At 39.8% G+C, this 127,677-nt stretch overlaps 12 protein-coding genes and 1 long non-coding RNA gene across 25 annotated transcripts in view; 5 read left to right on the top strand and 8 right to left on the bottom strand.

Annotated features, from left to right (window-relative positions):
* Positions 1-14,162: 14,162 nt before the first annotated feature.
* On the bottom strand, positions 14,163-24,579 carry LOC121185245 (coiled-coil domain-containing protein 158-like). Of its 6 annotated transcripts, XM_041043309.1 has the most exons (24): positions 24,408-24,579; positions 24,136-24,277; positions 23,950-24,007; positions 22,893-23,041; positions 22,438-22,625; positions 22,239-22,348; positions 21,853-22,159; positions 21,703-21,758; positions 21,401-21,511; positions 21,176-21,260; positions 20,719-20,838; positions 20,224-20,439; positions 19,864-20,100; positions 19,559-19,727; positions 18,640-18,792; positions 18,169-18,281; positions 17,628-17,786; positions 16,971-17,063; positions 16,604-16,726; positions 16,020-16,183; positions 15,632-15,694; positions 15,376-15,428; positions 14,903-15,084; positions 14,163-14,282 (listed from the first exon to the last, which is right to left on the bottom strand). In XM_041043309.1, the coding sequence occupies exons 2-23, from the start codon at positions 24,266-24,268 to the stop codon at positions 14,951-14,953; spliced, it is 2,994 nt and encodes a 997-aa protein (XP_040899243.1). In that variant the 5' UTR covers positions 24,269-24,277; positions 24,408-24,579; the 3' UTR covers positions 14,163-14,282; positions 14,903-14,950. The 6 variants fall into 6 exon arrangements, with proteins under 6 accessions (XP_040899243.1, XP_040899244.1, XP_040899245.1 ...); XM_041043310.1 differs by having other exon boundaries at positions 14,903-15,066; positions 24,136-24,579; XM_041043311.1 differs by having other exon boundaries at positions 14,903-15,045; positions 24,136-24,579.
* Positions 24,580-24,677: 98 nt separating this feature from the next.
* LOC121185259 (cyclin-G2-like) lies at positions 24,678-28,742 on the top strand. The gene is made up of 8 exons (XM_041043335.1): positions 24,678-24,849; positions 25,432-25,555; positions 25,684-25,821; positions 26,031-26,281; positions 26,425-26,503; positions 26,604-26,702; positions 27,129-27,331; positions 27,859-28,742. The coding sequence occupies exons 2-8, from the start codon at positions 25,433-25,435 to the stop codon at positions 27,968-27,970; spliced, it is 1,005 nt and encodes a 334-aa protein (XP_040899269.1). The 5' UTR covers positions 24,678-24,849; position 25,432; the 3' UTR covers positions 27,971-28,742.
* Positions 28,743-29,707: 965 nt separating this feature from the next.
* LOC121185154 (sia-alpha-2,3-Gal-beta-1,4-GlcNAc-R:alpha 2,8-sialyltransferase-like) lies at positions 29,708-35,004 on the top strand. The gene is made up of 4 exons (XM_041043165.1): positions 29,708-30,217; positions 30,957-31,079; positions 32,561-33,118; positions 33,573-35,004. The coding sequence occupies exons 1-4, from the start codon at positions 30,060-30,062 to the stop codon at positions 33,856-33,858; spliced, it is 1,125 nt and encodes a 374-aa protein (XP_040899099.1). The 5' UTR covers positions 29,708-30,059; the 3' UTR covers positions 33,859-35,004.
* Positions 35,005-37,781: 2,777 nt separating this feature from the next.
* On the bottom strand, positions 37,782-42,827 carry LOC121185155 (ras-related protein Rab-27B-like). The gene is made up of 6 exons (XM_041043166.1): positions 42,638-42,827; positions 41,141-41,313; positions 40,927-41,012; positions 40,556-40,659; positions 40,222-40,345; positions 37,782-39,108 (listed from the first exon to the last, which is right to left on the bottom strand). Exons 2-6 carry the CDS (start codon positions 41,291-41,293, stop codon positions 38,919-38,921), a joined length of 657 nt encoding a protein of 218 aa, XP_040899100.1. The 5' UTR covers positions 41,294-41,313; positions 42,638-42,827; the 3' UTR covers positions 37,782-38,918.
* Positions 42,828-43,251: 424 nt separating this feature from the next.
* On the bottom strand, positions 43,252-48,339 carry poli (polymerase (DNA directed) iota). 3 transcript variants are annotated; one of them, XM_041041631.1, is made up of 11 exons: positions 48,153-48,339; positions 47,503-47,628; positions 47,241-47,405; positions 47,041-47,114; positions 46,864-46,933; positions 46,507-46,743; positions 46,092-46,270; positions 45,774-45,865; positions 45,531-45,664; positions 44,987-45,237; positions 43,252-44,572 (listed from the first exon to the last, which is right to left on the bottom strand). In XM_041041631.1, the coding sequence occupies exons 1-11, from the start codon at positions 48,244-48,246 to the stop codon at positions 43,772-43,774; spliced, it is 2,223 nt and encodes a 740-aa protein (XP_040897565.1). In that variant the 5' UTR covers positions 48,247-48,339; the 3' UTR covers positions 43,252-43,771. The 3 variants fall into 3 exon arrangements, with proteins under 3 accessions (XP_040897565.1, XP_040897564.1, XP_040897567.1); XM_041041630.1 differs by lacking the exon at positions 46,864-46,933 and having other exon boundaries at positions 46,968-47,114; XM_041041633.1 differs by lacking the exon at positions 46,864-46,933 and having other exon boundaries at positions 44,987-45,207; positions 46,968-47,114.
* On the top strand, positions 47,030-58,735 carry zgc:152968 (uncharacterized protein LOC564848 homolog). 3 transcript variants are annotated; one of them, XM_041041629.1, is made up of 16 exons: positions 47,030-47,137; positions 51,914-53,475; positions 53,567-53,662; positions 53,820-53,928; positions 54,262-54,599; positions 54,732-54,875; positions 54,969-55,083; positions 55,166-55,237; positions 55,319-55,462; positions 55,640-55,753; positions 56,167-56,240; positions 56,359-56,463; positions 56,775-56,890; positions 57,055-57,193; positions 58,262-58,382; positions 58,595-58,735. In XM_041041629.1, the coding sequence occupies exons 1-16, from the start codon at positions 47,119-47,121 to the stop codon at positions 58,681-58,683; spliced, it is 3,357 nt and encodes a 1,118-aa protein (XP_040897563.1). In that variant the 5' UTR covers positions 47,030-47,118; the 3' UTR covers positions 58,684-58,735. The 3 variants fall into 3 exon arrangements, with proteins under 3 accessions (XP_040897563.1, XP_040897562.1, XP_040897561.1); XM_041041628.1 differs by having other exon boundaries at positions 53,817-53,928; positions 55,322-55,462; XM_041041627.1 differs by having other exon boundaries at positions 53,817-53,928.
* LOC121184165 (UDP-glucuronosyltransferase 2A2-like) lies at positions 58,519-63,560 on the bottom strand. Its single transcript, XM_041041634.1, has 6 exons — positions 62,584-63,560; positions 62,193-62,341; positions 61,907-62,038; positions 61,066-61,153; positions 60,462-60,681; positions 58,519-59,757 (listed from the first exon to the last, which is right to left on the bottom strand). The coding sequence occupies exons 1-6, from the start codon at positions 63,305-63,307 to the stop codon at positions 59,472-59,474; spliced, it is 1,599 nt and encodes a 532-aa protein (XP_040897568.1). The 5' UTR covers positions 63,308-63,560; the 3' UTR covers positions 58,519-59,471.
* A 4,960-nt stretch (positions 63,561-68,520) lies between these two features.
* On the bottom strand, positions 68,521-68,859 carry tal2 (T-cell acute lymphocytic leukemia 2). The gene has a single exon (XM_041042544.1). It carries the CDS (start codon positions 68,857-68,859, stop codon positions 68,521-68,523), a length of 339 nt encoding a protein of 112 aa, XP_040898478.1.
* Positions 68,860-73,630: 4,771 nt separating this feature from the next.
* On the bottom strand, positions 73,631-87,230 carry LOC121184713 (protein shortage in chiasmata 1 ortholog). Its single transcript, XM_041042542.1, has 28 exons — positions 87,192-87,230; positions 86,739-86,814; positions 86,178-86,307; positions 85,828-85,918; positions 85,515-85,687; positions 84,956-85,118; positions 84,677-84,779; positions 83,720-83,861; positions 83,532-83,621; positions 83,320-83,449; positions 82,826-82,920; positions 82,044-82,286; positions 81,314-81,832; positions 80,888-81,112; positions 80,325-80,519; positions 79,947-80,039; positions 79,554-79,735; positions 79,193-79,265; positions 78,952-79,021; positions 78,433-78,608; positions 78,213-78,318; positions 77,091-77,202; positions 76,523-76,644; positions 76,346-76,433; positions 75,841-75,972; positions 75,393-75,542; positions 74,320-75,079; positions 73,631-74,001 (listed from the first exon to the last, which is right to left on the bottom strand). Coding segments are annotated over exons 1-28 (4,527 nt in total). The 5' UTR covers positions 87,194-87,230; the 3' UTR covers positions 73,631-73,915.
* LOC121184715 lies at positions 74,989-77,211 on the top strand. The gene is made up of 3 exons (XR_005894315.1): positions 74,989-75,698; positions 75,849-75,984; positions 76,981-77,211. It is a non-coding gene; the product is annotated as an uncharacterized LOC121184715 (long non-coding RNA).
* A 2,418-nt stretch (positions 87,231-89,648) lies between the features above and the next one.
* On the bottom strand, positions 89,649-99,108 carry krt1-c5 (keratin, type 1, gene c5). Its single transcript, XM_041042268.1, has 11 exons — positions 99,054-99,108; positions 97,922-98,051; positions 97,136-97,304; positions 96,251-96,657; positions 95,852-95,934; positions 95,124-95,280; positions 92,772-92,936; positions 92,523-92,648; positions 91,198-91,415; positions 90,690-90,718; positions 89,649-90,394 (listed from the first exon to the last, which is right to left on the bottom strand). Exons 4-11 carry the CDS (start codon positions 96,647-96,649, stop codon positions 90,279-90,281), a joined length of 1,293 nt encoding a protein of 430 aa, XP_040898202.1. The 5' UTR covers positions 96,650-96,657; positions 97,136-97,304; positions 97,922-98,051; positions 99,054-99,108; the 3' UTR covers positions 89,649-90,278.
* Positions 99,109-103,423: 4,315 nt separating this feature from the next.
* lhx6b (LIM homeobox 6b) lies at positions 103,424-112,460 on the bottom strand. 3 transcript variants are annotated; one of them, XM_041043183.1, is made up of 9 exons: positions 112,150-112,458; positions 111,384-111,514; positions 110,621-110,752; positions 110,013-110,134; positions 107,551-107,771; positions 106,241-106,341; positions 106,000-106,095; positions 105,117-105,288; positions 103,424-103,971 (listed from the first exon to the last, which is right to left on the bottom strand). In XM_041043183.1, the coding sequence occupies exons 2-9, from the start codon at positions 111,384-111,386 to the stop codon at positions 103,889-103,891; spliced, it is 930 nt and encodes a 309-aa protein (XP_040899117.1). In that variant the 5' UTR covers positions 111,387-111,514; positions 112,150-112,458; the 3' UTR covers positions 103,424-103,888. The 3 variants fall into 3 exon arrangements, with proteins under 3 accessions (XP_040899117.1, XP_040899118.1, XP_040899115.1); XM_041043184.1 differs by having other exon boundaries at positions 107,551-107,768; positions 111,384-112,460; XM_041043181.1 differs by having other exon boundaries at positions 111,384-112,458.
* A 14,788-nt stretch (positions 112,461-127,248) lies between these two features.
* ptgs1 (prostaglandin-endoperoxide synthase 1) overlaps positions 127,249-127,677 on the top strand; it is a 9,823-nt gene continuing 9,394 nt past the window's right edge. Inside the window, exons 1-2 of one of the 2 annotated variants that reach the window (XM_041042970.1) lie at positions 127,249-127,387; positions 127,473-127,541. In XM_041042970.1, the coding sequence (XP_040898904.1) occupies positions 127,381-127,387; positions 127,473-127,541 (76 nt within the window). In that variant the 5' untranslated portion in view covers positions 127,249-127,380. The remainder of the gene's footprint in view (positions 127,388-127,472; positions 127,542-127,677) is intronic. The other variant, XM_041042971.1, reaches the window with a different exon arrangement.

The following is a 127,677-nucleotide window of genomic DNA, read 5'->3' as shown; positions in this document are numbered from 1 at the left end:
TATCTTTTGATCATTTTAGAAGTATAAAGAGGTAAATACAACATCTGCTGAAAAATAGCTTGTCTCCAAATGTTAATGCACTGTTTGTGCACATAATGCATTAGCACATGTTTGAGAAATTGTGAAGGTAGAGTAAAGGCACTTTGCTTTGGAGGTATCTCTAGATTTCCCAGAGACTTATTTTTCCAAATCATAAAAAAAGATAGTGCCTAGTGCCCCCAGTTAGTGCCAAAACCTGCATGCAGCTGTGTGCTTGTGTGCTAAACTCATTAAATTCTATGAACAGGATGTTGCAGGAACATGGACAGGTAGGAGGGATGGGTGGTCTGTGTCCAGGGACCCCATTGTTTCATAATCCATCCATGTGCAGCAATCATGTCAAATGTACAAATGTGAATGCAGTAGGTTTTGAATTGACTGTAAAGCTGGTACATTACTCCTGTCATCCTGTTTCAGTGAAACCAGTTCCTTATTTGCAAACACGTGTTGTAATCCGTTATATTTCCAGGGTGGTAGAGATGATGTAAATTTTCAGTGTGAAATGTGGGAGGGGAAACAGCAATGACATAAACTTTTCAGCTATGCTAAATAAACCCATTTGTTTCAGCACAGAAAACACAGATGGGACCTGCTGGCTGGACAAGTTTCTCAGAGATTTGGTGGTGAATATTGATCTTTGTTCGTTTTTCACTATAATTCAGTCCTCGCAGCAGTAGGAACACTAGAACAGTGATACTTTGTTCACATTGGTAATAGTAAGGTATGGAATGGAATTCAGATTTCTTTAAATGGGAAAACATAAATGTGGTAGCATCAAAATCTGATGTTGCACTAATGAAGACCACTGGGATCATTTCCTCACAACGTCAAGCTCATGAATGTGTTACCAGAATCTGGTCAAAATGGGATCGAGCTTTAAAAAGGTCAAAGGTGACATTTTTCCGGGATTCTTTGATGCCTTTTGGATTCTGTGGCGCTCAAAGCATGTAACAAGCATAAGGCTGAAACAGGACACCGGGAATTTTGAGCCACCACTGTGCTTATTTACAGACAACACCAGCTGCTTATCTCAAGAGCATGCTTTTACCCAGAATTCTAGTGAACGAAAAGCCAGTTCAGATGCCAGCCTGCCTTCTCATCTCATTACCTAATGAGACGATAAGGCTAGCTAAACTCAACTCCCCAGTGAAATCAGCCATTCACATCCAACTGGTTGCAGCTCTTTTCTGCAATGAATCTGAATCAGTCTCGTGATAGCTATCCTGTCTCATCAGTTATCTGTTTCTCATTGACTGGTGCTTATTTCAGGTTCGATTGGTGGCCAGTAAACTAGGATTACAACAGGAACCTGCTGTAAAATGGTGTATGAGCAGCTATGGCCGGACTGAAAGGTGAGCACGGTCATTCAGCTGCCCTGTTTCATAATCCATTCATAAATAAAGCAGGACAAAAGACTACAAGTTTTCTTCTGGAAGTGATATACATCATGTCGTTTGATGTTGCCTAGTGGAAGGAACTGACTGGGCTGGACTCTTAACATTAATGTAATTGAGTGTTACCTCATTGTACTAAGCCTTATGGCAATCCCAGAGGATGGGGGCTGCAGGAGGGGGGCGGCATCTGTTCAAACAAGAGAAGTAAAAAATGCTAAAGAAAATCATCAGGGGGGAAGGATAACAGTCAAGTAATGCAGCAACATTGTTTCTGCCAAAAGAAAGGGTGGGAGGGTGAAGAGGGGTAAAACAGTTCAACTTTTGTAATGGTCTCTTTTTATGTTTGGTCAGCAGAGCGACACAAACTTTTTTTTTTTTTTTTTTGGACTTGTTGGAAGCTGAAGACACCCAGCTTTGAAGGCCTAGACAAAGCTGACTAGAGATTGTTTCTTTATGTGAATATCTCTATGTATAGCATCATAAAAGGGGTTCTCGTTGAGAAGAAGGAAAGCATTCATGCATACCACAACAAGAAGACTATTATCCAGAGGGTAAATAATTTTGGACAAGTTCTTCAAACTAGTGTCTGCTGTTCCCACAAATCATTCATTGTGTTCTGTCACATTTTGTCCCCCAATACAAGAAAAAAACCTGCACCAATAGCTTTTGGTCTGCACTTTTAAGACAAGGCTAAAGTGCAAAAGTAGCTCGACAGCAAGCACATTTATTTGGACACAAATGCCCATTCAAGAGTTGAGAAGAAAAGGCATTCTCTGAATGTTTCATACATTCTGCACAGTCAGCTTTTCGAAGTTGCCCATGATAAAAATGCAAAATGGGTTATGTGCTAACTCACATGGGCTTTACTTCACATTGTGTTTGGTCACCATCCTCACACACCCAGTAATTATAATAAGAGTTTAACTGGGAGTCAGTCAGTCACTAGCTCAGTTCTTTTTAGATTTGGTGAACAGAAAGTTGTTATCCAGTTAACTCATAATGTAGTGTGACTGCTGACATGGTCACAAAGGAACAGAAAATCCTGTTTGAGGCTTGATAGTTGGATTCACTGTAAACTTTGCAGACGCCAAATGTAAACACCTTTTACCTGCTAAACGACATCCTAGATAACACTCACAATATGCAAGCAATGATTCATGTGCTTCAGACTATCCTTCAAAATATAATTTATCACATTGCATTCATCGGCAGCACTGTACAAATAATACTGTTGACACCGTGGCTCTCAAACCTATCTGAAGTTTTATCTTTGTGTATCAACAAGGCCACAAGGATGAGCAGGTGTGTTCAACCTCAAATAATGACTAATAAGAAGACTGCGAGTCAGTTCTGTGAGGTTGGACTTAGGCACAGGGATGCTTTGAGCTGAATGACAACCTCTGCATGCTAGCATGCTCATAGTGACAATGCTAACATGCTTATATTCGGCAGGTATAATGTTTACTGTGTTAGCCACTAAGGACAAAATACAGCTGTGGCTGATGGTTAATCATTAGTTTTGCAGTATTAAACAAAAGTATTGGACAAACTGGATATTTGAACTGATGATGGCACTAGATGGAGACATGGGGGATCAGCAGAGTAATTAGAATTCACCCTGAAGGGGCATGGATGTTTGAACCAAATTTCATGGCATTCCATCACACAGTGATGGACCAACTGACTGACACTTCTGTACTTAGCCCACGCCATAGCCTCAGCTATGGGTTGAAAAACATCTACAACAATTAGATTTAAAACTCTAACATTATATCATTCTTGAAAATTTAATCTTGACTTTGAAAACAAAAATTTGCCAGAAAAAAATATTTGCTCAAGGTCCATTTACTAGCTTTTTCTATGTTTTTAATCACATCTCTTATTCTTCAGATGGCATAGTAACCACCAAAAAAAAATGATTGGTGATTGGGCATAGAGTTGAGGGTTTTTTTTTTTGGTATATATAGAGGTACTGCACCAATGCGGTGGGAAAGCGATGTGTGAATAGTTAAACATCAAACAACTAGAAGTTTTACTTTACAACACCACGATGTGTATCACTTTTGTTTTTTATGGTTATGATAATTACACCACCTCTCTCACAGAAAAGACTTGAACCCCGTGTTTAAGCCAGGCAATCTCAAAACTGCATGGTAATCATGCACAAATCAAGGCAGCTTTTCTTAAACATAACATTTTGGAGCAGCAGTATGTTTACTTTTCAGAAACAATCTACTATCTGTTAGATGAAAAAAACCAAACACATCATTTACCAGTCACATTCCATCATCTTTCCTCCCTATCTGCAGCTCCCTCCTTATATCAACACAACAGAAACAACATTAACGCTTTCTGTAAATACTGCTTGACATGGTAAGCGGTATCCTCCACCCCGCAAGGCTGCACGACAGTGGCGCCTGGTACTGGACATTGAGTCATGATACTTTCAAGGCTGAGAAGGTCTTTGTAAGGCCAGAGACTGATATACAGGCATAGCTGTGGGAGTGGAGAGTTGTGGGGAGTGGCAGACCTTTTCACTGGAGGTGATTAATGCAAACTGAACCATTAAGTGCTATGGGAGGAGTACACTACAGTGAATTTATTTCTAGGTTAATTCATTCCTTGCTCTCCTTGGAGAGGATTACAGTGGCCAAAAGAACTTGATGTGTTGTAGCAGACAAAAGAAATGTTAGGTAATGTTTGAAATACAAAATCTGTGGTAAGAAGGAAAGCTGAAAGTTTGGATCCAATGTCCTACACTTTGGAAAGTGGCTAAATACATTTACTCAAGTGCTGTACTCAAGTACAATTTTGAGGTCCTTCTTCCTAACCTTCATTTTCTGCTACTTTATACTACAACTCTACCAGGTCTCAGAGAGGAATAGGAACTTTCTACTCCTTTACCCCCAAATGTTGCATAAAATTTTTAAGCTTGGCTGAAAACCTACTGCGTTGGTGTATCAATAAAAAAAGTGCAGAGAATAAATCATGACGTACATGACTTAGACGTCCACTGCAGCTTCCCTGTCATTGAAAAGTTAAAAATTGCGTGGAGCGATGTGGAAGCTGTAACATTCTTCAAATTAATACATTAAACAAATATAAGTGCCACATTTCCATCATATTTTCCACATTGTTCCTGTTTGTTTGAGTTTTTACCGGTGCTCTTTTAATAACTTCATCTTCCTCCTCTGCAATGGTTTAATGGCGCCAACTGGTTATCCCTCACTTGGATCAGTAGTTTTACTTCCCTCACTGAAGAGCTGATAAGGAATATGAGAAATCAAAAGGATCCATAAGAAAAAAAGCTGAAGTGTTTGTCCTATACTCTAACTATACTGTAACTTACACATTACATTCTCTAGACTAAAGAAAAATCAAGGCGTTTCTTTGTCATTGTATGTACTGTATGTTTTCTCATGGTCAGATCTTGTAGTTTATTTATTCAGCAGCGGTTAAGTGATGGATTGACCATAGAATTCCTTTGTCCAGCTAGGTGTGGTTTATTTCCCACCATTCAACCAATGGGTTTTGTAACGGGACACAGCATCTCATTGTTTCCACTCAGAACAACAACGTGTTAATGTAACCGGTGTCACACCACTTTACAATGGCAGAAAAATCTTGAGGATCACCATAACAACATATTTTGTTGTTATGTCGTTCAGTGTGGTCTAAATTTTTCACAGTGACCTTGCTTAGCCCCGCTGTCCCCAGGCATGAGAGGAGAGTTACACAACAATGTATGCATTGTGCATTAGGCACAGTCTGACAGTTTTGCTTCGTTCATAAAGATGTGAAGGGAAGTCACAATATTAACTCAACACAGTAAACAATGACAGAAATAATAGATAAACTCATTTAGTAGCAGTAAGAAATTGATTCAATCCCAGGAAAAATTAACAAGTAGCCTGCATGGAAATACCTTAAAAAATAAAACAGATGTGATATTATCTGGCTGCAGTTCATTAACATGCAGTTCTGAAACAATTATTCAATTCATTGGTCACTCAGCTGACAGAGAATTAAATGCCAACAATTTGGATGACTGATTAATAATTTAATTCATTTATTAAGCAAAAATGGCAAACATTTTCTGACTTCACGTTTTCAAATGTCAGAATTAGAGGCTTTTTATTATTATTTTTTGTTTGAAATCATTGCAAAACTGAATATCTTTGGGTTTTGGTCTGTTGCTGGGACAAAAAAAGCTATTTCAAAATGTCTTCTTGGGCTCCAGGAAATTGTGATGGACAGCTGATACTGATCAATGAAAAATTTATCAATCCAAACAATTCTTCTTAGATTATTATTTTTGATCATTAATTATTTTCAGCCCTTAACATACACATGTACTTATTTTTTATGTTTCCTCACAGTATGTACTTATTTCACCTGAACTTTAACAGTCACACTGAGACACAGCCCTTCTGAAAATATGGAGCCGACACATCCAGAGGCACAAGTCACACAAACACTACACAAAATCACCAAAGTAACAGAATAACTATTGGTAAAATGTATAAAAGCACATTTTGTGTCAAAATGTGTTTCGGTTCAAGGTCAAACTTTCATAAAGCTGTGTTGGTTTTGTATGCAGTGCAATACAATGTAAGAATAGTTAAGTATGTTGTGACTCTAACAGCGAATAAAGGTTATTTCGCCAAAAGTTCACTGGACCTTGACCTTAAGACACTGAGGAAGAGGGGAAATCTATCATGCCACACCTGTTTTGCATCCTGTACAGCATGTTGGGAGGATAGGACATGTCCTCTGATGTATTGTTTTGTACAGTTGCTCAACCTCCTAAAGGCTGCAAAGCTTGTTAAAAATGGCAGTACACATTTTTACTGGAAAGCCAGCATGCTGTCAAACCCCCTGATTTGACCATAAACAAAGACATTTCCTGTGTATCACACCAGTTTCCCCCAATTGTACTTATTCTGTTGATGAGAAGTAGAAAGTCTCTTGAGGAAAATTAATGTTGTCCTGTTGCTTTGTTTTTTATTCTAATTGTGTATGTGTTGGTTAAATAAACAAATAAAAGAACGCACGTCATCAAAGAAATAATGAAAAGTGGCTTCCCTTAACTGTTATCCCTTCTGGATGAGATAGGGTCAAATAAAGTGCTGAAATAATGATGTAAAACAATACAATCAGCATCAGTTTGGATCTGTTTATGGAAAAAATGGTTTTTGTTTCCAATCAGTCCACAACCTTTGCGCTGATCCTATTAGGCATATCAGCAAACACAATGCTAAGAAATTTGCAGATGTGAACAGCAGAGTAGATATGGTTGTCCACATCCTAATATTTACTCTCAGAGATTTTTTTTTTTTTCCAAAGGGGCTGAACTTTCCCAGGTCAGGCCATCTTCGTTCAACCATTTAGAGAGCTGTTGGTAGACAATGACCAATTATACAAGTGTCGAATTTCAATATTTTTGTCAGGATGCGTGAGAAGGAAATCCTTCTGAAGCGGATAGAAAGGCACAGAATGTAAAACTCGGAGTAAACAAAGTTTCAGGCATTTCCTCACTGCAATCAAACAGATAAGAAAATAAGTCGTGGCAAGAAATGAGACACTATTAGTCACCTAATCTAGAGCCCCTTGTGAGCATGCCGTCGCAATGAACAAATAATTGCATCTAAATATGTACGGTTTTCAGGAGCTAAAAGGCAGGCTCATGTATAGGTTGGCCACCGTATGTTTGAGTTTATCCAGGGAGGAAATCAATAAAAGGCCCAGGGATGGCAGAATTACCCCATTCCTCAAAAGGGGCAGGTAGTGCTTTTAATGTGAGGTAAAACATAAAAAATAATCTGTATTAATATACTTTTTCCATTCACACAAGCTTGTGTTAAGTGCTAAATGGCAACAGCAGGCCCAAGCTGGCAGTTTCACAGTGAGGACAGACACAAACTCAAAGGTTCAAATGTCAACAAATAGAGTAAATCTCCATATGGTTGCTGGTTCTGTTGCATGCTGAGGTTTCAAAAACAGATATTTCAGGTCATCAGCAGACCAGAAAGGGGAAGGAAAATGCCTGAACTGGCACTTGGCCTTTGCAGGTCACTGTCTGTCACTCAGTCTGACTGAGGTATGTAGGAGAAAGCCGGTGAAACGCTTTGTTGGGAGGAACAGAGTCACATGAGTGAAGCTCCATCTACAATCCAAAACTTGGAATTTCCTCAGACAAATGGCACCATACTGACGTAACATGGTCACAGCTTCATTATCCAGTCATAGAGCTGTGTTACTGTTCCATGCCGCCGCCTCAGAGCAGTCCTGTGACAGCACGAGGAATCTATAGGCGAGAGGAAGAGGCTCTGGACGACTGGAGTGATAAACAAATCCATTCATAGTCTACATTAGCTCCAACACGGGGGGGGGGGGTTGTAGTTAAAAAAGTGTTCAACTAAGACCAAGATTAAACAAAATTAACTCAAGAGGTTTAAGTACTCCATTAACAACAGGATCTACAAATTCAACACTGAGTATACACTGAGCTGAAGATGTCTAAGATGTCACTGCTTTATGGCTGCATTCAAGCTGGGGCTGTGTCGCTGGCAAAAACTGAAACAGTGCATTAGACAGTTCACTGACTGCATTGAAAGTGTTTACTAAGTTAGTTTGTTGCTATTAATAGGGCTCATCAGTGTTGAAAGACAGGAAACAGTAGCCTCTCTGTCCCAGCACTGTTTTTCTTGTTGTTTGAACAGCAGGAGAGTCCGGGGACGTGAACGCAGGCTAATTAACTAATTCATTCGCCCCAAAGGGAAAGGACATGTGATTAAAGCCAGGCAACAAGAATCACTTTTCTATGTAAGAACAGTTGTCATGAACTAAACTGTAAATTTAAATTAAATTATGACTGTAAGCGTAGGGTACTACTGATTCAGTCAGATGTTTAACACCAGTTATGGTAAACTATGCACAGTAGGAAAAATAAAAGCAAAAACAGATAAAAATAGTTCAGCATGGGTCATTAATATTACTTTAAGATTCAATGGACTATAACCAAGTATATTTACCCAAGTACTCTACCTAACTACAAACATGTGGTATAAATAGAATTTTACTTTAGTATTACTCTTTTATTGCAACTACTTCATCATGCTTTTGACAGCTAGTGTCTAATTACGTTCCAGATTCAGAATTTACTCAGAAAACATATGATCATCAGATTAAAGATTATGCCATGTAATAGCTTAAAGCAAACAAAAATAACTGAGTCAGTTAATATTAACTCCAAATCAAGCAGCTACAACATTAAAATGCTGCTTACACAACACATAAAATGCCTTTATTAGTATGACACTGATAGAGGTTGTTTTCTTGCAGTGTAGAACTTTTACTCTTTTATAATGAAATATATTGTTTTTAAATTGTGCCATTGCAGCTTTTAAATAATATATCTGAAATCATCTTCCACCGCTGAAATTTGTAATTTAAGTAGGATTTGATTCATGCTGGGCATAAACTAATCTGACAAATTATCTAACAAGAGAGCCCTCTAGTGCTCTGATACTTGCACACTAAGCTTCACATGGGGATTTTTGACTCCCTTGTGTACTTGTACTGTAAGGTAAAAGGATAAAGAGATAAACAAAACCTTTATGGGTAAGTGTTTTTGTATACTATAGCAACTGTCACTCAAACAACTCAACAGCTGTAGCCACATAGTTAAACACTATAAATGGACCTATAGGCAACCAAATATCAACACCTAATGCTACAGTCTGTTGAGTCTGGGTATACATATAAAGCCCAAACATATCTAGCATAGTGGCATAACATTAATGTGAAATGAAACATCTATTTTAGGTTAACGTATGTTTGTTTAACAAGCTGTGTGACTGCATCACCAGTACCAGCCAGTGGTAGAAGAGGCAGCCAGATGCTTTACCTAAGTAAAAGTAATGTAAAAATACTCTATTACAAGCAGAAGTCCTGTATTCAAAATGCTGCATAAGTAAAAGTAAAACAGTATCATCAACAAAATGTACTTTAAGTTTAAAAAAAAAAAAAAAAAAATTAAAAAAGGGAAGGCTGATACCAATCTGTTAAGATTTGCACTTTTCTCTAACCTTTGATTTTTAGTGAAATATTAGTTCATTTGAACAGCTGAATAAGTCATTCATCGTTTAGTCTATGAATCACGATCATCCAAAAAAATAAATAAATAAAAAAACTGTCAGAAAATGTCCATTGCAACTTTTCAGTGCTGGGTGTGGCTTCTTCTTATGTCTTGTTTTATTTTTACCAAAAGTCCAAATACCTCAGTAAAGTACTTCAGTGTTTTACAGTACAGGTCTTTGAATAAATGTATGTACTTTTCACCACTGACAGTGATAATAAAGATCGTAAAGATAGTGTTGAATTTAATGGAAAAGGACCCCTTAACCTCCCCTCCGTTTTCATAAAGTAATTATTCCGCCGCTGTTGCCATGGTGACCACGCAACAAACTACAAACTACGTGGGACATCTCGGTCGCGAGCGGGACACGTAGCGAATCTACCTGTGCAAATGTCACTTAATTGATCGAAAAAAAGAAGGAAAGTTTGTTTTCTCTTACGTTATACAACACTGATCAAATTAATAGCATAAAACAATAACGATAAGGAGCCATGGAGACAAAAAAACACCAGGCCCATTTTCCCGTGGTGAGTCACACTTTACATCTTTCTTAAGGGGTTTGTTATTTAGGTGACTCATTAACAGTCATCTGTGTCTTAAGTTTGGCTAAAGAAATGAGTAAGAGTTGTTTAGACCATGAGTGGGAGAAGTGTTTAGATTAACTCAAAGTCCTACAGTGTAAAAAAAATACCCTATAACATGTAAAAGTATATAAAATTACCAGCAAAATGTAATGCACCATTGAAAAGGGTCTTTGATACTTTTCTTTACTTTCTTTTCTTTTCTTTTTTTTTTTTTTTACAGAGTGGGACTTTTACTTTGGTAAATGTGTTTATCATATTAATTGATTATAAATATTCTGTATGTCAGATCAATATAGTGGGGTAAAAACTACACTCTCTGAAAAGTAATAGAGTAGAAGTTTAAAGTAGCATAAAAAGCACTTCACAAGCACTGTGCTTAGGTACTCTCCGCCACACTGCCTGGGATGCCAGCTATAATAAAGACACAAAAGTATCTCAATGTCTTCTGCTTCAACATTTACAGTATTTATGAACCAGTCTAGGGACCGAGAAATCGAGGGACATGGCAGGAGGTGAGAAATACTTAGACTTCAGCGGAGGAGGAGAAGGGAGAGGCAGGAATAGACAAGACAAACATGTTACAGAATATCATTGTAGGTATGTACAGACTGCTATGTAAAATGATCACTGAGCTTCATTTAGACCTACAGTATGTATATATTCATGTCAACGGGCTACAGGCTGATGTGTTGAGAGGAGGGGATGAAACTGGACCCATTCTACTCTGGTCAAAGATTTAAATACCCCTGAGACGAGAGCCGAATTCTCTAATATAGCAACCAGAAGAACCAGGATGACAAAAGTACATTGTTAGTGTTTTGAACTCCTCAAACATCCTATAGAACAAAAGAAATGTTACATTAATGAGAAATCGGGGACAGAATTAAAATAAATTAATTATTGATTCATCTAGTTATTATTTTTTGGATTAACTGACTAAATCAATAAATCAATCAATTTCAATTTCAATCAACTTTGCAGAGCTTAATCTGACATATTCAGATGACCAAGCATTCATTCAAAAAAATAGTTTTTGGAAACATCTCACAAGTCTTTTGATCTCACCATCTCATCATCATATTTTGATCTCATAGGGTTCATGGGGTTTGTCCAAAACATTTTGTGAAGAATGACCCACCAGTGTGTCCAACACATTTTCATGATAAAAAAAACAATTAGGGTCTCCCCAACCCAATTGTGGCCAATGCAGTAGACCAAAAACTAATACTACCACAGCCATTCATTGCAGAATGTAACGGAATCTGGTGGAAACAGGTAAAAGGGAAGTGCAGAAGACTACTTAACCTCATTTCAAACTGCACTGTGATTCTGCGAAATATGGTATCACTATGAACTACAGAGGGCTTCTCTTACCAAAACTGTACAAGTTTAGAAGCAACAATATTAAAGTAGGAGAATGTTTTTCAAGAATTGTGAAGTTCAGACATAAAGAGAACATAATGCTCAGCGCTGTCCAACAATGGCATACCAACACAATAAACCCAAATAATCAACAAGACAAAAGAGAAGAGACTTCATATTGAAGCATCCTGAATTATTATCAGGCCCGCAACAGAGAATATAAATTGTCTCCTTTCGGCAGGGACATGACGCTTAGGCTGATCTTTACTAAATACAAGCTGAGTGTCCAACTGTCAAAACATGAAGGCAGATATAAAAAGACAGTTCGTGGAGCAGAGTGCATCTGCTTGAAACCAAGGTACATTTCCTGCTCAAATATGTAAAAAGTGCAGTAAAAGTCTGCTCACACTAAAACCGAAAGTGAAATAAGCGGTACTTTTCCACTTCAACATTTGAAAATCTTTTGAGTTTAAGACGAGGAGTCGAAATAGCTCCTCTTGCAACCAGACACACCTTAACGACAGCCACAAAATTAAACTTTATTTTCATTCTCATTTTATGTCACATGAAACCATTCATGTGACTCCTTTCTGTTTGACTTTTGCCCTTTCAATTCAATCTACATTTGTCAGTTTATTCACACACTGCAGAGACAACTGTTAGGCCTCTCAGTCAGTAAGCTGAGTTTTAGCAGAGTGTTAGCCGTTGTTTACAGGTCTTACATGTTAAATTGTAATTGTTGATATATACTGTATATTGTGGAACAGTCTTTGTGACTGATGGAAACACATTATTCTAACAAGGATATATATTATTGTAAGATAAATGTAAGATATATATTTTTGTAAATCTGCAGGTACAAGGAGCGGTTGCAGACCAAGTATCTTAAAGCCCCAACAAACAAGGTTTCCTTGGTCAGCAGTTGTTGGCGATCTGAAACCATGAGCCTCGACGACTTCAGCAATTGCTCATCAATCTTATCTGGGGCCCAGAGAGGTGTCTCACCAGTTATTTTCCATGACACTCCAAACTACACCTCCCCTCAAAAACCTAGAAAGAGCATCACTAAAGAGCATGCTTGCTTCTCAAAGCAGATGATCCAAAAGCAGATTCGCAGAGAATATGTGGCCCGTGTGGAGGAAAAACTCAAACAGCATCCTTTAGTCATGTACCCGCATTATAAGGATCACATGACCCCAGAGGTGAGTGGAGATGACTGTAGTCTGGACTAGCAAGCTTTTTGATTGAAGCAGAATATGTTTATCCCCTGTTAAAACACATTCACATGGCCTCATTTTTTTTTCCCTCCAGTTATTTGATAAAGTGGTATCCATTTTGGACCCAGACATGTGCGTAAACAGCGCATCTTCACTTCCTACGCCTACAGCAGACCATGTAGAGGAGGAGGAAGAGAAAAACTGTACCGAGCCAAATGAGGAAGACGTGAACAGAGCAAAACATGGGACCGTCTGCCAATAAAAGTATACTGCAACTATAACTATAATGCATGTACACTGGAAACTTGATATTTAGTATAAATATAATCAAACTTACTTTGTAATTCTGACTATGGAAAATAAACAAATACACATCACTTCTACATCATTTCACAGTAGTCCTGGTTTTCAAAAATCCAACTCCCAGAAACTCTTATATACTACAAATGAATGGAAATGGTATGGAGAAAGGCCAAAAATAGCAGTAAAATCACTTCTGATGGCTGCAGATGAGAAAAATCAGAGGATGTGGAAACTGAATCTCAAGACTTGGAAGAAAACTGGCACAGATGAACCACTGCAAGACCCAGGCAAGATATTAAAGGAGCTGGGTTTTATATTCAGACAAGTGATGAGATGGGGATTACCACTGCCACAAAAAATCTATCTATTAAACATGGGGAACAGCTGGTTTGATGACAGGATGAGGAGGTAAAATAGATGTACAGTACGTGACCTGAGCTGTCAAAAGTTATGTCACAGTTAACACATAATGGAAGTTCCAAAAGTCCAGTGTTTCAGCAATTTGTCTGTGGGAAATGGTCTTGGAAAATGACAAATAGAGGAGTGTCGAAAACCACATTCTGTTTTTTTACAGGAAAGTTTCAGAATCTTTCTGAAAAGGAACAAAAAAAAGTAGACATGGACATTTAACCACTGTGTGTCAGCAGAAAGGGGAAGAGCTTTTACTGTGTTTGATGGGTGCCTAAAATTAGCCTGGACCACCGATGTAGATGCTGCATTAGTGGCAACTACTTGTCCCTTTTTTTTCTTCTTCTCTTTGTATCATCAGGGATATTTTAAAACCTTTAAAACATAACGTAGAAGGTAGTTTAATGCCTTTTTGCAATTGTTGCTAGGGACAATAGGACAAGCAGCAAAACATTTGTGTGTGAATTAAGCAATGAAAAAATAACGACTTCATTTAAGATTACTGTACTGTATCTAGCAGTAGAGACAGTGCTTGCTACAGGGCTGATGCTAAAACAGTGCTAAAGCTCCTGAAAAAAAAAAAAAAAAAGGATCCAACAGCCTCCTGCAGGACAATTCACTCTCAATACAAAGCCACTTTTAGTTTATAGACATAATGTATACAGAATTCCATTTGATAACATTCCTGGCTTGAAATAACTAATGAAACGCTTCATTTTTAAATAAAACACTTTATTTAAACAATAAATTATGAAAATTCACCTAATTGGGGATTTCTATAAAACCGTCTTTTGACATCCAACTTCATCTCGTGAGTGTCTCAAAAATGAGCTGTCTGTAAGACAAGAAAATATGAGGTAATTAAATTAATTCTGAGGTATGAGATTTCACAATTATGACCAATAAATCACATTTAGATACTTCTATGTAAACTATGCAGTTTGTGAGCTGCCCAAGAAACAAGTTTAACAGGAAACTCCTATTGCTGCAATGGATTTCAGTTGCTTTGTTACATCCTCCTGACATCTCAGACCTGTGTGTTATGACATTTCTTGCAGTAATCAATCTGACATAATGTCTGCCTGTTTTAGCATCAGTAGCCGATCAGCTGTCAGTACTTGACTTTTTGTGTGGCTGTTGTCTGGCTTTCACTTCACATTAATAGTGTGAAACTCGCCTCAGCCTTTGTGGTAGACATGGACCTGACATCTCATCATGACAAAAACCCCGCAAACGACTTGGTTTGTGTAAACTGGTTGACTAATTAAGATCTTCTCATTATTATTGATGGAAAATGCTAAGAAAATGATAAATTTCTTATATTTTTTTGTTCCACAGAGTTATCTAGCTGTCTACTAGAATAACCCTGAAGTGTGCTCCAACACAATCTATCACACACTGTGCATAGTGATATGATAAACCCTGTATATAAGGTGTAGAATATCAACAACTTACTGAAACGAGGAGCCAGCCTCAGGTCTGTTGCGTTGTGCTGTGTCAGTGTTAGCGGTTTGGGTCGGAGGTCAGGAGAGAGTGGACGGGTGACCTGCGGCCAAGTGAGAGGAGCTGTGGGGAGGATGTGCACCTCACTGCAGTCGCTGGATCCGATATAACACGGCCTGGATAAGTCATGATCTCTATGTTATAGAGTTGATTTGATATAGTCTGTTGCATTTATCGGGTCTATCTTATGTAAGGCTGCAGCTAATGATTATTCTCATCATGGATTAATCTGATGGTAATTTACTCAATTAGTTGTTAGGTCAATAAAATACCAAAATAAAATGTATTTCCAATGACATAAAACAGAAAAAAACAGGAAATTCTCATATTTGAGAGTCTGGAACCAGTGAATTGTTGAAAGTTTTGCTTAAGAAAACGACTTGAATGATCAATTATTAAAATTGTTGGAATGCATGAAAACTCACTCTCGTCAGTTATCTTCCCGTTCAGCTCAGCTCTTGTCAGGAAATGTGGTTCGCTGTACACAATGCATGCACAAAAAGACACACATTACATTGCACGGCCTGCAGCACTTTGCGGAGCTCTGCATGTTGCATGAGGGGGTAAAAGGTCACATGGATAGATCATGTGACCATCTCGTAACCCAGAGGCAAGTCAGGCTCAGGGCATTCACACAAAAGAGATAACCCTGAGTTGTTAAGGGTTGAGCACTCTCCATACCTGCTGCAGGTTTTTCTTCTCACTCTGAAGCCAGCTTTTTCTTCTGCGTCCCTGTTGGTACTGCTGTAAGTGTGGGGGCATATTAAAATATAAAGTGAGACATTATACAAAGAACATATCACATTCCATGAGTCCATAACATAACTTAATACACTTTTTTAAACTATACAAGGTCAACAGCTTGTCTGTTCTTTATGGTATGTTACAGTACAAACAGTGAAAGACAGTGTGGTCAATAAAACCACTCCTGTATGAATTCTGCCTCCTCCTCCTCCACTCCAATGACTTCCTGCTCAATTAGTAGCATCACATGATTTTCAGATGTGACCTAAGCAAGCCTAAGAAAGAAGTTAATCCTTGCAGCGTGTGGGAACGGAGCCAGACGTACAATGTGGTCCTGTGCACTCTCTCCGGTGCAGACCTCCTCCTGTGGAAGCTGCTGCCAGCGGTGCTGATAGCGGTGTGTGGTCTGTGGTTCTCCGAAATCACTCCTTGCAGCTCTTTGACGAGAGACCTGAGCTCCTGGGCGCGGCTCTCCTGCCGCGTCTTTGACTTCAGCAGCCAAAGGAGGAGAGAGGAGAGAAAGGCAATGTCAGCGCAGTGCTGTGGTGATGTCAATATTATAAATAGTTGGTCTGATTAGCATGCATTTGAACAGAGACACCAGGGAGCGCAGGACAGTCTCACAAGATCTTTTATCATGCTTAAATCAGAAAGCACGCATGAAATGGCAGTATGACACAATAAGACAAAACAAGCCAGTATTTCACTGCTGTGCTGAATTGATTTACACTCTGGTGTCTGTCCTTACCACAGGAATGTAACGCTGTGTGTGTGTGTGTTTTTGATTTAAAGGCTCAGCAGATGTGCTGAGCTTATGTCTGAGCGGCCAAATAAACAATGATTCACACATGCACTTGATGGGCTGGAACTGTAGGAGATGAGCAAGATATAGGGAGTTTCTGGATGCACCTTGATCTGAGTGTTGGAGGCGTGCTGGGAGGAGGGTGGAGCAGTGAGTGCAGATGGGATCATGGAGTCCAGGTCCGGTGGAGGTACATTCAGAGCTGTGCAGAGATTCTGACCTTGGAGTTCCTACAGAAAAGACTGAATTGGTTATAACTTTGTTTAACTTTGTTGCTCAGTTCCCTTTAAAAGTGAAATTCATAGAGTAAGTCTAACTAGGTAAAGACATTACTATCAAATGTGAGAGAAGCTTAGCAAAAAGCATCTAGAGCAAATTTGGGTATTTATTACATATACATATGCATAATATGTATAGGGTGGATAAGCCCTATTGCCTGAGACAAAAAGACTCTTTGTAAGTAATCAGCTCTACCTTCAGGTCGAGGGCATGCTGGAGTTTAAGACGATAAAACTCCTGCTCCCGCAGCTGGATGAAATCTTGACAGTCTGCAAAGCTCTCTGACATCTTCAGGAAGATACACAAGTATTTGGAAAAACAACACAGTGATAGAGACAAACAGAAGCAAGACAGGGCTGATAAGCTTTGTTTTGATATTATAAACTCAAACTTTTGTTTTGGTCCAGAGGAAGATAATGTTTGGGGAAAAGTGACGTCAACCCTTGTGAAATTCAATGATGGTAAAACTTGTAATGTTAGTATTTCTATTGTAAGGCAGATGCTGATCATCAGACTCTTTCTTTAAAGACTTTTTCAAACCATATCTTATTTTCTTATTTCTGGGGGGAAAATGAAAAATAAATTGACATGACCCAGGTATGTTGCTGTTCATGGTCTCCACTTAAATCTCGAGGCCACCAGGGCACCATGACCATGTACGTTTGAAAACAGAATGTTTTAATACAAATTCTCATTCTTCATTCTTGAAAAGTTTCAAGAAGCTTTTAAATAAATGGGTGTGCACTCTTTCGACCTGTAACTCAGCATATGTATCAGCCTGTCACCATCTTATCCAGCTCCTGTAAAAGCCATATATTGTTTAAATTAAAACAATGTGTAAATGAGCGCCACCTTGTGAAGGATTGCCTCCAGCTGACCGATCCGGTCCCTTAATTGTTGGTCTTTGGAGCGAAGGGCCTCCAGCTCATTGGCAAGTTGTTTCTTCTCCTCCCTGACGAAGGCCAGCTCCTGGAGATGACGCTGACTCTCCAGGCTCTGGTAGCGCTTCTCCTGGACAGTGAGAACAGAAAAATGGAGAAAACATGTCTAAAATGTCTAAATGGAACAGTTTGGAAGGTGTCCACAAAGCAACACGAGAAGGTCTGTAATGTAAAAGCCTGTTACATTCAGTTTTTTTTTTTAAATTCAGTGACTGATAGTTGCTGCCAATGTTCCTGCTTTTTCATCCTTTTGATTATTGTGACATCTGAAGGAAAAATAAACTCACATTTATATTTTAAAGGTTATAAAAAATTACAAGGACTGACATCGTAAAGATTAAAGTTAAATACTTGATTAACGTTAACAAGCCAAAAGATCTAAATTTAATTTCACTGAAATTAAAGAAGCCAGTGAATGATCTGTACAGGCACTGGTACATTAGGTTTTTCACCTGGTGCAGCTTCTCCACAGTCTCCTCTAGATGCTGGATTTTGCCCTGCAGAGAGTCGACCTGTTCTCTTCTGGCAGTGATCTCCTTCTGCATGTCCATGGCCACTTGGAGGCCTGAGGTGGAGACAAACCCACAAGACAAAGCGACACAGAGACAGAAAGAGCAACACACATGAGATATCGAGCACATAAATCACAGAACTTTAATCTTGAACAGGCTTTGTACATATCAGTGACATTTATCCATGGCTACACATGTCAGATTATATCTCTCAGACTGCAATTTGCAATTTCAATGAACTATACAAGAGTTGCCAGCATTCCTAGATTTTCATTTCATGATCCAAAGTAAATCACTTATCTGTCCACTTGATCACGGGCTGGAAGCAAATCAGAGGAATTTTCTCAGATGTTTCTTTGTACATGAGGTCTTTTAATTAAGTCTGAGTTTAAATAATGACGTGGATCTAACCGTGTCCATCGGCTCCTTCCAGGATCCTCAGGGTGCTCCTGACCTGGTCCAGCTCGTCATGGGCGTTCCTTAGCTGACTCTGAAGCCTCAGTACCGCACCCTCCTGCTCCTCGTTCTTACAGCTGTGGAGCCGTTGCATCTCCTTGTGCTCCTCTGAAATCATGCCCACACAAACACATGCATTATGTCCTCGGAGAGACACACACTTTAACACATAAGCAAATATGTGCAACAATGGAAGGGCTTGGTTGACAGTGTAAACATACCAAACATCCCTCTTTGTTTTTCTAACACAGCAGGACAAGAAGATCATTTGATTTGGCAAAAAACCATGGGAGCTGAACTCTTTCTAGAAACATCACTTTAGGGAGCTATAATTCCTCGTGAATGAAAGGGCCTGGTTACACTAATCTGCTGTTCAGAGGTAACAAAGTCCTAATATGGAATACTATATTTTGTGGTAATTACCAAACACATGAATATTTTATAATCCAGGAGGACTACCAAAGAATAATGTGACAAGGCAAAACACAAATTTTCATTCTCTTGAGTCCTTTATATCATGGTTTAAAACATTGTTTAAAGGCCTTGAAAACTTATTTTCTCAATCAGATTCTTATTATAATTAACAGGATTTGCATGTCTGCCAAAGTTAGAACAGTTTTGGTTAAAGTGTTAAACTCTTGACAGATAATACCCACAGATGTTTTTAATCTTTGATTGTTACTTAATTGTTTGACTGTGGTTTGGCAATGGCTAATGTGTCTGACTAATTCCATGATGTCCTGTATATAACCAGATGTGAATTATTAATAATGAGGAAAATACAGTTCAGTTTGTTTTCCTAACCACAGTTTGGGTTACATGATGGGTATAAATCTCCTGTGCAGTGACACACATTTAGTAAAACTCAACTCACTAGTGAGGGTGAGTAACTGCATGCGCTGGATCTCCAGCTGGGTGGTGAGCTGCTGTTTCTCCAGAGTTTCCTCCTGGACACGCTGACTTTGTTCAGCCACAGACGCCTGTAGCTGTAGCCTCTCATGCTCTGCAGCAGCCAGCTTTGACTTGTGCTGGTCTAACTCCGCCTGATCAGCATATGGCACAAGAGGGAGGAAGACAGAAAGATTTACAAAACTAAAGTGAAGCTAGCCATGACGCAGAAAAGTATGGTGTGTATGGAAGATAAGGGATCAAATCTGGCATCCTATTTTTGTTCCTGACCCTGAGCTGCTGAGTCTCCAGCTTGTGCTGGTTGAGCTGGTTGCTGAGGAGGTTGTTCTCCTGGTGCAGGTTGTCGATGGTGCGGCTGTGCTGCACTGTCATCTGGACACTGCTCTCCATCTGCAACCTCAGAATATCTATCAGCTTCTCTCGCTCATCCAGCTTCAGCCTCAGTGTCTCTCCTTCTATGTGCATGGTCTTGCACCAGCTCTGAGCTTCCTCTAACCTGGAAAGATGCTGGAAAAATCAGTTCAGCTTAATTTCAAAAGGGACAGGTAGTTACCAGATCGTGGTTTATATATAACATAAATGGTATGTTTCAAAAACATATGATTTGTACAGTAACATATGATGTCTTACCTGCTGGGCTTCTTGTTGCCTGAGCTGGAGTTCCTTGTCTTTCTCTTGCAGGAGTCCCTGGAATTTGTTCCCCTCCTGGGCCCTCTGATCCAGCAGGGCCTGTAGGCAATTTTTCTCTTCCCCGCCTCTGCGAAGCTGCTCCCTGGCCTCCTCCAGCTGTCCTCTCAGGACCTTTATCTCCACCTGGAGCTCACACTGCTGCTGCGCACCGCACCTCTGGAGGAAAAAGCAGGAGGCACATTGGACTGATTGTATTTAAAAGGACTAAAAAACAATAATCTTTTGACAGTGTGAAGAAATATGATCTCAATGATGGGAGAGAAACTGGCTTGACATTTCATATAGTGTTATTCTTGAATGGTTGACTGACCAAGCAAACCCTGCATTTAAGGGAACCCTTTTGAGCAGTTACACCTCATTCTTTGGGGACTTTGTGTTTGATAACAACAGAAAGAGACAAAATGCTGGTTTCATGTTCATGGCTTCCTGCAGCACCTTAAGTTGGCCAAGCTGGGAATAGAGGTCCTCTGCCTGTTGTGAAGATCGCTCTTTCTCTCTTTGGGCATCCACTAGCTGAGACTGAACCAGAAGGAGCTGCTGCTCCAGACAACAAACCTATAATGTCACAAATGACATTCACAAATCAAATAAGAAATGATGTGAGTTTTCATTCTGCTATAAGAAGAATCAACATTTTCTTGACAGGACAGGAGTTCCATCAGTGTTGCTTCACCACATTTATAATAATAAATAAATTAAGTTTAAAACCAGCACAATTTTGGTAAGTTCACAAGGTGGCTTTTGTTTGTCTTATCTTCAAGCCATTTCGGTCTTACTGATCTACACATCTAGTGAAGCAGATAAATATGGCTGGTAAATATTAACATTTAGGGGCCTCTGTGTCTCACTGTTTACATTACTGCTCATAATATTACTGTCGATTCTTCCTTACCTTATCTTTATGGCTGGAAAGGGTTGACTCAAGTTTACTGATCTGACAGTGGTCCAACGACGATGTCCGTCTCTCTGCAAGTTTCCTGGGCATAGAAATTATATATGTTTGATACACATACACTCTTCAGAAATACAATGTTGCTTGACCTTTTAAGTGAGTAAGTTTAGACTGCAAATTCCCTTGGATAAAACAGGCCTGAAATGATCTGGGAACAACACTCACTTTAGCAGCTCCAACTTGTCAGTTAAGCTGACGCTGCTGTAGTTTGATGATCTCAGGTTGTCAGTCAACACTGCCATCTCCTGGCAAAGATTTGCAATGAGGTCTTCCATTCTAAGAGCAATGTGAAGTGTGCTTAATAAGACAGTTATGGTAGGTATACTATGCTTTTTCTTGGACTATGAATTTTTTTTTTCTGTTTTCTGAGTTGGAAGGATGAAGCAAAACAACGACACCATCATTTGGCAACTAAGCAAAGGATTAATCAACCACCACAACCTCATTGCAGCTCCACATTAAATTACCTTTGTGTTTGCTCATTTACCCCACTGCATTCTTCACTCCCCAGATTTACTTTTGACTGCCATAAAACAGATGAAAAAATGAATTAGACATAAAAGGAGAAAAAGAGTAAGTACACTGAACATGATCTGTTAACTATGTCTAGTACTTACCAAAAGCTTGTCCGTCTCATTGTTGAAATCCTCATTTAACTTAGCAGCTGGAGACAGTTGTATTGAACTACTGGCGATAATAGGACTGGTAATGGAGCTGTTTCCACATTGTTTCTCGTGAGACAACAGTGAAGAGTATGTTTCCTTCATAATCTGTTCCAGTGTCTCTACTTTCCTGTTGAGTGCCAACGTTTCATCTTCCGTCTCCTGCAGCTTCTGGTCCGCGGCCCTTTTGATGTTTTGGAGCTCTTCCAGCATGCACAGCATCTTTTCCATCTGATCAACATGTTTCCTCGAATCCTTCAGTCTACAAATTAAAAGATCTGTGGGTCAAAGAGATTTTAAAAACTTTCTCTACTGAAGTATAATTTTATCAGTGTGTTCACCTGAGGTCAGACAGGGCGTCCTTCTCCATTTGGACTTTGTGCAGCTTAGTCTGTAGGTTCACAATGGCTTTGTCAAAACTGAATGTGTCTTGTTCAGGATGATCAAGTGTCTGTGTTTGAGAAAATAATATGGAGAGAGCATTACCAATTCAGTCAGCATCAAACAAAGAAAATTCATAGCTGAAGTACGATTATGAACCTTGCTGAGGTGGAAGTCAGACAGAGTTTGAAGACAGTTATCTATTGCATTTTCCAACACCTCCTTTCCAGGAGAGCCGATTTGCCTTTGAGCCACATCCTTATTTAAACTATCCAGACCACCGACCAGAGACTGAGACACTGCCTGAAGGGGGGGTGGAAGGACGGTGAAATCCTGAGGTGGGTCATCTACCAAAAAAGAACAGGAAGTTTAAAATATACATTGTGTATATTCAAAGTGTAAAACGTTTTGCTTTCCAAAGCGTTTCTCCCCTATACATCTAGATATCAAGTGATTTAGATTCAACCCTTACATGTACCATTTGGGTTGAGTTATATCATAATATGGGTGCTGTGAAAAGTAAAATAAGGAAGCCCTTACTTAACACATGATGTCTTCTTCTGTCTGGCTCCTGTGACGTAAACAACATGTGGGGTGACAGTGATTATACTCACAGACATTAAACCTCTGGTTGTTGCAGCTCTGTCCAGGTGAGCTATTGATACCATACGTGCAGGCGAACCTCTCCATGGCTACTTTGGTTGCATTTTCCACTTCTTCTTGAAGTCTTTGTGTTTCCTTGGTTCGCCTGTCAAGCTCCTCACTGCCAAGAATTAAAAGGTTATACAGGAAATGTTACTTGAGCCATCACTTTGTTATTTTTGTATTTAGGTGTTTTGATGTTGACATTTTTGGGGGGTTTAGACAGTGTTTTACTGTTTGGCTTTTAACATTCTATAATCTATTTTATGATACATTTTTTGTGACTGTCTTTTTATATCTTGAGACCATATTGGAAATAAACGCTATCCTGACCACAAAACTGAATTCTCGACAACCTCATTTTTGACTCGGAATTAAACTTTAGGGCTCACATTGGGTTTGTCACCAAATCAATCTTTTATCACCTAAACTAAAGTGCAGCCATTTGCCTCTCTGAGCGACACAGAGAGAGTGATGCAAGCTTTTATATCCAGCAGACTAGATCATTATAATGTCTAATGTCAGGTCTGCCCAAAAAAAGTTATAAATCAGTTACAATTGATTCAGAACTCTGCTGCTTGAGTGCTTACCAGGACCAGAAGGAGAGAACACATTAAACCTATTTTAAAGTTCTAACACTGGCTGCCTGACAGTTTCCATATTGATTTAAAAATTATTTTAACGCACAGTCTTGCAGCAGCCTATTTGCCTCCGATTTACAAACCAAGACAGCCTGTCAGGTCCTCTGGGGCGACTCTAGTAGCTGTTCCACAGTGTAGGACAAAACAGTTCAGTTGTCATTGTCCAGTTTTAGTTTTAGTTTGTTTTTTTTTTTTTTTCATTTTAATTTTTTTTTCAGCATTTTGTTCTGGTGTGCATTAATTTCAGAATGTTGACATTTGAAAAGTGTTATTCGCTGGATTGGTGTGTACTGTGGATCCATAAACAAACGTTTTGCTAAATGTCACTGCATGAAGTGAGTAGTTAACTTAGGGTAAGTAAAGGGTATTGTAGGGGCAAGTACGCTACCTCAGTTCATCCAGTGTCAGACTGTTGAATCTCAGCCGAAGAGACATGTCTTGAGTCTCTGTAAAGTAAGTTGGACAACTGACATGTAGACAGAATATTTCAAATAACAGTAAGTTAAAAAAAAAAACACACACACATTAGAAAGCTAGCTGAAGGGTAACACAACTTAACCCTGCGTTAGCTTACCAGTCGTTCTTGCTGTTGCTACTTGTGTTTGATTCATGTGCTTCGGTGGAGATTCAAAATGTAAAACGTGAGCGCCATTATTGCTGGAAAGCCCCGAACTCTGGGGTTCAGAGGGCTGCATCCCCGATGACATCTGTATTCACTTTAGTGACAAAGCCATTGATATTAATATTCACGAGCTAGGGCTATACAAAATAACCGCTCTGTATGGTAACGTCAGGCGCTAGCTACTAGCTAGTAGCTAGTCGTCGTTAAACGTAAAGTTTCATCACCATGGAAACAGCACGCCGTTGCTAATATCGTCTATAATTCGATGCATCTTGGCGGTGAAAGCTGGGTAGCATTGTCAGAGCGGCTCCGTTAGCCGTAAAAATAAACGCTACTCGGTTCAGTAACATTAAATCGATGGGAAACGTAACGTTACCGCCGACACTTTGAAATGATCTATCAACACCCGCTTTTTTTTTTTTGTTGTGACGCAACTGCGCATGACAAGGCGTTTCCAGCGGTGCATGATGGTCAATGTAGTCTGCAACCAGGTCGGAGGTTGTTTGTTTATTCAGGGCGGACCCTCTCTTTTCAGCGGGGATTAAGGATCTTGTTTTACACATTCGCCGCCCATCATCTGAGTCAAAATGGAAACATGAAGAACTGAGAAGTGTGATTAAGCTGCAGCGCTGTTATTATCCTGCACATCGGCGGCTTCTGGGCAAGGTAAGATGACGGTTTGTTCATTTTAGGCTAGCAACCTAGCTAAGGTAGCTAACATAGACGTTATTGTTGGTTGTGAAGCCTCCATCTGTGTGGCATTTATTGATGTTATTTTTCACATTTAAGCCGAATATAGTTTGAGCCGTGTAAGTCTATTAGTTAAACTTGTTCTGAAATGTGTAACAGTTTCCCTACTATGATTGATTAGTTGACCTAGTTCCTGACGATCAGTAGACAGCTACATTTAGTTGAAACTAATATCAATATTAGCTGAGATTTTAACTGTGTTTAGTTATATTTGATTCAGAATATTTTATACGTTGTTCCCATTGGTCAGTTTATAGGTGTTTGACGGCATGTGTCTGTTTGTTTTTGTATATGTTTGTATATGTGTGTGCGTGTGTGTGTGTGTTTACGGGGGGAGGGGGAAGGTTTGTCCTTCCAGTGATACCTGACACGCAGGAGGTGTGGTTTAGGAGACCATATATATATATGTATACGTGCTCTTCTCCACACTCTATAACGTAGGGAAACCATTGTTGTGGATTTTGTTTGGGATAACAATGCAAATATGTTCTTTTGCAGGATGAGGGATCTTCAAGCCATTGACAGCTTGCTCTTGAAAGAGCTGAAGTCATGTTGTGCGAAAGAGTACAACTTTCTTCCCAGAGAGACTGGCCTGAAGCTGATGGAGTCTGCTTCCACAGAGGTAACCCACTGACCTACTTTTGGCAACATTTTTGGCTGTCTGTGTAGACATACAGTTTTGCTAAAAAAAAATAAATGGATGCTATTTCCACTAATGTGAGTTTCACATGTAAACTGATCCATTCTTAGAATCACAGTGGAGTGTCTGCAAAATGCAGAGACACCAGAGTGGAGGAACTGTGGGGCCTGACCAGTTTCTTTGGCTACAGCACCCAGACTTTTGTCCAAGCTGTCAATTTGCTTGACAGATTCCTCGCCATTATGAAGGTTGGAATTTAACAAAGCATTCAAGTGTAAAATGTTGTTTCAAGTTACAACAGGAATCTGTATGTTGTTTTGTTTTGTAACTCCAGGTCTACAACTTTGCATGTTTAATATCACGTTTCTATCACCAATGCAACAACAACAACAACCCTGTTTGACCCTGAATCATGAGATGTTGACTCACACTTATCACTGTTGTGTTATTTTGACAGGTGCAGCCCAAACACTTGCCCTGTATTGGAGTCTGCTGTCTTCACATTGCAGCCAAAATGATGGAGGACAAGAGCAATGTCTCACCCACCCATGAACTCATTCGCATCAGCCAAAGCAAGTTCACTGTGTCAGACCTCTGTCGTATGGAGAAGATCATCTCAGAGAAGCTCAGCGTGGAGCTCGAAGCAGTGACAGCCTTAACCTTTCTACGCCTCTACTACTCGGCCTTCAAATCTCTGTCCGCTGGAAGGTAAAAAAAATCATTTTCTTTGGCTTACTTTTTATTTATATTTCTGATGCATTGCTCCAGGTAGCAAGGAGTTAGTCAAACAGATTCTGCTTTATGAGGCTTGTACTGGCGGATCACATTGGGATTCCCCTCTATATTTTAAGGGAGGAGATCCCAAGCATTGGGAGACTGGAAGCCCAGCTAAAAGCCTGCTTATGCCGGCTTGTTTTCTCTAAAGCAAAAGTAAGAATTGTTCTCAGGAGACAATTTCTCAGCATAGCAGCATTCATTTTGAGTCCAGGGACTTAATGACTTACTGATCTGCTGTTTTTCTCCTTCACAGCCATCAGTGCTGGCACTGTCACTCATTGCTCAGGAGTTTGAAACCCTCCAGTCCATCACTTTGATGAAGATTGTCCAGCAATTCAAAAGACATCTAAAGGTATTTAGAGAGCAGGGTTGCTAGTACAGTGGAGTGTTAAGGCTGGTTATTTTCTCAACTAATGAGTATTGTTTGCAGTATGTCTGCATTTAGAGACATTTGGCTATCACAGTTTATTAGACACTAAGGTAATGTCTTCTAATATCTTGTTTTGTTCCGTTTTTGCCATTCCGTTTTGATTTTAAAAAGACTGAAACAATTAACTGATTATTGTTAACTGTAGCCAATAAATTTTCTTATCCTCGCAGTTCTAAAATTCTTCTGCTAGGTTCCTCTAAGTGTCTGCTGTAAAATGTATTTTCCATAAATTTTACATTATTGTATTTTTAATATTCTTGTTAAGTAATAAATCAAAACTTTCTATGTTTCTATTCCTATTACTCTAAACTTCTTTTTCTTTACTCCTCCTGTTTGTTGTCTTCACAGATCAGTGACAGTGAGCTGCTCCACTGGAAGGAACTTGTGGCCAAGTGCATGACAGAGTACCGCTCGAGCGAATGTAACAAGCCAGACAACAAAAAGCTGGTTTGGATTGTGTCCAGGAGAACAGCACAGAATCTTCAGGCCAATCACTTCAGTGTCCCTGGTCTGCCAACTATTCCTGAGGGGAGCTGGGATGAGAGTGAGAGGTTAATAGTCCAGTTTTTCCATTTTATTCTATCTCTCCAGCTTTTTTACATTGAGCAACAAGGGTTCGTCAGCAAAATACCCAGATTTGTTAAACTTCAGCCTTTTATAGAACATTTTATCTTTCCACATTCTTTCTCTTTTTTTATGAGCCAAAAAGAAGGGAAAACATGAAGTTATCTTATTTTAAGATGACTTTCACTGTTGTTCTTGACAAACATCACCACCAGCAAATGAAAGTTTTGACTGTTCCCTCTGTTTGTGAGTGAAACACTGTAATGCCACTGTAGCACCGCCAGTAGATTGTGTTATTGTGATTGAACAGGGACCAATGTGATGACCCTTGTCCAGAGTAATGATCAGCTGATCACATTAGATCACACAAGAATCTCCCTCTTAAACTTTGATTCAAACATAATCAGATTAACAAAAACCTGAAATGACTCTCTCATTTTACAACTCTTTAAAATAATCGGATTTTGCTTTTCTGTACAGTATTGTGTATGAATGGCCTCCTCTTTTCTCGTAGTGAGGACTCCTGTGAGGACATGAGCTGTGGAGAAGACAGTCCATGCGGCTCGCCAGGAAGTGACGGTGAAGGAGCCTTCTTCCCCTCCGTCTTTCTCAAATGCAGAAAGTGATGAGTTCTCATTGTGCAGTAGTGCTGGATGTGTGTTTGTCCCCTGAATTGTAGCTGATTTAAGGTGGTCACCATGTTTCAGAGCAAACCTGTGTTTCACTTGTCATATATGTAATGCGTGTGCCAAGTGACAGGTTTCAATCATTAAGTGCCTGTGTTTACTCAGTTTATTGTCGGTTTCTTTAATGTTAAAAAAACATATCATAACAATGCAAAATGGAAAATTGCAATATCTTGGCAGCTTGATGGCAATACATCTGAATGTCTTTTTCTAACATTTATCTCGGAGTTGTTTGTGTCCAAGCTCGACACATTCCAGGAAAAATAGTGAAGCACAAGGAAGAACTTGATGGATGTCAGTTATGAGGTACACTTACTGTTGAATACCAGCTCACACACTAGCACATCCTCAGTCTTTTTTTTACAACAGTTTTTTATACTCAGTGCCGTACACGCATACAGTATTCTGCAAATGTATGTTTATTTACATACCTATACAATTCTAATGTGACATATACAACATTGTAGTGTTAAAATATCAGACTGTATATGCATGGATACACGGAAATTTGTGATTATGAATGGATGTTTGTGTTTACCAAGATAAGCTTACTGTAAAAAAAAAAGTTTAAAAAAATGTACATAAGATGTAAAAAAGAAGAAAAAATGTTATGATTTGTGAACATGACATAATGTGTGTTGTATTTGGATATAATATGGAATATGTTGGAAGGGTCAGAAATAATCCTTCCAAATAAAGTAGTTTTTATCTACCACTTGTTTTTTTTTTTTTTCTTTTAATTTTAAAATCTCCACTAGTGGTGAAGTGGGAGATTGTCTGTGGTCATTTAAGAAACCTGTCTTCACGCTCGTATTAAAGCTGAACACTGTCAGAATGACAGGAAACCCAGACCAAGAGGAGCAGGATCAGGCAACCGGCATCACAGGTAATGTATGTTTACACATTGAGTGCAGCCTGATTTTTTTTTTTTGTTTTTTTTTTTTGTATGTTTTGTTCTGCTGTTACCAAGATACCCCTATTCAGGAAAGGAAAAAAAACTCAGTTCTTTTACTTTCACTTTCACTTAAAAATACCAAACATTTAGCATCTAAATGCATGTAATATCCCAAAAGTAAAGGTACTTGTTAGGCAGAATGACACATTTTAGAATGTTATATTTTTGTATTATGATAATGCATTAATGCATGCAAATAGTATGACAGACGTTTTTTTTTTTTCAGTTTAAACACCTCAGCTACCTTTTTTTTGTATATATTTGGATTGTGCCTTTAAAGGATTATATTACCTCTACTTTGCCGCAGGCTGGGCGAGCACCTGTTGGGAACTAATTCACCTTAATTCTGCAAACAAAGCATAATTCCAGTGACGCTTTATTCAGTTCCCTTTTATAATGAAGCACATGTAGATGCAGTAAACGTACTTTCCGCCATCGCCTAAGTGCTCAGATTAAGGATCAGAGGGCGCAGGTTGGGGGATTTGATTGTCTTTTTCCTCTGATATTTCCTGTTTTAAAGCCTCTCCCATCTCTCTATTTCTGTCCCATTCAATTTATTACTGGACAAGTTTTCCATTATGCTGAGAGCTGCTGAGAAGCCTGGCTCACTGTGTGTGTGTGTGTGTGTGAGAGAGAGAGAGAGAGAGAGACAGAGAGAGGTGGGGGGCGGAGGTGGTGGTGGTGATGCTGCTGCTGGTGCTGGTGTTGGTGGACGAGGGGCTTGTCTTTTAGCTGGTTGGATGTGTTGACACGCATTTCTGCTCCATCTCCTTGATTAAACCGGCAGCCTGGAGGGGAGTCGCGGCGGAGTGTGAGGCGGCAGCATCGGCGGCAGCATCGGCGGCAGCAGTCAGCGGGTCCGGGCAGGCGGAGGAATGAGAGTGGACCGAGCCGCGGCATCTTCACCATGCAGCCGACAACCACCAGCCGTCCATTTTACACGACTGTATGAGCCGCGGGGCACCAGTTTGTCTGTGTCTTGCAGGCAGGCAGCAGCAGTGTGCAGTCCCGGCGATGACAACATAGGCCAACGCCTCGCTGCAGCTATATACAGGGAATGAAAACGCTCCCAAGATGGTCCGCATCGCCAAGGCCCTGGGTTTGGTTATTCTGTGCGTCGCTGTGCTCATACTGTCGCTCATCAGCTATGTCTCTCTCAGAAAAGACAGCCTCTTCACCTCCTCTAAATATTACATGGGAGGCCCGAGGATTATGTTTCATGCAGGATTTCGGTGAGTGATTATTTTCAGCAGAGATTGTAGGTAGTTGATGAGATGCAGACCCAATTCTGGTGTAAATATAAAGAGGAGTCTGGCCTAGTGTGCGCGATTCAACCTGGATGTGATATACGAGCTTAACACATTACTTTCCTCCAGTTTGGGGCCATATGCTTCCTGTCAATCAAACAATGAGCTGTCCAAGGTGCTGCTGCTGAAGCCCCGGAGCTGCATGGCCTGAGCACAGGCTGTGTATAAAGATATACTTTAAATAAATTATATATTTATAATATAATTTATAACTTATATACACATCATGACAGACACTACAATATCTATACATAGTGATCAACATTTCGTCCAAGTTTTGTGGCTCAAAATACAATGGTGGAAAGTAACTGAGTACATTTACTCAAGTACTATACTCAAGTGCAGCTCTGAGGTACTTGTGCTTGAGTATTTCCATTTTATGCTTCTTTATACTTCAAAGGGGAATATTGTTCTTTTTTTTTTTAACCTTATTGCCTTTATGCTTTGTAATAAATGTAACTACCCAACACCTACAGCTGAAATGTTCAGTTGAACGACAGATCATTGGCTACTCTTTTGATAATTACAAAGAACTACGAACATTTCATGGTTCCAGCATATCAAATAAGAGGATTCTTCTTATGAACAGTTATGGAAAATAATTAAGTACATTTACTGAAAACTAAGCACGATATTTCTTCTTTAAACGCAATGTTGTTTTCAGGTCTCAGTTTGCCATGAATTTCCTGGACCCATCCTTCATCCCCTTAACCAGCGCCCTAAACGAAGAGCTCCAAGGAAAACCGTCCAAATGGAAGTTCAACAAGACTGCTTTTTATCAGCAGAGGTAAGAGATTTTAATTCTCAACTATTTTATGTTGTACTTTATAAAGGTTTTCCTTCTTGGATACTGCTGCACTGTTACTGTAATGAATCTGGGTTTCTAGTATTTTAAAAAATCCACTGCATTGTCTTACCACTTAGATTATGAAGACAGGAGAGAAGTTCATTCAGTTTATTTTATTTCTCAGGAATTTTCACCTTTCACTTTAATTTTCTGGACTTTTACAGAGGATTATGAAGCCAAGAGGCAAATAAAAACTGATGTAGAAAGACAGAAGAAATAGATTATCAAATAAAACTAAAGGCAATAAATAAAGTCATATATGGTGTTAAAAAGAAAATCTTTGGGTTTTGGTTTTGTTGTTTGGGAACCAAGAAATTATAATGGGCATTTTTCACAAGTAAATGACATTTTATAGACAAAATAAATAATCAATTAATTTATAAAATAATTGGCAAATTAGTGTGTTATGAAAATTGTTGCAGCCATAAAATAATCAAATAATACAATAAAACTAAATTACCATTCAACAGGAAAAAAAACCCTCTGATTTAAAGGCTTCATAAATAATGCCTTCAGTTCACAGTCAACAGGAAGACAGGGTCTGCCATTAAACATTAATGGATTCTGCTGCATGCTCCTTTAGCCTGACACTGTGTCCTGCCAGCCTATGACTTCTTCAGCAGTTCCACATCACCAGTGTGTCGTGTTTAAAGTTTTCTAGGTCTGTGTTTTAGATTTTGTGGCTCCATCACATTTGTATATTGAGCCTGTGGTCAGTTGTGAAGTTGGTTAAAATTTCACAGCTGAAATTAGATAGAGCTTGTTTAGATGGCGTCACGACTTGGGAGGCAAGGACTAGGACCCAAATGCACGACCCCTCAGACGTAGTCAAAAATAATAATTTTAATTCTAACGAAGTAGCAAACGAAGACCACCCATAAAGGGGAAAAGGCACAAAAACAAAGGTTACCAAACGTGAACACAAAATCACTCTTACGAGGAGAACGACTAAACAAGGAACAAAACCTAACAAGAAACAAAGTAACAAATGAATATACAATACAAAACCTGACCTGGGACACGATGACGTGGGAAAACACTCTAGATCACAGGACAAGAAACAAGACAAGAGACAAAGGAATGAGACTAAAAATGAACTGACACTGGACAAGGGGAAACTTCAGACTATATATACACAACAGGTAAGGGGAAACAGGTGGAAACAATTAGGGCGGGGAAAACAATTACAAAAGCGGGAAAAAAGACAAAGACAGGAAGTAAAACAAGACAAGATACACAAGGGCAATGACTTCAAAATAAAACCGGAACCCACAAGACAATATAGACACCAGACAAAAACATAACATAATTTACAGACTATGACAGTAAGTAAAACGAGACACAAAAAATGAGAATATAAATAAAAACCTGCATCTCGTTTTACTGGCTATTACAGTGTTAAAGTGTTTCTTTTTTTTCAGGAAAGATATCTTCAGCTACATCGACATTCCCAACAACTTCTCCCTCACAAAGAACAGCGTGCGTGTCGGCCAGCTGATGCACTTTGACTACTCCAGCCACAAGTACGTCTTCTCCATCAGCAACAACTTCAAATCACTGCTTCCTGACACCTCTCCTATTCTCAACAAGCACTACAGTATGTGTGCTGTGGTGGGGAACAGCGGCATCCTGACTGGCAGCCACTGCGGCCCAGAAATCGACCAGGCTGACTTTGTCTTTCGCTGCAACTTTGCCCCCACGGAGGTCTACCACAAGGACGTGGGCAGGAAGACCAACCTGACCACCTTTAACCCCAGCATCCTGGAGAGGTACTACAATAACCTGCTGACCATTCAAGACAGGAATAATTTCTTCCTCAACCTGAAGAAGCTGGAGGGAGCCATCCTGTGGATCCCTGCGTTCTTCCTCCATACCTCAGCCACAGTGACCAGGACCCTTGTGGACTTCTTTGTGGAGCACAAGGGCCAACTGAAGGTTGAACTGGCGTGGCCGGGAAACATCATGCACGATGTCAACAAGTAAGAATAAGAATCAAGATGAAAAGTATTTTCAAGGCTGTGGCTATCACTGAGGACACTGAGGTCATGCCATTGGCATTTTGGGGGGAATTTGGATGTTTTAGCAGCTCAGCAATAAAAATTTGCTTATATATAATATAATATAATACAATATAAAGTCAGAAACGTGTACCAATTTAAATAAAAGAAAAATACCTGATTAACTGAATCTAAAAATCTCCTCAAGCATTTTATACTGAACGTTTTTCAATACTCAGTGCTCCCGACAGCAAAAAATTATTTCACATCACTTTATGGTACAATAGACTATAGAAAATCTGTTGCTCATTACTACTGTTTAAATAAAAGGAGATGAAGATTAATCAGAATACTCTGCACCTAGAAAAAATCAAGGTGTCTGGATTTAATTTCTGTTTTCTTTTTTTGACCAGCTAACTTTTCTTTGCCCTCACAGATACTGGAAGACTAAAAACCTCTCTCCCAAACGTCTCAGCACGGGAATCCTCATGTACACGCTCGCCTACGCCATGTGTGATGAGATCCATCTCTACGGCTTCTGGCCCTTTGGCTGGGACCCCAACACGGGCAAAGACCTGCCTTACCACTACTACGACAAGAAAGGGACCAAATTTACCACCAAGTGGCAGGAGACCCATCAGCTGCCCAGTGAGTTCAAGCTGCTCTACAAGCTGCACAGGGAAGGCGTGACCAAACTCAGTCTGACGCACTGCACTGCTTAGACATACAATGAGTGATGGAGGGTTTAAGAAGGTGACTCCAGAGGCCATGAGCCAGATTCATCAGCTCAGTTCAAACTTCTGTTGTGACCCACAATGCATGATAAGTGTTAAGGCAATTTGTGGCACCCTCAATTTCCAAACACGCACTCACATCATGCTGTAATTTCACATGAAGATGTCAGGCTCACTCGGTTTGTAAATCACAGGCTCATTCGGTATATTGTTGTGTTCAGTACAGTTAGGATTTTTATGCTGCTCAGTTGCTTCCATTACTCTCCTTTGCATGGCTGCTGGCTGTGGCTAAACAGCTCGAACAGAACAAACGCCTATTTTAACTGGAGTCCACAGGGAATTCAGCTGTGGAAACAGAAATAGTCAAATCTTCCAGTTCTGTTTAATAAAGTATTGATTGATTAATCGCCTTTTACAACAGTATACTGATTCTGTACACTGAAATCACTGCCTAATCTCAGGGAAGGAGTTAGATCAGTGTTTTTTTGTAATCAGATTCAACGCCTCAAGAGAGGTGCAGTTCCTGTTTCCAGGCCCTTTTCCCCCCATGAGGTGTCAGACAATCTGCACTGCTCTGGAAGATGGTATTTGTTTACAAGACTGTACTCTATACATATATATATAGTATACTTGTGTGTCTTTTATTCTCTGTAGACAGTGTGACTGTCCACTTCCAATTTTGTTGAGATTCTTCAGATTTTTGGAATAATGATCAACATTCCAATAATAAGCCATAAATTCATGGACAGAAAGTATGTTGTCATTACAATACAGATTTAAAGAAAGTGGTATCGGCCTACATTAGGTTCTGAGACAATAAGACATTGGAAATATCTTTACAATACTGCAAGTCTATAGCCACTCTAGCGGATACATTCAAGTCACAGAGCTTTGATTTTCAAATAAAGAAAGAAAGAAAGAAAGAAAGAAAGAAAGAAAGAAAGAAAGAAAGAAACCCAGCAATCTTTGAAAAACAACACTTACCTCTGTTGTGACAATATTTAGTCCACAGCACAATTAAAAAAAAAAAAAAAAGATTTTTAACCTGTTTCCTCAGTTGCTACTCTGCTATTTCCTGTCCAGTAAGCCAGAAATGACATATTTCCTTACTCCTTTACAACCCAAGAGAAATATTAACACGTTATAAAATGTTTTAAAATAATTCAATTCAATTAATATCAATAGTAATAGTAAAATTCTTTGGCTCACATTGTTGCATAGATTGAGCCAAGACATTTCTTGAGTCTGCAATTACCTTCAGAACAGCGGTAAGTTTTGTTAAACGACCCTCAGGGTTTGTCAAAGATCACAGGGTATTTATTTTTCTGAAAATCAGATGCTTAGTTTTGTGAAGTGATGTGCTGTGATGGGAATACGCAGGAGTCACAAACTGGGGCTAGGGTTGCACTGGCCATTCGTAAATCCATTCCAAAGTTTGTGTGTAAAGTCCTTTCTAAATTCTAATTAACGATTAGAAACTGGTGTGTCTGTTTGCAACAACATGGTGAGGACAAGACTTCACAGAGTCACTGCTACAGTCCAACAAATGGTGGCCTAATCGACTCAGCAAAGGAGAAATAACATGTTAAGTTAAGAGCTTTGGAGCTGCCGGTGGGTGGATTTGTTACCTTAGGAAGGAGCCAGGCTAGCCTGTCTTTGCAATAAGCTAAGTTAGCCGCCTGCTGGCTTCATTTTGTGCGTACAGACATGAGAGTGGTATCATTCTTCTCCTTTAACTCTCGCAACAATGCGAATAAGTGTCTTTCTCTTTAAAACCCAGTATCTTAGCTAGTAAAGACTTCATTGATACAACAGTGTAAGCAACATAACTTAAAAATGTAAACGTTTTAAGGGCGTAAACAACTTTCGGTCCATTGTAAATCTAGTTAGATATAACTGTTTTATTTATAGATGCATACACAGTGAAATATGTTTGTGTTTGTTAATAGTATTCATGCAGTTTAACGTGAGTGGCAAATATGTGATTATGATAACCCAACTGCTGTTACTTTGACATTTAATGCAATGTTGCTTTTGTAATTTGAGATATTTTGTCTTATTTTTGTGAAATAGAATTCAAAATTTCCCAAGTTTACATTATAAAAACAAAAATGACAGATGTCTGAACATCAGCCAGTTTATTGCATTAGCTATGCAACAGCTACACCTGGCAGTTTAGTGGCTGCCAATATTTAACTAATATTTACTTGAGAACTAGTTTGTGCAATGAAACCAGTTTTTGTTTTTTTGTTTTTTTGTTGCGTAAATTTCCACTTGGTAAACACAAGCTACGTTTGAACTTACGAACAGCTGCAACTGTCTCCAGAAGACAAATGACAAATGTGTGAGTGGCAATTTTGCAGTTCTTACCAATAATAAGGCCAGAGGGTACCAAATTAAGACCATCTTGTGACTCAGTGGCGCTAGTATGGCTAAAAACAACAGGAAATACAACATTTTGGACACAGATTCTTCAGTTATCCAGAATCTACCGACAACTGATCTCTTACCACTGTTTCAATTACAATTAAAATACCGAATTAGGGAATACACTATTTATTGTAGAACTTTTGTTGACTGGGGGAAAAGTTATTTATTCATCATGTAACCATATCAATTCCAACAGAGAAATGAATGAATGTTAAATGACTTACTGCATCTTGTATAAAAAAGCATGATCCATTAAAATGACATTGCATGTGAGGCACTAACAAATCTTTTAGGCTAGTTTTATACAACCTTTTTGAAGATTGTTTTGAGGGTAAAATTTAGTTCTTTGCTATTGTTTGTATTACTGATGGTGTGTTCTTCAAGAATATCACCAGTGTCTTTGTATGACAGACATTTGAAGGCTAAAAAATAAACCTACTGCTATATTCCATATGGGACCAAACCTCTACAGATCAAATTAAAAATGAACAAGCTTTATTTTTTTATAAGTGTAGATAATTTTGGGTTTTCAAAAACAGTCCACCCCGTCACGCCAGACTGAAGCAGACTGGTGGATAGATGTGGGGTTGAGGACGACCGGGCCCAAAACAGTGAAAGCTGGCCACATGACCGTCTCATGACTCTGCAACACGTGCTCCTTGTTGCAAATTCTGGCTTAGACTGAGGTTTAACACACAGACCAATGCAGCCGTTCACACTTACCAGATGAAGTGTGTGCTCATTCGGATTTCAGCGTGGCAGGCATCTGCTTGCCATCATGTCGCACACAAAGCGTTTTTTTGTCTGTTTCCTTTGGCAAGATGACCACTTCAGATAGTTAACTATTGTGTCTCGTCTCTAAATCACAGTGCAGTCACCACAACGACCATGAAAACACATATCTGATGAAAAAGTTTTGAGTAGCTGAATCTTAGGCCATTTAATTGATGTCATAGATGTGTACATTTAAGAATAATTTAGTCCTGTCATTAGGAATGTGTTGTAGGTACACCAAAGACCATGTGTTCAATGGATCAATGTTACTGGTTTGATACAGATTGCTTTGGGATTTTGAAGAAGTGATAACAAGTGTATGACAACTAACACCAAGTATTACTGTAGAAGAAATGTAATATCCCTTTTTTGATGTTGAATTTCACTTTTTGTGGCACACATTATTTTAAACTTCTGCTTTTTTTTGGCTTCAGCCAAAGTAATGCGGTGGAATTTATTTGTGACTCCATGAATGTCCTCTTGTAGTTTGATTTGTTTCCACTGGCGCTGACATGAATGATGGACGTTTTCCTTCTCCACAAAATTTCTCTTAATTTTCAAGATCAATGTGTAGAATGTGTGTATACAATAATGATGCTATCAAAGTCTGTGAGGATTGTAATTACAGTCAGAATAACAGTATAGCTTTTTGTGCATTGCATTGACCAGACCATGAAATACATAACCTTAACATAAATTGTCTTTATTCCAAATGCAGCACTATACAGGACTCGTTTCAACAACCCTTTAACATTCTTGTACTTGTGTTCGATCTGCATGGCAACTCTGTTCCATAATGCATAAAAAAGCTTGGCTGCTTATGTACATGTTGTATAAAAGTCATAAATCATGTAAGGGACTGTGCTATCTTGGTTGTTATAATAAAAACAATCATCCATATAAGAAATGCAACCATGTCTTAAATGTTTTTATTGGTAAATATACGTTATGTGCCTGCATATTCCTTCCATCCATGCCTCAATGTGTCAAATAAAAACAGTATTTTTCTCTGATATGACTCATTTGAAGATTTCTTTTTTTGCTGAATCCCAACCACTTTGAGTCTTTAAACAGGGTTTCTGAAGAGTTCATCAAGTTAAATCTGAGACTTTTTAATACCACATGGATTCCAATTTCATACCTTTTTCATGATCAAGCCAGTAAAAGAACGAAAATATGATGGAAAACCACTAAGGATAATGTGGCCTAGAATTATTTATTATATCACATTTTTTTCTGTAGCCTACGTCCCAGCAGTATATAACAATAATTATAATGATATACTCAATTAATTAATCTGACCTGGACCTGGATAAATGTCATGAAAAGGATGGATTAAACAAATTAAAATAATTGATTCATTTAAGTTTATTTAAGTAGGATACAAAACATTTTCTAACTAACATACCTGTCTACAGCAGGCAAGAGAAAATATTTAAGACTTTCTAAAACCTTCTAAGTCCTTTTTTGTAGAAACTAAATTCAGAGCTTTTTAAGACTTTTCAAGACCTGCAGATACCCTGTTAAAACATCTCAGGTCTTTACAACAATACTTATATTCAGTTACTATAAACAGTTTTTAAAGAGTTTCACTTAACAATGTGCAGGGTCCGAATAAATAATATTACTGGTGGCAAATATTGAGAGAGGATTCACGCTGTTATAACAATACTGCTTTAAGTGACATGGGGTACGGGTATGTATGGATCATATTTCAGTTGGTTTTCAACTGTTCTTCTGTGTTACCCAGCAGGCACTTTAGTCAAGCTCCGCGAATCAGTAGCATCTCAAACTGCAGTGTCACTCGAGGCAAATGTGAAAAGAGTGGCTGCTGGTGGTTGAGATCAGCAGGTACACCTCCTCCTGACAGGAGCCTCCTCCACTTCGTGGCTGGCCACGGGGCTGCCGTTTGGTTCAGAGCCGCCGCCTACGTACGTGCTCTGCTCCATCCTCTTCATCACCAGGTCCAGCAGGGTGGTCACAGCCAGGTCCACGTCAACACCCGTCATTGCACTCGTCTCAAAGTAGGGGATGCTGAGGAAAACGGAGAGAGGAGTCCTTTCGACAGTGGTGGAGGAAGTATGCACACCCTTTAAGTAAAATGTTACTTGATTGCTATACTACTATATATCATTAGATTATTATTACTCATGCATTAATGTAAAAGCAGGACTTTGCAGCTGTAGCTGGTTGAGGTGTGGCTGATTTTAATTATTTTGTATAGCACTGCAAGTAATTATTAATTTCATTATGGATTAATCTTCACAAATCTTTGCTTTGTCCAAACCTCATTAAAAACCTTATTATAAATACATTAACATTATTAAGATATTCAACAGGAAAAGCCTCAAGCATCAAACCCTCACTGTTGCGAAGCTGGAGCCATGAAATGTTTGGCTTTTTTGCATGAAAAAATACTTTTGATGATTATCAGAAAAAGTAGGTTCAGTAGTTTCAGCTATAAGGATATACTGTTGGGTTGTTTAATTTACAACAATAAATCACAGTTCATGTTTTGTATGCAAAAATCTTAATTCATAAAGTAACTAAAGTAGTTGGATAAATTGGAGTAAAAATGACTATTTCCCTTTGAACAGCAGAAAGTACAAGTAACTCAGATTCACACTTAAGTACAGAACTTCATTACACTTGACCACTGTTTTTAGGAAACAGCAACATTAGCTGACACCTTGTGATGAGATGGTTTTGCAGCTGTATGTCTATAAGTGAGCAGTTCAACCAAAAACATATTTACATACATTTTTTAAAAAATATATAGTTTCATTTTAATCCTCTGTTTGTCTCTTCACCCTTCAGATTTATTTTATGACCTCAGTAAGGGCTCCAGGAAGATCAGCACAGCATGGATGAAAACAGCTCGAGCAGCTCTAGCACCACCCTGTGGTGAACATGTTTTTCTGATTCATGTTTTTCAGTAGAATCTTTTTGTGTTCAGTCAGTGCTATAGTTGATTTACATAGAAACCTGGGTTAGTGGCTAAGAGCAGAGACAGAAAGCTGCAACTCCTAAAAAATAAAGAGGAAAACTGATATTCATCTCCACTACACTTACTCTTCACACAGTCTCACACACAGCCTTTAACACATGCTGTAACTAACAAACAATAGTGCATATGTGCAGCCTCACCCGTATCTGTCTGCCAGATCTCTGGCCTGCCTGGCGTGAACATCCCTTAAGTCTCGGAGGTCAGCCTTGGTGCCCACCAACACAATATCCGGGCTGTCACAGTAAGCGTTGGCCTGTAGCTGACCTGAACCAACACAGAGGAAGTCACTTCGACCCATGTAAAGCAAACAGACATGCATGAGTAAACTTGAAACTCGGTTCAGAAATTCCCTTAGTCAAGGTCATCACTGACAAAGGCGACTTTGCATCTCTCGCTTTGTGGCAACAGGAGAGAAAACATTGATCTAAGAGAGTATTGATCTGAAGCAGAGCAGGCTGCTGAGATGACACATACTCATCCAGTTCCTGACGTTGAGGAAACTTTGCTGACTGGTCAAGTCGAACATCAGCAGGAAGCCCATGGCATCTCTGAAGAAAGCTGTGGTGAGGCTGCGGAACCTGATCACAGATGAAAAACTTTTATTATTGAGCATGAAGCTCCCATGTGCAGACCTGTAACCATGCGGGGGTCAGTCAGTCCACCATTTGGTCCAGACTGAAATAACTGATGGACAGGTTGACATGATATTTTGCACAGACATTCAAGGAAACTAAGTACATTTACTCAAGTACTATACTTAAGTACAGTTTTGAGCTACTTTGAACTACTTTACCACTGGGAGTCACCAAAGTAAGAAATTTTCAACTCCTAGACACCTGTCTTACCTCTCTTGTCCTGCTGTGTCCCAGAGCTGAAGGTGGACTCTGAAGTTCTTCTCACTTGTCCCATCAGCACCTGTCCCTGTGTACATCTGAACCAAACCGCAAACCATGATAATTCACCCAAAAAGCAGAAGCTTCCCCACCTCTGAACTGAACAGATGAGAAGACATTTAAGTGCCTTTTCTGTGACCACAAGAACATACGAGGCATCACTCACCACTCTCTTTTCCCTGAAGTCAATGCCCACTGTGGTTGTGAACTTGCGGTTGAACTTGTTGTCGGTGTACCTGTAGAGGAAGGTGGTCTTTCCCACCCCAGAGTCCCCAAGGGCCAGCAGCTTGATCAGATAGTCATAGTCCCAGTCAGCCATTGTGCAGCTGAGTGCTCAACCTGCCACAGAGTCAAACTCACATTATAATGCTTTGATGGTTTGATGTATCATGTACCAAACCGGAAGAGTTTAGGGAAAGCTTGCAAGCAGATTAAGCTAAGTAAATACTTCTCAGAGGGGGCCTGAAGAATCCTCTTGGATGAAAGCTGAAATGTCATCAGGATCTACCCCCAAATCCAGCTTCCCTCAACTCAACTCTTCATACACTGAGTTCATTTATTATATTAAAGTTGAGTTTCATCAATTTGCTTCCATTTTTTTTGTTGTCTGTGTAGATTCTCATTCATCCACATCATATTTATCCAAGAAGAGTTGAACTGAGTACAACAGAGTACAGCTCTTACATGGCCTGGATGACTGGTCCATCCTTCACAGTTGATATTTTACTTTAGTGGTGCAAATCTCCAAAAAACATATGCCATTAATCAAATTATGTAGAGCCAACAGATATGAAGTAAAACTGGGGCTTTTGATGTTCTGGGAGTCTTTGGCCTGTGGGCAGTCGACAGGCTGGATTACCAGTCGTCCAAAGAAGGTGAAATTCTTTCACCTAAGCTGCAGTTTTCAGTCTGAGGGTGCAGGAGCATCACACAGGCATAGCAAGACGTCATAACTCCCCCGCAGATTAGGCACTGATCTGAGAGGGACTAGCACATGACTGGAGCTGGCTTCCACATGAGCAGTCAAATGCCTCTCCAGAGTTTTCTCTGACTTTGCTGACTGAAAAAACAGAGCCTGTTTGGCAGACAGAACTCCTTTTATTGACTTGAAGGGCTATGGGTAGACAGCTCAACACTGTATGACGCCACTCAGGACACTGCAATGATTCGGTTACACTTGGCAGACCAATAAAAGCTGCATGGAAAATCAGATTTGGTTATGCAAGAGATGGATGAGAACCCCCACAGGCAAAAACAATCCTGAAGAATACCATTTATCTTATTTTTATATTCTAAAAATCATGATTGCTGGCATAATTTTAGGGCATATGAGTGCATTCAGGAATTATTCAGTCATGCAGCCACAGCAGTGGCAAGACATGGGATACTACCATGAAATCTGGAGTCATTTCCCATGTGTATGATTAATGGTATTGGATTCTTTGCAATCAGCAGAGTGAGGAGAGGCTGAGTAATCAACCCTCTAACTCCAGCAGTGTCTGTGTTTATCAGACAAAATACATCAAGCCATTGTTTGGTGATTTCCTAGTATATCCACAGAGTCAAAGCAGCGCAGTCAAGTTCCCTCAGTAAATATCTCACAAACAGCGTAACAGCTCCCTTAAAACCACACAAAAATAAATAAAATAATTGAGTGCCTTACCAGTCTATCTGCAGCAAGTGCCAATGTCCATTCAGAGGTTGCTCAGCTCGTCCAGATTAAATAAAATAATCACTGTCATGATGCGATGGCACATAGTAGATCCTGAACCTTTCCCCCCTTCTTACATGTGATCCAGGGAGGAGTTTTATGCCAGCAAGAACCAAGCGGGGCTGTGCTTTCAGACCTTGTGTTTTCTGGTATTTCTCATGAGGAAAAAAAAAAGGGTCCTTTGAAAACTGGATTGTGTCCCCTGTCGACAAATAATGTGTGCCTCTGTGGATTTCAGTGGAAATCGCCCAACCAAGGAATGGGCCTCACCACTAGAGGCTCAGCAAAGTAATCCTGCTTTTCTTAACAATGTGAAAACAATATGAAAACAATGAACCTAAAGCTAAAGTCTTAATTTAGGCCCCCTCAATATTCTGGAGTTTAGTCTGACCCATGTTTACAAGGTCACTCCAGTTTTCCCAAATAATGTTCAAAGCACAGCATAATCAGTTTGTAGATGTTTTGAAATCAGTATTAAGCTTTATAAACAATATATCTTTATTTCAAAAATGGTGCTGAATATGAAAAATTCTGCATATTAACACTGAAATACAGGGGTGGCCAAAAAAACAGATACACTTCACAAAAAACCTGAAATAAATACCAAGCTGGTTTTTCTTTTTCTTTTCTTCTTTTTTTTTTTTTTTGGATTGTCAGAGATGTTGATTGAAATCGACTGTAGAATGTTGATGTTTAGAGACAGTACTTTTACAAAAAAATAAAATAAGATCTTAACTCTTAGCTAAGATCTACTCACTAGCTTCTTTTAAAAGATTCGAGTACTGTTGAGATGCTGCAGACTGCAGAAAAACCTTACTCAGCTCAGTTAAGAGTAATTTGTGAGGCTATAATCTGTTATATATGATTAATTAACTTAGTCACTGGTCACCAGAAACCAAAAAGCCTCCCCAAAACTGTTACTTGTTAAAGGGCAGTTGTAATGTTAAATATTTATTTTTATTTTGTCCACTCCCTGTATATATCACGTGCGATCAACTCAGTAGAAAATTTGAGATTTTCTTAAACTGAAATAACATGTTCTGTCATAAATGATCTTTAGCAGAGGTAACCTGTCAGCCTCCCTCTCTAACTGGGTTTGAAATACTTCAACAAACTGTTTGCCTGACTGCCTTTTCCTGCAGCCTTTCTGTCTTTGGTCAGCAAGCTTCTCGCTGGTTTTCTGGATGAGGGGGTCTTCAGGACCGGCTTCTGTTGCTTCCATTCAGACATCAGCTCCCTTTGGACATCCGGCGGAAGCTCAGAAAACACCTCAGGGTCCACATTTCCCGGGAACTCGCAGTCAGAAGACCGGGGTAATGACAGTCTCCATCCCTCCATGACGTTCTCTCCCGATAATGCACTCGTGCCTGGAGGCCTCTTGTGATCCACAGTGGTCAGTCTGTAAGATGGATCCAATTCGTTTACGGCCTCTTTTATGTCTTCGGTATTTTGCAAGTCTGTAAATGATTGTGGTGACTTGTTTTTTGTTATGTGGGGGACATCAGGGACTTCAACTGGTGCTGATGGGCTGGTAGAAGTGCTGGGAAGGGAGTTTACATAGGCAGGAGATAACAACTCCTTCTGGATTTCCACTGGGAGAAGCTTGAACACCTCTGGGTCGACATTTGGGGGCAACTGATGTGTCACAGTGTTGCTTTTTTCATCAGGGTCTGACCTCGCTGTACTGCTGTATGCTTTCCGAAGCGGAGGGTCTTCTACAGCAGCAACAACAGAGCTTTGTTTCCATTTCAGCCCATGTAATGCTGCTTCAGAGCTACAAGGGCTCTCTGTGGTTACTGTATTTTGTGTGGTACGTGGAGTAATCCTGCTGTGTGCGCTGAGCTGATGATCCATGCAGTGACTTTCCCCACTCAGAGAGGAATCATCCTATTGGAGAATAAAAGAGGAGGAGCACAAATGATTTCAAGAGATTCAGAGTGCTAACACTGTTTCTTAGAAAGGAAAATTCTGCAGGCTTCATTTAACAGCACAGTATGAAATAATCAGTTTAAATATCTTCTCAGCATAATGTAAAAGCACAGAGCATGGTTTCTGTAAATTCAGCAACTTAACACAGAATGCAGTTTAATACCAGCTTCATGATTATACCATTCAAAATATAAAAGTATGCTGTAAAACCAGTAGGGACAATAGGGTCTAGAATTATATATTGGCTTTTTTGAGGAGACTGAGGAGACTCAATATTTCTTAAAACTTTTCAAGACCTGCAGACACCATGATGGAGATGATCTGAATAATTTGAACAGTAAAAACAAGGCAGATTTCACTGCATTACTTCACCTGTCTTTGTGATGTGCAGATCTGTGTTCTTTTGGGAGATGTGCTATGTGTGAAGAAAGATGCTATGGAGCCCTTTCCGCTGGCGGCAGCCCCCCTGGTCTGCAGGTTGCTGAAGCACACGTTAATGAGGGTGAGGTGGAAGGCGGCGCTGCTGTCCACCATCTTGTGGAAAAGCTTCATGGCCAACGGGACCAGCTGCTCCACAGCTTCATCACTGCTGCCTACAGAGATGTTACAGGAAAACACAGGCACTACAGGAGGATGTGGAGATGATGAGAATGATTCTAACTGAAGACACACATTCACTGTTGTCACAGAGACCATAAAAAACAAAGGAAGGGGGTTTATGGACTAATTTTGGAATGAAATATGAAGACTTTGATTCCAAAGGACTCAAAATTGATACAGTTTAAGATATGAAGTTTAAGATTACTAGACTAGACTAGACTACACAGGCTTATCACATATGGTACATCTAGACTTCTATATATGTGAGCTTTTGAAGGTGGGATATTACAGTGTCCTTCCTGGCGCACAAGCTTACCAGAGATGATCTTCTGTCCTATGTGGTTGGGAATTGGACACTGCCGGCTCTCACGACTGAACCACTTGTTGGTCGCTGAGTATCTACGGATGGTGAGCCGGAAGGTTTGAGGCTGCCTGCCATCTTTATTCATCCTGGTTTTTAAACAGGTGATAAATGTTAGATTCAGTGGCTCGAGCATAAAATACCACAGTGACAGACTCAGTAATGAGGGGTTAAATAGGTCGAGAAACTGGCCCTGACCTTTCCACGAGACTGCTCAAGAGCTGTTGAATCTTTTCCAAAACTTCTTTAGTTGATGACATTTTTTTGAAGGAGTCTTCGTCACTGAGAGACTGAAACATAAAGAGGATACTAATTTGACCAGGACCAAGAAAAGCAACACTGCTGCAGCAAAATCCACTGTTGGAACAATCACACTTTAAGGTTATAGGTGGTCTCCAAAACTGTACCCCACCACCTACCTGCTTCCTTTGACTGACTGTCAACACATAGTGACAGATGACAAAACACTCCCTCAGTTTAAGTAGATAATGGTAATTTTAGGGACATCTAGCCTACCTGAGGGGCCCCAGTAGGAGTGACAGGTGAGTCATCAACACCAATGGCCAGATTCTTCAAGCGCTGGGCAACGGGACCTCCAAACTCTGTCACCAACTCATTCAAAGGGAAGCGCTGCAGGTCCTGGATGCTGACCAATCCCAGGGCTTGAAGTTTCTTAGCAGTTTGGTGACCCACCCCTAAGAAGTCATGATGGGAACATAAATTTATCATTAGGGAAAACTGATACAACTGACATGGGCCAAAGATACATCAGGGAGCTTTGAACTGAAAAATATTTAAGTAATAATGCCATCGATGGATTTTGAGACAAAGGGCCACAGACTTGTAAAAGGACCCCCACCCTTTCCACATAGGAGCATTCCACATATGAATAACTAATTTTCAGAGTTACACATGAGCTGAGCATGTATACCCGGGACTTTACGGAGACTGCTCAGGCAGCCCACGATATCGCTGAGGTTCTCCGGGAGCAGGGTGGTTTGCTGATTGGGTTTGAAGGTGCCAGACACCAGTTTGGCCAGTAGCTTGTTTGTGGCGATGCCGGCACAGCCAGTGAGACCCAGTTTGCTGTGGATAGCTTCTCTCAGCTCTGCTGCAATGTGTGAACCTAAAGCCAGCCTCGGGTAGTCACTGGCCGTAACATCTGCACCTGAGCAGGAACAGAAAAGCAGATGTTTATGTTATCTATGGGCGTGAAGACCAGAACATTCTCTGAGACAATTAACTTTTCATGTAGTGGGAAACTGAAAGTACAATGCAAATATTTTACAGGTTTTTGCTGCTTGGCTTGTTTCACAACTCATTTCCCAGTTTCCATGAGCCAGATGTACGCAGATATGCTGCAACACATCAAAGGGCACAAATGTGACTTACTGACATGGTTGTAGACGTTTCCTTTAAATGAAAATTTGTTAGACTCTGGTGTCTGTGCCAGCCTTCTTTCTACCATCTCTGTGACGTCCATGAAATTTTCATCAAAACCAAGCCTCTCTACCAGTGGACAGTAGGACATGAGGAGCTCTGAATGGAGGACAAAAAAAAAGGTAAAGTGATTTGAGTACAGAAACGTAAAATACACTAGAAGTTAGTTTGTATTAGAACAACATATAGATTTATTTGTGGATGTGATGTAGTAGTCTTGCTCACCTGTCACCTTATAGGACATCTCTCTGTAGTGTGTCAGGTCTTCTCCATTAACCAGCACCAGCTGAGGACATTTCTCCTTAGCATCAGTCACAGACATCAGTTTGGTGAGACCCTGCTCCCTCGCCACATAGTTACAGGTGACTATGATGTATTTCTGCTGAATACCTGAAGATATGAGAAACGTTACTGCACCAGAAGAGCATTCTGGGCTTCAACAGAAACAAATATGAGAATCAACTTTTATTCTATTCAATCAGTTTACCTAAAGGGATGTCTCTCAGTGCAGGGTTTCTGATCATTTCCACCTGAGCATAGAAGCAGTCCAGGTCAAAATGCAGAATGACTCTGTGTGCAGGTGTTGGTCCTGATGTCTTATTAAGGCTTGGACCTGTAACAGAGGTTGTTAGGAAGTTTATTATCCTAATGTTTTGGAAAATTATTTTTGGCTTCACCACATAATGTTAAAAAGTACAATACCAGATAACTGACAGTATAGGATGCTGATGAGGAGAGGGGGCACATAGGTATAAGCCACATGATTTTAAAAATATAAATACAGTAAGAATAAAGCATAATGAAACAAATAAATGGGAGAAGGCGCGAAGGACTTGCTGTACACGTTCATGGCGGCTCTTTCTTGCTTAAAGCACCTCCCTGAGAATAGAGGCTCAAAGTGCGAGTGCAAAGGGTGGGAAAGATCATTTATAACCTTGAAAGCTTTACTCTTTATATTTAATTCACCTTTCTGAGAAAGACAGAAATATGAACTAAATACAAAGCGTGATTACAAGAGATTTTACATACAATGCATACCACCTGACACATACAGATGGCTGACAGTTATGTTTCTCACTGCATGTCTATAAAAAGCCATTTTATTAAAGAAACTGTGGTTTCAGTTTCATAGTTTACCAGGAGCAGCAACGGGGCTGAGCAGTGCTGAGTCCACGAAACCGCTCCTCCACTCGGTTTCATCCTCTTCCACCTCATCCTCGCTATTGTCCATGTCAAAGCACGTAAATCTGGCGTGTTCTGCAGATTTTAACGAGCCAGATAACGCTGCTGTTGCTGTGTTTTCGGTGAGGAAACTGTACCAAACAGTGAAAATACTCCTTCTTTGCGGGTCCCAGTTCAGTTTGGCACAGCAGTGCCATCTGTCGACTTGGAGGGTTTACTGCTACGAATGAACTGCAACAAAGTGACACCAAATGGTCCAAACATCAACTTTATTTAAAAAGCAAAAACAAACAAACAAAACACCTGGTTGGAATAATTAAAAGGAAAATACACACTACAGAGAAGCTGGAATCACGAAATGATTGTCTTTCATGAGACCAAAAATAGTTCGATGTCAATCAGCTTATTGATTAATTGATTTATTGTTTCAGCTGTATTTTTATGTACTGTTGGGTAGTTTTACTCCAATTCACATATTAAAAGCTCTGATGAATGAAATCAGAGGGGGAAAAAATAGACGCTGCTTACGACAACAGAACTTGCCGAAGAATAAGCAGGTTCTTAAGTTTTAACCTATATCAAAGTAATTTATTGGTAATTCTCAGTGCATGCAATGGTACATAGCAAACGGGAACTGCTAATAGGCAATTCGGCACAATTAAAAAACCCACAATCTAGCTCACACTATACTTCCTGTCGCTCTCATTATCTATCTAGTTACATAATAAATGTAATTTTGATATAAACAAAGACTTTTAAAGTATAATGCAACATTATCCAAAAGGGGAAAAAAATCATTATACTGATATTTGATCTCATAAATGACGGGCTAAAAAAAAATAAATGAATGAAAAATAAAAGAACGGGTCTACTTTTACGACGATGCTATGCTCTGATTGGGCTACTTTTGAATCAGTGAACTCTGGCAACTCTGACTGCAATTAACCACACCAAATAATGTAAATCAACTCATGGCATGAAAAGATTTTTAATTATCATTTTATTAAATATGTATTATGTCCGAAATATACATATTCAGGGTTATTTCAACGTTTTAGCTACAAACGTCTTTTTAACGGTCGTCTCGCGACCTGGACAGAACCTATATAAGTACGGAGGATGTTCCCTGCCTGTCACTTGGATACACCAGCTGTTGGCCGACGGGTAATTATTCAAACTAAACGGTTTTTTGGTGTGCTTCTTGAAAAGTGGCGTCTTTGGAGATGTTTCCTTCGTCTGGTCTTTTCGCTAATTTAACCTGTCCTTTCTCGAAACGTGGGGTTTGTGAGCGGCCTCACTGTTTGTACAAACATGGCAGGGAAGTGCGGCATATATTTGGTGCCTCGTATAAATCAGCGAAATTCAACTCAGCAGGTTAGTGTTTTGAGGTATGCTACAGCTACCTTAGGTGCACGTTAACTTGTTATGCATATTAAACACTTTAAAATTCATATAAATGGTAAGAAATACAATTATACTCTAGAGTAAAGGGGGTTTGACGATACTTTTCAACAAATTTTTGACAAATTTCAAAAGTTTTGACTGAATTGAAGTAATAATCTTACACTTTTTCAACTGAAAACTTCTTAACTGTTAAATGCATGTAAGTCGAGCGCATACTGCATTATTTAAAATCGAAACTAACCACATTTCTGGATCCATTACTACCAGAACTATCATCATTTGTGGTTCAGGGCCTTACAGTCTTTCGTTCTTCATTCATCTCCAAAGAGGCAGTTTGCTTGTTGTAAACCACAAAGGCACATAAAAACAATGAATTTGTACACACAAATTATATATATATATATATATATATATATATATATATATATATATATATATATATATATATATATTTGTATGTGTGTGTATATATATATATATATACAGTCGTCCTCAAAATTATTCATACCCTTGCTAATTCTTGTGATTTTTGCATTTAGTGATGAAATTAATGCATGTTTTCAAATTTGTGTATCAGGTATATGTGACCAACAACTGAAAGAATGACAACAATACAAAATTCAAAAAAATATTTATTTCTGGGGTATTTTATCATTGGAGTCCCAAAAAATGCCATGTTCAAAATTATTCATACCCTAGTCCATGGTCTTCATTCAATAGTCAATGGCATAGCCTTTATTCTTTATGACTGCTTCCAGACGATTCCTGTATGTGTCCACAAGCTTCCTGCATGTCTCCTGTGGGATGTTGGCCCACTCTTCCTTGGCGAAAGCTTCAAGCTGGGTCAGGTTGGTTGGTTTCCTCGCCATCACTCTGGTCTTCAAGTAGTGCCACAAGTTCTCAATGGGGTTGAGGTCAGGACTCTGACTTGGCCATTCCAGGACATTGACATCATTGTCCTTGAACCATTTCTTCACTATCTTGGCAGTGTGTTTAGGATCATTGTCGTTCTGGTACATCCAGTTGTGGCCAAGCTGGAGTTTCATAGCAGATTCCTTCACATTGTCATCAAGTATCCTGATGTAATCCTCCTTTTTCATGATACCTTGGACCTTGACAAGATTCCCTGTGCCACTGGAGGAGAAACATCCCCATAGCATTATGCTCCCACCACCGTACTTGACAGTGGGCACAGTGTTCTTTGGCCTATAGGCTTCTCCTTTCTTCCTCCAAACATATTGAGCATCCATATGGCCAAATAACTCCAACTTTGTCTCATCAGACCACAGGATGGTTGACCAAAAGCTGGGATCTTGTTTCAGATGCCGTCTACAAAAGGCCAGGCGAGCTAACAGATGTTTCTTCCCAAGTAGCGGCGTCTTCCGAGGTTTATGTCCATGGAGACCTCCTCTGTGCAAGACTCGCTCAATGGTGGACCGTGACACCTTTGTCCCTGTCTGGTCAAGCATTTCAATTAGGGCCTTGGTTGTGGTCTGTGGGTTTGTGTTGACCTCTCGGCAGATTTTTCTCGCAAGTTTGGGGGACACTTTGCGCTTCCGGCCACGCCCACTGAGGTTTTTAACAGTGTTGAACTTCTTGTGCTTCTTGATGATGCTCTGGACAGTTGAAACAGGGACATCATACTGCTTGGAAATGGCCTTGTAACCCTTTCCTTCACTGTGGGTACGAACAAGGCGCTGACGTAGGTCCTCGCTGAGCTCTTTCTTCTTGACCATGATGACCAGAAATTGAGAATGACCTGAACACTTTTCCCCTATTTATACTCTTCTGGAAAGATGTCTTTTTTTGCTTTAACATTTAGCCCACCATCTTAAATAAAAGGTTTTATTCCATGGTGACATCTTGCAGTAACTACTGGACAAAAATTACCACATTTGCCACATTTTTGTTGAAATATTGTCAGGGGTATGAATAATTTTGAACATGGCATTTTTTGGGACTCCAATAATAAAACACCCCAGACATACATATTTTTTTGCATTTTGTATTGTTGTCATTCTTTCAGTTGTTGGTCACATATACCTGATACACAAATTTGAAAACAAGCATTAATTTCATCACTAAATGCAAAAATCACAAGAATTAGCAAGGGTATGAATAATTTTGAGGACGACTGTATATAGGTGTGTGTGTAAATGCATTTTTTTTCTCTTGCAATACCAAGTCGCCAAGTGAGCAGTGCCACATGCTGCTAACTTATTTTACCTAATAAATCTCAATCAGTATCATGTGCCATCATATCACTAATATGAATAAGAAGTCTCACTTTACAGCATATTCCCTTTTAACAGGAGTCCAAAATGGCTACCCATCTTCTGTCTGTGGCGCACCAGTGAGTGATCAGACCAGCAACGACTGCCTCCAGGAACTGGACCAGCTCAACAAGGAGATTGAAACTGTAAGCCACGAGGTGGAGAAGGAGCAAAGACGACTGTCACGCTACCATACCACACACTCAGACAGCAGAAACACTGCATCTGATTTCTCTGTTTCCAAGTCTGAGACTGCAGATACACATGTAGACGGGGGTTCTTATGGACTTTCTTCATGCACAGAGTTTATAAAGACAGGCTCCCAAGCAAGGAAATACGTGGTTGACAATTCAAAACCACGGACTGATTTGGAATATGACCCCCTTTCCAACTTTTCTGCTGGTTTGCGGCAGAAAGGGAAAAATGGACAGGGTTTGAAAAGGGAAAGAGACGTACCTTGTGACCAAAAGAAGCCTGTCACTCAGACTCAGCTTTCCCAGTCGCCACTTCCAGAGCCACTTGATGACTCTAATGAAGATGGCATCCTGATTATTGACGTTCCTCCCTTGCCTGACAAAAAAAGAAGCCGAACTCAGAAACTTGACTGTATTGCTGATAAGTTCCAGGGTACAGTGGAAAAATTGAAGGAACTCAAAACAGCACCTGTTTTACGTAATTCTCCACAGAAGTGCAAAGTCACATCTCCATGTGCATCAAGTGAAAAAGTGGATAAAGTTTATTATCATTGTGGTGTTCAAAACAATCAATATCTGTCTACTGTGTATGGAAACGATGGATGTGAAATTATACCAGTTGATGAGAGTGTAGTTGACTTAACAGGATGTTCAGAAGATCTAGTACGTAAATGTCAGAAAATTACTTATCAGGCTGCGGAAACAGACGTGGAGACCAGTCTTGCAAGTCATCTGGCCTCCTCAGACCAGCAAGACCAAAGTTGGAACAGCCAGAGATTGGAAGAGGAAGAAAAGACTTTTCAGGTTGAACCGACTCAGTCTGAACTGTCCTGGAGTGTGGAAATTAATCCACTGCAACCTCATAATTTTCTGTCGAAGAATTCACTTTTTTGTAATGTTGCGGCTGTAAACTCACCAAACAGGCAACACACCAAGCAAGCCGAATCAAGAGATCAACCAGCTCAGAACGTAGTTGCTAACTACTGGTCTCCCAAGCAAAGAATACCATCATTGGTGCCAGGCAGCCAGAAAATGTCAAGCACAATACCAGGACAGATGCAGGGCACAGCTATCATTACCCAGACTTCATCTGCAAGATACCAAGGGCAAGTAGAACCAGCTTCAGGCAGCTACCAGTTTCAAACTCTGCACCCTTCATCAACGTTGGCCAGATCACATTTGACTAACAGAGCTGAATCATCACCATTGTCATCTGAACCCACTGAGCAGCTTTTGTTCAAGGCAGGTAATGAAGAAATTATAATCATCATCTCCAGCTCAGATGAGGAAGAGCTCAACTATTCAGATGTGGAACTGTCGGATAGTGACCCAATGGAAGAATGCTACAGGATCTTCATGGAGGCAAATAATGAGCACAAGGGAAATGAAGAGCAACCTGGTGTGTTTGTAAGTATGCTGAAGGTACTCCAGATCCAAGATAAAGACAGTTTTTTTTCCAACAGTGAACAGATCTTTCCCCTCACCTTGTCATTTTTAGGTTGGAGCCATGGATGTGGAGAAGCCAGAGTTTAACATCACACCCCAAGCATTACCAGCAAAGAAGAGGATGGCTCGTGAAGTCAAACATACACAGGTACATACTGTAAATACAACACAGCCAATCTGCACTAAGGGACATGTAAAAGGTGGTGGCTGTATTAACACATTTGAAATTGGTGTACATGTTAGTAAATGATGCAATGCCAGTGGCAAAGAGCAGACCTCAACCCCAGGTTTTGGTCCCCCAGCAGGTACAGCAGAGAGCCTCCGCCACCTGTCAGAGGAAGCCAGAGACCCAGACTACTGCTTGTCTTCCCACTCATACCCCAGCAAACACACAACCTGCTCCTGTGCAAAACGGTAAGCATCTGTTGTCTGTACTGGACTAGATGTATTTGTTCATCTTTATCCTTTTCTCTCAGAAAGATTGTCATTAAACTGTCAACATCAAATAGCGTTCAAATACAAAAGTTAAATAAAATGTGGGGAAAAAGACAGTGCAAAGTCATTGTCTAATACAAAAGATAAAGCCTTTATTAAATTTGTTAATTTTGTGCCATCACATCTGACATGTCTTCACAGATGTAGATCAGCATTCCATTCCTGTCTTTGAAGAACTTTTAGTACAACTTCTTTTTGTGGTGTATTGTAGTATCTTTGCATCATATCTGCCGGTGTGTTCTTATCATACAGCTTACATGAACCACCTATCTTTGGGAAATGTGATCGACGACGACTTGCACTTGATCCTCCCAGAGGGCACCGTCCCTCTGCCTGTTACTTCAAGTTCCTGCCTATTTACTTCAGTGCTGACCCCAGTCACTCAAGTGTATACGAGCGCTGTCAGTGTCAAACAAGTATACTATTCAGATGCAGATGCCCTTGTGCCAAGATACCGCACTACAGCACCTGTGCGCATTCCTGCTCCAACACGTAAACCTTCACCGACCTCTGCTTTGGCACCCTCAAGTCCAGCTGCCTCTGCTACCCCTCAACCTGCAGTCAATGCTGCTGCTGTTGCTGCTGCGAGGGTAAGTCGTAAAACCAAAACTACCATTGCTATTTTGTAGACTTGACTTGAACTAAACTTAAATATGGAACAAAGTAGTATTTTATTAATTTTAATACCTTTTTAAATATTGATAATTCATTTACACGTTCAGCCACCGCCTACTAAACGTAAACTGAAGCAACAGTGTGAGGCCGCCAAGGTCAAAGTGCCACATGATGTCCGACAGCGTTATGTCAACATGTTCACTGAGGAGTACCTTAAAATAACAGCCAATGCCAATGATGCTTTTGAAAAGGTGAGTATAGATAGGTAAAGGTCATCCTAACTACACTCATTTATTCACACATTCGCACATTTATTCTTTTTATGGTTGTTTTATTGCTGATAGGCTGTTGCTGAAGAGAGGACTTTGTACAATCGCAGCATGAACAAACTCAAATACCAGAGTGCTGCAGTGAATGCGCTGAAGAGGCTGAAGAACCAAAGTGCTGTTTCAGCTAAAGGTGAGAATCTCTGGAAACTCTGTACTGTTCTTGATTAAATGTATAAATGATGCTGATAAAGACATAATTTGTTCTGGTGTAGATGAAAATGAAGACAGCAGCCAAAGATCCAAAGGCAACATACCACTTAACCTGAAGAAGGTGAAAGGAGAAGGTGAGAATTAGATTCCTCTGAATGTATTTATCATTCCACTAAAATCTTTTGACAGCTTCTGAGCGTATTTATTTCTTCCAGCAGATGATATGACATTGTATGAGAGTTTGAGGGATTACATTTTGTCTGAGGAAAGCCTGATTGAGAACAACTATCCTGTCCAGCACCCAGAGAAACCTGGTTCTGCTGCTCTTTTTGCTGACAATAAGAAAGGCAACACAGACTGTAAGTAAAAACATTGTACTCTGCAGTCAAGTTCCCTGAAAGGGCAAGCTGATGCTGTTCTCATATTGTATCACTAGAGGGCACCTTTAACTTGAGCTGTGATTGGAGTGAGAGTTACAAACCTTGGCACATTTCTCTCTGGTGATGAGCTTTTTTTTTCTGCTTTTTTGGTAAAAGCCCGCAAGCGGATCTGCTGCCGGTGTGGGGCCACATACTCTGTGAGCCAAACAGGCAAACACATTCGCAAGGAGGAGTGCAACTACCATTATGGGAGAGGGGTTAAGCATAGAGGTGAGTATGCCACTGTAAGGCTGCAACTGAGTTACTTTCCCTCAGATAATCTGCCAATTATTATTTTGTTAACTGTTTGGTTTATAAAACATCTGAAAACAGTGAGAAATGCCCAACTCATTAGCTTAGCAACCAAGGTGATGTTATCAGATGTCTTGTTTTCTCTGCCCTGCAATGGAGAAACCCAAAAATATTCAATTTACTATAATGTAAGACCAAGAAAAGCAACCAAGTCCCACATTTGAGATCTTGGAACAATTTTAGCATTTTGGCTTAAAAAAATGGCAAATGATTAATTGCAGATTAAATTTCTGCAATTAAATTGTTGCAGCTCTATACCATTGTTTTATACTTTGAAATAAATGATGGTATAAGGTGTGTGAAACATCTGGGATGTTTTGAAACTGTTGCAGTGCCAGGTGGTGTGGAGACCCGCTACAGTTGCTGTGAAGGAGTCATGGGAGCACCTGGATGTCAGGTGTTTAAGGTAGGAAAAGTCACTGAGAGTGAGAAATTTCCATAACTTGTAAGATGTTCTCTTGTACCAACCTTTTTGATTTTTTTTTTTTTTGATTTTTTTTTTTTTTTTTATAAATCTTCAACAGTTGCATGTCCATGGTTCCCTCAGCCTGGATGGGTTTGTGTCTACCATCCCCAGATATCCCTCTGATATGAGCTGTCCTGGGGTCTACTCCTTGGACTGTGAAATGGTGATGTCAGCTTCTTTAAACTTTTTTTTTTTTTTTTTTTTTTTTTTTTTTAAATAGAGATTTTCCTTATGTTGGGTACTAAACCTCAACTGAAGCCTGTATATAGAGGGATAGAGATTAGAGTATATAGGAGAATATAGATTTTAATATGTGTTCTATTCAAACTAAGAATGAAAAGTTTTACTCCTTTGGTATGCAGGATTGTGTTTGATGTCATCAGAGCTGATGATTCACATTGGGTAGGCCTTCACTCAGTCAAGCTTCAGTATGCATTGAAAACATTAATTCTGTGTTAATGTTTGTCTTCATAGTGTTATACTGTTCATGGTCTGGAGCTGTCCAGAGTGACGGTGGTCAACTCTAGTTTGCAGGTTGTCTACGACACCTTCGTCAGACCTGATAATGAGGTCATTGATTATAACACCAGGTAATGTTATAGGATTGAAATCACAATACACAGTTCTGTTAAATGTAAGATTCAATGTTCAGTAAAAATTCTAGGAAACAATAAGAAGTGGTGTTAGCTTGATGTTGAAAGGTTGGGGGGAGCCATCTGCTCTTTCTATAGCTTGTGACATTTTACCTGTGTAGGTTTTCAGGCATCAGAGAGGAAGATGTGAAGGGTAACAACACTTCCCTCAGAGAGGTGCAGGAGACCTTATTGAGCTTCATTAGCGCCGACACCATACTGATTGGACACGGCTTGGAAACAGACCTCTGTGCCCTGAAGGTGACTAAAAGCTTTTCTGAACATTACTGAGTTCCTTAATTTTTTTTCTCTCAAAGCTGCTTTCACAATGTTGTTTTGTTTTTTTTTTGTTTTTTTTTGCAAATGGTCTCACACACGGTAATCAACTCCTGGGTTTATGCTTGTTTTATGTTTGCATAAAACAAGAGACAGTCACATTTCAACATGGTCGTCTGCCAAATTTTAAACACCAGTTACCCACTAAGAGCCTTTCTTTTAATGTTATTTAAACTGTTGCTTTGAATGCCATGTTTTCTGTTTGTTGTTTTTAGGAATTTTTTTTAGCAGCAAAATACACCATCAGAAACAATCAACAGGGTCCTGTAGGATTTGTGCCATTTTCCCAGGTAGTTGGTAGATAAGGTGGTGGTCTTTTGATTTATCTATCATGTACAGGGTGTTGACAAAATAATGTGAACATCTCATGAGAAGGGACCAGCTGGTGTAATTTTGTAATCATTGCAAACTCTGCTGAAAAAGGTGAGTGATGTTGGAAGTTAATTAGTGATATCTGTCAAGTATGAAGCGGTTTTACAGTCCTCAGTTTTTTTTTAAGGTCACATTAGAAAACTATCAGCTTTGAAAACAGCTAAACGGTTTTAATATTTTTTTCAATAACCTGTCAGTGACCAAGAGGAACAGTGGTCAAATGCTAAAACTACATCCTGTTCTTCCTTCTGTAGAAGTCGGTTACAGTGAGGCTAATTTTAATAACTATATGCTGGTGGGTAGCTAGCTATATAATATATCAAGATTTATTTGATTATATTTTATGTTAATCTAAATTCAGATGAGTTTCTATCTCAGCTGTCAGATAGATGTAATGGGGTAAAATGTACGATTTCCCTCTGAAATGTAGAAAAGTAGAAATAAGGTGGTAGTAGTACTGTAAAATTGTATTTAGTTATTGATTAACTCCACACCAAAGCTAAAAGTTATGTTTTGTTTTTTTTTTTCCCCCTCCCTGAAATGATTATTGAGTAGTTTTTACAGCCCTTAAGAGGCTTTACCAGGTGTTTAGAGCTTCAGATATCTCCCTCTTTGCTGTAGTTGCTCCATGGGATGGTAGTAGACACATCAGTGGTCTTCCCCCACCGTCTGGGCCCCCCTCACAAGTTGACCCTCAACAGTCTCACTGCTGAATACCTCCGGAGGATCATCCAAGAGAGTGGTGGGTCACCATGGAATACCTACAGCCACCATACAAGCCTGTTCTTTATCTGAATCAAAATTTAAATCTGAATAAAGACAAAATCACAATCATACAACATTTGAATGTAAATCTCACCAAAACCATATTTGAAGCAATATAACTGATTTATTCATGAGGATGTTGACTCATTGTTTGCATGTGTTTACATAATGTATTACTGTTTCTCCCAGTTTGTGGCCATGACACTGCGGAAGATGCTGTTGCCTGCATGGAGCTTATGTTGTGGAAGGTCAAAGAAGATGGAAAACTGAAAAAATGATGGAAATAAAACTAAATATAATCCCCACACTGTTCACATATGACATGATAAATGCTGTTATGCAAATGTGTGTAGCTCTGTTCTGAGTATCTGGGGGGGCTGTTTATTTTTTTTAGTTTGATTACATCACTTGATTTGTGTTATAATACAGTGTTTTCTGTATGTTAAAGTTTGAGTTGCAGCCCGTGTGTCCATGCATAAATATTTGTGATCGTGCTGGAGTGTGCTAAGAGACCCTGAAGCAGTGGGGTGTATTATTTAAGTAAAGGCACAGAATAAAATCCCTCTGTCTGTTCTTTTTTTTTTCCCTTCCCAAACTTACATTGGCCAATGACAGTCCAGCTTTTAGTGTTAAATTGGCTGCAGGTGCAGTTGTATAAATTGGCATGCACCTGTGAGGAGTTGCACTAATTACTGGCTATACATGAGGGAACAAATGAGAAATTTAGTCTTGTACTAGAAATCAAATACATGCTGTTTGTCAGTGTAGTGGATTAAGAGTGTCTTTACTTCAGGTTTTTGAGCCTGTGGTAGTAAAATAAGTGGAACAAACAACAAAAGCAATATTCCTCTTTAGCTACAGATTACTATCCAAACCAAGGAGTTTAACTAGAAACCGGATTCTGTAAGTTTGCTTTTTCCATGGCTTAAATTTTCTGCCCCTAATTTGTTTCAAAGCAAGAACATTGTGGTTACTTTACATGCTTTAGATCAACATGGCATCCATTGAACTATTGGTCTTTTTTTCAGCAATTACTTCTTTACAAGCTACTTTTGAATTCAGTCCATCACTCAGCCTTTTTCTTTGTCTTTCCCTTTCTGGCACAGCACCTCCGGAAGCAGAAACTGCACATCTTGATGAAGAGAAGAATGAGCAGCAGAGTGACAGTGAAGAGGAAAGCCAGGACATCCAGGCTGTGATACTGGTACCAGGTAAGTTCATGCGACTGGACCCTTAAGTGCTTAGCTCCATTGTTTCTCATGGTGAACTCTATCCAGAATATGGCTTCGTCCAGAGCACTCATGGGTCTATCATGGTGGATACTGGACAGCCGCATGGCATTCTCCTTGTACCTATGAACAATATATTTTTACATTTTTATACGTCAGTTTCTTTGCCTTACCAAGAATGGAAAGAAAAGGGTTGAATTTGTTTAGTTTCATGCATTATAAAACTTAAAACATGATATCTGCAGGTCTTTTCCTAAAATCAAAATACCTGAGAAACTTTTAAAAAGTCTTAAATTTAATCTACAGAAGTCTCAAAGGTTTCCTCGTGCCTGTTATGGGCAGTAATGTTAGTTTTGGTTTATGATTTTGAGCTGTTGTGGGACTAACGGCTGTTTTCATCACTGATTGACCAGTCAGTTATTTTTTTGATTTATTGTTTTGTCTAAGAAATATTTAAAAGAAAAAATGTGTAAATTGTCAGAACTTTTGAGAGCTAAAGGCGATGTCTGGTATGATTAGTGGATTGTGCTTAGAAACATTCATTGAATACTCACTCACAATCCGCAAATGTTGATTAACTAAATTAACTTAAAGGAATTCAGTCTTTTTTTTTCTTTCATTGGTTAATTCATACATGCATTGCTTGCTGCGTATCTTGATCCATGTCACATTAGTTTAAGATTGAAAGTGACTTTATATATTAATATATTCATTATAACATTACAACTTCTGTATTAATTAGAACACTCCAAAAAGGCAAAATGGCAAGAAAATATTTGTTTTAACAGACTGTGCGTGCTGGGTAAGTGATAGGTAAGAAAACTTACGATTTGTCATTGATAACGGTATTGATTGCATCTCTGAGGTCCTCAGTCTTCATGACGTTTAAGTCCATGATAACTGCTGCTCCCTTAGCCTTCATATGGACCATGTTTTCTGGCTGGTCAGCGAACATGGGGATGCCCACCATAGGAATTCCGTGGTAGATGGCCTCATAAATCCCATTTGTGCCGCCATGGGTGATGAAAGCTCTGGTCTTGGGGTGACCTGTACCAAAAATCATGTACAATATAAGGGTATGGAGGTAGGGACTAAAATCGGTACTTGCTGTCAGTGTAGTTTGCATTGTTTTCATAATTTTGAGAACAACAGCCATGACTTCATTTAACATAAATACAATAAGTTTCCATCATGAATATTTTCAATCTGCTTTTGTTTCTTTAGAAAATTAGATTTTGTGAGTTGAGTGAACTTTCATCAGTTCACTGCTACAGTGAGAACAACTCATGTTTTTAAGTTCTGAGGTGGTCTGAAAATCAAAATTTGAGTTAAATTAACTTTGAACTTTGATACCCGCTTTTATTTAAAGTAAAAGTCATGATGATTACTGCTGAAAGCCTGTTCTGAAGCTTTTATAAAAGCTTTACTTACCCAGCAGGTCATTCTGAGGGATCCAGTTGTATATTCTGGTGTTGTCACCCAGAGTCTCTGGTTTTTCTCCCATGTATCTCCACAGCACCTATAAACAACGGTAACATTATGTTTACACTAACACAGTGCTAATTTCATATCGTAATGTACTATATAGCATAGCGTAATGCTGAAATTATAAGGAAAATTATTGTTTTTTATAACAACTTTAGTACTTTTATTTGGAAAATGGTCTTTGGTGATTGTAGCATCAGGTGTACAATGTATGTGATTTACAATATCTAAGGATCACAAAAATCCCATCTTCTCCCTTCCCATCAAATCTTCTATCTATCTATATATATATATTTATATTTATTTTTTATTTATTTATTAACACTTTTGATTTTCCTTGCCTTACGTCCAGTGCCAATATCCCAATTCAACTAGAAAAAAAAAAAATTCCATGTCATCATTACCAAACCGTATTGGTTGTGTGTGTGCTGTAGTCCATCAACTGCAAATCATCTCTTATCTTATACACTATAATAAACTGTCAGATTAACTTCCAGCCCTCCAGGTAGGGGCTGGTTTTATTTAGTGTCAGTGTGATATGAATATAAATCTGAGACTAAATGTTAGTATCACAGTTAACAACTTTCTTCCTTCTTGTCTTTTTGCCAGTTACAGTGACTTTTTTTGAATGTTGGCTGGCAGAAATGGAAAGTACAAGCTATCTGCAGTTAATTGGCTAATACATGCAAAAACACTGATTTAGCTATGGTTATGATTCATAGCCATTAAAACTGCATTCAGGGGTCATTTAGGTTGATTTCACTTGGGACTGAGGGTGTCCCCTGACCTTTTGTGGGATCTGAGCGAGGGCCGAGGCGATGATGTTTGCCTTCTCTGTGGTGATGTTCTTGATCATGGATCCCAAAGTGAAGACCACGATGCCAGCGTCTCCTGAACTCTGCACAAATTCTTCCATATCCTTTAAGAGAAGAAGTACGTTATCATCCCAATGTAAACCAATGAGCACTGTCTTTCTTGCAGCATTTATAAATGACCTATTCTCTTCAGTCCTTGTGCCAGGAATATGGTGATGTCATAAAAGATTAATCTTTTAATAGTGGAGACAACGCTACCTTTGGCAAAGGTTTAGCAGGTCTGCAGTGGATCCCACCAACAAATTTGAAGTTAGGGAGGAAAGGACGAGGGAACTCGAAGTCCCAGTAGGTTCGTATCAGCCAGATGTCCGCCTTACCCATCACCTCACAGGCATCGGTGGGAGTCCCTGTCACAATGCAAAAGTAATGAATAACGGCTGCCCAGCATTGCCAGTACTTCAGATGAGATAGCTAATTTTCAAATTTATTTACTTAAAATGTCAAATGTTGACAAAAGTGATTGGATACAAAGACAGTGTAGTGAATCCAAAGCAATTAAACATCAGACAGTATGCTGCCCATTTAAAAAAGTAAAATAAAATAAAATAGTGTTGTTACACACAGCGGTTCTTGTAGCTGAACTGCTTACCTTTGATTTCAGAGTAATATTTATCTACTTCTTTCCAGTAAATGTTATTCAGGACAATGTCCTGCAGTGCATAGAAGAGAAAGTTCCACACTCTCTCTGAGAAGTCCATCTTGTCTGTCAGTTTACTCATAGCACCGGGGACAAAGGAAGGTGGAGCAGGTAGCTGACCACACTGCCTCTCCCAGTTGTTGGCTAAGGAAAAGCGGAGAGAGAAGACCAGGGGCACTCCCAAAATCTCTGCTGTTAAGTCACTGCCAGGCATGATGGGGTCAGCCAGGAGAAGGTCATATTTTCCCTCCTTCAGCTTCTTTAAGATGGTTTCTGATTTCAGCACGCCGTCCAAATACTGCAAAGAATACTTCATGTCGGTCTTCATCATATTCATGAATCTGATGTAAATCTGCAAGTAACTCATTTGATCCATCTCATACATGGAGAAGTGAAGGAAATCTTCAAGGAACTGTTCCATGTCCTCTTTTGAGACGGACACATCGAACGGTTCGTAGCGAAAGCGTGAAGACTCGTTGATGTTCATGAACATTGATGTGCTCGGGACAAGGACAGTCACCTGGTGTCCCCTGTCGATCAGCTTATCTAGCACAGGCTTCATGTTAATCCAGTGGCTGCCTTCAGTGTACCACACTAGAATGTTCCCTCCATTAGCACTCCATGTTGCACAAAGTGTCAGCAACACACAAATGGAGAGCCGCTGCTCCAACGCCATGGTGGCTGTTTGTCTGCTGTTTGCGAAAAGTCTTCTCTGGGCTGATCCTTTTCAAAATGTTCTTCTAGTGGAGTAATTATTAACAAAGCTGAACTCTGACTTGTAGTTCCTCTTTGTGCAGCATGACATATTAGATAACAGACGTAGCCCAAGCAAGTGGTTAGAGGTAAAAGGTAATGGCTGTAAAGTTAATCAGTATAAAAAAAGAATAAGAATAATCTCCAACCTCTACTAGAAAGCCACAAACAGAAAGTAAAAAAAAAAAACAGACTTCAGAACCCCTTGCTGTCTTGCTGTCAGCTGCGGAGAGATGGAGTAAAACAACACAAAAGGATAATGACTTCAGCTCGATGGGCCTGGACACAATTGCATAATCTGAGGAAGTTGTGCGAGTGTGTGTGTGTGTGTGCGCCTGTGGAAGAATTCCCCTGCATGCCACTGAAGTCAGGGAGCGAGGCCAAACACTTTTGTTTTAATGACAGGGGGAATGCATGTTTAATGTCATTTTAGGACTGTTAGTCTGTTAGGATTCAAAAACACTCTGTTTTCAAGGAACACTTCAAAAGTAGCACTAAGGTCATCATTTTTACCTTAGTTGTGATATTTTTGTACACCACCTCTGTGGCTCAAAGGCGAGCAGTGTCAGTCTCTTTGTACAAGCATTAACAACAAACCAACACTGGTGTCCCCAGAGGATGAAGTCAGATGATTTTTGTTGTCCCCTGACTTGTCCTTTACTGCCACAGAGAGGCTGACATTTTTGACTTTTTAGTGAAATGTCCTAACAACTATTGGACAGATTAACTTGAAATTTGGTCCAGATGTCCATGATACCCTTGAGCATGACTCCTAATGACATGTCCATCAACCCCACCTGTACCTCATGTTGACTGCTAATTGTTAGCAGGTTAATATGCTAAAGTGAGATGCTGAATGTGCTAAACCATTTTTGTAACTTTCCAAAAGCCATTACTCTGGAATTTACACCCATTTCACGTTGGTATTGGCCAACTGTGCAGAATTGAGAAAGAAACCAGGTTTTCTCTCTCAAGCTTCCTTTTTTTATTCTTTACACAATGTCTTCTGTCTGAATGCCTTCCAGGAGAGACAGTCTGAAAATGTGTGTTGTCATCCCCTTATTTAAATGCTTTTGTGCCTCCCCTCTCTCTATGACAGCCGGCTTTTCACTCTGCCTTCAAGTGTCGCCCGCAAAGCAACTAAAAACACATTAGATTTCCGGTTGGACAGCATGTTGTGCCAGCTAGTTGTGACTGAACATAACCTGATCTTAAGTACATCCTCACATAACTGCTATCATGGATGTAGGCTCTGAGTCTCCTTTCAGAGATGTATCTACCAGCAGAATGAAGCAGCTGATTTCAAAAATTGGCTAGGGCCAGGGGGGTCAGCATGGTGTGAATATTTGGTAGGCGGGGGGGCTGTCGACCATGTCTTTTACAAACCAGTGGTGCTGAGGCTGTGTTGTTCTTAGGAAATGTCACCGCCAACTGTTTGGGCGTCTAAAATCTTAACTCTGGGTACTTTGGCCCCCTCATTAACATTGTAGATTCCTTTTGACACTGGATTCAGGAGCGTCTGGAAAAACAATGAGCATTTGAATATTGAATTCAATGCCCTGTTGAGGGAGTCAGTGGCCATTCAGAGTGTCTAAGTGTGTACTGTTTTGTACTTAGACCTCCCTTGGTGGTACAGAGGACGTGTGAGTGAAACCAATGATAGGTGTGTGAGGGTGTTTCATACAGAATTGAGTCTAACAGTGCATTTCGCCCTTGTATGTAATTTTCTCGCGAATCCAACCATCTACAGTTTCCTCTATACATTCCTGCTGCCTCCTCTCCTTCCTTCCTTCTTCCTCTCTCTGTCTTTCCACCACAGGGTGAGGGTTACAGCGTATTGCTTTTTGAAGTAGATATTTGCATAATCAGATTAGGATGCGTGATTGTCAGTGGGCTCCCCCATCAGAGGGTGCTCCAGAGGAGAGAGGGTGCTGTCCAGCCCAACAATGAAGGACTCCCCTCCTCTCTCACCCTCCAACCAGCCCTGCACCTGCATCCCACCCACCAGTCCACCGCGGACTGCAGGTCAGCTGTGGTGGCAGTCCACGCTTGGACTTGCAGTGGCGGAGGGGTGAGAAAGAGTGAGAGGAAAGGCAGAGAAGGAGGAGGGGGTTTGAGTGCATGACGGGAGTGGGAGGGCAGGGGTTGAGCTGAGATATTTAAACATGCAGAGTGTGAATTGGCTTTAAGGGGATAAAGAGCTCAGGGCCTATCGGTTGGCACCCAACTCCAGAAATTCTTTTTCATGGGCGCCTCAGCCGGGAGAGCGAGGGGCTGCCTGCACTGATCTGGCCCATTGTGATAACGGATTCAGACAGTGTGTTAGACGCTGATAAGGAAATGTGCTCTCAATAGACGATTACCCACATACTTGGGAGAGAATACTCAATCAGGCAAATATACTTGGTGGAGGGAGTGAGAAGCGTACAGATTTATTATTATTTTCAACGCAGGGTTTCATAATCCTGCTAGAAATTTGAGGTCAGAGTAATTCTCATGCTGTGATTGGGCGATATCTGTAAATAAGGTGTATCAGCAAAATGCATTTCACAACCTGACAGCATGTATGCAAAAGCTGTCACATGCCTTCCTATCCAGTTTCAAATGATTGAAAAATTGAACAGTAGGGAGTCTGAATTACACCGAAACATTCCACACATGGAGAAGTAAGCAGTTTTTTTCATACACATTGTGTCTCATATTACCAGGAAATTCAGCTATTAGTAATCACAGTAGTTTTAAGTATTATTTCAGTTGCCCATGAAATTGCTGAATTCACCATGAAATTGCACAAGTGGTAAATGCCTCTCAAACTCATGCTGTGGGAGAGAGACTGCTGTTGTACAGTAGTTATCACTGTGCCAGTACAAAATGATTTATTTAGTATTTTTGCAGCATTACAAAGGGTCACCTGCCAGTTCCCACAGGCATCCAGTCAGTGTGTCCAGCTGCCCCCTGCTCCGCTTACACACAATTAGGCAGAGTTTAACAGCCGGGGTGAAGGCGCCTGAAACCAGCGCAGTGTTTACTCTTCAGCTCAGTTAGTTGCAGCTTTTTTTTTTGCCTGAAAATGAGACACATTTTCCACAGTCACAATAGGCGATTAGGCCTGTAAATGTCTGACCTCGGTTAAATGGCTGCCAAACAAGGAGATCGATGCAAACAGAACTGCTGAAACTGGAGCTAGAGCAGAAACAAATAGTTTATTAATCTGGTTTTTGACTGACAGAAATTAAGAATTAAGCAGCAGCTATTTTGGTAATTAAGTGACTGTCATTTATTTAGCAAAAATGCCAAATATTTGCTGCTTTTCTCTGTTGCTCTGTTCTGATTTAAGTTTTTATATGGATGATTTCAGGTAATCCCCCACCTTTATAAACTTAATAGTTATGACTTTGCTGCTATCAAATACTGTGTGCAGCAACAAAACTACGTTTTCCTTAACAAAACTCCATCTGCACGTTGGTCAACTGGTCAGCGCTTGACTCCAGAATGGCCTCTGACCTCAGGGGTCACAAGTTAAGCTGTCACTTTCAGTGCTTTTCTCTCAGGCCTCTGGTCAGTGTCCACAGTCATCACAGGACGTTTGGACAAATGTCTCTGGGCTTATTGAGCACGAACAAAGAGTGTCTGCACCGACGCAGCAGCTCTGCTCTTAACTTCAGATCAGTTGTGTTTTACACAGTGTGAAATCATTTCACTGGAGTCTGACTCTGTGGCCCAATTCCTACACACTAGTTGTTTACAACATATACTTTATAATAAATGTCTTAGTATATTGTTTTTTGCAGTTAATGTACAAAAAAATCAACATATGAAACTATTGTGTTAACTAAATAACTGAAATCATACACATGAATAATACATGTACATTTAAACTTAACAGAATAAACAGTTTCTTTTGTTTTGTTTTTTTAATTTTTTTTTTTGTTTTCCTAGGTGTTACTGGAGCTGTTTCACCACCATCAAAAACCGTTTTACATTTTTCCAGCTGTGAGTAACCCCTCCATTTGTCCATTAAAAGCACACTCAAAAAATCAGGTGTTTTAGTTTGTATACTGACCGTTTAGAATTTGCTTTTCCAGTACAAATGCACTTCATACTAATAAGCTGCCTACATTAAGTTAAAAATTGCTTTTTAAGTGTAATGAGTAAAGGTCTGACCTCTTTCACTAAAAAAGATTCATAAAGTGTTTTATTAACAAATCATTTATTAAATAAATAATTGAAATAAATAACATACTGTATATTCACAAGCAAATCAAAATAACTTACAAAAGAGGTATCAGATGATAATTAGCACAGTCTTCACAGTAGACAATCAATTCATAATCTTTGGCTATATGACATGCGAATTTTACAAAAAAAAAAACAACACATAAGTGAGAAGATATGTGTGGTGAAGTAAATAAATATTGAAAGAGGATTGTCAGTTTTGCCAAAATTCCTCAGCCTGATCCTAAGTACCACAAGTCAACAAATACTGAACATTGTTGTATAAAAACAGTGAGAAACAGGAAAAGTGACTCTTCAGAAGTCACATAACCTTGACAATTTAACCAAAAGTTCAGATTTAGTCTTCTCAATGGGGAAAAAAAACAAACAAAAAAAAGAAACAGCATGTCGATTTAGGGGGGAAAAAAGTGCCCTTGGCTATTTTGAGAAGATTGCAGTCTGGAGAATTGGCTGGGCCATTATCTAGTCAAATGCCTTCCTGAATCTATTGCTTGAAATGAGAAATTCCTTAATCCCCTCCATTTTCCTCATTGGCAAAACATCCTCTTATTGCAAAACTAAATTAGTTCCAGGCGGGTCGGCAACAAGGAATATTAACATGAAGACATGAAGGGAATATTGTACATCCAGGTTTTACACATCCATGCAGAATACAAATTAATTTTCACCTGCAAATCATATTTCAACACCGATCAGTGAGGAGGCAGCCACATTTGGAATAATCCACAAATATCACACAATATCGCATCTTCTGCACTGAAACATGAGTCACACACAGGTGACAAATGCGGAGACAAGAATGTGTCTTGAGAAAGGACGAGATCAGTTTTCAGACCCAGAAAAAGTGTCACTCAACAGTTTCATAATTTTTTTTTTCTTTTTTATTTTATAGCTGTGCTTCTACCAGGCCTCTGCACTGTCGCAGCTGGATCCCGGTGACGGAGCTTCGGTGTCACTGGTCAGGGCCCAGGTGTGTGGGGGAGACTGCAGCTGCTCCATGTTTCCTCTGAGAAAGGTGAGCAGAGCGGTGGGGGAGTGGCTGGCCGGCTGACCGCTCTGGCTCTCCAGCAGCTGCACCAGGAAGTTGATGTAGCGCATGGCCAGACGCAGGATCTCGTTCTTGCTCAGCTTCTTTTCTGGAGGATGAGTGGGGATGAGCTTGCGGAGCTCGGCGAAGGCGGTGTTGACGTTGTGCTGGCGCCAGCGCTCCCTCGTGTTGGTGAACACCTTCCTGGTCATGGTGCTGAGTAGAGCTGCGGCGATTAGTCGATTTGACAGAAAATTAATCAGCAACTGTTTTGATAATCGAATAATCAAGATAAACAATATATTTAATGACCCTACTGTGGGTTGTGGGAAATCATGAAGGCCATTGTCTCACCACTATTTATTTTTTACACTTCATACAAAAACTGTTTAACTGTTAACTGGGAAAATAATCTATAAGTTAATCAATACTGAAAGTAATTATTAGTTGTAACCCTAATGCTGTAGTGAGTGACTGCAAGAAGAAATTACAGCTAATGTGTGTCAGGAGGGAAACTGGCCACCTGACCTGAGTAATTGACGGACAATTATTTATAAATAATGTATAATGTGAGTTTATTTTGTTGATTTGTTTACATATGAAATACATATTTTTCCTGTTTAACTAGTTTTTTGGCTTTTGGCTCATACCGGCCCTCTACTTCGGTTCGGTTACAAAATCATGTACGTTTATACCAGACTTTGCATTAAAGTGGAAAATCAAATTATTGTTTTATATCTTATTATAATAATAATTTTAGGGATCTTTTTTTTTTTGTAAATCAGCCTTCATTTAACCAGAAAGTAAAATTATGAAATTTTATAACACTGTAACCCTCTATTTAGCATTCATAAGCAGAATATAAACTTTTAATTAATGGTTTATAATGTGCTCATAAGCAGATATAAGTGTTTATTAAAGTATTTATTACAATAACTCCTCCTGTGGGCTCCGGACATATAATGACAATCCAGTAAAACACAGGGGTAAAAATTTATAATATGTCTTCATAAGAGAGGTTATAATTGTTGACAAATACTGTGCAGTAATAAACACTTATACATAAAACGTTCTATCTGCGTTCAGCTGCATTTTAAACTATTTATTAAGTGTGTGTATAACGTATATAAATGATAAATAGCAGGATAGACTTTTTGGTTAAGTAAAGGCTGATCTACAACAAATAACAGACTCATCAGCTGCAAGTGAAGAGTACACAGTATCTTCTAGTACAAACCCATTTTGATTAATTATTTACTTGACAACTGGAAACACATGGCCTCAAGGGAAAAAAAATCCTTCACAAATTTCTCACCTGTGTGTGTGTTTGTAGAAATGTACAGAAATGTCAGTCGCAGCGTCGGCAGGTCATCAGAGTCCAGTTGTCCAGGAGGTGTGAATGTCCACTCAGTTGGGTCTTCTCATGCTCTGTGAGAGATCCTTATGAGAGGAGAGAGTAGAAGAGACAGAGAGAGGGAGGGAGGGAGGGATGAGAGAAGGGGGAAAGACTGCTGCGTGCTCGCATCCCACATTTTATAGCAGGGTGAACCCTATTGTGTGACGTGTGCTGTGCAGGAGGTTGGTGTTAACTGACGAGTGATTGTTAAAACACCCCCCCCTCCCCCCGTCTATCACTTCGAACCAGCGGAGATGGTTTTGTGATTATACTGTTCATGAATCATCACTTTAAATGACTCTCATACGTGTTTCCGTGCAACATTTTAATGCAGGTTTCGTGATTCAACAGCCTTTTAAGTGACTATTTGCGCTGCTTTTATGATTCATTGCTTGTTTAATCCTTGAAGGTTAGCATTAAAGGTGACAAATAAATTCCCATTGAAGTGAAACTGAGACGTTCATCTCTCTGATCCTTCTCTTACTGTTGTGGACACTTGTTCCTTTCTGTTTCTCTGACATTAGGCATGGACAACCCACCATCCCCTACACCGTGGAAAAGACCTTGATATCGCTTGCTGCTCTGCTATTGAATTCAGCCTGATTGGGCCACAAAAGGTAAAAATACCATATCCAGATTGACAGTCGAACAATATGGGTTTTGTTATGACTATGGTAATCTTGTTGAGCCATTCCAAGGGGCCACACATAAATTACAGAGGAAACAGGGAGAGCACAGCGTCCTGACTCACCTCTCTCCAACCACTCCTCACCCCTCTTCCCCCCCTTCTCCTCTGCCTCCCACTTTCAATCTCCGCTCAGATAAAAAAACAAGTCTAGTTTAACCAATTGTCACTGTTCCTTTTACACCCTTCAAGTGTTGTTTCAAAGACGCAGCCTTCCATAAAAGTCTGTGTGTGGAGTAGGAATTTACATAATCCGATTAGGGGCTGGGATTAGCCCCGGGCGTGGAGAACAGGCCCGATGGGGGCCGTTTTCTGAATCGACCATTCATGGGCCCTGCTGCACGTCCAAGAGGCTGCACCTGCAGGCCAGGCGCCACCGCTGTCCGGCTCCATCCAGCCTCCACTGCAGGTCTGCAGACAGGCTCACTTCAGGGTAGTCTGGCCAGTGTGTAGACTTTTATCACAGCTACAAGGCCAGGTGACAATTACACCTGACCTGTTGTAATTTATCATGCAGGTTAGGGCTGAAAGCAGAAAGAGCAGGACAAGCTATGAAACAACTGGAATTAATTAAATCGAATTAGCATTTTGATATTGACAAGCAAAGACAAAACAAAAGATGATTCATGCCTCTTAAAATGACAGAAGTCACTACTGTATTTTTTCATTTACGTTCTGCATACATTTAATGCATGGTTTCACATTTATATAAACTGTATATGGGGTAAACTGACTGGTTCACAAATAAATATCAGCTGATATGATAAATAATAATAAAGGTTGAATAAAAACTGTTAAAGCACAAGCTAATTCTAGATAAATGACAATGACATGAGCTCAGGCTGTCTGGCTTCCTCCCACTTTAATGTTAGTGTTAGTGAGCTAAAATGTAGAAGACCTGAAAAGAGCAGCCTCCATGTGATTCACAGCTGACCATGGGTTTTGTTTTTTTTTGTTTTTTTTTGCAGAGGAGCAAAACTGTGAAAACATTTTCCTTCACATAGTCGTGTTTTTATCCATGAGTGTTGGTCTCTCAGTTCACCACCACAAGACTGAAATATCTCAACTGTTATTGGACAGATTGCTATGAAATTTAGATTCAAATTGTTTTGTCTATAAAATAGTGAAAAATGTAATATTTTTCACGGCTTAAGAAGTGTATTCAGAAAGTTTGTGTTATTCAATTCTCCAGTAAGGCATTTTATGCTTAAGAATGACTAAACCTATTAACTGATTATCAAAATAACATAATTTTCTGCTGACTGGTTAAATTAAAAATTTAGCATTTACAAGCGGTATATAAAAATGTAATGAATGGTTTATGACAGACTATAATCTGTCTCTGCATCCTGTTTGGTAACTGACTTCTGTCTCTGCATTCCTGGTTCATTTCTGGCCTCCACATTGTTTTCCTTGCTTTTATCAGCTGTCTTGCCCCTAATTTTTCTATTTATTTTTATCTAGGAATCTGCTTCTGCCAAGTAAGGTAAGAATGAATTTATTATAATTCTTATTAACTTCAAATAGCTATGACTCTACTGCTTTGGGGTAGTCACCATAGACTCTTCACATATTACCAAGTATAAATAATTTAATATTCTTTAAGCCTCTCTCTGTTAGTCTTTCCTTATTGAACTACCACGTTTTATAAACCATACTTATATTTATATTCTGCTTATAAATGCTAGAGCTGAAGTGTAAAAGCTTTAGTGACAAAAAACACAGAATATCTGAGTTTTGTTTCCTTCTAAGAAACAAAATCTGTCCATCACTTTAAAATCAGTACTTAACCAAGAAGTTGTCATAGGAACCCACCCCCGCCCTAATTTACAGAGGAGAGGAGACACACAGGTGACTCAGTTCACTGCTGCCTGTGATTAAAGATAACAGCTGTGTGACCTTTGCAGCTTTTCCAGAGGAGGATCCAAATCTAAAGAATGGCTTTGGTTTAAACAGCCCGTTAATTCCCACAGTATTTCTCCTGTCCCTTTCTGTCCAGGGTAAAAGTAATAGTCAGGGGCAATTACTGCACCATTACACTGCTGTTTACCTAGCTTCATGTGGGGGCTCTTTTGACCGTTCTGCTCACTGCTTTTGTTCCTGTGCCATTTAAAAGAAAACACTATTTTCTCTTTGTTTGTCCACTGCTTGTTAGAAGGCAGAGGCCAGAGAAACAGAGGGAGAAAGAGCAAATTTCTTTTTCTTTTTTTTTTTTTTTTTTTTAAAAGAAGCTGGCGGGTTATCGATGGTGGCTAGCCAGTGCTGGATATGGCTGTCCAGAGGCAGGGAGGCTTGTAGTCAATGTCCCTGGGGGTCGTCTTTGTCTGGGGATCATTCCTGAGGGAGCTGGCTTCACTCTGCTGGCTCGTGACGATAAGCACTCTCTCCACATGCTGAGAGAAGACGATAAGGGGATTGCTTCACTAAATGAAAGAAAAAAAAATAGCCCCACCATTGGAGCTACTAAAATGAGAGACTTTATCAGTTCAGCTGGGAAAGACCCCCAAACCCACTCCACCAACCATGAATCACAATTTGTTTTTCACTACTGAGCATGCTCAGTATGGAGGAAAACAAAAGCAAAATGTGCACACAGCTATAATCTTGATGTTTAATCTTCCTTTGGAAAAACAAAATGGGAACCCCCCCTTATTACTTGGAAGCAGTATATGAACATAATAGTTTATAACACATAAATGTAGTTCTAAGCAGATATACGTTTTTATGTGCAGTATATTCAACAACTATAACATCTATCAAGATATTTCAACTGTTATATTGTTATTTATCATCTGTTTGTATACCAACAGGAGGAGCCACAGGATGCAGCCACAGGACACTTAAAAGGTAAGTAAAATAATAAATAAATGTAAGTTTCAATTTAATAAATCACATATCAGAACATTTGTGAAAAACAAAGACTTAAGTAATGATAGTAATAATAGTAACACAAATATTTATGAAACAAAACATTTTAAATTTTTATTAAAATTATATCAGTATTTTATATTTAGTCTGAAAAGATTTTGCAATGAAAACTTTTTGGAGTCAAACTAAATTTCCAATGCATAAAAACTCAGAAGCTAAATTTTAAATTATGCAGTGAAGAACCTGAATTTAACAAAACTTTAAAGATATATTTCTCTCTCATCTTTACAAACAGGCCACAGGAACAGAGCATTTCTGCCTAAAATAATTTAAGCCTTGTCTGTCCATCACTTCTGCCGGGAACCCTCTCATAGCTCAGCCTCCCCTTCTTAAGTGGCGTCAGCGCTGTAAAACAAACACAGGTAAATATCCAAATATGTTAAATAAAAATTAAGCTTCAAAAATAAATGTAACATAAGATTCTCAAGAAAACATGACACTGCAGTTCAAAATCAGGCAGCTGCACAAAAACAGAAACACTGATTTAAGAAGTGGCTCATTGGTGGTGCTAATTCTCCAGTGTCATTAAACCATCGCAGAGGAACAGGGTGAAATGAGATGTAATTAAAAATGTGCTAATTAAACCTCAAGCGGTGGGAAAACATGTGAACAATACGATGGAAATATGGTGTTTATGTTTGTTTTACTGCCACCGTCATTCACCTGTTCCAAACAAGTGTGCAGCCTCTCCACTCCTCTTCCTCTCTTGTCCCATCCAGCATTTGGAGCCATACTTAGGTGAAACTGTTGCTATGTGTCCACTGTTGGAGAGGCAGTCGCTGCTGCTTTGGCTGCAGCCCCACAGCGTGACTCCTGAGGGAGGGCTCAGGCTGCCGGTGATGTGATGGCTGTCAGGATGCTGGAGGTCACTGCAGAAGGTAGAGTATGTGGACATTTGACTGCTGACGTCAGGCAGCTGCTGCATGACAGGGCTATACCTCAATGTGGAGTCCAGCTTGAGAGGGCTGTCTTCAGTGGCGTGTAGGTAGTTTGTGTAGTCACTGAAGTCTGGTGGAGCCCCGAGTGCCCACTCATGGTTTACTCTCCTCACAACTCTCCCCACTGCTCCAGCTTTACTCCTCCACCCTGAAAACTTCACCTCCTCCCTCCACAGATCACTGTTGCTCCAGCTCCTCTGCAGGTAAACATCTGGGCCGCCAAAGGAACAACTCAGGTCAAATCTGAAGTCTGTGCTTCCATCCTGCACTGTTGAGTCTGAGTCTTGTTCACAGGAGCGGCCCTCTGCACTCTCAGCTCCAAACAGGAAGCTGGTGCGGTGGCTACAGAATGGCTCTGGACGTGGGCTGGTGGGGGGCTGTGGATGGTGGGAGGTTTGTTGGCTTGTTTCAGTGACGACTGTGTGAGACTCCGGCTGGTTGGAGTCTGTGGTCGGTGTGTACAGGGAGGTGATTTCACTGAACAGCTAAAATCAAGAAGAGAAAAGAGGCAAATAAATGCTGAAATGAACAGATCGAATCTGGTTTATCTGGTTAATAACTTGGCATGTGTTATAATTTTGACACACTAATGGAGTCTTGGAGTGGTTCAGGCATTCATAAATGTAGTTTTATAGACATACATCCATGACCTGTTCTTCACAACAGAGATGTGATGTTTGAGGAGCTATTTTGGGCGTTCCTGGTTCCTTGTGTGAAAACAGAACTAAAAATATACTCTATCAAAAACAAACAGTGTATTTTTGGTGTATTTCCATGTAGTGACTTGCCCTGGATCACCTTGAGGACTTTGTGTGGCACTTCAGGGAGGAGCTCCTTCAGCTGAGACAAAGGAGCCCCCAGGAGCCACTGGAAGGATGGCGCTCTCCTCAGCATTAGCTGGCTAACCAGAGGATTAATACAAGGGAACTGCAACAAACACTCTTCCTCCTGTAGGGAAAGGAAAACATGTTTCAGCGCACCAACTCCAAGACTTTTGCTGTTCACATTGGGGAAGCACAGGAGACACCCCTCTTTAGGCATTTACTGTGCAGTTATCCTGCATTAGTACAACTTGAGAGTTTGGTTAAAACTAAAAGAATCCATGTAAGTAACCACAGTTTAAAAAAATAAATAAATAAATAAAAAAAACACCACCTTTTGTATATGGAGCCAAAACAACTGTAGTTCAGCATCTAAACAGTAAAACCTGTGTATTTTCTCTGTGGTTTTGTGATGATGTGGTCACCTGTGTAGGGATCACGGACAGCCAGTCCCTGCTCAGGTAGCTGAGAGGATCCATGTCAGTGGACATCAGGCTGTGGAAGCAGATCTGACTGATGCACCTGGCAATTTCCAAGACCTCTGACACCATCAGCACCTGGAAAACAGAGTAGGTAACTGATTTATATTAGTGTCGAAAATAAGTACATTTACTCTAGTACTGTACTTGAGTTGGACTGAGTACCTATTCCACCACTGGTTTCTATTGCTGCACCAGCATAATATGATATTTAAACTTTTGGCCATTTTTGCCCATAGTTATGGCTGCAACCATCAGCTGACAAGCAGAAAATTAACCAGCAATTATAGAAATTTAAGATAGCTGAAACTTATCCGTAGTGTAATACTTTTAAACAAAAACAAGGAATTTATTTGTTAAGTTTAGCTTTTCAAATGTGAATACTGTAACAAACCACTGTGCTGTGTTAAAGGCAGGAAGATGGATTGTGTTTGTGTTTTACATGTTCTACCTTGACATCCAGATCCTTGGTCTTCATCCCAAACAGCACCAAAGATGAATAAACCAACACCAAGTTACTGAAGGCTTCACTGGACAATCTGCCATCACACAGACCAATAGCAGTGATGGTGAACCTTTGTGTACCGCGTGTGTGTATGCATTTGTGTGTGCATGTGTGCACTCTGACCCTCCTCCCTGGATGTCCGGGCAGTGCAGGATGAGCCAACAGCAGCTGTACTGAAGAGAGAGTGCGGTCAGCCTCATCACCAGTCCCTCACTGGCTCGTTCCTGACTCAGTTCATCCTGCTCCTGCGCGCACACGCACACGCACACACACACGCACACACACACACACAAACACACGGTCACATATGTTTACAGTTACAAAAAGGGCCTGAAATAAGAATTCACATGTACACATAAAGGAGAGGTTGCAACAAAGTGTGAAAAGAAATAAATGTTGAGCTTCATTTCTTAAAGTTGCTCAAGTTGCTCAGGGAGAAATGCCAAATTATACTGAATTTATCAGGACAACTGTTAAACACTGAGGACATCTGGAGTTAACATTAACTGGTGAGCAGGGAATTAGAAAAAAGGCCTGGTTCTCTGCCACTGAGGTAAATATATCTTTTTTTTTTTTTTCAGCATCTTCATGCAATACTCAAGAAGCTCAGTAGAGGGAGATGAAAACACTGAGTTAATCCGGCATCGTGGCAGATTTGTGTTCTTTGCAGCAGGTATCTCTGCCCCAGTACCTGAATGACGACAGCGGTACTTTCATCCACTGTGATCACAGCGTAGCGATGGGTCCCTCCGAGCATCTGCAAGGACGGACAGTGGCTCCTCTCTAGCACACTTATATTAAACCTGTACCACCACAACACACACACACACACACACACACACACACACAGACACACACACACACACACACACACACAGACACAGACACACACACACAGACACAGACACACAGACACAGACACACAGACACACAGACACACACACAGACACACACACAGACACACACACAGACACACACACACACAGACACACACACACACAGACACACACAGACACACACAGACACACACACACACACACACACACACACACACACACACACACACACACACACACACACACACACACACACACACACACACACACACACACACACACACACACACACACACACACACACACACACACACGTCTCACCATATGGCATTTAAATGATAAGTTATCACTGGCAAACATGGCAGAAACAATTTATTTAAAAAGCTGACTGTGAGAATTGTTTTGCAGAGGTTCATTCTCAACATGTCATCAGAAGAAATTTCTTGGATGACTTATCTTGAGAGAGACACACTTCTAAACCCATTAAAGCTGAAACAATTAAAAAATTATTTCATTTCCCAAAAAATTATTATGATTGTAATGGTGATTGATTTAATACTTTAAATCATTTATCAAGCAAAAATGAACATTTCTATTTTGTTCTTTTTCTATTTTGTATCACTGTAAATTTAACACATTTGGGCTACATGCCTTTTATGCCTGTACTGGATAGTAGGAGAAAAGAGAGAATACGGGAGTAACATGCAGTAAATGATCCAGCCGACCAAGACCAGGTTCAGGTTAGATATAGGTTTAGGTTAAGGTTAGGGGATGCTAGGGAATGCATTATGTCAACAAGTGTCCTTGCACCTATAGGAAGACCAGCGTGAGTGTGTAGCACAGTACTGAATTTGGTATTGGTACCAACTACCAAATTGCTGGTATTGTGACATCTCTTGGCTGAATACAGTAAACACAATGGAAATAGTGCTGGATATGATGTAAGTAGACCTGACTGGATGAAGAAAGGAATTTACCCTGACTCAAGTGTCTGTAGAAGCAGTGGACAGTTGAGAAGCCCCTCTGTCACAAACAACACATAAGGCACGTTGTCTTCTAGGAACCAAGATGCTTCCTCTTTCTCTTTTGGGAAAAAAAAACAAAACAAAAAAAAACAAAAAAAACCCAAAAAAAACCCCAGTTAATTAAACATTACAGCACAGTGGTGTGGATAATATGTATGTGGTGGCAGCAGACCAGTGTCAGAGATACTGGTGGTGAAGGTGAGGCGACTGATGCTCCTCTCTCTGCAGACTGTGGCCCAAGGAGACTGGCCTGGATGGTCGTACTCCACCACCAGGCAGAAACTGTTCCAGGGGAAGTCGGGGCCTATATGCTGCTCATACACCACTACGCACACACTGTCACACACGCTGGTGGGACAGGATGGGAGTGTGAAAACAACACTTTGTTCAACATAGCATAACAGTTTGAAATATTTCCTTTAACACAGCGAAACAATTGACAGTTAACTCCAGGCTCTCTTACTTTCTCATATAGTGGGATGACTCACAGGGAAAACTATTTCATATTTTTGCCTAAAGAAGGACTTGGTTTTTACTTAACACTGATAAAATAAACACTCACAGTAAAGATTAACACCTAAAAATATGCTGGTAATACATTCCATAATAATACTTCATGACAAGTAAAAGTCCACTAGTGAAAATATAAATACTAATACAAAAAGACTAATCAACAAATGTACATTTTTACCTGCTGACCACACTGGCACCATTCAGCTTGGTCTTGTTCTCCTCAGGATAAAGTGTGGCTACAGGTGCACCTGAGGCAATTGACAAAAAAAAAACAAAAAAAAAACCCACACATGAACACACTCAACTGTACGATCCTACATCATCTGCTTTATTAGTTGTTCCTTTAATTTGTTTGACACAGGACAAAATGTCAATTAACAGGAGCTGATTAGAGCGACGTGGCTAAAAGAGTTGCTCACCGGCGACTACGCTCAAGCTGCTGACGATTGCAGATCTGCTGTCATCAGAGTCGACCGATATTATGACAAGAACCTACAGAAACATGTGACCAGAATCATATCAGCTGTTGCTCTGATAAACACATAACATTATAGATGCTGGTAAAATAGAACAAAGGTAAATGGCAAAATGAAACTTTGGACTTTCTTTGTAGAGTGTGATCATGATCATTAATGATTTGTGGAACAATCTAATTTTAATGCATTTCACCTGTTTATCTTACTCCACATTCTTGGCTAATGTCAACTACAGTTTACAACTGCACACAATTCATTAAGCAAACCAAAAACATATCGTTTTTCTTTTGCTGTGAACACTGACTTTCTCCATGTTGCTCTGCCCTTTCCTGCTGAGCAGCCATGCAGCCAGCAGCTGCTGCAGCTCCTGCAGTTTGAGGCTGGACTCCTGGCTCCTGTGATTGAGGAAATGAATGATCTGCAGCCTTTTCACCAGCTGCACCAGACTCTGCTCTGTACACACCTCAGCTGCCTTAGTCAGGTACTCTATAAAGCACAGGGAGAAGGCTGTAAATATCACAGTATGGTGTATAGTAAATTCACCAAGTTATATTTAAGATCTTTCAATATCACATATAAAGCAATTTAGTACCAGTTTCACAATCATACTGGCCAAAATAAAGATTTAATGTCAGAGAAAGAGTTGATTTGAATGCAGGTTTTTATGGACTTTAAAGTGAAGGCAGCTTAAACTGACCCAATGCAGTACTGAGGTCACACTTCAGCAGCAGCTCCTTGAATGTCACCAGCACATGAATCAGAGCCACCTGGCTGAAAAGCAGCTCCTGATCTGTGGCAACACGGTGGGAGTTCACAGCTTTCAAATGTAGGTTTAATGGATTAACAGCTGAATACTGCAATGTACTCTCACTAAGCACGTTATTAGGAACACCTGTACGCCTGCTTATTCAAGCAATTATCCAATCAGCCAATCAGTACCATTCCTAAAACCATGCAGATACAGGCCAATAACAGTACTGTTTTCCTGATATAGTGCTTGGGGGACTGTACAGATCAAGCCACAAATAAAACTCATACAAATGTGTTTAGACATCATAAAAATGACATTTCATACCTCTGACCAGCTCCGTGCTCTCAGCATGCCTCCTGTGGAGCGCCTTCTCCTGCTGTTTGAGGAGGAAGTGTGTTTGGTCGGGGGCCAGGCAGCTGAAGTCTCCCCACATTGAGATGTTGAGCCCCAGCTGTCTGGCAGAGCTCAAACAAGGATGAGCGAGGGCCAGCAGCTCAAAGTAGGCACGCCGCTGGCTGTCTGCAAGGGAGCGAGAGCACAGAAGTTAATAAAAAAACAAAAAAAAAAAACAACACACACTGCCATCTGAAACATCTTATCCATCTTTTTCTCCAACACAGTGGACTGGAGATGTCAGTGAAAAAAAAGCACTCAAGTAGCTTTAACATAGTTGGGAAATACTACTTCAAATTAGAAGAACTGAATTTTAAAATGTTACTGAAATTTACTATAAAATATCAAATACCATCAAGAGAATGTAACAATGACAAAATGTAAAATTTAGCTGAGTAAAAGTCTTTAAAAATGGAAAGCAAAATACCAAGATCACAAAACTGTAACTGTTTCTACAGTATGGTTTATCTCCAGGTGTTGTAAATGTCCTGTACCTGTAGCCTGGACCTGTATCACTCTGTCCTGTCTCTCCTGAGGGTTCAGCTGACTGACAGGATGACTGATGAGTTGACCTATTGGCTGACCAGTTCCTTCCTGTTCTCTGGAAGCATTTCCTGACATAGCACCACTCAAATATTTTGGCCTCCAGTCTGATTTTTGTATCTGCTCCGCAGGAGGTACCAGCTTAGACGGTGGTGTTTCCTGGTCCAGCTTTGGTGCTGATGAAAAAAGGATAAGATCACAGAGATGAAATTACAACAGTGAGGTAAGTATCAAAGTATCTTGAACTTCAACCCAAAAACATTTACACTTGGGGGCTATCCTGCTGTCAGTTGAGTTTTATTTCTTAAAAGTCCAAAGTGCTAACGTCATGCAAGTCTTTATAACCAAAGTAACCACAGAAGCATCACAGTCTGTACCCGGAGTGCTGGTTGAGCTCTGAGATGCTGTAGTAACTGGAGCTTTCTGCTGGGATCTCAATATCATGAAGGTGGACAGAGGGTCCAGGTCCCTCTCTGGTACATGTTTGTTAACTGGCAGACGTCTGTGATCGTCTCTGATATTCAGTCTGGAGGACACAGTCTGCACTGGAGTGTGGGAGCTCTGCTCGCGCTTACAGTCGTCTCCACCTGTGTCATTTTTACAAGCAGAAGACACAGCTGCAACTTCTGAGAACCTCACGCCAGAAATTTCATCTCTGGTGTTGGTGCTGGCAGCAGGTATTGAAAATATTAAGCTTGCAGATTTCACGTCCTTATTGCTGTTTGTGTTGACAGCGTGCATCAGACCGGCGGTCTGAGACGTGTCAGTGAGGATTTCTTTTTGGAGAGAGGAGTCGTCTGTGGGTTCCTCAGCATGAGAAGCAGCAGTTTCAGGTTTCTTCAGAGGAGGCAACTGAGTTTTGTTTGTGGGATTCTTCAAGATGGATCTCACTGCAACTGAAACCAGAGGAGATGAGGAAAAAGACACGTGTAAGAAATCTGCTGCAAGCCTGACAACATAATGTCCTGCATACCATGTACCATGGTGGCGATACATAAAAAGAAATATACCTAAATCACCCTACATTAAAACACACAAATATATGGAAACTACCACATCCATTGCTAAACTCAAAACTGATTCAATGACAAAAGCAACTATACTCACACGCCTCATGCTCAGGTGACCGCTTTTTAAAGTCTTCCACCTTTTCCACCTCGTTGGAGGGAAACTCAGACCTCATGCTCTCTGTGAACTCACGATTGATGCACAAACACACCTGTGGGGCTCCTGTCCTCATCTGTGACAGTTCACTGGCAGCACTGATAAGACTTTGTTTCTCTGATTCAATGACTTTCAAGGCTTCAGACAGAGGCTGGTATTCAACAGCTGGTTCATATGTTTGAGGTTCTGTGATAAAAAAACAGCAGATTACATGTTAAAAACATTCTATGTAGATTTATTTGTAGTGTAGGTTCTTTAGGATCAGAGGTTCATTTAATTCTGACTTCCAGACCCACAGTTCTATAATGTGCTTCAAATAAAATCACTTGACAACATTTCATAGATTTAGTCAAAATTTTAAGACTGAACTGACAGAATTTGAAATCCTGAGTTTTCCCAGAGCCACAGAAGATATAACAGAAAAAGAAAACAGTTCTGCCACAGTTTTCTATGGTGAGAAGTGACAGGTGGATGAAGCCCCAGGCACCTCTGGGGCTTTAAATTTAGGAAGCACAGTGACATCTAGTGGTTCACAAAACTACTGCAGCCCTTCAAAACTGAGGCCAGGGCCCCCATTTATTAAACTGCTGTAAGTAAAATAAATAGATAAAAGTAAAAATCTCTCTTTTCAACTCTGACTGGCTCTTCCCTCTTATCTTAAAATATGAAATTGGTGGACTGCCCCTTTATATAAAAAAAACTGCAAAACTAAATCTTGTAATTACCTGCCAACAGAAAGCCCACCACAAAGGTTGGATGCTTCTCTGCTTTCCAAAGTGCCACCTCCATCTCTTTGAGAGCTCTCGCTGGCACCAAAGACCTACATGACAATCATTAATGTGACAAGCGATTTTTTTAACATGCAATGTATGAATTATGTCATAAAAGAACATTATTGTTATATCAGCATCCTTGCCTGCTGCTGTAATTGGTAACGAGTTATCTTCTGCATTTCTTTGAGGTAAATCTGACATTTGGTTTGGTGAGTGTCTGAAAAATTTGTTTATTTGAGCAGCGCTTCAAGTAGTAATATCCACTATAGCTGGATTTAAGGATCAGAGACATTAAACATGACAAAAATGTCTTTGGCAAATTCTTTATTATTTATTTATGTCTTTGAGTTGTGTTTTCATCTCAGCTCTGTCACAGTCTAGTCATGTGCTTAAATGCCGTTTTGATTAGCTGGTACATGTGACTGTGACCTGGTATCATCACTCACCGTCCGTGAAGCGGGGACAACTCTTCCTTCTTGAGTTCAGAGGTGGAGAGACAGAGGTGGGTGTGACTGGTCTTTGGAGCTGGGCTCAGATTCAGGTCCAGCTCCATTTCAGTTGGAAGCGCCACACATCCTTATAGAAACATAACATTTAGGATTTCTGAACCGGCCATTGTATATTTGTTTTCTGTTCAAATGTTCTCTGTAACTTTTACCTTTGAAATCTGAGTCTCCATTCCTGTTGCATTCTTCACTGGGCTCTTCTGGTAAATCAAACTGGGAAATGTCCACTGATACTGATGCATCTGAACGGGAAACTGAAGGAAATAGAACTATATCAGTTCATTTTTTTATGCTGTTGTGCAAATTAATTTCATTTAAAATCTTGTAATGTGGACTTCACCTTGATGAAGCAAATCCAGAACTGGAAGCTGCTCATCCAGCAGTTCAGCAGCAACATTCATATGACCACAAATGCTTGAAAAGGACATGCAGTTTTCTGTGGTCAGCTTAAAAGCGTCCACCACAACAGGTAACAGCAGAGACTACAGAGAAAAAAATATATAGAACTCAAGTAATTTCATACATACAACACATTGATTTGGCATTTACAGTGGGTATGGAAAGTATTCAGACCCCCTTAAATTTTTCACTCTTTGTTATATTGCATTTTTTGTCCTGTACACACGTGACTGCATCTCTGGAGCTCAGCCACAGTGATCTTTGGGTTCTTTACCTCTCTCACCAAGGCTCTTCTCCCCTGATTGCTCAGTTTGGCCAGACAGCCAGCTCTAGGAAAGGTTCTGGTTGTCCCAAATGTCTTCCATTTAAGGATTAGGGAGGCCACTGTGCTCTTAGGAACCTTAAGTGCAGCTGAAATTTTTTTGTAACCTTGGCCAGATCTGTGCCTTGCCACAATTCTGTCTCTGAGCTCTTCAGGCAGTTCCTTTGACCTAATGATTCTCATTTGCTCTGACATGCACTGTGAGCTGTAAGGTCTTATATGGACAGGTGTGTGGCATTCCTAATCAAGTCCAATCAGTGTAATCAAACACAGCTGGACTCCAATGAAGGTGTAGAACCATCTCAAGGATGATCAGAGGAAATGGACAGCACCTGAGTTAAACAGATGAGGGTCACAGCAAAGGGTCTGAATACTTATGGCTGTGTGATATTTCAGTTTTTCTTTTTTAATAAATCTGCAAAAAATTTCCACAATTCCGTGTTTCTCTGTCAATATGGGGTGCTGTGTGTACATTAATGAGGAAAAAAAAGGAACTTAAATGCAATTTAACAAAGAGTGAAAAATTTAAGGGGGTCTGAATACTTTCAGTACCAACTGTATCTTTTTAAAAATTACCTCTTCCTTTATGAGTGACTCCTTAATAAACTCCTCGTGTAGATCTGCACACGTCTGAGTGTCATTTGGATACACATCAGTTTTGTCATAAGATACACAGCGCCTGAAAAGGTTGTAATCCAACAGGTTTTAATATAATAGCTAAAACAAACTATAACATGAATGAGACAATAAAGCCATTAAAGTAACTTTCTTGGCCGTAATGGGCAAATTTCAAAATGCAACAACCACAAAACTATGAAACACACTAGTGGGTGAGAATATAGAGCCAGTTTTCACCTGAATACGGTGTCCTCAGAGATGGTGTTTCCTGTTAAGGTCAGCAGAGGGTCAGCTACACGAAGCGTCCTAAGCCTGGACAGTTTGGCTTTCAACGTGGGTATATGACTCTTAAACTGCAGCAGGTAATCAGCAACTATGAGCTCTTCTGGCAAGAGGAGATCTTTGACAGATGTAAACATATTTTAGCGAGAAGACTAAAAATTATCACAAAGAGAAGTACAATGACTAGTTGTTTTGCGTCTCCTTCAGTCTCAGGGTCCTATATAGCAGGGGTGGGGGCCCGGGTAGGCGGCAGATAACTGATGGACAGATTAACCACTGAAAAAGTAAATAATTTGTTTTAAATAATAATTTTTCCTAAACTTGACTAATGCTGCTCTATACGGCAGGTAAGAAAAAATACTCAATACGCAACTGAAATATAACTTTACTAATACCTTCTAAGACTTCTAAGTTTAAGATTTAAAGACCTCCAAATATCCAGAGTCTGACAGAGTGCTGAAATGAAATAAGTGATATAGATATTCTTTTAAGGTTGAAAGGACTATTGAGTTACCTTTGTTCTCATTTCCTGGTTTCATTTGATCAGTTCTCCACTTGAAAAAAGACTCCTGACATGGATCACTGATCTGCGACTCTAGATCTAGGTCTAGATCCTTCAGTGAGTCAGGGTTAGAGCTGGGTATCTGCTCCACATCCCCTCCTATCTCACTCAGAGCCACATTAAGTCTGCAATATGACAAAACTTTTTTGCTTTTAATCAAAATCATCCACCATTAACCACTTAACACTTAAACAAATACTGAAATTATGACTTAAGTTATGAGATGCAGGGAGGAAAATGTTGCAGAGGGAGAAAGTGACAACACCTTTCTGGTGAATCAGCTGGCTGTTTATTTCCTCTCAGGTCATCAAGCACAGAACCACTGACAAAGAGTTTGCAGGTAGAGATCACCTTTCCTGTGAGGTGCATAAGAAATTAATATATAAACAGGCCCTTCTGTTGACAATCATTTATAGGACATATGAATTAAATGCAGTAGCTCCAATAATTTTGATATCTTAATGAAGAAAGCAGAGAGCATACTAAAAAAGCCTAGAGAGATCACCACAAATACACAGAACATACCATCTGAAATAAAGTTTGACAGCTCTTCACAAAGATTTGTGAACAACAATGTCCTCATATTATATGACATTAGTTAGGCCACGTGTATACCTCTGATCCATGGTGTCCTGTAAGTGACTTCAGGTAGCTTGCCACTGTGAGGGTACAGGTCATTGGTACCAGTGAAGTAAGGTGTTGGCAGTGCGAGCAAGTTCATCATGACTTCGAGACGGGTGCTCGTCTGAAATAAATTCAGAAATGGGAGGAAAAGAGGGAAACACTGCAGTTTGCTCCAAAAAGAAAAAACTGGAGATTTTAAAATGTTTTCTCCACACAGACACAATCAGACCAGGTGTTAACTTGAAACAAAACATTTACATGAAGCTGAACTGCTTAAAATGTCTGAAAGTGTCTGAGTCTTTTTAAGATTTGGTCTATAGTTTTCTGGATGGAAAAAGCACAGTGAAATTACAGGTTTTGTCTTTCATAAATAAAATGAAGGTATCGCTTTAATAGCGGGTTTAAAACAGCATTCAGGTTTTAACTAGGATGTCCAGCAATCTTTCACAGCAATAGGTGGTGCACAAAATACAATATTGTCATTTAAGTTTCCCTTTACCTTTAACACAACATAGCATCAAGGTTTAATGGGAAAACAAGCCACAAACTCACCTCAAACACATAATCGAGAGCTTTATATCTGATAGCACTGAATATCTGAGGAGGTAAACAGCCGTCGTGTTCAGACCTGTACACATAGCGTAAAGACAGCGGTGCAAACACCGATGAGCATCTTTCAGGGAAACATGAATTCGACATTTCTTGTTTTCTTATCATTAGATTAACGACAGCCATCACCGAACAAATTAACTTAATGTCTAATGTCACCCTAACGAGATGACCTTATCTCAATTCCTTAAATGAGCGTGTTTAAGTATCATAAAAGAAATATTACGAGGCTATTTCGGTTAGCTTGGTTAGCTCTACCTTCCAAGTACACTGTGACGTTAGCTAGCTAACTTTTATTTTCAAAGACCTTCAACTCACGTAACTTAAGCTTCAACAGCACAAACTGAACAAACAAAACTCCAATACTCGGATCGTGTTGGTTAGCACCAAACTTACATAACGACGTGAGTTTTATTTTTTTATTTTAGGGGCGATTCATATCACATCTCGATAGGAGGAATTAAATGAATCAACAGTTTGTTTTCTGAGCTTTCACTTTCACGCATGCGCGATTGGACAGTTTATTTATACCACCTGTAAACCACCATGAGACTTTTTTTAAAGCATGATAATGAACTCTTTTTTTGGATAATTATGATTATTTGATCATTTTGACTCTTAAAAAGCAATTTTTATATGAAAGAAATATTCACAAATAGACAAATAGTTTGATTGATCCTTTAGGCATTCTTTGATGGAGTTCTACATCAGACCATTTGACATTTTTGTTTTAAAGCTCAGCCTGTGGGAGGCAGTGTGAGGGTATGAGTAAAAAAAAAAAATCTAATAAAAATATATGATCTATGAATACATCAAAATATACTGTAAACTCTTTGATCTGTTTGCGAGATAATGACCACGCTATTTCCCAAATAGATTGACAAGGTACAGAAGAAACCTTTTTAGGTTTTTCAAATCAATCAGGTAAGGACAGAGAATTAAGGAAAGACTAAGATACACATGGAGTAATGGAGCAGAGAATTCGTATTACTTTATATTAAATATACACCCTCATGACTTTTTTTTCCTGAAAGGACATTGCATACATTTCACCACAGGGAGGTACTGTTCTCTACAATATCAACATACAGTAGAGAATGGTGGATGTGATGGTGGAACCTGTGAAGACAGCATGTGCAGGTCAATCTGTTCCTTTCCAGGTTATCATATCCTAAATATGGGATAAGAGCAGGATATAAGACAGTAACACAAAATTTTAGATGGTTTTAAGTTACTGAATGCCCTCATGATGGGTAATTCTGCATTAGATTTTCCAGAAAAGGGGGTACACATTGCAACTCAAAGATGTTATTACTGTTAAGTGCCAGAAAGAAGACTGTGTTTCTGTAAAATTGGGTGGGGATGGCTATAGTGTGTCACAGTTCTTCTTTCTGGGTTTCACAAAACAACTTTTGTCCACTCAGTGTGCTTGTAAATCTTGTGTATGAGCTCATGGGACAGACTCCTAAAGGTTGGTGACAAACATCTATGTTTGGATTTTACTAGTTTCCCATCAAGGTGACAAAAAGTAATAGTAATAGGCTGCCATGTTGACAATATGGCTGTTTAAGGGTTACGTGATGTAAGGAGTAGCATCTTCGCACTGACTCCAAACCACAAATATATTATATGGACAATCTGTCAATTCCACTTAGATCTTTGTCAGGTCAAAACGTTTCAAACTTAGTCATCATCAGTGACGTCTGAGTCTGGGAATGTGATTTTTAACTGCTTCATAGTAAAACCTTTCACACAGGAGTGAAGACCTTGAGGAGCACCTAACAAGCCCCAATGGAAGGTGATACAGACAGTTTGCACACTGAAAAGCTTACACACTATAAACACATATACACAGACATTTTTTTAAGGTAATTATTGAATCACTCAAAAAATACCCAAGTGATTTAAATTGAACACATTTGTTAATGAATTTAATTTCATGACATCATACTGCAACACAATCTTTCTTTCTCTCACAAACTTTAAATTTAAGCTCAAGATTTATTTGACTTCCTCCAAGTGTCACATGTAATTATTCTGTTTTGTTTTGTATGTTGTAGCTATGTGTGTGGAGCTATGTACTCTGGAGTTTCACCATAAAAATCATCATATTCCTCTAAGTTGACGCCTAAAGGTCTTTTATACAAGTCTCAGGTGGAGAACATTAGACCTTTGACACGATTTTTAGCTTCTGCAGGCTCATTGTCTTCGTCTTGCTGTGACATCTGATTCGGCCTTGTATCACAGAGACCCAGAATGACAATTACAATAGCTTTTATTCACAGCACTGCAGGATTTTGTTCTGACCCTTATTGGTTGTTGTGTTGTTCACGGTTTTCACACGTTGTCTAAATCTGAAATTTGTTTTAAAATTTTTTACTTTATGTCCAAACATTTTGACTCCTGCATGTACATGTGCACCAGGGCAGTGTATGGACATGATTGGGGTGGGAGCCGGACTGGGGCACATTTGGAAAATTAGTGAAAATATGTCAAGGATCAAGTTTAAAGCTGTTTTTCTTGGCAATAATAAACTGTCTGTCATTAATAATTACATTGCTTGTTCTGTGTAAGTAGTAAATGAAAAAATAAATAACTATATGAAACACAGTGTGCCAGCCTCTGATGTGCACAAGACAAAAGCACCAAAACACGAGACTCGCACAAACAAAAGACTGTTACCTGATACTGTATGTGGGTTTTGTAGTTGCCCTCTTGGTGCAGAATCGTTTGTTTCTTTGTTTCTCCCTCCGGTTTGTACCTTGAGTATCAGTCACAGTTTCTGTTTGAGCTAAAAACTCTCTGAAATGACTGAGACACTTATGTTCAAACACTGTGTTTTATTGACCCTGTACAGCTGCTTTGGTTGATTTGTGTATTTCTATCATAAAACTAGGTTACAATGCTCCCATCACAATTCTTACAGCCAAACTATTGTGCAAATACAGTAGATACTGTTGCAAGATCAAGACATTTTCTAGAACAAATATGTTTAAAGTGAAGACAAGTTTCAAATAATTAACATTTATTATAACCTTCCAATAATCTCCTCTGTCAGAAAAGGTCCTCATACTAGCATTTTCCAGATGTTTCATGATTTGATGACAACTGAGCAAACTGCATCTGCTGGGGAAGACTGTGAGATGTGTTTAAAAGCCCTGGAAAAAAAGCTAGAAAGTGGACCTTGAGTCCCAGCACACCCATCTAAAAATATTTCATTTGAGATTTATTATTATGACTATTATATCATGATTATGAGTTTCATCTTCAATTTTAATGTTCATATATACAGAAATATATCATGTTGCTGAAAAGGACAAACATATTTTTGCCTGAACCTTAATTTCATCTTCAGATCAGATTTTTTGGCAAGCTTTAAAACTTAAAGACAGAATGGGGAAGATATAAAACAAGTGCGCAACATGTCAGCAGGCACTTTGGGTTTAACAGACATCACTGCTCCTTCTATGCACACACTTTCACTCATTTTTTGCGTTCTTCAATCTGCTCCACCTCGCTGGACTCATCTACAACTTTACCGTTGATCATGGTCTGGGTGACAACTTTTACAATCTTCCTGGTCCTTACATCAGGGTCTTCTGTGACACAGAGTTAAACCAGGGTTAGTTATATAAAAATACTGAATGACATTGATCTTTCTTTTCTACTGGACCAGCACTGACAAATACCATTGTTGATGCAAATTCCTGACCAAATTTACAGTTAATCAAATTACATACAACTAAAGACAAACAGTGATGGTGGTCTGGGGCTCTGGGTCCATTAACAAGGCGTTTTCTGTTCTCCTGCAAGTGTGGACTTCATACAGTTTCGTTGTAGCAAGCTGTGTTTGGTCCTTAATAACATTAAAGACATAAAAGAACTTGAACTTACTTTTAGGAGGTGGTGGTGTTTCTTTCACCCTGTAGGACAATAGAAGATGACAGCTTAATCCAAGAAAGCAATCAAGTACCAAGTAGAAGACATGTTCATTGTGTGTGTCAAAACCAACAGCAACATTATCATTCATTTGCAGCTGTGTTTCCAACCACCTGGTAAACATAAGTCCAATTTTCACTCTCATAGATGTGTTTCTTATCCAGCTCCTAGGGGAAATATCTGTCTCTTTCTCTGGTTAAATGCTCCATTACTTTCACCTGCTAATCTCTAACTGTTTCTGTTTGTGTGTTTTTAGAGATTTTTCCTCTGAATACAGCTGAAAGCAACATCATGAGACTGGTGAGAGTGAACTAAAACATATAACCTCTTTTATATTGTCACACTGTTATCACATCACTGCCACTTTAAAGAAAAACATACATTTTTAAGAACATTTCTGAAAACGTATGGTTGTACAATACATGTAGTTATGGGTGATGATGGATCCCTGGCCCTCACTTACATTTCCTCTCCTTCCAGCAGCCTCCTGTAGGTGGCGATTTCCATCTCCAAGTTCTGTTTAATGCGCAGCAGCTGTTCGTAATCAGTCTTATTGCGTTGCATGTCCAAACGCAGCTGAGACAGCTCATCCTCCAGCTGGGTCAGCGTGGCCTGAAGACGGTCCATCTCCACAGAGTATTTGTGCCCTGTTTCTCCCAGGTTTCCCTCCAACACACCTACCTGTTAACAGAACATACAGGCAAGAATCAGTGACAGTAGATAGCAAGTTATCTTATACAGTTTCATACACTAAAATACAGTTAATTTTGAAATGTCACTGCTGACATCAAATCACATCCACAACATTTATGAGCAAATACCCTAAAACACTACATGAAAAAGTTTGTCAGCCTCAAGTATGCTGAAAAATACTGTGTCTTTGTGGGTGATGCTTTATTCACAACTTTATTCCACTTTCCCTATCCCGAGGGCATAATCTCTTTAACAAAGAGAATGCAGTGTGTGTTATCAAGAGCTGAGTTTAAATGACTGATGCAGGAAGATGAAGGAAAGGCCCCCAGCACATTTGTTAGACCTCAAAGTTACACACAATTTCCAGTGTATACTTTTTGTTTGTTTACAAGAAAACTACACAGGGGCCCCTTTTTGTTCACAAAGAGCATGGTGTACTATTAAGTGTCTCCTCTGTCAGACAATCAGTACACCTTTGATGTACATTTCTACCACCCAGCATTTCTTTGTATGTTTACCTGTTGAGTGCATCCACTCATAAACCCTCACCGCTCCACCAGAGATACTAAAGACTGTCAGCGCCATAATATCTCTTCATTCAATACTGTGTGCTCTATATCAGGCTGAGCAAACATCCATGAGCTATATTTGCCTCCACTGAACACCTTTGTATGCTGAATGATCTGTGTTCACTTGTAGCGGATACACAGACAAAACCTTTTCTGTCTGGGTCTATGTCTTGTCACAGTGATTGATTTTTGGAGCATAATGAAATTGCTGTGTACACTTTACCGCTATAGTAGCTCTTTGTTGGCCAAGAGAAAGCAGCTGTTATCTATAGTTACGCCCAACATCTGTGCAGTGTATGTACGCAGGGGATGAAGTGAAGATGGATTTAATGTGAAAATATACTAATCTTCACATGGAAAACCTCTTTTCATGTGTGGTAGAAGTGGTAGAAGCCAAACCTAAACATAGGGTAAAAGGATTGGGATTGTATTCGAATGAGAGGTATCATAATAAGACAGAAATAGGTTGTTACTTATGGGGGTTCACATGTTCAGACTGTCCCAGTGTGTTTAAGCAGAGCTGTACCTGTTTGCGAAGACTATCGAGCTCGACCTCCAGAGCCTGCAGGAAGCGTCGTCTCTCACTGAGCTCACCTTGGGCACAACGCAACGCCTCGTTGCTTTCTTTGACCTCCGACTGCACTGCTTCTAACTGTAGACACACATCAAATTAATATACAGCGTAATGTACAGTATACAGTCTATAATACAGCAAAAAAGCAAATGACAAGTTTTAATACTGGAAAAATGAGGACTGATTCATGCAGTGTCTGACCTTCTTCAGGTACCAGGCCTCTGCCTCCTCCTTGTTCTTGCGGGTGATGCCCTCATACTGGACCCTCAGCTCAGCCATTATGGCCCCCAGGTCAGGACCCTGAGCTGCATCCACCTCCACATTCACCTGCTCGTTGGCCAGACGTGCCTTGAGGGAGCTAATCTCCTGCAATAATTTAAAGACGGAAAAGATCAAGCACTATTCAATTTTACAAGATCTGTTTTCAATGGCTGAGATGATTTTTGTTAACTTGACCTTTTCCTAAATCCCTCTTCCCCTCAGTGACCTATGCCACATCTGTCAGGCTTTCCAATTGAAATTGTATGTGTACAGTTTACAGTGATAATGGTGGCATATTTCCTATTTATAATTCATGAATTTTATCAAAACAGTGGGTCCCTGATTTCATGTCTCCATGCTGTGGTGATATTTAATTGTTCCTGATTACATTTTTTCAACTCAGCATAAAAAAAAACAAAAAAAAAAAACACCCGCTTTGTTTTCAGTCAAGTCTGCAGGGAGTAGGGCAGTGCCTGCGACGCTCAGGCAACATCCTGGACACCACACCTGACTGTCTAAACACACACAATCCTGGTGGGTGGATGGGCTCAAATACTCCTGTGTTGTGTACATGGGTGTTATCTTGCTGTCTGGAAGCACCATGGCTACAAAGAGAAAGGGTGTGTCCATACACTTAACATTATCATGTTTCAGATTCTGAATACTGTTAAACCATCTGGCCTGACTGAATGAGCGAACTGCCTCAGAGCTGGTACATGTCAACGTGTTTCAGTTGTGTTGCTGACAGAAAAAAAAAAAACACTGGAATGTTCATGCAGGTCGGAGAACCCACTGCTCCCTTTAAACAAGACTACACTTGACAACTTGTAAAGCGATTATCTTGATGAGTAAACACCAAGGGGGGAGTTGTAGGTTTCAGCGGTGAGGATCACTTCCGCGTTCAAAAAGCTGCAGTTCCTCGGCTGCCGCTGGGGGCTGGCTCCAGAAGTGAGCAATTCTCTGTTGACTCACAGCCTCAAAAACATATTTACAGCCTGGTACATTTTTTTGTTTTTGGTCTCTATTGATAGTTTCTACCTCCGTGAACACTGTGGGGTGGGTGAATTTTTTTGTACCACAACCGTTTTAGTGTTATTTAAGCTTAAAATTACATAAATTAGGTTGTGGTTACGTTGAGTGACAGCCCATAGACAGGTACTGGCAGTTAGCTTTTTGCTAAAGCATCGGCTGGGCTAGGCGGCTACATCCAGAGGCCTCCGGCTACCTCCAGGTAGGGGCTGCAGTGTCCGTGTTCGTTTGCCAATGTTCGGGGAGGCTTTTGTGACAATATGGCTTGTTGTAGCGAAGGAGTCTGTGTTGCAGTTTTTTTTCGGTAAGTAAATTTCTCATTATTTTACCTGCATGTTTGCGCTAATTAGCATGTATTAGCATATTTTGCCGCTGTCTTATGACTTAATTGCCGATTCATGGTCGCTGCTGATACAGATAGAGGACCGCAGCAGCTAATGTTAGGAACGCCGTTGCGGTGTGTTCCGTGCTCTCAGAGTCTGTTTATTGTGGGAATACTAGGCTACAATTTTATTTCGTCTCATTTTTCTGTTAAAAAAGTCCGACATTGCATGGACATGGCTGCTCCGTCAGTAAGCGGCTGCTGTTGTTTGTGTGCCGCTGTAACTGTAAGTGGATAGTGGGTGGAGGCAGCGGTGAAAGCCGGTAAATATTAAATATTAAACATTTTAATATATTATTATTATCATTATTTTTATTGTTATCATTAATAATAATAATGACAACAACAACAATAATAATGAATATGAAATACAAATGATTGTTTCAGTTAAATAATAGGCCAGAAATAAACCCCCCCCCCCGGCAACACCACCAAACCCTGCAGCTCCACCTAAAACCTCTCTATCTGAAACAGTCATGTTTAAAACACAGCAGCAACATTATGATCTCTTTTATATTCTGTGTTTTGCGGTTACACGGGGTCGAGCTAGTCGGGTCGGACTCGGGGACTGTCGTGTGGTGGATGTAGCTGTGTGTAGCTGCCGCTTAGCTTGTTAGCCTAGCTGATTAGCTCGGTTGCTCCGAGCTAAGTGGCCGGGTTCTCGGCCGGCTGACCCCGGCTGAGTAACTGCCTCTCCGCAAATATGGAAAGTACACTCCCACTAAAATCCAAGATGGCGCAGCTCAAATGCCCATGGTTTGGTCACAAAACCGACTCCCCAAAACCAATGGGTGACGTCACGGGTGCTACGTCCATGTTTTATACAGGTAAACACTCATTTATCATGTCGGACGCGACCTTTACCTCGGCAGCGATCTCACCTCGTCGTGATTCTTCTTGAGGAAGTAGAGCTCCTCCTTCAGGCTGTCCAGGTCTCCTCGCAGAGTGGCGATGATCTGGTCGTGGTCAGACTTTGCCCTCCTCAGAGCCTGACAGTCCCTCTCCACCGACTGGCACAAGGTGGCCTCTGCCTCCCATCTGCGGAACGACCACAGTGGAGCATTAAAATAAGAGGAAAGGAGGCCAGCAGCAGATATGTGCAACGCTTTGATTTTCAAACTCAACACACAGACGAACATAGAATGCGTGAAATCCCAGAATGGATGCACACAAGTGAAAAATACCATGCAAGTTTGTGCACTGATCTGCGTGTAAAGGTACACATGCACATTACTGCTGATACCATAAATCACTGTCAGCTGATGTATCACTCCTTCACATCAGGCCACAGAACATACCATCAACACGCTGTGAAAAACAGCAGCAGTGGGTGTATCCTGACTCTGCCATATTTCCGCCAGCTTCACCTTGCCAACTGTGGGCTCCTCAGAAACAGACGATGTCCCTCTGACCTGCACAATCTATCACATCCTGCGCTAACTGACAACGCGGCTGTTTGCCTCCTGTGGGTGCCTGAGCACCGTGGGAATGGGGCTCTTATTTCGCAGCCTGACAGAAAGGTCATTTATTCACATTGCTTTACAGTCTGGCGCTCGCATGTGAACAGTCACAGGCAAGTAAAAGAAAGGACCCTCTGTGTGACACTCACTTGACCCTGAAGTCATCGGCTGCCAGCTTGGCATTATCAATCTCCAGCATGATACGAGCATTCTCCAGCGTCTTCTTTCTCACCTGAGCGGGGGGAAAGTTAGTTAGGATGTGGCATGGAGAACCAGAGATAGGTCTTTTTTTTATATATGTTAGTGTACCAATTAATTCAACATTGTTCAACATTGTACCTTCATCAGATAATATTCTACATGTGACCAAGTGGGTTTATATGCAGACTATCTGATTCAACCCAGGTATGAATCTCACAAATCAACTTATTTACAATATTTACAACAAAAGATAATTATTAAACCATATCAGCCTCTGTAATCACATGCTTCCTGATAGAAAGTCTCTGGGAGAGTGAATTCTTAAATCTGATCAACTGGAGACTGACCTCCTGCCCGATGGCATGTGCCTGGGCCATCATCCCCTCGATGTCATGTCCTTTTGGAGCCCTGTCCAACATGAGCTGTTTGATCTTCAGCTCCAGTTCAGCGTTGGACCTCTCCAGCGAGCGCACCTTGTCCAGGTAGTTGGCAAGCCGGTCGTTCAGGCCCTGCATGGTCTCCTTCTCACTGGCGCCAACACCAAGGCCGTTGAAGGAGAGGCTGGAGCCCAGCATGTTGAGGCCGTTGCCCACTGAGACGGAGCGGGACAGAGACAGGGTGCTGACAGTGGACAGAGGTGAGACGGAAGGCTTGGAGCGGATGCTGCGTCCACTGTCCCTCACAGACATGCTGGAGAAGGAGGGCTGGCGTATGGAGTAGCTGCGCACAGAGAGGGTGGAGGCCATGGTGTCCTCTGCAGAAGATTAAGATTGATGTTACTTCAGCCGGTGCTCACACATTCAGAGAAGGGCCAGAAGTATGAGTTCTTTGTCAATGAGCAAGACAAAATCACAGACTTTTAAGCATTCATTTGATTTACTCTTAACCTCAGAAACAGTTGACAAGGATGAACATTTAAAAAATTTTTAAGGCAACATGGACATCGCATCAGTCAGTAATCCATCCTCCTCCAGCTGTCCTAAGGGGACTTGTGGTGAGACTGTTTGACAACTCTGATGATTGATGATGGTTAAAAAGTGTTAAATATGAAGCATTTTAGTTCTGTTCTTGTCAATAAGTTTCAGTGCATCCCTTAACTACTGACTATTTCTGTGTCAGAATAGCTGTGAACTGTAAATCTGCTTCCTTGTTAAATGGAAAACTTCATTCACTGACATTTTCTGGTTCTTTGATGAGTAAGAACAGAGGAGAAAGAACATAACAGTACTCACAAATCGAGCCCAGTCCTTCAGTAGGTCTTCTCTTCTGCTGCTCGGTCAGGTTTCGACCCTGATGCTGTGAGTGACTGTCCTTACTGGACCAGACTTCACAGGTGTGTTTGGCAGCAGAGCCACGACTCCCTTTGTTGGGGCGGAACCACTGTTGGTGTGGCCAATCCCACTGTAACAAAGAGGAGGATGCAACTTGACACCTTGCAGAGCAGTGAAAACAGTAACTGTGGTGCACATAAACTAAACCAGTCAGTGTCAAAATTTTAAATGCGGTTCATTGTCTGCAGCATCACAGGTTTGCAAACAGCAGCTGTAAGCTGAGACACTTCATTCATTTTTTGTTGTTAAAGTAAATCAACATCTGCTGTCCATTGAATTTTACCTCCAATTTAACCTAATTTTTCAAAGAAAAATTGTGCATTTATACTTAGCACTTAGATTTGACCAATTATACATTAAGTAAATGTATTTAGTTACGTTGTCATGGTGGAACGAATTTAAATGTAGTGTTAGGTATTCTGTATGTTTTACATGTATCATCTTAATCTGAAAAGTACTTATTAACTATAGCTGTCAAATGTAGAGAAGTAAAAAGTACAGCAATCCATCTGAAAGGTAATTGGGTATAAGTTCAAAGTACAAGAAAAATGGAAATACTCAAGTGAAGTACAAGTAGTTTAAAACTGTCCTTAAGTACAGCACTTTGGTATACAAACAGATTTTAGAGCTGTGTTTGGTCTCATATCTCCATACAGTGACATCAACCTCCTAAAGTCTTCGTCTGACCTGACTGGTGAAACCTGGAGCACAAACCGGTGTGGCTAGTTGGCTGGAAACAGGGACCCTGCTGTCTCCACAGTGACTCCATTTAGTGAGGACACAATGCATTCAGAGAGATGTGAGAAGCTGGCTTCACCTGAGGACGGCCCGGCGGGGTGGGGAGAAACGGGAGGAAGAGAGAAACAATGGAGGGACAGAATGAAAAGTAAGTGAAGACCCCTGAGAAATGCAGTGAGAAATGCAAGGCGTAGGTCTGGCTAAACTGGAAACCTGGCTTATGTTCACACACAGATGCAGAAACACACACCTTTTTGTATATTTGATAAGTGTCAACTATCTCAGCCCCTCTCTGGCTGTTATACAGTGTGTAATCCCCTGTTACTGTATTGTAAAATTCCTCTGCTGAGCATTATTCTCTCTGTAGGATCAGATCACACAGTGACACTGACCTGGTTTAGTGCCTTACATGCCACTCACTCCACCCATTCCACCAGCTCCTGCCCTGCACACATGCACGTACACACACCATCGTGAAAACCGCTGAATAAGGACGACAGGCAGAAAAAAAATGCCCCCTCAGGCAGTTGAGATCATCCACATGATCAAATCGAATCTTTAACAGCAAATAAAGGAGATGTAATTTCAGGGTTGCAAGCTGCTTGTTTACAGTTTGGACTGTTCAGTGTGGGGAGTTTCTTTTGTGCTGTTTGTAATCTGAATATAGAAGTTATCACCTATCTGGTTTCTACAGGGGGCAGACACAACATCAACACCTTAATTCTATCCAGCTCTGTCCACAATGAGGTTCAATCAGCTCTAACAAAGTCCCAACAAAAGGAAAAGCACATTTCCTGTGCTCTAATTGCAGGACTATTGTTCTGGATTACATTACATTGTACAGATGGTTGTATCACTGTGTCCAGCTGTGATTCAAACAACTCTTAATGCTACACAGTTGGATATATAGTTTGGAAAACATGTCATGGCTTTCTCAAGCCAGCTTAGCGGGATGCAGCATGAATACACCGCCACCTTGTGGGTCAAAAAATATACTACATTATACATTATAAACACACAACAGGAACACAAACATGCTGCTGCTGCTTCTAAAGAGAAATCAAGAAATTAGAATACACACTCAGCTGGTAGTTTATTAGATACACTGAGCAAAACTCAGTGAGGTCCAATTCTGGATTCAGTGATTCCAAAAATCTCCAGTCCTCCAATGCGGTGTAGCGCCACCATCTGGCCCTAACATGCAGCAGACATCCAGTCATCTCTGCCCCCGGCACGCCTCAGGAGAGTGATTTAGATCCCGCTCCAGCTCCTTATAAATCAAACTGAAGTGCTGTGATATTTCAAAAGCCGTTGTCGTCCCCCCAAAATAAACACTTTCTGGGAACCTGCTGTGGAGTCCCGTGTTTATTTTTGCATAGTGCACAGTTGGCCGTCAGCCTGGGTGAAGTGAATCATATGTTTCAGCTATTTCCTTGCTTTTCATCAGCCCTCCTCTTGCTCTAATGCGCTACTGTAAGAGTCATGGTTTACGCATGAAAAAAGTTTCTTTGTTTATTTCTCAGAACGTCTACAGTACACTATGTACTGGCCCAGAGTCCAGAGTCAAATAAATTTGTTTTGCTTTGTTTTGTCTTTGTTTGGAAACTTGACACTGAATACAGTTGTGCAGAGCTTTTATAGCCAGGGTGAAATGGAAGGCCTGTGCAATATCCACATTTAAACAAAACACCCTAAGCCACAAAGTAAATTCGTAGTGGTCCAGTTTGCCTAAAGAAAGGACGTTTCACCTAAAAATGTTCGCTTGCGTAGTGTTAACCCACTGTTGTTTGTTGACGTGGTCTTGCTCTGAAGCCTCAGATTGTCCAGTTCTGAACAACAAATTTAGTCACCCTCAGTTTGAGAGGAGCTCAAATTGCTGGTTTTCTCGTGTGTCACCAAACAACTGATGGATGACATGAAATTTAGTTATGAGGCTTGAAGTGCTTCCAGAAATAAGCAGCTGTTGTTGGAGGAAAGCTCACCCCGCATTCTGAGGGCGGTTAACACATCTGTTTGGTTTAGCCCGAAAACTCGAGAAAAGAAAATGTATCAGTCTCTGATGCACAAGTCAAGGTTACCACTTATTAAAAGCTAAACTGAACAAGGTTCTAACTGTCTTGAATTTATTTTTAAAAGATGATAGTGTGCAAAAGTGCGCTGTCGCCATTAAGGATGAACTCAGCTGGACCTTTAACCAAGCCCCTGTTTTATCTTTAGAGAAAAGGATTTGAGGATGAGGAATAAACAGTGCATTTGGTAAACATAATGTTATCCAACACAAGCTTGGCTGGAGCTGCTGGAGTGTAAACTTCCCTAAACCAAAGAATATTACTCTAAACTCTGACATAACAGCAGCTTCCAGGGATTGGCTGATCCAGGCCTGGACAGGTTTGCTTTTTGACCTGTGACCCTATAATGTAGTTGGCTCATGACATGCTCCTTGTCTCCTTTGGAAATACCTCTATACATATTACATATTTTTACAGGAGACAGAGAAATGAAAAGTTATGTATTGTCTGCATAGCTGTGATTATTTGTGTTTCCTGGTGACTGTTTTTCTCCCAAAACAGTGATACAATAAATGAACAAAGCCTGTCGACATAATCAGTTCTGTTGTAGGGGTAGGATTTGTTTATATCATGAGATATTTTTAAAGCATCTTTATTATTTTTTTTTTTAATTTTTCATCCAAGTTCTTTTATTTTAGAGCTGAAACTAAAACATTATGTCGCTCATTCAGTTACTTTGCATTGCATCATCAGTTCAGTCAAATAATATCCTCAAGTTAGGCAGGGAAAAAAAAAAAAACAGAAGACCCTGCCAGCATATGCCAGCATCTGAAATAAACTGGAGGAGGAGGAGGAGGGTGCAGATGAAGATGGCTCACATTGCAATCTTCCACAGAGGTTTTGTTGACTGTTGTGCAGGGGAGAGCTCATCAGCATGAAGGAGAGAAATGAATACGCAGAGACGAGGGGCACTGCAGTGTATCTGCTCATTAGGCGGGCGACGCTGTAATTCAGCGAGCGAGCAGCTCTGCAATCAGGGGCCTATTCATTAGCATGGGGGGCCCGCTTTCATCTGCAACCACTTGAAGCTGCCAATCACCGAGGCGGACGCATGACAGGATGACAAAACGGGGTGGCTTAAACGCTCGGGGATGCTTGTGCATGGAGGGAGACATGCCTAAATGCTGCCTTAAGCGCTCGTATCTGAGAGGGACTTTAATGAGGAAGAAATGCGCGTTTTTACAGTGTAGTGCTGGCAGGTGGCCCAAACTGTGTCAGCCTGATAATCATCTCTCTGCTCAGCATGAAGACAGCTTTTGTTCTAAGATTTCACAAGGAGCAGCATCGTTTTCCTGAACAGGTTTCCTCCTGGATTGAATTGATTGAAAGTGATTGATTAGAAGAAAGTTTGATTTAAAGGTAAAGTTTAGGAAAGAGCACTCCATCAGTCTTCTTTTATGTCTTCTGATGCCTGCTCTTTTTCCTTTAAACACAGAGATATACAGTACACTCCCACACAAAGACACACATACACATAGCCTACCTAAAAACCAGACAATGATGCCGGCACAGATGCTCACACACACCTGGTCCAGCCAACGCTTGGGCATCTTTAATTAAATCTCTGAGTGGTATAATGGAGCCATTGTGTGTGTGTGTTTTTATCTGCTGTAGTTCTGCTGTCTGTGTGAAGGCAGCGCTGGGTCAAACTGTCCAGTTTCTGACATTCTGACAACACTGCTGTCACCTGAAACTGTTTCAATGCAGATGTGACCCCACTCTTTCTGCATTTTCAGACGAATTTGATGTTTATGCTCAGTGGTTTTAACTCCAGAGTCAGATGAGAAGACTGATATCGCTCTCATGTTTATATGATAAAAATCAAGCTGCAGCTAGCAGCCAGTTAGCTCCAGATAGTTTTAAGACTGGAATTAGGGGGGAAACAGTTAGCTTTGCTGTCTGAAGTTGACAAAATCAGCACCTTTAAAGGTCACTATCTCATTAGTGGAAGTAGGAAAGATACTGATGATTTCTGACTATCAGAGGGTTGTTTTCTTTTCCTTTCCAGATGTCCAGGACCGGGTGTCTTACATACACGTGTTGAAGGAGAATGGTGGACTCCGCCACTGACAAAATGGTATGCAAAAACTACTATTCATATACATAAAAAGTATCAAACATTGCTTTGTTGCCAGTTTTGGCATCCTTCTGGAGAACCTCGGTAGGATAGTATTCTGCATTGCAACCTTTTTGTGTATATTTAGGTGTTTAATAAATTCCTACTGAATTAAAGGGGAGGGGAAACTGTCAACAATCTGAAGAAACTGCTCATTTCTGTCATGCCAGCCAACATGTGCATGAAAAATAAAAATGAAGTGGTTTCTAATTGAACAAATATGGAAAATATATGGTAAGAGGGAAACAAAGCAGTGCAGAAAGTGAGGAGAATGAAGAGTCAAGCATGAAGAAAGCTGAAGCTCAAAAGGAAGACTCTGGAGGGACTAGTAGGCAGTCTGCGTAGGAAAATTTTAAAAATTGGCAAGTTTTTAACTGTAAAATGTCCTACTGAGTGCACATCTTGGTCTGTATTGGTTCTGCAAATCCTGTGTCGGACAAGCTTTGGTTTCAGCTCTTGTTGTTGTTATCCTTTGAGTGTCAGTGACGTAAATGTGAACAGGATTGTGAAAGTGAAGTAGCATGACTGTTGCACAGAAACAAGAATTTAGTGCTGTTCTTATAAAAAAAAAAACAAAAAAGAAAAGCCACATTGATCCAGTCTGGAAAATCCAGATCTAACAAAATCTTTTAACTCAAAGTATCTCATTCATTCTTCCCATCACAGCAGCTTAAGTGCTGCCAATCAATGTAACAACTGTAGATAATCTGCGTTAAAAGGCCCCATAGAAGGCAACAAACTGCCCGATCAATGGCTGCGCTTTGAGTGGAAACCTTTAAAATCGTTTTCACAGTGGGATTGATCACATTTCCTGTTAAGTACAGCATGTAAATTGGAGATGATGTGTAGGTTTGTGGCAGGACATTGTTCTCAATAACAGGTTACTACAAGCACTTGGCCTCTGACAGTCGACCTTTACATTTAGTAGCTGTGGGTATAAAAATAGTGTCCTGACACACACACACACACTCTCCCTCTTACTCTCACTGCACGACTAAATCAACCTGATCCTCAATTATTCAAACACTAAAATTTTCATAACAGATCTGATACATTTTATTAAATCGTAGCAGTATTTACAATGTACAATCACTGAATTATTCCATTTCAAGACACATTTAAAAGTGCTTTTTTAAAAGTGAAGTTCTGTTCTGAATAAATAAGAGTTCCCATTTTCTGACAACAATACAACAACGAACAACAGTAAAGCTGCGAATGTGCTCATCACCAACACAAAATAATAATAATAATAAAAAAAAGCTGAGGTTTTACTGTAATACTGCTACAACACTCCTTTTTTCTTTTTTTTTTTGAAAGCTCATATTGCAGCAACATAATTAAAATACCTTGTATGAGCGGGTAAACAAAAGGAAAAAATCCTGACCTGATGCAGTGTTTTGTGTCCAGTCACAAAATGGAAAATAAAACAAAAGTGGTCTTCTTTTCTGCACCATAAAAACAATTCGAAAAAAAAAAAAGAAAACTCCCATGTTGGCATGGAGGAGGGACATTTCTCCCATCACCCACAATCTGCTGTCTTTAAAAGACATGTTTAGCTCTGCAGTCTCACAACGAAGAATCCGACTGATTGAAAACAGACTGTCGAGGTCCTGCTGCCCAAGGATTAGACTCCAAAACAGAGATGATAATGGACAGTATGTCCCAAAGGATCTTTTTTTTTCTTTTGTTATCACAACATCATCAGGGTGGTGGAAAAATGGGCACACGAGGTCAGCGGCTTATGGGAAGCTGTGGTAAAGAGATGGACGGATGGGTCAAGTGGCCTGGAGCGGCGAGGACGGAGAAGGGATGAGCTGCACAAAGAAGATAAGACAAAACAACATGAGTTTGAGAGGCAGACTCTCAAAGCCTCAAAGTGATGATTCAAACCACAGAGACAGATTTTTGTCTGTAGAAATCATTGCATAAAAAACGATATTCAAAATGCATATTTTTAAAACTACACAACAGTGTTTCAAACCTGGGCCTTCAGCATTTATCACAACGTCCTTTAAAGTCAAGCCATTTTTATTTATATGGTCCAAAATTACTAATAAACATTTGCTTCAAAGGGCTTTACAATCTGTTCAACACGTGACATCCTCTATCCTGAAACACTCACTTTGGATGAGGAAAAACTGTAAAATCAATTTACATACAGTTTTCATATTTCATACATTTTTGTTTGAATCAGGTACCAATAAAATACTTAACTGGTTCCTAAAGTATACGTAGGCAGAGAATAAAACTATGGGGGACTACGCAGTAACAACAGGGCATTTGAGAGGAAAGAAGAAATAAATTAATTGAAGTTTGGGAAAAATTGTGTTATCAATACTGCCATTCTGCAGAACCTACAAAATAATACCTAACTGCCATGAGCAAAAGGCAAAAGTGTTTGTTTTTACTGGACTGCATTCGATCCAGAGAATATGAGCTAGTTGGCTAAATGGCCTATTCAGTGTTTAACCTGTTGAATCTCCTCTAAGTAAGTTGCTGTGTTCCATAAAGTCCTTTGGTAGACACAGTAAAATCGACATTACTGATCCCTGGGGCGAAATTCACAGGCTATAGCAGCATGTGAAGTAATTAAAATTAGCTCCATCTTTACCAAAGTCCTACATCAATAAAATATAAGTAGTACTGTGCAAGTATCATCTGCAATATGTATGTTAGTGTTATACAAACATATTTGATTATTTAGATTATTTGATTAATGCGTTCAACTTTTACTGTTGTGGTTGGCTGAGATGGAGCCGATTTCAACTTTTCTATACACTGTAAAAGTACAATAGTGCATCATGTCATATTTATTGATTATATGTTTTTATGTAAAATCTTAATTTGTAAAATAACAAGGAATTGTAGCTGTCAGGTACGTATACACAAATGAGTCATGTGTGACAGTTTTCTCTTGTCCACTAACAGAGAGGCACTGACATGAAGAGCTGACACTCACTGTCCAGGTATCCGTGCAGGGCGAGTAGATGTGGTCGGTCCGGGCTGCTGAACGGGGAATAGTGGAGATCTTCCGGCAGCGATGGAGGCATCCTGGACAGCGGAGCACTCTGAGAGAAACTGCTCTGGGGCGGCTGCTTTTTGTGCCGCGCACGGCAGTTCTGAAACCAAACCTGGAAAATATATATATATATATAATATACTCTGTAACAACACTGCAGAAATCCAGGCTTAAGGTTTGACCCTTGTTCTTCTCACCAGGCCCCATTTGATTATTTAACATCCTGAGGGGCCCCAGGACAAATATTTATTGTTGGGTTCCTACTGGTCCCCATTATAAATGTCAGTTTCACTATTTCCCCAGGCAAAAGTGCCAAATGTTTTCTGGTACCAGCTTCTCAAATGTGAATATTTGCTAAATCAGTGGTAGAAAGTAACCAAGTACAAGTTTAAGGTATTTTTACTCAAGTTAGTTCATTTTACACTACTCTATACTTCTACTCCACTATATTTCAGAGGCAAATATTGTAATGTTTACTCTAGTATATTCATTTTAAAACTTTAGTGACTAGCTACTTACCATACAAAATATGGCAATGAATTGCTGTAGATTAAATTAAACAGTGGTACATAAAGTAGTCAAAATATGGTTTCACAACCTTTTCCAACTGCAAAAGTGTATATGTATCTTAATGCTTAACTTTTCAGGTTGTTTCATTTTAACTGTTTCCAGGAGCCTGAAAAGGTAAAACAATCCTGTATTTTACAAGAAAAAGAAAAATATATTTTTTCATCTTTTAAATTTTTTTCCCTTCTTTCCAGTCTCACAAACTCTTTTCTAAGTACAATATAACCTTGAATTGTTATGTTTTATTGTCGCCTACCTGTATGACCCGTCTGCTCAGTCCCGTCATTTCTGCCAGTTTCTGTAAAGTCTGAGCATCAGGATTGTTGTCCTGAGCAAACTGAGTCTGCATCACCTGTGAGGACAGACGGTGTGAAACATGTAACACTGCACTGTACAAGGTGGTGGAAAGTAACTAAGTATTTTTACTCAAGAACTGTGCTTGTGTTTTATGCCAGATTTTACTTTTAATGGTGTGGTTTTACAGTGTTCTGTTCTACCTGCAGCTGCTCAGCGGTGAACGATGTCCGCGCTCTCTTGGCTGGTTTTGGTTGGCAGTCCTGATCAGAGGGCAGTGCTCCTTCCAGAGTCAGTCCTGTGCCTGAAGACAATCACAACAAGGTTTCTTGTGTCACTTCAGCCAGAAAATGAAAATTCAGTCATCATATTTTGAGGTTTCACAACACAACGTAAAAGTGAACAGACCAATCTTGTTACAGCTCCACAAAGTCTGTGTCATAAAACTGAAGATTTGTCCAAACAAGCCACGTAACATAATTCAAATGTTTTCTTGCCAACGACCGCACAGTCCAAAGTATTTATACCATTATGGCCTACATGTTCCTCACTGAAAGCACAACAGAGAGCAGTGTCTTCCACTAGAGCTTTTACAACAAGAATAATATGAATTTTAGGCACATGATGGGCATGTCCTAAACGGATGTTCTTACTCCTAGTTTACTTTCTTCTAACTGTGATTATTTTAGTTAGAGTTCCCCAATATGTCTCTCTTTTCCAAGTTCGGTCAACCTAACCTCACAGATGTTGTAGCTGGTCCATAATTTGATCTCATGTTGGACATCTTTATCTTAAATTCAAGAAGATAACAGTGATCAAATATTGGACTTTCATATTGAAAATAAGGCTTTAGGAAATGGACTGGACTAACTATATCTGTGATGTTGTCAGCCAGTCTGGAAAAAAGCTACTTGCGAGGAAACTTACAGAGAGCACTGGAAACTTTAGAGCTCAAGTGATCAAAAGTTACCAGAATATTTTGTTCCATTTGTTACTAAGGCCCTGACCATGGCTGGATTACCAACTGTGCAAAGCCAGCAGACCCTCAAGTTTACTCCGTGTCATTTGGGTTTACACAATTTGATTAATCGCAGATTTGTTGGAAATTTGAACCACTGGCGTAGACTATAAATTATATCGCATCCTCCATCTTGTGGTCCTAGTCTTGAAGAGGGATCCTCAACTGTTTTTGTTTATATTGAGCTCATTTGTAAATCATTATCGTAACCCTGAGGCTCAAGTTAACATAGTTTAATTGTAGTTTTTGTCTGACAAACAATTAAAGACCCAAAGATGTTGATTTTACCGTTATAGAAAAATGCAAAAGCTCCCAAATATTGAGCACATTTGAGAAGCTTATCCCAGAGAATTTCTGGCACTTTTATTAAAAGAAAATAATGACTCCATAACTAATAATGAAACCCTTTCACCCCCTCAGGAGGTTAATCAGAACTTCACTCTATATTTTTGCTGACTGGATCCTCAGATATGCCTGTTTGATGACGGCTGTTACCGTTTTCGGCGGCCCTGCGGAGGTTGTCCAGCATGATGTCGTAGTGGCTGCGGCAGAGCACCCTGCCCTCCACCAGGCCGAACTCCTCCCCGGTGGACAGCTGCCTCTTACAGGAGAAACAGGCGAAACAGGCCAGGTGGTACACACTGCCCCGAGCCCGCCGCACCCAGTCACTGGCGTACACCTGCCTGCCGCACTGGGCGCACTTAGTGCCGAACCTACTGTGAGGAAGAAGGGGCAGGTGAATGTTGGCTGCAGGTTACAGTGCTCAGTTAAAAGTCCTGAATGTCTTATTTTCCCTCTGGTCCTTCAACCTTGTTGAAGGACCAGAGGGAAGGACCTTGTTTAATGCAACCTGCTCATATCTGTGAGCAGCATTACCCCACAGTGAACAGCATTAACTAAAATGGCTATATATTTGACCATGAGACATAAGTATTAGAATATCTTTGGGTAAAAAGTTTGAAATTCATGCAGGCATCCCTGCAATCCCACATTAAGGCCGCAGTTATATTTTATTTGAATACAACAAAGCTAATAAAGCAATCTGAATCAGAACAGCAGAAGATATAACCCACTGTGTAACAGGCTTTCTTTGATGGTCTCCCATAATATCTCATATTGTTTGCTGTGATATATCTGTATGACATCTGTTCAGAGGAGTGTTATTGTTGATCTGTTGTGGCAGGAAGCTTCAGGAAGTACAGCTCTTTCCTGCCTCAGCTTTGACTGATGCTTTCAGCATGTTTTTCCCGTAAAATCAGTAACAGATTAAAACGTGCACTAGTTTCACCAGTCTGTACGTAGCCTGGGTGCTGGGTTTTGGTAGCCGGTAAAGTGAGAAGACACAGTTTAGAAAAAACAAACAAACAAAAAAACAAAAAACATTTGGAGGCCACAGAACTGGGATTTTGAAAAAGTGAGGGAGATACTTTTTTTAATCCTCCAGTGGAAACTAAACTTTTCTTTTTGTCAGTTGGTTTGTGGTAACTTGACTTATGCCAGCTTTATTAAGGAATATGTATAATGTGGGCACGATATATATAGATTAAAATAAGAAGGTCTCATAAGGCCATTCTGAGACAGGGCCATGGAATTAACCGTTAATGGAGTTGATATTGTATCTTACTGGTGCAAATTTGCAGTCAATCAAATGACCAAAACCCTCTGACATGCAGCAGGGTGTTGCCCACTTTGATCTGATCTGGATCTCAGTGTCAGGAACATGGTTCTTGCCGGTGGTTTGCAGCGATATATTCTGCTGAAAAGATCTTGTAGACCGTTTATAGTCCGTTCTGCAGAATATTTTTCACTGACAAAATTAGAATTCCCTAAATTGAGAAGCCAAATCTTGTTATAGAACTTGAGTCCAAAGTCAATCTCAGAGAGCAGAGATCAATTAGCTGTAAAAACACTCAGAAAAATCAGCCAAATTATGTCCAATGATTTATCACCTGGACAAAAATAATCTTTAAATCATCAGTCATTGTTTCACCTCTTTCTGTAAATTCATTCTTTTCCATTCTGGTGTAAAAGTGTTTTATAAATTAGGGCCAAATTTAGTCTCGTTTTTTTTTTTAAGTTTTACTAGGAAGACGGCAGAGAAGCATTAAACTATCATTTCGCATTTTTAAACTCATTTATGATATTATATATATGCAAATTGTGTCTGTCAGCATGGCTTTTTATTAACCTGAAAGACAACAGGATGGATGCTCTTCAAATGTTGCATCAAAAGCTTTAGTTCATGAGGGATCGTTTACAAGAATTTGGGGGATTCAATGGGAGATTTAAAAAAAAAAAAAAAAAAGAAGCCAGTATTATTAGTATTGGGGTTTTGAACTGCCCAGACGCAGTTATCCGGTGAGGTAACGGGAATATTTACATCAACGATCTGGTCATATTTTTCATTTGTCAGTTTTTTTTTTAATCGCCATAATTTCTTTGCTATTCAATTACTCTTTAAATGGGCTTTAAACCATCTTGCAGTTAAATGACATGGCGTCGATGCTCTAAGCGTAAACCATATAGTTTGCTTGAACGGACTATTTAAAATTAGTTTTTCAAAATAAACTACATCTACACGGCGAAACGAAGTGAACCAGAAAAAAGAATCGAAAAAAAAAAAAAAAAATTTCAAAATAATTAATTAACTTACGTAATTTGAACTAAACCTCATTTGTGATATGTTAATTGATTATTAATTAACACATTAATTTTTAAATGATGACATTTTCTTTTTCAATGCGGCTCTGTTTAACACTTTAAACTGTGGGACCTGTTCAAATAAAAACTGAGCTTTACATTCAGTCTTTTATTTTATAAATAATAATAATAAAAACTTATGATCTGAAAATAACAGCGTGTAACATTTAGAATTTAAAAAATAATTAGTAAACACCTAAATGCTTCGCTAAATAAATAAATAAATAAAACCATTGCCAGAACAAAACAGATCTTACCTGAAATAATCCAGTTTGCAGTAGATTTCTTTGTTTTTTACGTAGCAGCTGCTGTGCTGGCGCAGAGACGCCCTGCACACTGAACACTCCAAACATCCCAAGTGCCAGTTAAGGTTGTTGACCTGCAGAGAAAAAAAAACACGCAGTCACACCTCCAGACTAATGCACGACTGAATGTGCACGACCGATTATCAGAGCAAAGACACTGTGGATGTTAGAACAGGCTGCCGCAAATCTTATTTTCCTTAAAGATAAACAAAAACATTTTGACTGGTTTTCTGTGCAGTTTCACTTATTTAAAGATTGATATCAAAAATTAAAGAAAAAGAGAGGAAAAAAAAGCCTGAGGAGAAAATGACACTAAAGGGACACTGCATTGTAATACACGAGAAAAATTACATCACATCAATGTTTTTTCGCTTATTTTGTTGAGGTCAACCTGTGGTGTAAAGACAAAAATAAGTTAATAAAAGACAATCTACAAACTAAATTAAGAGATGGAGTTGGAGCTTAAATCTCTTGAAGAAGCTCCTAGGATATATTTTATTCTTTCTGAGAGAGTACATATATAATATATAATTCTTCCTTCCCGGGTTGTTGTTTCTCACCTTCAGCAGGTATCGGTCATGGATCTCCATGCCGCAGCTGGCGCACTGGTTCTTGGCCGACTGAGGGGAGCACAGACAGGCGGCCTCCGACGGGCTGGACTCACCGGACTCCTTCTTCACCTCCGACTTAGACTGCGTCAGAAAAGACGAGTTTAAACCAAAGAGAAGGCTCGTTTCATGGTCTCTTGTAGATTTATTTCAAAAATTTTATTTCTCAGAGTAGAATTACTGAAAAAAAACATAAAATAAAGAAAATAGTCCGTGAAATATTCAGTCCTAACCGGTGATGTGGTGGCAACATGAAGATGCAGGCCTGGAAAAAAACACTAATCTGATTTCCAGAAAAGCTTCATTTTCTCATGGTCTGTTCTATTAGTATTTATAATTCACTATTATTTTAATTGCACATATATCCAGTCATGTGCTCTGATAATTAAAAAAAAACTTTGTTTACATTTCATTATACAAAACTTAAAATGCTGCATCATGCGAACTCTAATCCACAAATTAAAAGTGGGTAAATTGAGTTTCGGTGTCTTTTACTATCCGCTAAATCCCAGGTGATAGACGTAGGTGCCGTCTATAGTGTCCGCCTGATTAAACCTGTGCCTCTGCCAAACCTCCACAGCCCTGCGGAGGTTATCCCGCATGCAAAAAGTTTAGGAAAAGAGCAAGAAGAGGAATCAACAAAACCTTGCACAGACTGCAAAACAAAGAAACCAAAAGGCTGCAAACCAAACTCGTCCAGATGTTTGTGACTCACCATTTTCGGGTCTTGAACGCTGCCTATTTGGAGAGAAGATGGAGCTTGCTCTGCGCATTACGCATCTCTGCCCCAACCCACACTATATCCGGTCCAAAACAACGAATAACAGTTTCTCCTGCATTTAAACCCTGGCAACAAAAGAAATTTTGATGCAATTAGACGAAAAAAAAAAACTACATATGATCGATCGTTCCTCTTGTGCGCAATAGGAGGCTGTATTCCCATGCAATCAAACGCAGTGAAAAGAAAGGATGGCTCTATATCTGCAATTAGCGGTGGATTGAAATGCTTCGCTTGATAAGAGGCAACCCGAGTGTCAATTTCATCTGTCAATCAAGAAAAGGCAACCGAGCCACCAAGCTAAGAGAGAAAAAAGCGGCGCATCCTAATTTCAATAGCTGTATAATCGAAAATCGAAAAATCTCCAAAGTGAAGAGGCTCAATTGGAGATCGGTCTATTCATAACAGACAATGTGCAGAAACTGCAGCTGATCTTGAAGCATAAAGGAGCTTGATTGTCTCTTTCTCATGATGGACCCATTTAAGTACTTGAGGCTCCCCTGGGTGATTACAGCTGCATTAATAAACTGCCAAAAAATCTGCGTTTGGGTGGCAATCCGGCGTCCATGTTGTCCTTCATTTTGTCGAAATCAACAGGAATGCAAGATTAGCCTATGTTAATTACCAGCTACGGTATAAATATTGGAGGCAGTAAAATAAGAAGAGATGGTCTATGGGTGTTAAAAAAACATAAACTTCATACATGGAGAACCTCCCAAAAGCAGCGAAAACATCGTCCAATAAAAGTTTTTCCAGAACATCACAGGCAAAATATCCAAATAATTCCGTGGGACATGGTTGTTTATACAGGCTTTCCTCCGGGCAACAGAAAGATTGTTCCCTCTTTTCTCTCTGTCTACAAAATAATCCAACTTGATTAACTTTGTGGAACTGGGAATCAAACCAGTGGCACCAGCACCACCCTCCCGGACAGACTCCCAGTACTGTTGGTCCGCTGTGGTTCCTTCTCCCCGCCTCGACTCAAAGTTTACACCCAGCTCAGTCAGACAGGATGTGATGCTGTCCACTGGACCAGCAGACCCGGGTTTACCCTCCTGCCTGCGGGCTCACAGGGACATTTAGGACATGAATTCATGAAGGAAAACATGATCATTAAAAAAAAGAGAAAATTTTCACTGATGACTGCAGATCTGAGGCCACAGTCAGTTCACCCACCTTAATGAAATCACTGTATCACTGCTGGTTGCAGAGTGATGGAGGGTATGAGGTGTTAAAGGTGCTCACGAGGCTGGCTATTCAGAGCTTATCATCCATCATAGGGTTTATTTTGAAGGAACTCACTTTTTGTTATTATGAACTTTCTACACCCCCATTTCCCATTACGGAAACGGTGACACAACCTAAAATGATGCTTGTATGTTGCTACATGCAACTAATGATTAAAACCAAGTGTGACAGTGCACTTTGTTCCTAAGAACCAGGGCTATTCACATGACGATTGACAGTAAAATTGACCAGTTGGTTTGTGTGCAAACCTCAGTTAAACAGTGAGCAGGACGTCAGCATTCAGCTGGAACTGACATGGCTAATGTTGTGTTGTGATCAGTGTTCTTTCTTTTTTGGTGTTGTTGTTTGGCTCCTGAAACTACACCAAACTACACCAAAAGTAAAGGTGGATAAAATGTTTGACTGCTGAGGTCAAACACTGCACACGTAAACGGAAGGGATTCTGCAGGACTCATCTCGCCCGGCTAACAAAAAACACTGAAAAGAATTAAAAATTGCACAACCAGGTTCCATAACAGCATGAATCCAGAGGCTTTTAGTGTCCTTAACCTCTGAAACAACAGACAACAACAACTGTTTTCCATAGGAGACACTTTAAAGGTACAAACAAACCATAGAGGAAATTCTAGTTATGGATCAGCTAGAATCCTTATGTTGCTGTTTAACCTTCAAACGATATTTTCTGTACTTATTGCATGTCTGCCTTTGAAAAGCAGCATGCCTGTTTTTATTCATAAAATTTTTTATTGTTTGACTGTGGTCATTTTGTATTTCTACCACTTGTTTTATGTCTCAGTGCTGTGATGTGAAGTCAGTTTCTCTTTTGTTTTTGTTTTGTATGAGCAAATTCCAATCAGCTGCACTGAAATGGCAACGGAGCATTGGATCCTGAAGGGATTTTAGTACTTGGAGGATGAGACTTTAAACTTTTAAGTTTCAATGCAACACCTGATTAACAGGGTGATGTTACTGTACACATGAAGAGAAAAAAACTGATTTAGGTGAGACTGAAGACAAAGTCCATGTTTTCTTGGTCATTATAAGATGATTTAAGGGCCATACTATTTAGTAACATTCATTCATGAATTCAAATGTTTTAATCACCTTTCCTCCAGTTAATTTGGATTTCTTTGTGTGTTAAAGTCCACTGAAGAGAACAAGGCTTTCTGTTTTCTTGGCAAGTTGACATTTAGAGTTTTCTCAGTGATAATATGAGGAATCTTTTCCTTTGTAGAAGGAGGTTTTAAACTGACAATCACCAAACTCTCAGCACTGAAGGCGATGGACTAAAGTGACTTAAAGTAAAGGTTTCCATGAAATCAATGAGCCTTTAATACTTATTGATCACATAAAAAGCATTTGTAACAGCGGAATTACATTGTCTCAGTCTCTTTGCATTGTCAGTGTAATGCACTTCAGCGCCTCTGTGCATTAACTGCAATTACCAGATGGAGCAGGGTCAACTGGAAGTGGGCTGGTCAAGATTCAGGAGGACTTAAAGGAGGGAAGAGGGTTATTTCACCTCCATTATCGTGTTTCTTTAGTGATGATTTTCGAGAGTGAAGGTTTTTGACCACTTCGGCCATGTTTTTAAACCAGTTTATGACCAGTGTACAGTTGGTGTAGTTCTATATTAATACATAAAAGTTATTTTATTCTAAAAATGGCAAGTATCAAATACATTTTTACCTTCCTATAAGTTTCTTGCTGTTAAAAGTCTTGCACCATACATTAAAAAAAACATACTTAAGTTTTCTAATTTTAGCTTAAAAGTTTCACAGATAAGTAAGTAAACAGAACTTCTTGTAGATTTTATTATCTGGTTATTAATAAAATTCTAAAATCTGCCCTACGTATGAATAAAACTTTAATTCATACACTTAAATCCTCCAGAATACCCATACTTGTTCAAAAACACCCATTCATTCTGACAAATCTATCTCTATATGTCCACTTACTGGCTTGTTCAGGAGCTTTCAGCCCTTGTCACCAGAAGATGTTTATTCAGTTGTCACAGAACTGTAAGTCCATTATTCAATATTAATTATTATAATTACTGAATAATGGAATTTTTGGATAACATTTACAACTTCACAGCAACTGATGAAGACAGTGTGGTACAATCAAAAGGTCCAGACCATGCAAGACTTTGATTGGAGTGAATGGCTGCTCATTCCGAGGTCAAGAATTAAAGCCAACTTATATATCTATTTATTTAATGAAGAACAAGATAAATCAGCTTTAAACTTGAGTCGTAACAAAGTTTTGCTTGTTTCCCAAATGTGCCCCAGTCTGCCACCTTAATTTAAAGGCTTCTAAAACTGCCCCTGCCTGTGCATCACCCTTACATAATTTCCTCTTTGTAAATCTGGCAACATAAAATGCCCAGGAGCCTCTTGACAATGGTAATATCTGAAGATGGACCACCTGTTGCATCCTGTGCAGCTCTGTGGAAGTGTGAAAGTCACTGTACTGTTACTGTACATGTGTATGTGACTGCTCTGTCCCGCAGCCCTGCCCTTCCTTTACGCATAGCTGTCTGTGATCCACACAAACAATAAGCAACCAGCACACGGCCACAATAACACCAACTGTAGCACATGCTAAAGCTATTAGACTCATCAAATGAGCCCCAGTGGACAGTTTGATGGCTAGTATGTCAACAATGTATGACGTGCGTCATCCGCTCAACGTGGAGGTGCAGAGGGGTTCACATAAGGGCAAAATCTTATTTACAGCTCTGAATGTTGGGAAACAACCAGCATTAAGGTGGGGTCCTTTTGTCATAACTGAATAACAATGCTTGTATAACACACTGGCTTTCAATTGCCAAGGTTGTGAATTCAAGCCATACCTGGAAAATGAAAAACTCTTGGTTTTAATATTCCATGATAGAAGCTACTGCTGTAAGTCATTTTCTGTGGATTGATTTGGAATAATATGTGAAGCTGAGCATCGTAAAGACGTCACCCCAGCTAATTAATCCAAGGAATTTTGAATTGCCAGAGGCAGCCATCTTCGCTTACTGTCACTGGTTTTTGACTCATTTTTCTGAAGCAGTTTCTACAGTTTTAGGGCAGCATGAGATTGATGTCTTGATATTAATATGCATATGAATCGATAAAAAACTGTTAACCCCACTCAAAAATTAGTCTTAATGCAGTCATTGTATTAGTCTTTCTTATGGTCCTATGATTCTTTTAATTAGAACATGTTCTGGCTTTGGTTGACAATGATCTCTGCTCCCACTACTCTGCTGCATCATTTCGTACAAGGAGCATAACAGCCAAGAGCTGCTGTGGTGGCAGATGTTAATTTTACATCTGTCTCTTGAAATCACACAATAATTATCTTCTCGTCTTGAAATATCAGACTCATTTTCTCATGATTAAAGACCCTGAAAACCTTTTTTTCTCACTCACCATCTTACTCTGACTGATGTGGGATTTTCTGGTTTTGCTTGTTTCACAGGAGTGAAATTGATGTGCAGGTTTTTTTTCTGTGGTCTCACATATGTCACATATTTCTGAATCCCAATCAGGATTTTGTAACCAAAGCCAAGGCGGGCAGCGAGAGGAGTGGCGGCGGGCATTGTGGGTATTGTGTGCTGTGTATAAAGCTAAACCGTGAGTGAGGGGGTGGTGGCGAGCATTGTGTGCTGTGTATAAAGCTAAACCGTGAGCGAGGGCAGTGGCGGCGGGCATTGTGGGCATTGTGTGGTATTTTGACCTAGGGGTCTCAGACTTGTGTCCCCCACAGAGGACAAAAATTAATTGCCGGGTCTCAGGAGGATATGTTTAGTACAGTAAAATCTAATGCATCACTGTAAACCAAACATAATTTGTCTTTCTGGCCTTGTCAATTCCACTGTAATCTGTTCAGAACTACGAGCAGACATAGCTACACACACACACACAGTAAAGCCACAAAAAGCACATTATTATACAGAGCTTTACTTTGAACTGTAATCTTATCACAACAGTTAGTGGCCAAACAAAAATCAACTATGTTCTGGAGAAGAAAAAAAGAAAAAAACACTCACTCAAGAAAACACTGTACTTACGATAATGAGGTGACGATTAAAGTGTGAGACAATGAGATGATGGCAAGCAGAAAAATGATTTAAACAACAACAACAAAAAAAGTAAACACTGAATGTATTTTGAATGGATTCACTTGGCATCTGTTTGCACACACGGTTACTCTCGCATGTCATTGCATATGGTTATACAATACATACAGACACTTCATTTGTTCTGTTGTTTTAATCCCGGATCTGATTTATCCATTTGTTTGTTCAGTTGTTTAACCTTGTTTTAAAAGCCTAAAGAGAGACAGTGCTGCTAATTAGCTTCAGCTCAGTTCTCTACATTGGGCAAATAAACATGGTTTTGATCATGAGATTATAAAGTTAAAGAGGAACAACAGTGTCTTCTCTACTGTGGAGCTTGACTGCCTGCAGTTCATGATTCTCCCTAACTCTTCGATTTCTGTAATTCTTTTGGGTGAGGTGGAGACAAAACGTAATGCACGCGATTCATACTTACTCACAGAGAACCAGCATAAAGCCATGTTACAGTCATGACTGATGCTCTGCTTGGCATGTTGGCTGAAAGAAAATGTTTGGAGAAGGGTGGAGCAAGCCCCAAACACCAAGGCCTTATCTTGTTTCTATAAAACTTCTGTCGCTGTGGTCCATGTGAATATTGTTAGATGTGGAGATGAGATGGATCTGAGGCCAACCTGTGTGAGGTTTGAAAATACTAATTGCTGCAACTGCTACCTGCTTTTTAAATGTGCATCCCCAACCAGGGGTATCCCGGGGGGCTGCAGGTACATGTGGAAACCCCAGCTAATTATCTCAGCTGAACTCAACAAAAAGTAAAAAATGTGGCTGAAAGAAAAACTTGGTTAAGGTAATTATGCATTACTTTTAGCAAAAAGTAGCTTGCGCTCAAACTTGACTTGAAGTCAGAGCAATTCAAGTCAAAACATTTTTTTTCAATTGCATAAAAAAATTAATGTGACAACGATCATCTTTATATAATTAATAGTGTTAAATAACATCCGGTTTATGATCTGTTTATGAGAACACATTTGGAGCATATGGTGATGATGAAGACACTTTGGATGGGAGTATCCACCAACTGTTTTTTTGAATCGTTCGTCATGTGTGCATGTACATGTAAGATTTTTACAGAGCGAGGAACGGCTGAGAAGATGTGAAGAAGCACATAAATAACACAAGAAAAACTGAGTCAGACTCCAGCCAGTGAATGTTTGCCTATGGGAGCTTGTTGTAGAATCAGTTTGACATTTGAAGACTTACCATCCAACATTCAACAGGCTGCATCTACTCTGAGATCAAACCCATCTAGATTACAGCCCTGCTGCCAAGCGTTCAACAAACAAAGGAAATGGCACATTACACCATCCCTCTCTCTCTGAAAAGTTGCATTGCAGAGAAAAAAAAACCCCTCTCCAGTTATTTAACAAATACAAGTTTATTTGAAGTACAGACAAAGAAAAATGAAGGGCTTTTTTCAGGGCTTGCACTCCATATGACAGCAATTTGGGGGTATTGTGTATTTTGGCCCAAGCGTGTGGTCTATGATAGATGACAGGAGAGAAAATCACAAGCCGCTGGCTTGAGCACAGACATGCAAATTGCTTTCAGCTGATTGCCGTATTCTGCTTGATATTTATCAAGTGGATTACAGTATGCCTCTTTATTTACAGCCAGGAAGCAGCTGATCAATTCCACTAAAGGAGGGAGGAAGAGAGCTGATATTTCTCCTCCGCTGGGTGAAAGTACAAACCCCTCAAATGGTCACTGAGCGCTGTAAAATTAAGTGTATCCTCAAATGCATCTCGTTTTACCACATCAAAAGAGACAACATCCAGAAATACAGATGTCTCAAGATTATTGCAAACCCACACTGATATTGGTTTCGGCTGAACCTACTGAATTAATTGTGGGAAATACTCATTGTTAATACAAAGGAAACTAAATGTATCAGCGTTGGAGACTTTACATGAAAGTGGCTCCACAAGACATTTTGTCACTAAGTACATCATATTTTGCCACAAACAGCAGCTTCGCTGAACCTTTAATTTGGTTCATATTTTCATGTGCATTTATTTATTGAATGGAAAACTAAATATTTACCCCACATGCTGACAAGGCAGGGTTTCTCTTTAGTGTGGGTGATACTGCAATAAACTATACTAATGTGGTCTTTTCCAAACAAATAAAAGGGAAAAAAAACACTGTTTACAAAAGTGAAAGAAAGAATGAAACAACTTTTATTTCTTTTCCCTTTCTATTTGTGAATCTACAATTCATCAGCACTAATGTAAGTGCCTTAAAAATATGTAACAGAGACCATTTCTGTCTTGAAACAGTAATTCCAGACGAGTGACATATTACTGGGAAGAATAAAATCATCTGCAACCATTTTGATAATCGATTCATTGCTTCAGTCATTTTTCAAGCAAAAATGCCAAACATTGGCTGGTTCCAGTTTCTCAAATGTGAAAATTTTGTGCTTTTGTTAGTCACATATGATAACAAACTAAATATCTTTGGGTTTTGAATTGTTGGCCAAGTAAAATAAGCCATTTGAATGCACGTCCTTGGACTGTGGGAAGTTCTAACGTGCATTTTCCCTTTTTTCTCACATTTTATAGACAAACAATAATTTGAGAAAATAATCGGCAGATTAATCAATAATGAAAATAGTCATCAGTGGCAGCTCTACTACACATAGATCACAAATTAAATGAAAAATCAAGATAAAGTGCTTCTTGGCCTTTTTGTTTCTCTGAACTCTGATTGTTAAAGACATTTTTCCCAAACCTCTGTATTCATTATTCATTTTTCAATCTGTATAAGGATTACCTCATTTCTGTACGCTATTTATGAAACCTTGCATTAAAAAACAGAAGGTAAGTGCTTCTGACTTTGACTGACATTGCATGAAGTCAACCTCCATGGACAGTGTCCAAGAAAAAAAAAAACACAAAACCACAAGATTAAACTTTGACAAAGAACATGAAAGGCGGCCTGATTAATATTTGCAGCAAATTCTTTAGGCAGATGAAACTAAAAATTAAATGTGTTTGGATCAGATGGGGTCCAGCACATTTGCTGTGGACCTGGCCAGGACTACCACAGTGACTGCATAGTGCAGACCATGAAACATGGAGGTGGGAGTGTGCTGACATGGGGCTGCATGAGGGCAAATATTGCAGAGGAGATTACATTTATAGATGTCACTATGAATTTAAGTTTGTATACCCAAATACTGAATGAAAAGGTGACTCCCAGTGTCAAGAAGCTTGCCACCAGAGGAATTCTCCAACATGACAATGATCCCAAACACACTTACTTGTAACCATCAGAAATAAAGATGGACATATGAAGTAGAAAAAATAGAACACAATGGAATCTCACCAATGAAGTAGTTTAATGCAACTGGTTCTTGAATACGGACCTTTCATCTGTGCCTCCAAGACAATTAGTTGTGAAACAAAAAAAGCAATGGCGGGAGATTGAGAAAAAGAAGTAAAAGGTTACCATAAAAATAAATATAATATTTAATCAGTTTCTTGTTGACTCAATAATTTCACAGCACTCTGTGGAACAGTTAAAATATGACAATAATACACACGAGGTTAAGTTTCAGCAGAACACATTGTTATAAGCCTTTGTGTGATTTAATTTAGCCCAGGACTCGTCTCTGGTCAGGGTCCAGCTCTTTGCCTCAGCTCTCAATATGTTCGAGGACTCGGGTCAGTGTCAGAGATCAGCTACTTACCCAATCAGGTAACCAGCTCCAGAGGGAAAATTATTTCCTTCCGACCACTTGCACTCACCTGCAGTGACCCGAAGCAATCAGAGGTGAACGGGGTTCCTAATCATGTAAAACCCTTTAGGTCGCACAACCTCTTCCAACACCTCCTCCCCCAACAGGCCAACTCTGAGTTCAAGTGTTTAAACTGTCACATCAAATAGGCTCAACGTGGAGATTACTTGTGCAGGACGCATTGTGTGTTTAGGTTGATGCCGACTGCAATATCCTGCTGCTCCGTTGATCCTAGCAGCTCTGGGTGTAGAGCAGCAGAGTAGAGCGGTGTCAATGAAAGGTGGCTGGTGCCGGGTACGCTCGTACTCCGATCCACCAGGGGAAGTTTAGAAGGTGGGACAGGAAACGGAGGGGTGTTTTAACAAAGAGCACTGGAAAGGATCTATAACCTGGAGCACAAGCAGGACTCCCTCAGTGTTTGTTTTGACAAGAGTACTTCTGGTCATTCACTACATTGTGCATGTGTGGGATAAAGCAAAGACACTCGTGGCACAGTATGAATTTAGCAATTTTAAGTTAAGACTGCAACTCGTATTTGTGTTTCATGCACCCTTAACTTTTGAGGGCCGGACACTATACATGCTTAAGACACTAAAAATGTGGTCTGTGTGCAGAGTGACTACATTACAGTGAGGGGACTCAGTGTTTTTCTATGGTGAACTGTGCCAGCTCTCTGACAGCTGATGAATGAGTCCAAATTTCGCTCCTCCCACGGATCTAAGATCATTTGCAGCATGTGGTGTAAAAGTCTGAGGACTGTGAACACCTAAACCCAGCACACAGCACAACAGGACCCCGTAACTGATCATCTACAGGACATGAGTGAATTAAGTTCATCCAACATCAAAACAGATAAACTAATCTGATAAACTGAGTAGAGAAGCAAAAGAAGGAAGGTAAAAATCTACAAGGTTGTGTACACACAGTGGTGAAACTATAATGCAGGCATTTCAGATTTTCCTGGCATGCCCCAAAAAGTTCATGCCGCCCACGTCTATGCCCCCACCCCACAGTGTTTATCAATCATTATCAATGACAAGAGGAGCAACCAATTAAATATGATTCAAGCTTAATCTCAGTGAAATAAAGGTTTTGGTCAGGTCATAGTGTTTCGTTTAAATTTTTTTAATTTAGGTTAAATAACAACCTTTCCTCACTGAAATGAACAGGGTGGACAAAATAAGAGAAACACCTGTCTCTCCAATGCAACACAATTCAACACCACCACAATAAAGTTGAATCAACACCTCTCTAAAACAGTTTCATTAAATACTGAACATTATTACCTTCATAAAAGAGAATTTATTGCTGAATAAACTTGTTCACACCGGGTGTGTCGGCCAGAACACCCTTACCTCAATTTCGTTGTACTTTTGTACAAAGTATGATTGTGCAATGACAATAAAGATTTATCTTATATTAAGGCCAAAACTTCCCTATATATCTATGTTCCAGAATATCCAATGAAGAGGCAGGTGATGCCCATCGGCCGGCCGATGGGCATGATCGAGCCCCTGTCTAACTGTAGAAATTGAAACGTAGGGGTCCTGGCTAGCTCAGTCCCTTGGCCGTCCGGTACGTCAACCTGGAAAGGATTATCTTTTATATACAGCTTACAACGTAACGAATATATACAATCACAAACACGCCACTTGGTTTCGTCTGTGGCAGCATCCATAGCAACCACATAATAATGGCAGAAAACTGGAACAATTATAAGCCGAGACGTGAAATATTCATCGTGATAACAAACAAACCAAAGATAATTTACAAGAACTGAATATTGTGAAATTTTAATGTATATTTCTAACTATCATCAAAATGCTTTTTTATGTCCAGACTATCTTGAATAATGCATTTTCCACTGAGATTGAAAGGAATGGCTGCCATGTTTTTATTATCAGTCTCACAATTAGGGCCTGAAAATTGTGAAATGTTCATGTTTATTGAACGGATATCATCAACGGATATCAACAGTTACAGAAATATTTCAACAGCTCACAACGAATGTATACAATAACAAACACGCCACTTGGTTTCATCGGTGGCAGCGTCCATAGCAACCACATAACAATGGTTTGGTTTATAGTAAAGAATAAAAAAAACGTGAACATTTCACAATTTTTAAGCCCTAATTGTGAGACTGATACATTTTGTACTGTGGGCAAATGTAGCTATTTCACATTTTGATATGAGACCGGGTTGGCTGAGCTGTTGCATTAGACTGCATTACTTTTAACTAGGTTTACCTAATCTGCCAGTTGAGTTCATAAGTGGACCACCAGCTGAGTCCAGAGGAGGTCTGTCCTCCTCCACAATCAGCTGCTTCTTCTAACAGGTTTAACAAATGATACCTGGTGGGCTGTTTTAAGGGCCCACCTCTGTGTGGCTCTGTCAGAAACCCCATCTGAGATAACACATGATGCCCTCGCCTCTACGCCTATCGCCTCTCCGTCAGTTGGATTGGCTTGTTCCACAACTGGACAGGAAGTCTGCTAATCTGTAACCTGATCCAGGGGAAGGAAGAAGTCAGGAACCAGCCTTCAGTGCTTTCACCAATCGTATTCATCACCAGAGCTGGACCGAGGCTCATTTGAAGCGGGAGCATGGCTTAACTAAACATCTTCTCCATAAAATAAATGCTTCCAGGTTACTCCCAGTCCAGGTTCCACTCAGAAGAGCATCTGATCTCAATTACCAGGAATGCTATAGGAAGCACTGAGCCTTGGTCTGCAGCCTGCGCCAGCAGCACCATGGCAACCAGCAGCACGTCCACGAGCCCTGCGCAGATAGGAGTCCTTTTCAGGCACTTGTAAGGCGGGAAATGATGATTTGATAATTAGTTCCTGATGTGTCCCATTCTGTTTCATATCAATCATGTCTAGGAAACAGAATGTAATTCAAATACAGTTTGCTGTTTGAAGCTGCAGAGGTTGGTCTGTTGGTATAGTGAATGTTTCAGTGAAGAGTGATGTATGGATGCACACAGTTGTGAAACTTCAAGACTAAACACCAGAAAAAAAACAAAGCAGTGAAAAGAAAAAAAAAAAACAACACCGATTATTGATAGTTATGAGAATGTTTAAAATTTTATTCAGAGTGCAAATATCTGTGATTGCACTGGTTTCCAAGAAGCATGGGTTTTTGTCTTTGCACTTGAGACATGCCTCCAGTTCCCAGAGAGCCCCCCCTTTAAGCTCTGGGAGGAGTAAAAATAAGTGCTACATTCAAGTGCTCCTCCTTCTGAGATCAGAAGTTATACTTTGGTTTTAAAACTGCGTGCATTTAGGATGATTAAATGTGAATATGGTACCGAGAGTTGTGTTACATATAATTTATCGAAAAAGCAGAGATCTCAATGTGTCCAGCTAAGATCTGGTATTTTAACCACTTGCCGTTGAAACTGGACAGTTTGTCAGTGCTGTCTGGATGATATGGAAAATGAGTTCCATGTTGTTCTCTACTGGGAATACTTTGTTGTTTATCACTTCAAGTGTCCTGGTTGTAATTCTGATTATATGGGCAAAAGCGCTGACTGATTTCCAGATACTCATGGACACTATATAATAACACTACACCTTAGGACACGTTACAGCTACAGCAGATAAAAACCTTCCCTGAAAAGAACTGAAGTTGTTTGCAAATTGTTGTAAGTGCCGTTAATTTGTGTTGTTGATGTTAAATCTTACAAGCTGTGCTGTGTAGGCCCCTGACATCATCAGCCTAATTGGTGTACCTGAGCAATCAGCCAGCACACCTGATATTTATCTGCTGTTGATGTTGCTCCCGGCTGCTCCTGATGATGGAATTTAAGTAAAACCACAAGCTTGAGAAAACTGCCACCATGCCTCTGTCCTTCTGTGGAGTAAATTTACTCTTCTATGTGCTGAATATTATTGGATTTGTTTAGTTTACTTGGTTTAAGAGGAGAGAACAGGTGCAAACATAAAGCAGCTTAAAGGAGGATTGAAAGGAGTAAAACAAGCGACATGCGGGGTATCAAATGTACAATGCAAGCAAACAATGCAAAACAAAAACGGAAAACCAGCACAAGTAGCTAGAACATGGCAACATAAAATCACATCACAAGTAAACACAGGTAAAATGTATTAGTCACAGGTGCTTCTTTGCCTCTGGAGAAAAAAAAAATATCATATGCCTTTGCTGAGTATATTCATGCTCACATTTTCTTTAACTTGGCTTTTTCTGCCGAAACAACCACATTCTCAAAACTGCATTGTCTCTTTGTCTTAAAGCCTCAGGGCTGTGCAAAAAACACATCCTATAACACATACTGACCAAAACTTGGCAGAAAATACAATCTGTTCTCAGAGTGACAAGAAGCTAAGCTCATACGGTTTTGGTATGTGAACCACGACACACACTGTACCCTCCCTGAAGATGACAGGATATGGAAAAGAAACCTCATCATTGCTGTTGTGGTTTCTGGTTGGCAAGACAGACTAGATGCTGACATTTAATCAGAAACGATGATGCCAAAGAAACAAGGAGGAAGAAATTTGGGATATGAGACTAGAAAAAAATGTGATTGGCAAATTAACTGGAATTAGAGGGGCACTGGTACCAAATTACTTATAATAAAGTGAATTATTTTCCGACGCTGACCAGCTTCAACTTCAAAAACATATTGAGTAACATAATATGAAACTTCAGAGAGAGAGAGAGAGCAACAGTCTGAGAGGTCTGCAAAGTTTAAAAGAATTAGCTGAACATATTTTGGTCGGGATTTAACTTATCTCCATGTGGACATTGCAGACAAACTAGTCCTAAAATTGCTACAGTATGCAGGAAATTACTCAGGAGAGTTACTTCAACACGCAAAAATCTCACATAGGTTTGGCTCAGATAATATCTCTGTGGGAAGATATCAAAGATCCGAGCCTGGCAACTCAACTGCATTGTTTGGTTAATTTTTTTGAAAGAAACCTCTTCAGCTGCGAACAAGCACAGCTCTCATGTTTAATCTTTTCCCCATTATTCCGATTCAGATTAATCACCCACCAGTGTCATTCTCTTTTTGTTATTTCTTGTGATAGACTGCTGACCTCTGCAGGGTGTTTTGCATGAACAGAGAGGAAATGAGTAAAGGCAGTGAGGAAGCTGACAACAGAGCTGATCTGTGGCCAAAGGACCAGTCTTAAAGAAACTTGATGAAATTGTATTTTATTGGACATATAGAGTACGGGACAGCGAGCCCGGTGGAGAGTGTCATGTCTATGTTTTTTTTTTTTTAAATATAGATCCTTATGAGTAACTGGTTTCATGCAAATCATGGTCTGTGAAAATTATGTGCCACTAAAGTACAAACTCAGCTGTCATGGGCCCTGCGTCCTCCATATTTACATTGTTTATTATATATTTAGTTTATGTTGTCTTGATTTTGTTTAGCTTTTTTCTGCCTGTCAAGAAATTAACATAAAGAAAACCTTGAGCAAGGCAGTATTATTTCATCATAGAAGAATGGTAAGGCTGCAACCAACAAAATTATTTTCAATACCAATAGGTCAATTGACTTACAGTATTTTCTTTAATAATAATCAATTGATTGTTCAGTGTGTAAACTGTCACAAAATAGTGGAAAATGTCCATTGTTTTCCCTGAAGCCCAGTCAACAACAGTCGACAAATATTCACATTTGAAAGTCCAGTACGAGAAAATGTTTTGACATTTTTGCTTTAAAAATTGGAATTAAACAATGATTGTTTGCCAGTTAATTTTCTGTCAATTGACTAATCACATATTTCATCTCTAGAGTACAGGCTGGTTTCTGGGTGCATGGGGAAATAATAAAATTTTCATAACAGTGGGGGTCAATGGGGACCCAACAACATCTTTTTTTATCCCCTTGAAGGTCTTGAAGGAATATCATATATTTAGGAATAAATCCAGGACTATATTTGACTACTCCATTCTTCTGTGTGAATAAATTAAATCTTAACATTTCTTTAAAACACCGCATCTTCATAGTTTTCTTTGTATTTAACCAGTTCTGCATGGGGGCAATAAAAAATTACCCTCAGCTGAGTGCCAAGTAAAATAATGACGTGTGTTTGACAGCTGGAGAAACACTCTTCTGTGGCTATTTAAATATAAATCATTATTTCATGTCCTGTGTGTGTTTAGATCAGTGCTGCTTGTTCTACATGGAATTACACTGTTTGATTAATATGTAAATAATCATAAGTTAAACCTCTTTAAAACCAAGAACACCGGATCAAATCAACACAATTAAGTGCAATCATTTTGTTGCACACAAAAATTTGAAATTCAACGAGCTAGTTATATAAGTGGGACACGGACGTTATTTTAATTTGCCAGCAGGTGGAGATAGAGCAGTGTGAATTTTTCCTCGAGCATCACACTGTTCTTGTTTCCTTTCACTCTAATGATGTGAATGACACGAGAAAAAGACATTAAAGTTCATAATTTGAACATCATAACTTTTCACTCTGACACACTGCCTGGGTTTAAACACTATCCTGAGAGAAATTTGGCCGCCACTTCTGGTCAAAAATGATCAAATCAAAATTATTTGGTTCCAGCTGCAGCAGGCTTTCTTTAAAATCAACTGAAGACTGAATGGAGGAAGTAGAGGAAACTGTGATCCCTCCCATTCTCGAGCTGATGTTATAAAGCCAGTTAGAACATGTTACTTAGTGTTGTTATGGAGATAGTCTCCAGTATCTTCCTAGAAACAGAATAACACTGTGAACCTTTTTATCTTTTATTTTTTGCAATCTCTAGTTTGATTTGCATAAATATAATACCCATCACTGGGTCAGCCAAGTGTGAAAGCCATGAGAGGTGAGTTCAAAATTTTATTTAAAATTCATCCACTGAGCATGATTTTTTACACCACAGTAATTTACTTATTTATTTTGTAAACTAGAGTTTAGTGTCTTCTCCATCTTGGTGTGCATAAACCTGCTGCTGGAGAGCTCATCATGTGCTGGTGTTGGTAAGTTTTTATTTTTATTTTTATATATATTTTTTAAAATAACAACTTAACTTTTAGTAACCAAACAGTTTAACTGGGCACCTATGACATACCTGTTTGTTTGCAGGTCTAAATATGTTACGGTGTATTACGGTGA

Source organism: Toxotes jaculatrix, chromosome 7 (assembly GCF_017976425.1).
Source record: "Toxotes jaculatrix isolate fToxJac2 chromosome 7, fToxJac2.pri, whole genome shotgun sequence".
NCBI classification, from domain to species: domain Eukaryota; kingdom Metazoa; phylum Chordata; class Actinopteri; family Toxotidae; genus Toxotes; species Toxotes jaculatrix.
This window is presented reverse-complemented; position numbering and strand designations above follow the sequence as displayed.

Coding starts and splice junctions, on each gene's coding strand:
- LOC121185155 (XM_041043166.1), bottom strand. CDS start 41,293: ATGGCTGACTGGGACTATGACTATCTGATCAAGCTGCTGGCCCTTGGG. Junction 41,013..41,140: donor ACTTCAGGGAAAAGAGAGTG/GTGAGTGATGCC, acceptor GGTTTGGTTCAG/ATGTACACAGGGACAGGTGC. Junction 40,346..40,555: donor CAACGTCAGGAACTGGATGA/GTATGTGTCATC, acceptor GTGTTGGTTCAG/GTCAGCTACAGGCCAACGCT.
- LOC121185259 (XM_041043335.1), top strand. CDS start 25,433: ATGAGGGATCTTCAAGCCATTGACAGCTTGCTCTTGAAAGAGCTGAAG. Junction 25,556..25,683: donor TGGAGTCTGCTTCCACAGAG/GTAACCCACTGA, acceptor ATCCATTCTTAG/AATCACAGTGGAGTGTCTGC. Junction 26,282..26,424: donor AAATCTCTGTCCGCTGGAAG/GTAAAAAAAATC, acceptor CTATATTTTAAG/GGAGGAGATCCCAAGCATTG.
- lhx6b (XM_041043181.1), bottom strand. Junction 107,772..110,012: donor TGCAAACTGGATTATTTCAG/GTAAGATCTGTT, acceptor TCTTCCTCACAG/TAGGTTCGGCACTAAGTGCG. Junction 106,096..106,240: donor TCACCGCTGAGCAGCTGCAG/GTAGAACAGAAC, acceptor CTGTCCTCACAG/GTGATGCAGACTCAGTTTGC.
- zgc:152968 (XM_041041627.1), top strand. Junction 54,600..54,731: donor CTGCTGTTGCTGCTGCGAGG/GTAAGTCGTAAA, acceptor TTACACGTTCAG/CCACCGCCTACTAAACGTAA. Junction 55,238..55,318: donor GAAGAAGGTGAAAGGAGAAG/GTGAGAATTAGA, acceptor TATTTCTTCCAG/CAGATGATATGACATTGTAT.
- krt1-c5 (XM_041042268.1), bottom strand. CDS start 96,649: ATGGCCTCCACCCTCTCTGTGCGCAGCTACTCCATACGCCAGCCCTCC. Junction 91,416..92,522: donor TCGATAGTCTTCGCAAACAG/GTACAGCTCTGC, acceptor TTCTGTTAACAG/GTAGGTGTGTTGGAGGGAAA. Junction 90,719..91,197: donor CTGCTGGAAGGAGAGGAAAT/GTAAGTGAGGGC, acceptor ATTGTCCTACAG/GGTGAAAGAAACACCACCAC.
- poli (XM_041041630.1), bottom strand. CDS start 48,246: ATGGACAATAGCGAGGATGAGGTGGAAGAGGATGAAACCGAGTGGAGG. Junction 45,866..46,091: donor CTCCTACTGGGGCCCCTCAG/GTAGGCTAGATG, acceptor TTTATGTTTCAG/TCTCTCAGTGACGAAGACTC. Junction 45,238..45,530: donor AGGACAGAAGATCATCTCTG/GTAAGCTTGTGC, acceptor ATCCTCCTGTAG/TGCCTGTGTTTTCCTGTAAC.
- LOC121185154 (XM_041043165.1), top strand. CDS start 30,060: ATGGTCCGCATCGCCAAGGCCCTGGGTTTGGTTATTCTGTGCGTCGCT. Junction 31,080..32,560: donor ACTGCTTTTTATCAGCAGAG/GTAAGAGATTTT, acceptor CTTTTTTTTCAG/GAAAGATATCTTCAGCTACA. Junction 33,119..33,572: donor ATCATGCACGATGTCAACAA/GTAAGAATAAGA, acceptor TTGCCCTCACAG/ATACTGGAAGACTAAAAACC.
- LOC121184713 (XM_041042542.1), bottom strand. Junction 85,688..85,827: donor CCAGCTGATTCACCAGAAAG/GTGTTGTCACTT, acceptor GTCATATTGCAG/ACTTAATGTGGCTCTGAGTG. Junction 80,040..80,324: donor GAGCACGGAGCTGGTCAGAG/GTATGAAATGTC, acceptor GTGTTGCCACAG/ATCAGGAGCTGCTTTTCAGC.
- LOC121185245 (XM_041043309.1), bottom strand. CDS start 24,268: ATGTCATCGGGGATGCAGCCCTCTGAACCCCAGAGTTCGGGGCTTTCC. Junction 24,008..24,135: donor AGCAACAGCAAGAACGACTG/GTAAGCTAACGC, acceptor CTTACTTTACAG/AGACTCAAGACATGTCTCTT. Junction 23,042..23,949: donor CTGACACTGGATGAACTGAG/GTAGCGTACTTG, acceptor AATTCTTGGCAG/TGAGGAGCTTGACAGGCGAA.
- tal2 (XM_041042544.1), bottom strand. CDS start 68,859: ATGACCAGGAAGGTGTTCACCAACACGAGGGAGCGCTGGCGCCAGCAC.
- LOC121184165 (XM_041041634.1), bottom strand. CDS start 63,307: ATGGCGTTGGAGCAGCGGCTCTCCATTTGTGTGTTGCTGACACTTTGT. Junction 60,682..61,065: donor CCCTCAGAATGACCTGCTGG/GTAAGTAAAGCT, acceptor TTTTTGGTACAG/GTCACCCCAAGACCAGAGCT. Junction 59,758..60,461: donor ACCGTTATCAATGACAAATC/GTAAGTTTTCTT, acceptor TATTGTTCATAG/GTACAAGGAGAATGCCATGC.